We start from the raw sequence: 134451 nt of genomic DNA, 5'->3' as shown, positions 1-134451 counted from the left end.
TCGATGCTCCTCCGTCTTTCCTCGGCCTCACCGCTGTTCATGCTCCTCAGTCAGCTCCTCCTCGGCTTTACCTATTTCGATGCTCCTCTGTCACCTCCTTGGCCTCACCTTGGTCGACGCTCCTCTGTCAGCTCCTCCTCAATCTCACCCCGGTCGATACTCCTCGGTCAGCTCCCCTCGGCCTCACCTCCGCTGTTCTGCTGTGTCTGGCAGCCGGGCGTGGTCAGTTCTCCCCGCCCGCTGCCGGTCCGACGGACGAGACCCGGCGGCGACCGCCGGCTGTCTGTCAGTGGTCACCGCCCGTGGTTAACGTCACGTTACGTGACAGTTTCGTCGTCAGAATCACGGCTGATCCCTCGACGCATGCTCTGGGGAGTGACTGGATTGTACCCTCTGTTTCTCCTAGTGCCAGCGACAGAGATCCTGTAATGAAGCGCGTCCGCAGCAGCTGCTGTCCGCCTGTGGATTCATCTTGTGATGGACCATGTAATGGAGCGGCCATGTGCTAAGGAATTGTGATATGTGTCGCATATATATATAGTAACATTGATAGTAGCATCGCATATGAACATTTGGGAAGCCGTCCGGCCGTCGGGTGCTTGTACGCGCATGCGCCGACCGTGACCTGTGCGAGTGTTGCTGCGTTCACGCTGTGTCCGGGGCCGTGTCGGCGGTGGGACGAGTGCAGCTGCGTGCGGATGGGGTCCGGCGCGTGGCGGGGCTGGTCCCGCTCACGGGCGTCCGGTGCCGCAGATGGCGTCCGCCGAGGAGGAGGATGACGAGGACATGGAGGGGGAGGACGACGACGACGCCGAGGACGAGGACGAGGACGACGACAGGCAGTCGCCGGTGTGCGTGCTCTGCGAGTTCGTCATGATGCAGCTGAAACTGAAGCTGGATGACAACGCCACTGACGTGAGTCTTGCCGCTGATGATTGATGAGGTCCGCAGGGTCTGAATTCAAGTGGCGCCATCTGCTGAGTCACCGACCATGCCCGGACCACGTCCCACGGCTGAATGGCATGCTGTTAGCGATGACACCTGTCTAACTGTGCCTGTTTAGTCTGTACTCTTTCATGTGTTTGTTGTACGGGTGTTTGATGTTCTCTGGTGCTTTAACTGCTTTGCTCGAGTTTTTCAGTCAACGTCTCTAGCAGTTAAGCAATTTTCTAGATAGTTTTTGGGCATGAAAAGAAGAAACAAATGTTTACAAAATTGATGGATGATGGGTTCTGCATTGCTGGTCCGAGACGGTCTTTCAAGTGTCGTATTGCTGCCCGCCGCCGGCGCAGTCCTCCGAGCCCCTGGCTGAATGGCTGACTGGCTGTGGCTGACTGGCTGACTGACTAACTGGCTGACTGGCTGACCGGCTGGCTGTGGCAGGCGGAGATCGAGGACGCCCTGAAGCACGTCTGCTCCTACATGCCCAAGTCGATCGAGGCGGACTGCGAGGGCTTCGTGGACGAGTACGGCGCCCCCGTGCTGGACGCCATCAAGGCGGCCGTCGCTGACCCAGACACTGTCTGCGCCGAGCTCCAGCTGTGCACCGCCCAGCGAGGTACGGAGCCCTGAGCCCGAGCCCGAGCCCGAGCTCGAGCCCGAGCCCGAGCCCGTGCCCGAGCCCGAGCCCTGAGCCCTGAGCCCTGAGCCCTGAGCCCTGAGCCCTGAGCCCTGAGCCCTGAGCCCGAACCCGTGCCCGAGCCCGAGCCCGAGCCCGAGCCCGAACCCGTGCCCGAGCCCGAGCCCGAGCCCGAGCCGAGCCCGAGCCCGAGCCCGAGCCCGAGCTCGAGCCCGAGCCCGAGCCCGAGCCCGAGCTCGAGCCCGAGCCCGAGCCCGTGCCCGAGCCCGAGCCCGAGCCCGAGCCTGAGCCCGAGCCCGAGCCCGAGCCCGAGCCCGAGCCCGAGCCCGAGCCCGAGCCGAGCCCGAGCCCGAGCCCGAGCCCGAGCCCGAGCCCGAGCCCGAGCCCGAGCCCGAGCCCAGCCCAAGCCCGAGCCCGAGCCCGAGTCATGTGCTTAACCGCCCGGTCCCGTCTGCGTTCTGCGTGCGCTCGGAGATTGACAACGGCGCGTCGGCTTTGCACGCGGAGGCGCCTTGCGAAACAGCTGCACGCGCTTGGCCGCAGCGGGATCCTCGGCGCCGGAGAAATTCGTGGTGTGGTGGTCAGATGCGCACTGGCTACAGTTATTCGATTGGTGGAGTCTGTACATATCGGCCAGGGTTATGATGTAGAGGGCCTTAATGCGTTTTTGATGGTTGTCTGCTGGCTGCGTACAGTGTGTATGATATCAACATGTTTCTGATACTAAATCCGCAGTACAGTGCACTCATTGGTAGCCATTGGTGTGATTTTCTCAGGCTTTGTGAGAGCTGGGCGGCGGTCTATTCGAGCGGAAGCCTTTTTCTAAGGTCTAGGAATCTCTAAGCAGGTTGGGGTCGACACACTGGTATCGACTGAGCGGTTTGGGCTGGGTTTCGCCTGAGGGGCGACGCGACGCGTCACTTGTACAGCGGACGGCGGGGCGCCCAGCGCCTCTGCTGATGCCGGCCGTGCAGTTATTGCGCCCGCTATGTGTAGCGAGGCGGCTGGCGGCGCTACCCCGGCCGCCGCCGCGGCCCTGCTGTGTCGCCGCCCGCACCGCCCGGGCGCCGTACCGCCGCCGGCCTCTGTACTCTCTGTCCTCCGCTGGAACAATACACGGCCACTATCGGGAGCCGCTGGTTTGAGTGAGGCGCTGCTGACGCGGAGCGGGCGTCCGGGGCGGGCGCCGCTGCCCGCCCGCGCCGCGTGCAGGCTGACGGCTGGGTTCTCAACCGCATGTGTCGAGCTTGAGCTGCTTCTGGCGCGCATGCGCTCTGCACCGATATTGGGGTGGCGTTCAACTGTGGTCGGCAGCCACTCTCTAGTTGCTCGCGGGACGTCATCAGCTGTTGCGTCAGAGAATCAAACATTAGTGGGTCGGTCCCGAAGCAGTGTGATAGGCGTGAGAGCGATTTGCGTTTGAGGCGTTCACAGTCCCCGCGTCGGTTCGTCTGGCAATAAATGGTGACTAAGTCGCCCGGAACAGCGCCTGCTCTGTTAGTTAACGTGTAGTTGCGCCAAGAAGAATGAATATGACCTCGACACGGCATTTTCAGTGGTGAGGGGGCAGCGAGCGTTGAATCTCGTCAGTGGCGTGACTCGAGTCACTCTGTCGATGACGTGACTCGAGTCACTGCCAGCGGCGTGGCTCGAATAACTGCCGATCACGCGAATCGAGTTACTCCATGTGTGACTTGAATCGAGTCAATCCGGGCGACGTGATTCGAGTCATTGCGGGTGATGTCACTTGAGTCACCGCCAGTGACGTCGCTGGAGTCACTATGTCGATGACGTGGCGAGGCGCTCCGGTGACGTCACTCAAGTCACTTTGCCGGTGATGTCGCCGAGTCACTCCGGTGGCGTTGCTAGAGTCACTATGTTTGTGACGTGACTCGAATTACTTTCCGGTGACCTGATTCGAGTCACTGTCGGTGATGTGACTCGAGTCACTGTCGGTGACACCGCTCCATGCGTCATCTATCGGTTCGAGTCACTTGCATCACAGGCCGCGGGTCAAAGGTCGGGGTCATGCCAGGTCGTCCGCCAACCGCGGTCTGCGGGTTTGTACCGGCAGAAGAAACCTCTCTTGTTCTTGTTTTCTTCGCCGACCACGTGAGGGAAGTGCTGACGGCCGTGACCCGCCTGCATTGAAGCGCGCCGAATCCGCACGGAAACACGCCATGTCAAGTTAGCCGTCTCCGTTCACTTTCTCGTGATATTGATTCGTTCCACTGAAGCGCCCTCTGTGTGACTCCGTCTTAGCTCAGTTAGCGCCGTGACGGCTCCCAACACAGCTCGGTATTCTAGGGGGAGTGTCGCGTTGTGACCAGGCTGAGGGGCCGCCGCTGTGCGACGTAGCGCCGCTGTTTTCTCGGGAGAGCAGCCGCTACCGCTGTGGAGCGCTCCTCATCAGGGTTTGGTGCCGGTCGGGCATGACGGCTAGAGGCGAGACTGCATGGGTCATGTTTGCCGCGATGAAGGTTAGGCGGATTTGTCTGCGAACGAGCCGGTGCCGGCAGGACTGGCAGAACGGAACTGAGCAGAGCTGAGCGTTGTTCGGCACAGCCGCGTGGTGACTGGCCTGGGTATGCTCGCGCACCGCGCCAGCCAGCCGCCTTTCACATAGCCCTGATCCCACGTCTGTCCGCCTCGCCCAGCCTACTGTAAGTAGTCTGTTACTGTAGGTGTAGGCTTGTCCATCACCCTCAATTTGTTACTGTAGGTCCGGAACGGTGAAAATGCGTGTAGGTCTCGTAGTGCGGAAGCTAGCGCGCAGACTGCATTGGGTTTTCAAATTTTGCAGGATGCCTGTATGCCGTGTCGCACCATGGCATGTGCCTGTGTATGTAAGTTTGAGATACACGAACGACTTACGGTCTAATTCTGCAAACATCAGCTGATGCGCGTTCGCATCCCTCCTGCCTAGATGTCACGAAGGCATGTGTAAAAAATATGTTTGTTTCCGATTCTCCATGCATGTGTGTAACATAAGTGAGTTCCGGAAATCGTATCGCTTGCTTCGGGATGAGGCACGAATCCTCTGACGTAATGTAACGTGGAGTTTTATTGTGGCAATGATCCCCGGCCTACGAGACTCACCCACATGAGTCTCACTGCACACCCGGAAAACAGACAATGGCTTCACCGTCTGGGTGCGCGGACTGGGCTGCCGCGAGTGAGGCGCGCCCTCTGGCGGCCAGCACCGGCGGATCACCGCTGCGCGACCACCTAACCCCGGTCTCCACATGGGCGGCTTCGCCGGCCGCCACTGACTGTGGCGCGGTTTCATAAAACGAGAGTACGAATCTCGGTTAACGCGTCTGCGTTAACCACTACTCGTCTGGGAAACCAGGGGAATGGCGTTCCCCGCGGTGTCCACCGTTCCTGCCAGGGTGGGATGCAGGCGACGCCATATAGCCTCAGCAGCTGCGTGCGTCGTAAGGCCCGAAGGACGCCAATAGGACAACTTTGACCGATCGAAGCATCCTATTCGTCATTGACTTAAAGATCGCGAGGTCAAGTAAATCGGCTTGTCTCTGGTGCGTAATCACCACATGATGAAGCTACCACACCACGTATATTTTAAGGCAAATTGTATCGCGGAAGTTTCGCAGTTTCGCTTCATGACACCAGGTGATCCGCGTGCAGCGCCGGGCTATTCACAGCCTACCGAATATAAGGTTATGAGGCTACGAGAAAGAAAGGCATACCAAGCAAATGGAGTGAAGAACAGTACATACAGCTCAGCTTGGACAGTTTTATGGCCTACTATGCGCAGCTATTTTATGCAATTTCCTTCGCTGCTGCTTTGTTTTGCCCGCCTGATCCTCGCGGCGAGTCAGGTTGCTGATCGCCCATATAAACCCGTATCGGTGCAGTATCGCACGTGACCGTTTTTTAATCAGGGACGTTTTTTTATAACTTAGTCATCAATTTTCCATCTATTATGCAGGAATCTGTCCGCCGTAGCGTGGCCGGTCCGCCTGTGTTTTTGTGTTTTATTTGTGTTAGGTTGTCTTTGCATGTGTGTGCGTCTACAGAATGTGTGTGTGTGCGTCTACAGAATGAATTGCATGTGTGTGCGTCTATAGAATGGTTGTCAGCGTACGAGATCAGAAAACATTGGGAGAGTCATTTTCTTAATCTTAGCGCCCCTGGCAACCCGATAGCTTGTTTACTTAGTCTACGTGGACCAATGATAAGATCAGATGGATAACATGGGTCTGTTCGCTTGTTTTTGTCGAATAACCAGGAGACAGAAGAGATAGATGCATTGAAGGGAGTGTGCCACATTGATATGTGGTTTTGAACTGGATAGCCATCTTGACGACCTTTCAGTGCTGTGCACATTCCTGCGATTCTTGAGACCTAAGCCCTCTAATATTTTAGCTAGAATCCTGCCAAAATAGGGAAGGTATATCGGGGAAAGTATTTCTTCAACGTCATCTTGGCATTCATGAGGCCATGATAATGCCATTTTAATGCTGTCACTCCATTAGCCATGTGGTGATCAAGACCAAAAAATATGATTGCCGAGTCGTTCATATCTGGCGCTGGTGAGCGCGACTTCCAGACTTAACGGCCGTCAATTGGCTTTTAATCATTGTTGTGCAACATGCGATGACGTAACGGAACAATGACGCGTTGAGGAGTATATGTACTAAATAGAGCATTGTGCTGTCTAGAGCAGTCCTTTCCACTTAAAAAGGTGTACCAAATCATTATAAGTGAGCTTGTTTCATCGTATCTGATGCCTGCTTCAATATCTTCAAACGTGAAACATTTCCTTTCGTGTTTCAGCTCCATGCCTTTGTCAAAACGGGTACTTACGGTATACCCAGAGAGCAGGAATTTGCTCTAGGGATTTATGAGCAGCAGTTGACTGCTGATAATCGTATTGACCAAGGCTTATAGCCGAAACTCTGACGTAACAACTTGCGTAACTTGAGATGGGAGTGAACACGATCAGCAACCGATCAGCTGCCAGGTGACTTCCATGTCTGATCTTTGTGATCCGTCTGGCCCTGACATTGGACCTGTCTGACCCTGGCGTGCGGCCTGTCTGGACCTAGCATCTGACCTATCTCACCCTGGTGTCTGACTTGTCTACCCCCCGTCATCTGACCTGTCTGACGTGCCTGACCCTGGCATCTGCCCTGTCTGGCCCTGGCGTCTGACCTATCTAACTCTCTCATCTGGCCTGTCTGACCCTGTTGTCTGACCTACCTGACCCTGGCATTTGACCTGTGTGACCCTTTCGCCTGACTTGTCTAACGCTGGCGTCTTATCCGTCGGACTCTGGCATATAACCTGTTTGGCCCTGCCATCTGACCCGTTTAACCCGCCTTACCCTCGCGTGTGACCTGTGTGACGAGTCGGACTCGGCGGCCTTACGTCTAACCCGGTGGCTGACCCGATGTCCGCGTCTGACCTGTCTGACATCTGATGCCTGGCGTCTGACCCGGTAATCCCGCAATTCACGCGGCTGACTCGGCTCGCCCGCGCCCGAGCAGCGCCGGTCGGGCGTCGGACGCTCTCCGACACCAGCAGATGCGGCGAGTGTCAGCAGATCGCCGGCTACGCCGAGCTGCTCCTGACCGACGCCGACCAGCCAGTGACGTCAGAGCAGCTGTGCCGTCTTCTGCCGGTCGAGCGCCGCGCCAAGGTGTGTGCTGCCGGCGGCGGTGGAGGCCCGCCGGCGAGGGCAGGACTTAGTGGCGGTCCCAGGCTCTAGTCAGACAGTGACGCTCCGGGATCTAGGACGGCCCAGTCGAGCAGTCGTTGTGATGGCTTAGCCGACCAGCTATCTGACCGACACAGCTGTTCGGATTGGAATGGCTTTCTGTTGGAATCTGTTGTGGAAGAAAGCATCACTACCTCTGATGGCAGCGAATCTGTAGCAAGCGGAAAAACGACGAAAAACACGGGTTCTAAGGGTCCATGAATAGTTGTTGCGTTGTAACAGGGTGCGCACTGTAAGGAACACTACGAAATACGCCAAGTCATGTTGCATGGTGTGTGTTCCGTTGCAACGCTATAGATGGCGCCCAACGTGGGGTCCCAGGGTCGTGGACTTGTGCCCTGTGTTGGGTTCCACCTGAAGCGTTATTACGGGGTGTGGGATGTGAGGGGCACTTAAAAGTACGCCACGTCACGTTGCACGGCGTGCACCCCGTTGCAACACTACTCAGTGCGGTCTCTTCCTGTGATACGATTCCGACCGTTGGTCTGATGTGGGCTTCGCCGCCTGGACCTGGCTGGCTCCCAGCGACGGCTGCAGCCGGTCTCTGAGTGGTCCGGAAGACCAGCTGAACAGCGACCTGATACTCAACGCGTGTTGGCCACGCCCACCCCTATTGATTGGTTCGCGGCGTCCGCTGCACGGGTACTTTCGTGAGGCGTTCGTAGTTGATGGCGGCGAGATCCGCCAAGGACGAGGTCGTGCGTCGGCCGGCGGCGCGGCGGCAAGTGCAGCGAAGACAGAGAGCGTGGGGAGTGGATGTGACCCGGAGCAGGGACACCACGGAGGCCGGCGGACACCCAGCGGCTGGTTGGGGTCAGAGCGCGCGCCACGCCTCTAGCGTGTGCTCAGGCCTTTTTTGGACACGGCTTGAGGGCGCGGCCTTAAGGACAAAAGATCTGGGCGGTGATCGGCAAGAGACGTAACCATTGCCAGTGTGATGCGGCGAAATGCAGCCACGCCTCGACCCTGATGCGACCTGACCTGACCTGATCTGAAGAACCAACCAATGAGCTTACCAGAAAGATGTCTAACACGCGACCGTGTCCTCTGCGTACCCTTTCGGAGGGAAGCGATGGCGGGGTGATCCGCAAGTGACGAGACACTGCGACATTCCCGCCGCCCTTGCGCGCCTGCTTTACTGGTCCGGACACTGCATGTTGCTGGCTGGCTATCCGTGATTTTAGGTAGTGCACGCGCGCTTCTGTGGGCCAGTTTATGCTGCAGCGTACGGGAAAACGCTTTTGTACGCTTCATCAGTGTGTGTTTGCTAGTGGCTGTGATGACAGCACACACATGTATATCTCGAGTACCGACACCTCGTCGGGGCTTTCGTGAAAACGGGTCTTAGAACACAACTAAAAATGTGACTTGAAGCAATGTCAGATTGCTGTGCATGAATGTGCATGAAATTTTGTGCTATGCGTTGCGTTGTGCATAATTCATGTTGAATGAGCAGGTTTAGAGGTCACGTAGTTGGATATACTAGGAGGGAGGGGTACGGCAAGTCCAGTCTTAGCTATTGGCGCGCCCGTAGATGGCCTTTGTGCACCCTTTCTCGTTATTGTTCAATCCAACTCCGTCCCTGGCATTCCTGCATGCGTTTTCCCCCTTTCTGACCAGTGTTCCCCTCTGCCCGTCACCTGAAACCGCCCCTGACCGGCTGACCCCTTGCTGAGTGACCTTCTCGTGCGGCCGTCTGACCGCCCCTGACCAGCTGACCCTCGCCGAGTGACCCCTGTGCGGCCGCCTGACTGCGCCCTTGTTCGGCTGACCTGACCCCAGCTGCTGACGACGGTCTGCCGTGCGAGCCGTGCGTGGCCCTGCTGACGGACCTGCAGGTGTACGCTGAGGACGACGGGGCCCGGGACCTGTCCCACCACTTGAGCCGATTCTGCGTCCGCCTGCCGGGCCGGCGCCGCGAGCAGGTGCGTGCCGCGCCCGGCTGCGTTCAGACGAACCCAGCGAGTGGCGCGGGCGCGTTCGGTCCGACCTCCCAACACCAACCGCGTCTCATCCGTTCAATACAGACCTGACGACTTGTCAAGTGCGCAGTACCTATGGTGACATGCTCGGGCGCGAGGTAGTGCGCCACGCGACCCGCGGACGCAGGTCAGCGTATGGGTGGGGGGGGGGGGGGGGCGCCGGTATGCTCTGGCGAGGGGCTCGCTGATCGGGCGAACAGCGCCGCTTCTACAGGGGAACCTCGGGGACCCCGGGGTGAGGTCGGTGCTGTGTCGGCCATCATTGGGAGGAGCTTGCGGTGCGGTGGAGGCGCCTCGCCTCACCGGAGAAGATTGAGGACTGGTGGAAGGCAGGGATCAGAGCAGGCTTAGGGAGAGTTGTTGGACGCAGCGGTGTGTGGTGAAGCTTCGCGCCGAGGTACAGACCGACAATGAGGGAGCTGGGTGGGCGGAGGACCCAGACCGATCGAGAATCGGATAAGACGACGTTCGGACTGGCCGATGATCGGAAAAAAAGGACGTCGCGGACTGGTTGAGGACCGGACAAGAGGACGTCCCAGGCCGGTGGAGGACCGGACAAGAAGACGACCCGGATCGGCTTAACCGGCCAAGGATCGGACAAGAGGAGGACCCGGACCGACTGAGGACCGGACAAGAAGACGTCCCTTACTGGCCATGGACCAAACAAGAAGACAATCCGGACCAACCGAGGACCGGACAAGAGGACGTCCCGGACTAGCCGAGGACCGGACAAGAAGACTATCCGGACCGACCAGGGCTCGGACAGGAAGACGTCTCGGACCGGCCGAGGACCGGACAAAAGGACTGTCCGAACCGGCCAAGGATCGGACAGGAGGACGTCCCGGGCTAGCCAAGGGCCGGACAAGAGGACCATCCGGATCGGCCAAGGATCAGACAAGAAGACGACCCGGATGGTCCGAGGACCGGACAAGAGGACGTGTAGGACTGGCCGAGGACTGGACAAGAGGAGGACCCGGACTGGCCGGGGACCGGGCAAGAGGTGGACCCGGACTGGCCGAGGACTGGACAAGAGGAGGACCCTGACTGGCCGAGGACCGGACAAGAAGAAGGCGTGGTCGGAGGGAAGATCAGACCAGAAGCCACGGTCGGGTGGAGGGCCCGGTCCGGGCATGAAGCAGCGACCCCTTAAGGACCCGGGCTGCGGTGCGATGGCCAGAGACAGCCTCGCAGCCAGCTGACGGCGCCCCGGTCAGCGGGCCGGATCGGGGCGGGGCTACAGCTGCAAGGCGCCGCTTTGAGCGGTCAGGTCGGAGCGGGGCAGACTGACGGTTCTCCGTAGGGATGCGGTCAACACAGTAACATCAAATCAAACAGAATGTCGTGAGCTACCGTTGAATGGAGTAGAAAAGGTCTTGATTATGCGACGTGCACACATGTTTTTGTGCTACACTTTTGGTCGGGCTCCTTGATTTCCCAATGCATGCATGATTGCGAGTTTCAAAGGTGCAATCAAAACATGCGGTTGTGGTATCGACATCATGCTATTTGCTGTTGAACTGTATGGACCAAGCTAACTCTGTTCAGATCTGGGGCTTCCCGTGCTGACCCGAGCTGACCCGAGTCACCCGTCTGACCTGACCTCCTATTTCGCAGTGTGAGCAGCTGGTGGAGTGGTACGGGCCGTGGGTGTTCAGCCAGCTGAGTCAGTTGGTCTCCCCCCGGGATGTCTGCATCGGTGAGCTCGGGCGACAGCGGCCAGTCAGCCGGAAGAGTCCACAGCTGCCGCATGGGGGAGGCCACCGCTGAAGCGACGCTGGCAGCTTAAGTTTTTGCAGTAGAAGTTGTGACATTTATACATTTCTGAAGTACAGGTTTTGCCGTGTGGCACTAACGCCGCGTAGAAGTCTTTAGACCAGAAGCAACGTCGTAAAAACAGTAACTATGGGTTTTTGCAAGAGAGGTAAAGACGGGCGTAAGTTTTTGGAACATGGCTTTATTGGGCAACATTTATATCGCGTATGTGTTTTTGCAGTAGAAGTAATATCGTGGATGAGTAATGACTCTATGCTTTGCAGTAGAAGGAATGACGGGTACAACTTTTTTGAAACATAACGTTTGTCGCGTATCACTAATGTCGCGTTTAAGTCTTTGCAGCAGAGGCAATTTGTGCATATGTAGCGGCTGTATGAGTTTTGCACAAGAAATAATGACGGGTATAATTTTTGCAGCATAAGTTCTGTCCCGTAGAACTCATGTGGGTAGGAAGTGACAGCAGAAACAAAGTCGTAACACTCCGTTCGGTAAAAGTACTATGTCGTAGCACTAGTGTGGAACCATCTGCGGTGTTATAGTAGCACTACTCTGTTGTAATACTAGAATCCATGCGTCATTATCCGGTGGGATCATGTGGGGTGTCACTCTAATTTTCGTTTAGAGTGACTGTATCCGCCCCTGCACATCGGGGCTGCTGCTCCCCGTTTGTATTGGCGTTCACCTATTCCATCTCCTGCGTCTTCGTATGTCCCGTGCAGTGGCCTCCATCCTGTGTGGACGAGAGCTGTGTCGACCAGCCCCTCCTCTTCAGGTATTGACCCGTGCCGTCAGCAGTTATTGACCTGTGCTGTCAGTATTGTTGACCTGTGCTGTCAGCAGGTATTGACCTGTGCTGTCAGCATTATTGACCTGTGCTGTCGGCAGGTATTGACCTGTGCTGTCGGCAGGTATTGACCTGTGCTGTCAGCATTATTGACCTATGCGGTCGGCAGGTATCGACCTATACTGTCGGCATTATTGACCTGTGCTGTCAGCATTATTGACCCGTGATATTAGCATTATTGACCCGTGCCGTCGGCAGGTATTGACCTGTGCTGTCAGCATTATTGATCTGTGTTGTCGGCAGGTTTTGACCTTTGCTGTCGGCATCATTGACCTATGCTGTCGCCAGTTATTGACCTTTGCCGTCGGCAGGTATCGACCTGTGCCCCCGGCCGCCTGGCACGGTGCACCTGATGGGGGGCGAGCGCTGCCAGTGGGGCCCCGACTACTTCTGCCAGGATGAGTTCCACGCCAGGGCCTGTAACGTGAGTGGCCACTGCGCCGACCCCGAGTGCTGACTTGTGGGCGGGCCCGCCTGGCGCCCGCTACGGACGGCATCGTCCATGTACTGACCGAGCATTGTTAGGAGCAAATGCCGCCGCGAAGGAGCGAATCGTTAGAGTAGAGAGTGTTGGAGAGCTCTACACCGAAAGCGGCTCAACTGTACCGTCCCGACGTTGGCGGTGCTATGAGTGGAGTGTCAATAGTGAGAGTGTGTGCGTGTGTTGTCGGCTGGCGGGCCTAGCCGTGCCGACTGTGACCGGCCCCCGCTGTCCGCCTCAGGCCCTGCAGCACTGTGTGGAGCACGTCTGGGAGCAGGTCGAGCCGGACATGCCCTGAGGCGCCGACACCGGGAGCGGTCCTCAGCGCTGCCAGCCGTCGCTCGCCACCGGCTTGGCTCGGCTCGGACCGGCTCGGACGGAACGGAACCGGCAAAGACCGCGATATAGCCTACTGCTGTTTACCGTGTAGGACCTCCTAGGGACCCAAATACATGCGTGCCTTATCGAAGCAATCAAAATCGAAACACTAACTTGTGTGAAACGGCGTGCCTCATGCACAGAAAGTAAAGCTGCGTACGCATAAGCTTCTGTACTTTTGGGCATCGGGCGTCACAGCATCCGTCGACATGGTGGGAATCAAATTCGTTTCGAACCGCCATTCGCCACGAGTTTGTGGGTGCAAATGTAGCCAATGCTTGTCATGTAATGCTCGTCTTACCGTCCCCGTTATGAGCCGTTGTGACCAGCGGTGAGCAAACGGCAGAGCATGTCGGGCGCTTACGCTGATTCCCACCGAGGCGGCGCGTTGGCCACCGGCTCTCGGGGAATGTCATACTGGCCAGTCGTGCTGTCGGTCACCCGCTGTGGCTGTGTGATAGCACTGTAACTAACCGTACCGTCATCCCCGATGATATTGCCGGGAATCGTGATAACGGCGGCCACGTGGGTGCTATATGACCGCGTTGTAGAGGCATCCGAAAGCCCCAGTTGCTACTACTGCTATAACAACGGTCGCAGTATGCTTGTGTGGAAACGTATGATTTTACATAGCCATGCAGTGAGATTGAGAGCCACGTTCCGTGTGACATTTTGTATCCAGCAATAAATTAAGCCAGTGACGGATGTTGTCGGGACTGTCAGTCGCCACGGACGTCTGCCCGTCTGTCAGACCCGGAGCAGTGAGGTTGCGACCTATGGCGGAGCAGAACGCAGGTCGCAACCTCAACACTGGCCGGCCCGGCTCCGGCGCGGCAGCCAAGCGGGCGGCATCACTCGATGGGGGCGGGTCTGGTGCGCCCGGCCTCCACGTCGGGCTGAACGGACGCGCGCGAGATCCGAGGGACCTCCGGCCTGTCAGCGTCCCCTGGTCCCATGACTTGTTACGACTAGTCGGGCGTCGGCGGCCGCAGCACCTGGCAGCGAATGCGGCGCCGCGGCCGCTCTGGCTCCATCTCGCGTGACGCTGGGTAACTCAGCGTGGTCTGCCCGCCAGCTGCATTTCATGCGACGCTGTATTACACCAAATGGAGCCCACGCATTGTGTACGCGGTCTGGGTTGTGACACTTGATACTGATCCCGAGTTTCAGGTGGGCGTCTCCAGGTTGGTTCAGAGCCTCACCCATTGCCACCAGGGCGCTCACTCCGTAACTGATGAAATACAAATGTAAGAAAATGAAAGGACTGAAATTAATGTCGAGATAAGCGTGGGCCCAGCGCCCGGTAATCGGACGCACAATCTTGAGCAGCGAACAGAAACCAAAAAGCCAAAAACAAAACATCACCATTTAAATACCGCACATCATCCATGGGAACAAACGCTACTCGCTCCCGTTATCACCGCATAAATACAACGGCCACCAGCAAGGGCGATTAAAACGAAGTGAGCATTTGTAATGCATTGCTAAGCAGACCGAAACAGCAAAAATGCCGTCTGAGATCGATACACATCACTCCACTTCCGTGCATCAGCCCTTCGCAGACACTGAGCCAACTGCACGCTGGACCACGGCAGACCCGCACGGCGGCACGGCGTCAAACTGCGAGTGTGGCGGGCCGTTCCGAGATGGCGCTGGCCTCGCGTCAGCTGACCCCGCCGGGCTGGGCGTCGCAGCTCCACTGGCTCATAACGCCGAACAGGGTGGGCACCAGCAGCAGGTTCTCGAGCTGGTCGGTCAGCTGCCGACTGTGTGACGTCTCCGACTCCAGGTCCATGGCCGCCCTGTCGTGGCGCACCTGCAGCACAAAGTCACGCGCATCGGACCCAAAACACAGACACCCAAGCGACAATGTAGCGACAACAGCTGACGGCTAGCGGAACAATCAGCGCCCAATCCCCACAATACGCACGACAGGAACTAACTCCAAATGCAGGCCACCAAATCGACGGCCAAGATTTCCGACGACGCTGTGATGCTCTTGGTCTTTCCAACGCCCCGCGCCTGGCCATTCTGCTGACTCGTGCAGGGCCGGCCAGGGTTGTGGCCGGCTGTGTGGGTCGTCGACAGGGCCGGCAGGGGCACACCACTCACCTCCAGCTCGTCAGCCAGCTGCCGGAGCTGGCGCTGCTGCTCGCCCAGCCGGCGGGGGCACGCCACTCACCTCCAGCTCGTCAGCCAGCTGCCGGAGCTGACGCTGCTGCTCGCCCAGCCGGCGGGGGCATGCCACTCACCTCCAGCTCGTCAGCCAGCTGCCGGAGCTGGCGCTGCTGCTCGCCCAGCTGTGCGCGGGCCTCCGTCAGGCAGCGGATCTCCTGCTCGCGACCTGGCGTGCAGGTTGGGGTCACTGTGTCAAACACCATACATCCACCATCTGACCATGCACTCAAGATACCACAGCCCTACTGTCACCCTGACGCAGACCACAGGGTGAGCATGTAGGATACGACACCACGTCCTACTGTCGACCTGACGCAAATCACAGGGTGAGCATGTCAGATAAGACATCACGTCCTGCTGTCACCCTGACGCAGGCCACAGGGTGAGCATGTCAGATAAGACACCACGTCCTACTGTCACCCTGACCCAGGCCACAGGGTGAGCATGCTAGACACGACACCAAGTCCTCCTGTCGCCCTGCGGCAGAGCTCAGAGTCACATGGTCGCTGTCGGCCATCATGTACACCGCTCCTCCCCCAAGAAGCCAGCAGCATATGACTGTGCGGGACGGCTAGAACTGCACTCACTGAATCTATAGAGCGTGGCGCTAAGGGCCACACGGACACCATTACAACCGACACAGCATACCATGGTGGGTAGGACCACACGGACACCATTACAACCGACACAGCGTGCCAGGGTGGGGAGGACCACACGGACACCATTACAACCGACACAGCATACCAGGGTGGGGAGGACCACACGGACACCATTACAACCGACACAGCATGCCAGGGTGGGGAGGACCACACGGACACCATTACAACCGACACAGCATGCCAGGGTGGGGAGGACCACACGGACACCATTACAACCGACACAGCATACCAGGGTGGGGAGGACCACACGAACACCATTACAACCGACACAGCATACCAGGGTGGGGAGGACCACACGAACACCATTACAACCGACACAGCGTGCCAGGGTGGGGAGGACCACACGGACACCATTACAACCGACACAGCATGCCAGGGTGGGGAGGACCACACGGACACCATTACAACCGACAGAGCATACCAGGGTGGGGAGGACCACACGAACACCATTACAACCGACACAGCGTACCAGGGTGGGGAGGACCACACGGACACCATTACAACCGACACAGCATACCAGGGTGGGGAGGACCACACGGACACCATTACAACCGACACAGCATACCAGGGTGGGGAGGACCACACGGACACCATTACAACCGACACAGCATACCAGGGTGGGGAGGACCACACGGACACCATTACAACCGACACAGCGTACCATGGTGGGAAGGACCACACGAACACAATTACAACCGACACAGCATGCCATAGTGGGGAGTACCACATGGACACCATTACAAACGACACAGCATGTCATGGTGGGGAGTGCCACATGGACACCATTACAACCGACACAGCATACCATGGTGGGGACGACCACATGACACACCACACGGACACCATTACAACCGACACAGCATACCAGGGTGGGGAGGACCACACGGACACCATTAAAACCGACACAGCATACCATGGTGGGGACGACCACACGGACACCATGATAACCGACACAGCATACCAGGGTGGGGAGGACCACACGGACACCATTACAACCTGCACAGCGTACCATGGTGGGGAGGACCACATGGACACCATTACAACCGACACAGCATACCAGGGTGGGTAGGACCACACGGATACCATTACAACCGACACAGCATACCAGGGTGGGGAGGACCACACGGACACCATGATAACCGACACAGCATAACAGGGTGGGGAGGACCACACGGACACCATTACAACCGACAGAGCATACCAGGGTGGGGAGGACCACACGGACACCATGATAACTGACACAGCATACCAGGGTGGGGAGGACCACACGGACACCATTACAACCTGCGCAGCGTACCATGGTGGGGAGGACCACATGGACACCATTACAACCGACACAGCATACCATGGTGGGGAGGACCACATGGACACCATTACAACCGACACAGCATACCAGGGTGGGGAGGACCACATGGACACCATTACAACCGACACAGCATACCATGGTGGGGAGTACCACATGGACACCATTACAAACGACACAGCATGTCATGGTGGGGAGTGCCACATGGACACCATTACAACCGACACAGCATACCATGGTGGGGACGACCACATGACACACCACACGGACACCATTACAACCGACACAGCATACCATGGTGAGGAGGACCACACGGATACCACTACAACTGACACAGCATACCATGGATAGGAGGACCACATGGACACCATGGTGGGGAGGACCACATGGACATCATTACAACCGACACAGCATACCATGGAGGGGAGGACCACATGGACACCAGGGTGGGGGGGACCACATGGACACCACCATAACCAACGACACAGCGCCAAGCCTTAACGTCAGTTTGCAGAGACCGAATGTTGCAAGCCGTAGTTTGCATGCTTCTGGCCTTTGACTGTGCATAACATCATTGATAATGCCCAAAAGTACACACGACAACTGCGTTTTGGTGAATTTATTCACCGCGGTTATTTCGTGCAACGATATTCATACAAACGTAACTGGATCAGCTAAAGATGTCCCACTTTTTCCGAGCAGCATCGACGCAATTTTGATAACATGGCAGGTGTCAATCAAGCACGTTAACAATTCATCGGGCACCAGAGACTGAGGAGTGCTTGGGCAGCGCCGTGTTTTCACCGGCCGGGCCAACTCACGGACGGTTTGGTGCAGCACGTTCTCGAGCGCGCCGGACACGTCCGCCGGCGGCTCGAGCGGCGAGTCTGGCCGCTCATCCTCGCTGTCGGCCGACGCTGCCGGCCACTCGGCCGCCTGCAGCGAGATGGCCTGCGGCAGACACAGGCCGGCGCCGGGGCAGGTCAGCACGCGAGGCAGGTCAGCACGCCGGGGGCACGTCAGCACGCGGGGGACAGGTCAGCACGCGGGGCAGGTCAGCACGCGGGGGCAGGTCAGCACGCGGGGCAGGTCAGCACGCGGGGGCAGGCCAGCAGACGTGGGGTCTGGCTATCAGGAGGGTTGGCCGTCAGGCAGATCAGGCCAATGGTCCAGGCCAGGTGAGCAGGCTGGGTCCAGGTCAGGTGAGCAGGCTGGGTCAGGTCAGTATACAGATGACAGACACGGTCGCGTCGGCCAACAGACACAAGCATCAGGGCAAACCACGCAGGGAAATGGCCGAACGTGACAACTACCGCCCCCAACAGACGCAAGTCGCAGTCCCAGTCTATTCCACGCAATGTTATCTCCGATTTCAAGACCGGACGCGCCTCTAATTAGAAAGCTGTCTGCGTGTCGTACAGGACCCATCGGGCCGTTGTTACACTGCACAGCGCGCGGGCTGCGGGCCGGAGCGCCGCCTCCGCTCCGATCCGGGGGGGCAGTCACTCACGCGCACGTGCTGCCGACTGTGCAGGTGCTGCTCCTTGTTGTGGGAGCTGCTGAAGTAGGCGTCGCAGAGTCGGCAGTAGAGGTCGTTGCGGTCGTCGTCGGAGTGGACCTCAGGCTGGTCGGTCGAGTCGCCGTCCTCCTCGGCTGCCGGGTCAGGGCAAGGTCAATCGCGGCATCCCGACGCTGTTCAAGCCAACTCATTGCTGAATCGGCCAATGAAAGCCGACTTACGACCGAATCGACCGATGAAAGCCGTCTTACGACCGAATCGGTCAATGGAATTCGACTTGCGACAGAATCGGCCGATGCAAACCGCCTTACGACATAATCAGCCCTCTGGCTCAAAGGTGTACAATGTGTGAGATGTGCCCATCCAGCTGGCACATCTCAGAATGCCGAAGATAACATCACGAGCCGAGTGTGATCCCAGGGGGTCGAAATTCAATCTAGCTTACCACACCACCCATTCACATACTATGCAAACGTATTTATACTCCACATCACATTGGCGCGCGTTGGCCCAGTACAAACCAATATCACACACTGGGCACGCATCGCCCCTTTCCACTTACTGCATGCACCGCCCCTCCGCCGCCTGCCTGCACTGGCTGACCGGCCGCGGCCCGCCGCCGTCTCGGCCGACCCGACTCTGACCTTGTGCCTGGCGACGGCGCCACAGCCGCGCCCGTCGCCGCCTCTGCTGACCCGACTCTGACCTTGTGCCTGGTGTCGGCGCCACAGCCGCGCCCGCCGCCGCCTCTGCTGACCCGACTCTGACCTTGTGCCTGGCGTCGGCGCCACAGCCACGCGGCGTCCTCTGCTGACCCGGCTCTGACCTTGTGCCCGGCGTCGGCGCCACAGCCGCGCGGCGTCTCTGCTGACCCGGCTCTGACCTTGTGCATGGCGTCGACGCCATAGCCGCGCGGCGTCTCGGCTGACCCGGCTCTGACCTTGTGCCTGGCGTCGGCGCCACAGCCGCGCCCACCGCCGTCTCTGCTGACCCGGCTCTGACCTTGTGCCTGGCGTCGGCGCCACAGCCGCGCGGCGTCTCTGCTGACCCGGCTCTGACCTTGTGCCTGGCGTCGGCGCCACAGCCGCGCGGCGTCTCTACTGACCCGGCTCTGACCTTGTGCCTGGCGTCGGTGCCACAGCCGCGCGGCGTCTCTGCTGACCCGACCCTGACCTTGTGCCTGGCGTCGGCGCCACAGCCGCGCGGCGTCTCTGCTGACCTGACTGACCTTGTGCCTGGCGTCGGCGCCACAACCTCGCCCGCCGCCGGTAGTCGGTGAGCTGCTGCCGGTACTGCTCCTTCTGCTGGTAGGCGCGCTCCTGGTACACGCCACGCTCAGCCGGGCTCAGACCCGCCCACAGGCTGGACAGCTTCGGACCGGCCTGACGAAGACAGGTCAGGTCAGGTCAGGTCAGGTCAGTGTTCAGACCCGCCCACATCCGGTACCCCAACAGCGCCTCCTACACCCAGAGCACGTACTTCCATCCCAAGGACGTACCCTTCTGGAGGGCGCACCCTTCACACCCGAGCACATACCCTTCACCCCGCGCACGTGCCCTTCAACCTGAGCACGTACCCATCACCCCGAGCACGTACCCTTCACGCTGAACAACATTACGTACCCAACATTTGCCACCAAAGCACGTACCCCACCCCGAGCACGTACCCTCCGCACGTTGAGTCCCCGCCATCGGGCCTTGAGCCGGGGGTACTGCTCCTTGGCGAACAGGTTGTAGGCGGAGAGGGGCGCCGGGGGAGGGTCACCGTACTCGGGCGGCGTCCTCTTGGGACGCCCCACCCCCGGCCGACGGGACCCCCGCTGGCGACAGAGGCAAGAGGTCGGCGGGTCACCACGAGGTCAGCGGGTCGTCGTACTCCGGCGGCATCCTCTTGGGACGCCCCACCCCCGGCCGACGGGACCCCCGCTGCCGACAAAGGCAAGAGGTCGGGCGGGTCACCACGAGGTCAGCGGGTCAATGTACTCCGGCGGTGTCCTCTTGGGACGCCTCACCCCCGGCTGACGGGACCCCCCGCTGCCGACAAAGGCAAGAGGTCGGCGGGTCACCACAAGGTCAGCGGGTCACCGTCGTCCGGCGGCATCTTCTCGGGACGCCTCATCCCCGACCGACGGGACAGGGGCCGCCTCCGACGCCGGCAGAACGGTTGGTGCTGGGGATGCTCCAGAGAGAGTGCCATCAGTCCATATGTGGAACAGCAGTCATTTGTGTGTCGATTACCAAGAGAGCTAAACTGCTATCAGGTGCCCACTGGACATTCCTCCCAGCACATGCACTCTAGACTTGCTGGCTTCACATTCATGAGAATCGATTCATCCTTCAAGGTTGTGCTTCAAGGTTGTCCTTCAGTCAATTCATCCTGCCAGGTACACCAGTATGTAACTTCAACGTCGGAAGCCCTACACCCTTCAGAACAGGATGCACATGTACATCTAGGTGTATGGATTAAGCATGTCTGCACAGACTACAAGGATAGCCCTCCCAAAGAAATTTGTGTTTTAAATCTTGAATGTTCCACTTGACGAGATTATTTTTACTCAGCTGTTCGATCAGATCATGTGCATGACCACCACTGCGGTCAGTAGGGTCCAGACCACATTAAGTTCCGAAAAAAATGAGTGTAGTACTGTGTTTGACCATATAGAAGGCACACAAACAGAGATGGGCCGCTGGCATTAGGGCGTGATTACGTCTATCATCAGACAGTGGTTACGCATCACTCATTACTCATCACCACCAGAAAATACCATCACCACTACATGCTTGGCCACCACTAATCTCCAGCCAAATTATTCTTCAGCGGATTTGGTTACCAAATGGTTCCGAAACAAACTGTATATAAGAGCTTATGATAGCTGTCACCGAAGTTTGGTTCCAAAACGAACTGCATATAAGAGCCTATGATAGCGGTCACTGAAGTTTGATCATATTGTCTCTGCTCAAGACAGCATGATCATCAGTGGTCTATCGCATCATGATCTTCACCCACCTGCTGTTTTTTAACGACAACGAATGTCTTCCCGGGGGGCGGCGCGGGCTCCGTGGCAGCCAGCAGCGCCTCCTGTAACTGAGCGGGCGGACAATCAGCAGACAGACCATCAGCTGACAGACCATCAGCTACAGACCATCAGCACACAGACCATCAGCAGACAGACCATAAGCTGACAGACCATCAGCTGACAGACCATCAGCTGACAGACCACCTGCAGACAGACCATCAGCAACTGGCCAGGCCTATCAGTCAGCGACTGATCAGAACAGCAACCAGGCGCCCAACTGGATGGAAAGTGAGAAAACTCATAGCAACAACAGCTAGCGACCGACTGAACCTAACACAACCTTCCACCACACGAGTATGTACCTAGCATCTACCTAGCACCGAGAACAATGAGACATCAAGCACATCTAAACCATCGCCGTCGTCACATGTCCGACGCCATCGCGGGAGCCCTCCTACCTCTGCATGTTCTCCAAGCAGGGCCGACAGGTCGGCAGCGCTGGCCTCGGCAGCAGCCGCACATAACTCGCCATCAGCTGCACATAACTCGCCCACCGTGTGCTGGTCCACCGCCGACAGCCCCTCATTCAGCTCAGCTGCCACACCTGGATGGCACGGCCAGCCAGTCAACATTCAGCCAGTCTCGCTTGGGCGAAGTGCGACGTTGCGGTCTAGAACATGACGTGCTTGTTGCTTCATGAATGTTTTTAAGGAATGCTCCGTGCAGTTGGAGATGGAAGCGGCACTCACGTATCTTATCTGCAGGCCGACGACTACGAAGAGGAACAGAGGAGTCACTAATAAAGCAATGCATGGGAAAACCAAACGTTCAATTCGGCCGAATTTAAAGTTGCACTAAAATAGATATGAGGCTCCATTGAAGCCACCAAGCACTTGCATCATTTCTCCTCCGGTACGCAGAAGCCGGACGTGGATGGCGGGGACGGACGCGGATGGCGGGAGCGGACGCGGGCGGCGGGAGCGGACGCGGGCGGCGGGAGTGGACGGCGGACGGCGGGACTGGACGCGGGCGGCGGGGCGGGCGGGCGGCGGGCGGCGGGCGGCGGGCGGCGGGCGGCGACAGCGGAAGCGGGCGGCGGGAGGTGGGAGCGGGGGCCGGAGCTGGCTCAGCCTTACACGTGCGGTCCATCAGCTGGCTGGAGCCAGGCGGCCCCGGCCCCGACCCCGGTACGGATCCCGGGTCCGGCGCCGGTGTTGCCGCCGTCAGCTGGTTGAAGAAGCTGGAGATGTCGAAGTCCGCCCCATCGCTGCCAGGGTCCAGCAGGGTCGGCACCGGCCCAGGCCACTGTGCTGCAACAGCCAATCACGGCATTTGATGGCGTCTACGTCACATGGTGCCAGCCAATCACAGCACAAGAATCAATATATGTGCAGTCAGTGGAGCGGGCCACTGCTGTATGGCATGGCAAGAGGTCAAGGTTTGCAGGTTACGGCTGGATTCTGTTTCATTCATATTGCATTGATAATCAGTTGTATTGTTGTGACAGATGTTTAAATCAGCATCATATAAATTGTAAACTTAGCTGAATCAACACCTAACCTACACTGACTTTATGTTTCAGATTTTAGGATCTGACTTCAGTATTTCAGCCACAACATCCTAGAGAGCAAACTTGGAAGAACATATGCATCACTGACTGAATTCACAGTAAAATAACAGAAGTTACTTCTAAATGCAACCAAATACCCTGCAGCCTGGTGGTGGCCAGCATACCTTCCTTTCATGCTGGATTCTTGGTCACTGCAATCCAGAAGCACACTATGGCTTGAATTTTCTAGGAATGACATCCTGAAACTGATATCCTCATTCAGTTTTCAGTAATGCATGATATCTCAACTTGACCTTGACCTCAATCAATGTTTAAACCAGAACTTAGGAGGCAATGCAGTTGGTTCCATATTTTCCCCATCTGATAGCATGCCTAAGCAGCATCCCAAGGAAGCTCATTTTGCAAAACACTGGATACCCGAAAAGAACTGACAAAAAACGGACTGGACATTCATCTTTCCTGCTTAGTTAGTGTAGGCCACCTCATTCAGGAGCATCCTAACTCAAGGAATATTCAGGCAAAAACAGGTAAGGTGACACAGAAAAAAGCACTCAATGAGATGCCTCAAATTATTTACCAATAAACAGGACAATTAAAGGCATAGTCATCCCATATAGCATAGACTGGATCTCAGGCAAGCCGGGACAATTTTTGTATGAAAAACTTAGACCAAATTTTTTGGCTATGGTTTCAGACTAAGGATGTCTATAAGGCATAGCTGGTTGCAACAAATCTTTCCCTATCACTGCAGTAGAGCAATTCCAGCTCAAAGCCAAACTTCAACTAAGATTTTCTGAGCCACATATTGCTGTGACACTGCCACTGAATGGCAGCCTGCCATTCTGATCATCTGAAAAGTGGCCTTTAGAGACATATCTGGTTTATAAGTGAACATTTTTACTTTCTCAAGGGCTGCATCAGGGCCATACTTCTCCATTGAATTAAAAGAATCCAGCCCCAAATGTTTAAAAAGAAAGAAGGGCAAATCCAAGTAAAAATCTGTTGATTAACTCATAAAGTCTGTTTATCTGATCCTGAAACCAAGCCCATTGCAAATAGCTTTCAAAAAACTACAGACTTGGGAATTGGGAACTGACAAGCATAATACAAAATTTCGTATTCTTACATTCGTCATAAGCCATCTCATTATCAGGCTAGGTTTACAGCACCCTACATATACCATGGCACCTATAAATATATGTACACATCAATCTCTACCGATACCCGTCAACTAGCAGGGAAATGTTGCATTGGTGAAATGATGCTGACAACTAACACTAGCTGATGCACATTGCCTGGAAATTCCTACAATGAAAAGAAACCCAAGACATCGTACCAGCGCCAGATTACACTCACATTCCCAACTATCAACGAGGGTCAGACAATAGAAACATAACCCTCAAATCTTGCAAAATAGCAGTTATTCCCTCATGTGTTCTACAACCAGCAATAGTATTTAGCTATAGCGCCACAATTGCAAAAAATAGTGTTTTTGACGTCACAGAATATAAATCAAAATAGATATACATTATTATGGATAACAAGCAAGTTTTTACACCATACCATACTCAAATTATTAAATTCATCCTAACTGGTAGGATATTAAATAATTTCTACGTCAAAAACTTGAAACATTTTGACGCAGCTTGTTTCATGACGTCACTGACGCGAAACTGGTTTTGCTCTTTCCCCCTTCGGCTCTCTTGTTTATACATTCACTTTTATATGCGCCGAAATCCTGTCGGAACAGGCGCCATTGCGAGCGCGTCGCAGGTGTCTGTCGGAAGAATAACTAGTACATTGTGAAGAAGCCGTGAATAAAGACACACAGTTGGTTATCTTATAAGTGGGTATTCAAACCTCAGCGTGTCAAACGTCCTATTTTGATCGGCTTTGGGAAGGTAGATAAGTGGCCTTTGCCTTATCAGCCAGATGTTTTTATCTACATTTTTCTCGTTCCCTGTCATTGTCGATAATGCATTGTTGGGGACGCACTGTTTGAAGTGGCTCAAAGATTTTGGTTTATTATGTAGCGCGTGGTCTGAAAGTCTGTTTGTGCCTCTCAAGGTTTGTAGGACCGAAAAGGCAAGCTTTGGAGATGTACCACCTGAAGAAAACCCTGTATTTCTGGGAGAAACAAGCTCAAAATTTAGTGTTGCTAGTTGTGTGGTATTGTCACATACTTGTTCCATGAGCATGTCACTGACACATAATTCTAGTGGTGGTTTGTGTGATGCAGATGAGGCTCTTGACAGCATTCATTGGTAAATGGTAGTAGGTGTCAAAACCTTTGCTCTGCCTCATAGGTTTCAAAAGGGGATGTTTGTCTTAGATATGTTTGATGTATAGCTGCAGTTTTTTTAGGCAAGTGTGGTCATTGATGCAAAAATTATAACTATGCAGTTAATGGCATGAGCAAATGATGTAACATAGGCTGTCATTTTTTGTCATAGTTGCTGCATTTTTCATCAAAAATTGACTTTGCCATTCATTTTGTTCTGGCCTGGTTGGACACAGCTGAAAAAATTGTTGCCTGCTCCTTTCATATATGTGTAGTAACTAACCTTTATTGCAGAGGCAAAAGTATGTGAACCAAATCAAATTTTAAAGAGCATAAATATTGACCAATGATGTAAAGGTTATTAACATACACAGGGTACCAATAATAACAACCAGTGTGGTTAGTGTCTGTTCTTCTGAAAGATGAGGAATCTCAAAATCTTGTATGTAGCCAAGAATGTAGGTAAATCCCCAGTTATTGCGCAGGTTGTGTCAAAAATTAACTAACCTCTGTACACCAACTAACTTCGGCCCTACATAATGCATGCATGATTAAAGCATATTTTTTGTTTTGTGAAGACTTTTGTTTTACTTGTAAGTTGTAGGATGGAAAGCTAAATTCAGGTCTAGATCTATAGGCACAAAAAAGTGTTAGGCCTGTTCCTTTCATCCCATGTTCACATCTATTGTTAAACCAGTGTCAACAATTTTAGTTAGCTATTTGGGAAGATGTCAATTTTTTCTTAGATAGGCCTTGCATTGGGAGAAGAGTGGTTGAAACCCATTTGGTTAGGACACAGCAGTTATCTTGCAACATAGGTCACAGCATGGAATGGTCAAGTGTCAATGAACTTCAGAAGCTCATTTTCAGAACTATGTTCACCAAAACCTGCTTTATCACAGACAGTGGGGATATGATGTCCAGTAAATAATCATGGGCATCAAAGTGTTTTAGTTGCCTTACACTGGCAGCATCCAGTTTCAACAAAGTTCTCCTCCTATTGATTACTATGATATTGGGTATCCAATGGTTTTGGACCGAATGGACCATATTAGTATGCTACTGCAAATGCTGGGTGGCATTGCCTGGGTTAATAAACTTGCATATCAGTGCTAGCTAGATGCATTCCATGGCATTTTCTTTATTTCATGATAGCAATGACTGAAGTATTTAGTGTTAACTGATGTTTAGTGCTAATTACTAGTGTATTTAAATATTTGGTGCATTTAAACATTGTATGATGTTTCTAAACTCCATGAACTGGACAAGATTTTGCACCTAATGCATCTTCATCAACAATAGGGTTGTTCCAAAAAGAATATTGCAATGTTTGATGTGTTCATTGCTCCCTGCCATGCATCTCAGCACATTGGATAGGTCCCCACACCTCATTACATAACCTGATGAATAAGCCACAACTCACAGCTCCTGCCCATGTATGTTGCAGAGTGGTCCATCCTGGCACCAGTGGTAAAACCGCTCAATCAGTGGCGTGGCGCCAGTGGTAGAGCTGCCCGGTCGGCAGAGCGGCACCAGTGGTAGAGCTGCCCAGTCGGCGGAGCGCCGCCAGCGCCGACCGCACGATGGGCTCCGGCTCCGACTCCGAAGACGACCTGGAGGCCGCTGCGGCTGGCCGCGCTCCGCTCCAAGAAGTCGTCGGCCGGCGCGCCCGCGGCCGGCCGCCGCGCCGTCGGCGCTCTCCGCGCTCGCGCCGCCGTTCGTGCCGGCGGCGGTGGCGCCGCTGGTGCCGCCGTTCATCTACAGCCGGCCGCCGCCGCCGCTGGTGCCGGCGCCCTGGCAGCCGCCGCTGCAGCCGCACCCCCTGCAGCAACCAGCACCAGCTGCTGCAGCACCAGCAGCGGGAGGGCCGCTGGCGGCGCGGCCGGCCGGGCCCGCTGCATGGCTTCCGGGAGGCCTGCACGGCCGGGGACGGGTCAGTGGATGGCGGGCAGTGGCTGGCTGGTGGCTGACCTGTCTGGTGGCTGACCTGTTTGGCGATCTGACCTGTCTGGTTATGTGGCCACTCAGCAGCTTGACCTGTCTGGTGGCCGTACAGCGAGCTTTGGCTGTAATGAGGCTGCAGCAACCTTGTTGGGGCAGGACAAGATAAAAGGTTGCCAGTTACAAATTTTGTATTGCACATGTCTTAAGATTAAGTGGATGATACACATTTGAAGATATTAACACAGGTATCAGATGTGATGAAATAAGCATACATGACTAATGGTTTATTACTAATTGGAGAAGGCTGCTCTAGACAACATAATTTTCTCTGTTTAGTGGAGCTACTCTCAACATGTCATTCTTTGTCACGTACATGGCACAGCAACCGGTTGTGAGCAAATTGATGGCCATTACATCGCAAACATTGGTTGTGAGCCTATTGATAGCTGTTATATCTGGAAGTTGTGCTCACGAAAGTCACGTGTAAACGACTCGACAATTGCATTTTCTTTACTGATTGCTGCATGACCAATCAAATAGTAGAATTCAAATAGCATTACTAAGGTGTCATGGATTCTTGTGTAACTGTAAAATAACTTTCTTACAAAAGTAAGCACATCCTCACGAGCGTTTCGCACAGACTCTAGGATGGTTTAGGTCGTAAGGGCAGTGCTCTGAACTGCACTGAAGGCTCGCTGAGATGGCTATTTCAGTTCAAAGCTCCCAGTTAAATGTGAAGCACCCTTTAACATGCATTCTGTGCCGTTGCTTGGTGCACGGTTAAAAATCGGACTTAACTCCTGCTTAACATTTTTTGTAATCATTCATGATGTATCTAATTTTTCTTCTTTTTAGTGCAAACCATCACAAACTTGATGATTGCCATTGATGAATTGGAGGACATCTGATCACACTTTCATGGTTGCTCAGTTGTGTCATTCCCATAGCATGTAGTGTTCCCCTATTGCGTGAAGTGCTCTGTTCCTGCTTGACCCCCCATTGCACTGGCCTGTGGGCAGGCTTGTCAGCCAGCTACCTGTAGCCGCCAACCATCTCTTAGTCAGCCCCTCCACGGCGCAGCCGGAAGATACGGTCACGCAGACGCTCCGGCGAATGTTCCCTGACCTGACCTGACCTGACCTGCGGTCCGTCAGGTGGCGCCGCGGGCGGGAGCCAGCTCGGCTCTGATCGCCATCGTACCGGTAGGCGCCGAGGAGCCGGCCGCCGGCCGACAGGAGCGGCGCCGACAGCGACAGCGCAGCCGCAGGTGCGCGCGCCGCCGAGCCGCCCTCCGGCGGGGGCAGCTGCGGCCTGACGCCGGGCGGCGCGGCGCCGGCTGTGGGTGCTGTGACGTGCCGGCCGTGGGTGATGATGTTCGAAATAATGTAATGCTTGTCTGTAGAAAGATTAATTAGCTGGTGGTATTTTTCAGGCCTATTGTCCACGGCGTTTGTAAGCTGTAGACTACTTGGTGTGTGATGGTCATGGAGGACGACTTAGTATGTGGTGGTCGTGTTGGACGACTTGATTTGTGATGGTCGTGATGGACAACTTTGTATGTGACGGTCGTGATAGATGACTTGGTATGTGGTGGTTGCGATGAACGAGGTGGTGCATGAGGTCTCTGCTGGTTTCTATGCATGTTGGGTTATCTCCCATTTCTTGTTGCAGCCATGAACAAGTACCTGAGAAGAATCAAAGCAAGAAAGGTGAGCAGCAAAGTCTGGTTTTACTTCTTGTGGTACTGGCCATGATCTGACGTTATGTCGGCTGCCTGGACAGTTCCAAGGACCTTTGAACTTTGTCTTGCAATGCAGTAACTGTATTATATTCAAAGTATATTTTTGGGAATTTCTGTTTGATTGAGTCTGTACAATCCCTTGGTATTCTCAACATAATCTAGAATGGTGTTTGCAATGACTGGTCTTAAGTGTGTAATGGACCCCACATCTGAATCCTCTCTCAGGTCATTATTATTATTATTATTATTATCATTGTTATTATTATTATTATTATATATTATTATTATTATATTATTGTTATTATTAATATTTTTATTTTGGCTAGAGAAGTAAGATAATAGTTGTTCTCACCCTCGACTGTGTGGATAAATGGTCATGGTATAGCCTACAGCTAAGTTCCCTTGCAGTAAAGACCCTGTGGTGGGAGGGGGGAGGAGTCAGCATCCAGGCAGCGATATTGTCATTGGTCGCATTCCGTGCCTGTGAGCCCACTGTGTCTCCCCGCTATCGTGGTGCGCCGCTGGCGCTGTGAGCCAGAGCCGCCTCCCTCGGGGGACGCTGGCTGGCCGTGCGGCCCGGGGACTAACCTGCACTGCTGTCCCCTGCCCCGCTGTCCCCTGCCCCGTCGTCCCCTGCCGCACCGGCTCCTGCCCCGCTGTCCCCTGCCCCACCGGCCCCTGCCCCGCCGTCCCCTGCCCCGTTGTCCCCTGCCCCGCCGCCCCCCGCCCCCCGCCGCCGGCGCCGAGCCCGCCCCCCGGTGACCTGGAGACCGAGCCGCCCCGCCCCCGCCGGCCGGCGCCGAGCCGCCCCCGGTGACCTGGAGACCGAGCCGCTCCGCCCCTGCCGGCCGTGCCGAGCCGCCCCCGGTGACCTGGAGACCGAGCCGCCCCGTCCCCGCCGGCCGGCGCCGAGCCGCCCCCGGTGACCTGGAGACCGAGCCGCCCCGTCCCCGCCGGCCGGGGCCGAGCCGCCCCCGGTGACCTGGAGACCGAGCCGCCCTGTCCCCGCCGGCAGAGAGCTCCAAGTTCAGCCGGATCGACCGGTCCAACAGCGAGGACGAGGAGGAGGAAGAGGAGGCGCCGCCGGACACCCCTGACGTCACCGTGACGTCACAGCAGCCGGAGCCGCCCGCTGACAGCCAGGTGAGGGCCGGCCGGTGGCGGAGCCCGGGCACAGGGGGATCGCCTGGCAGCGGAACTGTGGCATCCAAGTGGATACATGGGTCCAAACAGGAATACAGGAATCTGTGGTGTGTGATACATCATTTGTTGGAAAAAATGTGAATGGATATCGAGTCGTGGTGGTAGTGCACACCAGTTGAAGTCTGCTTTTTTGGCCCCTGTTAGCCATCCTGTTGTGTCACCAAATTGGTCTGCGCCGTAGCACTGCAGCGAGTTGATTTACAGTGTGTGTGCAGCCGCTCCTCTATTATGTAGTATATTCAGTCACCTCCGTTAGAGGCAGACGCCGATTACCAGACGAGCGCTGTTTGTTTGCTGTCTTGAGTTTTGGCCGTGTGGTGCGCCCGTGTTTTCATGGTCCGGACGTACACCGCTCTCTACTGTCAGGTTTATGGTGCGATGCACGTGGCTGTGCTGCAGTGAACTGTGTCCGCTCACCGTGCTGATGCCGCCCCTCCAGCCGTCGGGCGCGCCGGCGGCCAGCAGTGGCGGCCGAGGCTGGGCAGGACCCCACCGGCCGCCGCCGCCACCGCCGCCGAGAACGTCCCCTCCGCCGGCCGCCGTCGACACCTCTCCACCGCCAGCGGCCGGCCAGCCCGCCTGCCTCGCCGCCGACCGCCAGCGACGAGGACGACGAGGACGACGACGAGGAAGACGACGAGGACGTGATCGACATGGGCCTGGGCGACGACGACTTTGACAAGATGCTGGCCGAGTTCGAGGACTTCGTCGAGAACCCGGCCGACAAGGCGGACGCCAAGAAGAAGCGCCGGCGGGGAGCGGCGGGAGCGCGCGCGGCCCGAAGCGGCGGCCGCCGACCGGCAGGCAGGCGGACGCCAGGCGACGGCCCGAGACGAGGGACGCCACCAACGGCGACCAGAGGGGCCGCAAGGCGCCGTCTGGCGGCCAGAAGGACCAACGCAGTCCGCCTGGAGGGCAAAAGGACCGACGCAGTCCGCCTGCGGGACAGAAGGACCGGCGCAGTCCGCCTGCGGGACAGAAGGACCGCGCGCAGTCCGCCTGGGGGACAGAAGGACCGACGCAGTCCGCCTGCGGGACAGAGGGACCAGCGCAGTCCGCCTACGGGACAGAGGGACCGGCGGAGTCCGCCTGCGGGACAGAGGGACCGGCGCAGTCCGCCTGCGGGACAGAGGGACCGGCGCAGTCCGCCTGGGGGTCCGAGGGACCGTCGGTCTCCTGCTGACGGGGCGAGGGCCCGCCGGACGCCGCCGCCGGCAGTGGCCGCCAAGCGTGCCCTGAGTCCGCCGCCAGCGCGGGCGTCAGGTCCGCCGGCCAAGCGGGCGGCCGTCGGCTCGCCGGGCCGCGGCTACGGCTCCTCGCCGAGCCGGCGCTCGCGCCGCCGCGGGGTTACCCGGGCTCGCCGGCGAGGGGTTACCCGAGCTCGCCGGCGCGGGGTTACCCCGGCTCGCCGGCCCGCCGCTCGCCGCCGCCGGGGGCCGCCGTCGCCAACCCTGCTCTCCAGGTGCGGCCGGCGTCTGCGGACGGCCTGGGGGAGGCGGGGGTTACGCGGTTGAATGTGGGAGCGGGCCGCTGGAGGTCTCATTTGTGCCCAAGGAGTGGTATTACTTTGGTGGCATCCCATGAAGCAATGCATTGATGCGTCCTAAAGCTTCCAAAAATAATAAGTAACTCAGTGGGCCCGCGTCTGCGTGTTGCGGTCTGTGCTCGCCTGCCAGATTTCATGCTCCGGCAATCGTCGCCGCTGCGTCACCGTGGCCATGTACCTGTCATTGTCATGTCTCGCTCAGCCTGCTCTAGCTGTTGCTGTGCGCTGTGTGGGTTCTCCGATGCCGGAGTGGTCTCACGTGCCCGTCTGTCTGCCGGCCACAGGTCTCCGCCCCGGCCGCTGCCGCTGACGCAGGAGGAGTTTATCCGGCGGCTGCAGCTGGGGCTGCCGCTGCGGGACGACACGCCGCCCCGACACACGGCTCGGTCCGGCCGACACTCCAGGGTAACATGGGGAGGGAGAGGGACCACACGCCGCCCCGACACACGGCCCGGTCCGGCCGACACTCCAGGTAACATGGGAGGGAGAGGGGCCACACGCCGCCCCGACACACGGCCCGGTCCGGCCGACACTCCAGGTAACATGGGGAGGGGGAAGGGCCAGGGTAACACTTGTGGGTCTGACCCTCTCCCCGTCCGTGTCAGGTTCCGTCATTGTTTGTGTCTGACCCTCTCCCCGTCCGTGTCAGGTCCCGTTCGCCTCCGTCACTGTTGTGTTTTGGCCCTCTCCTGTCCGTGTCAGGACCCGATCGCCCTCCGTCATTGTTGTGTCTGATCCTTGCCTGTCCGTGTCAGGCGCCCGTCATTGTGTCCGATCCTCTCCCCGTCCGTGTCAGGTCCCCGGTCGCCTCCGTCACTGTTGTGTCTGATCCTTGCCTGTCGGTGTCAGGTCCCGTCACTGTTGTGTCTGATCCTTGCCTGTCGGTGTCAGGTCCCGTCACTGTTGTGTCTGACCCTCTCTTGCCCGGGTCAGGACCCGCCCGCCTTAATCACTGTTTTGCCTGACCCTTGCCCCGTTCGCGTCAGGTCCCGGTCGCCGCTGCCGCCGCGGCGCCGCAGCCTGTCGCCGCCGCCGGCCGGCCGTCGTCTGCGCACGCCGAGCCTGAGCCCGGAGCGGCGCCGCTCGGGCAGCCCGGCCCGCAAGCTGCTGCCGATCAGACAGGTGAGGCGGTCGCCGTGGTCCGGAGCCCAGCCTCCAGCTGCCGCCGCTGCTGAGGCGGCGGCGGTACTCACAGCACGGTGGTGGTCCGCGGTGTCATGTCTTGTTACGGTGTCGGCCTTTTCGACGACCGACACTGGAAGAGGGACGTGCTGCTTTACTGTAGCTAGGCGTTCAGATGTCACCTGTACAAACGTGACAGCCGTCGGCAAAGGATGCAGTGACAATGGTGTTGTAAGCGGACGGTGGTCCTCAGTGATTGATTGTTGGACGTGGCGCGGCCGCCGGGTGTTAACCGTTGTTTTTATTACGTTGGAAGGCTGCCTGCAGCGATACTGGTTATCGTGTCCGCTGTCGCCACACTGTTCGTTAAAGCCTAGACTTTACTTTACTTTAAAACTAGCTAGGTCCTAATCGCATGCCGCGCTACGTCGGTTCTGCGTGCATCCAGCTGCGTTCCGGGCATGTGGAAGCCATTGGCGTGTCACGTGATCTCCGCTGTGTTTGTGACACTGCCTCGTCACCCCTGAGCTCCGCCGGTCGTCAGTTATGCGCCCCATAGGCTAGGGCGAAGCGGTGTCTCAGCACCCCGGCTGGGGCAGGCCGGCTTCTCAGCACTTAAGCTGGGGCCCTCACTGATATGGGCGTAGGTTCAAAGGGGAACGAAAAATCCCGACCGCTTGGTCATACCCTAGGGCGTGTTTAAAACTTCGCCGTCACAGTTTGGGTGTATTATTTTTTATGGTCGGTTCGTGTTCACATCTTCATACATGGTTGCTGACTGGGTCGTGGAATGCTAGGGGAAGAGCTCCACACTGAACCGTGACTCTACCCCATTGGTGGTAACTCAAGCCGATCTTGTGAGTCCACCTAAGGCTAGATACCCTAAACAATTCCAGTGGATCACTGCACCCGACAGTTCACGGGGTCACCCCGTCCCGGGAGCTCTCCTCATCACTGGGCCCTCCTGAGTGATCGCATGATCACTATGTCCTTCCGGGCGCTCCTGTCTTCTCTGGTCCCCTCCCCCCGAGCGCTGTTGTGCTCACTACGCCCTCCGGAGCGTTCCGCTGTCGTCTCTGTCACGGGAGCCCCTTGCCGTATCCTGACATCCGTCGCCGTCGCCCGGCCGTCCCCTCAGGAGCGTGGGACGGCCGGTCAGGGCCGGCGCCGGCCCCGGCCCGCCTGCCGCTCGTGGGCCCGCGCCGCCGGCGCCCGCTCACCGGAAGTCCAACATCCGGTACGGTCCGCATCCTCCCTCTTCCCCCCCCCTCCCCTCCGCCGCCTCCGCCTCCGCCTCTCCGCCTCCTCTCTCTCTCCCTCTCTCTCCCTCTCTCTCTCCTCTCTCTTTTTCTTTCTCTCTCCCCCCACCTCCCCGCTCCTCTCCGCCTCTTCTCCCCAGTGCGGATGTGTTGAAGTGATGGCGTGCCTGATGGACGGATGGCGCCGGCCTTTTGTGATGTGTTGAAGTGATGGCGTGCCTGATGGACGCATGGCGCCGGGTCTGTGATGTGTTGAAGTGATGTCGTGCCTGATGGACGGATGGCGCCGGTTCTGTGATGTGTTGTGAAGTGATGGCGTGCCTGATGGACGCATGGCGCCGGTTCTGTAATGTGTTGAAGTGGTGGCGTGCCGGATGGACGGATGGCGCCGGTTCTGTAATGTGTTGAAGTGGTGGCGTGCCGGATGGACGGATGGCGCCGGGCCTGTGATGTGTCCTGACCGCACGGCGCTCGCCGTAGCCGGTTGGTGCCCGATGTGTCGGCGATCCGCCATCCATGTGTGGCGTGGTGCGGCCGGCCGGTGTGCAGACCTGGTGTACCTGGTGTTGCGTTTGCCCTGCCGGCGCGGCCGGCGCCTCAGCACCACCGCCTGCCGCGGTCTGCGGTCCTCGTCCGGTCGGCAGTGTTTTGCCGCCTGGCGGGCGGTCGCCCGAGTCGTCGCCAGCGTGTGTCTGACAGTTATCTGCACTGCGTGCGTGCCTCTGCTGTTATTGCCTGTTGCCGCGGTGCTGTCATCGCCGGGTTGTTTGTCGTTTGGCCTGCCGGCCACCTGTCGCTGGTCAGCCGCCGCGTGCCATCCGTCTGCCGGCCGTCTGACCTGGCCGCGTGTGCTGCAGGGCGGCGGGCCCGCGCCGCGCGCTGGCCGCCGCAGTCCGTCGCCGGCGCCGGCGCCGCGGCGGCGCAGCGCCTCGCCGCGGCGGCCGGCCGGCGCGCCGCCACCGCGCCGGGCCCGCGGCGCCACGCGCCGCCTCTGGGAGGAGCGCCAGCTGGAGGCGTGGCGCCGCCGGCAGCGTGAGGACGCCGACCGGCAGCGCACCGGCGCCGGCGACGACCGCAGGAGGGCCGATGAGCCGGCCAGACCGGACGACGAGAGGAGGCGGCGCGACGAGGCCAGGAGACCGGAGGAGGAGCGCAGGACGGGAGGACGGGAGGACGAGAAGAGGCGGTCGGAAGAGAGGCGGAGGCAGGAGGAAGAGAGGAAGCAGCAGGAAGAGGCGAGGCTGCGGCGCGAGGCCGACCTGAAGCGCAAGGAAGAAGAGGAGGCCAAGAGGCAAGCCGAGTTCGAGGAACGGCTGAAAAGGTGAGACCAGCGACGTGTGCTGTAAGGACCGAGCGGCTGTGTCAGATGACTTAAATGGGCGAACAAAGTCCAGACTTGCTTGATTGGCACAAAACTGCGATGGATTTTGTCGCAATGTGAGGCTTCAATATTGTTAGAGCGCTTCCTGACCTCAGGCTGAAGGCCTCAACGTCTTTGTTTCTGGTTTAGCTGAGGGTGACTAATCTGAATTGTTTCACTTGGGCCATGAGCGCCTAGTAGGAAGTCCCCAGTCCACCGATCCTACCCGGCCATCAGACATGTGGGTTTGCCCGTTCCCCTACGTTGGCCTGGGCCCTGCTGTGTTCCCGGCGCGATGGTGACCCAGTGCCACGATCGAATGATGATCGAACGGCGTGTTGACCCCTGCGGTTGCCGGGGCGCATGGAAACCGTAGGTAGTAAAAATTCTAACAGGGAAACCCTGGGTAGTAAAAGTTATATCGTGGAAACCGTCGGTAGTAAAAATTCCCTTCGACGAGAATTGAACCCAGACCTCTAGCTCCCGAGCGCAGTGTCGTCACCGCCGGGTTATCGTGCGCAGGCTGCCCAGCCCGGACCGCGAGCGGGTGATGCGCCGCCGCCAGAAGTTCGAGCGCAACCGGCCGGTGGTGGGCCAGCCCAAGACGATCCGGCTGCGGGGCCCGTCCGTCGAGCCGGCCCCTCCGGCGGCGCAGGTGAGTGGACCGGGACGGCACGTGAGATGAGGCTGTCGTGCCGCTGTCGGTGCCTGCTGCGGACTAGACCCGACAACATGTCTACCGGGCGCTGCCACCGTGTGCTGCCCAGATGCCGTGTTCTGCTAATGCCATGATTAATTGACTGGACCCGTGTGCCGTCCTCATCATGCGACCTGCTGACCTGATTCTGTGACCTGGACTGACCCTTTGACCTGCTGAACTGACCCTATGACCTGCTGACCTGACCGTGACCTGCTGGACTGACCTTGTGACCGGTTGAACTGATCATGTGCCATGATGACTTTTTCATGTAACCTGCTAAACTGACCCTGCGACCTGGTGATCCTGTGGTCTACTGACCTGACCCTATGACCTGGTGAGCGGACTCTGTGACCTGCTGACCTGACGCTGTGACCTGGTGAACGGGCCCGGTGACTCACTGACCTGACCCTGTGACCTGGTGAACGAGCCCTGTGATCTAGAGTGATGCCGTGACCTGCGGACCCGCTGACCTGCCTGGACCTGATCCGCGCCCCCCGTGCAGCGACGCTCTGAGAGCCCTCCACCTGCCGACGCCGACAGCGCTTGAGCTCAGCGTTGACGAGGAGCTGCTGTCGCTGGTGGCCGAGCTGGAGGAGCCGCTGCCGGCGACCGCCACGGGCCCGGTCCTGCGCCGGCCGGCAGCCACCTCAGGTGAGCAGCGGCGGCCTGCTCAGCGGCCGCCGAGTGCGCTCCGGCCGGCCGGCTTCGGCCCTCCGGTTTAAAGGGAGGGCCTGAGCTGGGAGCGGGAGGGGGGGGGGGGGGGGGGAGGGGGAAGATGTTTTGAATGTGAAAAGAAGTCGGCGATGAGTGATGGCGATGTGGGATGGCAAAAAAACAGGCAAGTGAAAACAGACACCGATGGCGGAAGGTTAGATGAAAAATGACCCCATTGCAGCCGCCAGAAGGAGATGGTCGTGTGTGATAAGGTGGGACACAGATGACGGTCTCATTTTGCTGATGATAATGGTGTGACCTTACCTCTACCAGCAACGCTCCTGGAGGCTGACGCCCGTTGTGTGGCTCTTCACTCGAGCACGTAATATGCGTCCAGAGTGGTGTGGTCCGGAGCTGGCCTATGTCAGGGATGTTGTTCGTCGTCATCAGCTGCCTCGCACGGCACGGCGAGCCGCTCCGCCGCCCTCGCCCCCGCCCTACCCCCGCTGACGGACGGCGCGCCGCTGCGGCAGGCTCGGAGGGCCGCGGCCGAATGGACCGCGCCGTTACCGCCGCCGCCGCCGCCGCCGCCGCCGCCACGGACGCGGACGCGGACGGGGACGAGGAGCGGCGGCACCGGCGCCGGGACAAGAGGCGGCGCCGCGAGCTGCGAGACGGCCGCCGCGTGGTGGTGGTGGCCGAGCCGGCCGGCGCGGCGCAGCCAGGTGAGGCGCCGCCGGGCTCGTGACCCGCAGACGCCGGCCGGCGCAGGCGGCGGCCGCTGACCGCTGGCCGCGCTCGCCCCCGGGATGTTGCCAGCGTCGCCCGCAGTCGGTCCGCTGTCGTCTTGCGGATGATCTTGTTTGCAGTACGTCGGACTGCCCAGCGTACAGAGAGGCGGACGGGCAGCCTCCGAACCGGACTGACCGGTGTGTTTGTGGGGTGTCTCGCGAAAGAGTCGGATCTTGTCTGCTGAAAATGTCAGTTGTGGTCGAGTTTCACGACGTAACACGGGTGCACTGAGCGGGGATGAGTGATAAAACATTGCCCAGAATGCATAAAAATGAATGGGTTTTGTCCCCTCGTTCGACCCACTTTGTTACCAAGATTGATAGATTAGAGTCCCCCCCCCCCCCCGCTAGTTTGACCCGCTTTCGTATCAAGGTTGGCAGATTAAAGTCCCCACACGCACACACTCCACGTATCTAAATGCACGCACGCCCACACACGCACGCACACGTAGGAGTAGGAAACTATACCATCGAATATTTCAGACCTGTCACCTGCAAGCTGTTTTGGCGCTGATGCTGATATTGCAGCTGCCGCGTTTGTGACATTGTTTTCCGTTGTTCACGACAGATGGCAGTAGCGGCGGCCGCCCCGCCTCGTCCGTGTTCTCCCGGCTGGGTGGCGGCAAGTCAGCGTCAGGAGCGGCGGCAGTGGCCAAGTCGACCGACTCTGGTGTCAGCCGCCGCAAGCTGCGCCTCAAGCGACACTCACGAGATGGCGGCACTGCTGGCGGCGGAGGTGAGCTGCCCAGCGAGCTGCCAATCAGCTATTGACGTCGCCATCAACGACCCTCATTGGCTGCGAGTCTCGCCCACGGAAGTGGTGTACTCGGCGTCTAGTCACGAGCGTTTTGTTGAGCGCACCTCGAGTACGCGTACAAATTTAATATGGCGTACCTGCGATAGCCAGCCGCGTAGCTGGAGTGATGGCAGGGTTTATAACGAAAGCCTCATATGGGTATCGTGTATCATATCACGTCACATATCATATAATCGGTATCGTATCGTGCTTGTCTCAGGTAGCTGGCAGGAAGCTTTGGCCCAGTGGTCTCTGACATTTGGGTCAATCTACGGCAAATCGGTCGCGGATAGTTACATGTCAACACGGCGCAACCTTTCAAGTTTGAACGTACGTCAAATTGTTTGCCGTCAAATGGTTTGCCGATTGCCAACGGCAATCTGTACAGGGGTAATTACACGCCCAAAACACGATTCAGCAAGTGTTAGAGCGGTATGGCGTACCGTTAAGGAACCAGGAGCAGATGAAAATGCGCGATGACGTCACGAAACCTGTTTTTTAACTTCATGTAGCGAAAACGGTCTGCTGTGTACACTGTCTGGGAATAGCCCATCGGAAACCTAAATGCCTATACTTTTCCGGAAAATGGGTAAATATTGCATTCAGGGTCAACTAGCTGCATATAGTAACCTGATTTGACATTTGACCTCATTTTCTCAATACATTTTTCCTTCGGTTTTCTTTAAACCATTATGCAATTGAGGACCAATTTATCGCGGTTCAAATTAAAAAGAGATCGATTAAAATTTATTCACCGATTAGAAAGATATCTAGGCCGGTTGTAAATCGAGTTTTAGCTTTGGCGTGTCACGCGCGGTGACACGTCATGAGCCTTGAAACAATGCATTTCTACCTAAAACCAGTCACTTTGAAATTATTCTGTGACTCCAAAACAATGTCTGAATGACGAGTGCGTGCTACTCGGCCTTGCGTACCTATCGTCCCTCAAGAGTCGCGTAGATGGCAACGTCGTGTGCTCGTAGTCCTCACAACACATCGATGAGCTATATATATATATATATATATATATATATATATATATATATATATATATATATATATATATATATATATATATATATATATATATATATACTTGAGAAGAGATCAGCTGGTCTGAAGTTGTATTATTTGTTTTCTACTGTTCAGGGACAAGCGGGGATAAAGCCACAACAACGTTCTGGACAAGGGAGACTGGAGCAGCAGTGATAGACGGAACAGGAGTTGGCGATATGATTGCAGTTGCGTGTATGGCAAGTGCCACACAACAAACGGAAGTCGCGCTTGTTTAGATTGTGACCAGCGCAGAAGTGCTTTCGTTTCTTTCTTCCGTTCTCCAGATGAGGACAATGTCACGGACAGGGTTTTTCAGAATGTCGCCTTGATCAGTGGCGAATTTGTTCGCCAAGATCTTCCAACAGGTGCGGGTGCCGAAAGCCAAGTAATTAAGTTTCTTTCTCTTGATCTAGCGACTTATATGAATCGAATGGACCGGGACCTATATTTCAATTGCCGTACCTTGGTTGGAGGCGAGCAGTCCGTTCAGCGTTGAAGACCCGCTTGGTCCAGTGGATCCGGGTCTGAGGCACCAATGTAACGCGTCAGTTGGTGGATCGACGTTCTTGTTCTCCCTGTCTATTGCAAAGACAAGTAAGAGGTTTACCTTCATTTGGCCACAAGACAGTCGGACTCGCTCGCCCTGCGTTAGCAGTGCAGACCTGGTCATGGTCGGACCTCGCCTGCTGGCATGCAGTGTGCGTCAGCTTGTATACACCGGGGCCGTTGCCCGGCGACCTCTGATCTTGCATGGGCGCGCTCCAGAACGTTCCACTGCATATCACAATGACTGCACATATCTATTGTACGGGCTTAACGAGACTGCAGAAATGTTTTATGATGCACGACAGTTCAGGTTCTCTATGAAGTGATTAATAGTGTGAACTACGAAGTGAAGAACAAGGTAAAACTCGTAAACGGGTAACGGGCACCGACGAACATAACAGCGACGAAGCGAGGCGACGTGCAAAGAACGAGAGTGGGAACTAGCCGTTACAATATCCCCCTTCACCAACAAAAAAAATGATAGCAGGGCAACAACGCTCATTAGTTGGCAGCAGCGCCGTCAACCAAGTGCGCAGCGGCTAGTAACGCATCGCGAATAACCTTATAGAGCGGATCGTGTTTCACTAACTTTGTGTCACGTCCTGAAATCTAACCCCAACCAATATCCCAACACCATGATGTGGCAATCCCGCAGAATGCTAAACATGCAGCGTAGTCTAAACTCATGCGACATATACATGCACCAAACATCGGTCGCGCGCTCTGGGGAAACGTATACACACTTCAAAGGCAGTCATTGCACAGGGCATCATCAACTGAAATAGTCATCTTGAAATTGTTCGATGCTGTTCGCAATCCCGCCCTCCTTAAGATCTAAGTCCGTCTAGTTTCTGAGCCGCACCCCGCAAACATGGGAAGGGTATATCGGGGAAAATATTTCAAAGTTACCTTGGCATCCGTGGCGCCATAATAACGTCATTTCAAATATTGCCATTCCATAAGACATCTGGCTAAAGAAAGAAGCGAAAGACATGGGTGAAGCTTTTCTGCTATGGTTTCGAGAACGACATGGTGCCGGAATACCAGCCCAACTTTATCTTTATTCTCCTGGTTTTTCCGAGGAATAAGGCTAATACTTCTGTCTTATCTATGTGACTAATGTTCCTCGCTAATGCACTGAACAACTTGCATTCAAAGTAATCCTGTGGAGGATGAAGGCAGCGCGAGACATTTATTACGACTCAGTTGTACAAAGCCTACGGCGCGGAACAAACAGCCCAAGATTTGAACCTGCCTACGTTAGCCTCTTTTGTATTCACATCAACTAGCTTAAGCAAATGATCAGGAGCATAACCCGCTATTAACGACGAGTTTAGAGCTGGTGATTTATGGCTGCACACCATGCCGTTGAAATACAATTCGGTTCTCTTTCCACATGACTCGGGATGGACGACAGGTGCGAGAGTTCGATCACAATGCGTTCTTCATTTACACATTGTTAGTCCCGGTTGGTGTCGAGGTCAAGTTCGCGGGCCACCCGATACCGGCCGCTCGAGTCATGGTGGCCACCGTGCGTGATGCCCCCAATGTCCAAATTTGATTTGCAACGGATCTAGAAAAGATTCGATCAATTTCTTTGTTTAATCTGAACGGTGATACGTGGCGAGTGTTGGTATTTGATGGCATATCGGTGTTAAAAAAATCGAAGGCACCACGTGTCTTCGTAAAATGAGATAAAAGATCAAGCTAAGTCATATATATATATATATATATATATATATATATATATGAATGTATGTGTATTGACATAGTTTGCCTTGAATGTTATACTGATCCATGATTTAGAACAATATAGATATAATAATTTGTGATGCGCTTTTCTCCGACCTTATACTCCGCAAACTCTATTCGTCAGAACATGTTGAAAAATTATTGTCGCGACGTCATCGCATATTTTCATCAGCTTCCATTTCCTTATCGGCATGCCGTAAGGTTCCAAAGCTTCTAGAATGGTGCCTTGGCGGTATAATCTACAGCCGTGTTTTCGTCAAATTTGAAGGGGACGCCGCGTCATCCTCTGATCGATCTGTCGTGGAATGGCCCGTCTGTGACCGGGTGGTTGTGAAGCGCCGTTGGGGCGGCGGCAGGAGCGCCTTGGTGGACGCGTTGTCTCGGCCAGTTCCACCCACCCAGCAAGACGTTTGGGACGGTTATTTATAGTCGCGCCCCCGCCGGTGATTTGTATGCTCACGTTTTTCGTTGTGCGTCGCGCTCCTACAGGGACCATGCGAAGTCGATGGGCCGTTTGAAATGGTGTGCTCGTGTTTACCGGTTATGCCTTGTTTGCGGATTAGTTGGGGATATTCGGCCGGCGTTGCGTTGGTCCAGCTTAGGTGCGTGCTATTTCGTGGCGAGCCGGCGAGATTTTGTGCTTGTCGTGGACTGCCGCGTGTGTCCGCCACCCTCACGCATGATTGCATGAACCAAATCTCAACTACGCACGGCTGAAAGGGTAGTCGTAGATGTTTTTTGTATGGACATGTGCATTGAGCATGATCGACGACCTCCTCACCCGAGCTGTGACTTTGGTCCACTTCATCCGATTGGAGCCCATAGCCGAATATGACGTGCCATGCTGTGCCAATATGCCATGAGAGTGGCTGTAATCCGCTATTTTTTCTCGGGCCATATCACTGCAGTCGCCGTCGTGTTCAGTCATTCCAGATGTGTCTGCAGGTCGGCATGCGTGCGCGAGGGAGCGACCGGAAGCCGTAGTAGTGTTTTCCTGTCTGTGATATCGGGCTTTCAGCTGCGGGCCCTGGCCGGGCGGTCGGTGATACGTCCCGCTTTCCACCTCATGTGGTTTAAATCATCGCGTTTTAATGTAACACATCCAGTACAACGATTGCCCCACCCTATTTGAAGTGGCTCGCCCACATAGCGTACCATAGCAGGTTTCATGGTATTCTGCCCTGATGTGGTTTGACTGTTATATTGCGGCCGTTACGTTGCGCTGTAACGCGTTACGTTGCGCTGTAACGTTGCACCGTGACGCGAAGCGATGCGCCCTCACCATCGGCTGCGTGCTGTATCTGTGCTCAACACTCCGTAATTTGCCAAGCGTAGTACAATGTGTAGTGTATTTTGGCGTGGTGCGGCACGCAACCGGCCGCAGTGGACACCACGGCGCGGGGACACTCGCCGCGGCCGCCGGCCACGGCCAGGTAACCCCACTGGAAACGCCCCGTCGCTGATGTTCGGCTGGCCGGGTCTGTCCGGTGGCGCCGGCCCGCCGGCGGGGCGTGCGTGCGCACGCGCCGGCGCGGCCGACCCGTGCGCCCCCGTGTGTCCGCCCTGACCGCCGGCGCCGGGCCGTGCAGCCGAGCATGCCGGCGCGCTCCGTCCGCAGGCGCGGGCGGCGGGCGCCGCGGCACCTGGCGGCGGCGGCACACGGACGCCCGGGTAACAGATCGTTTGATCACAGGCTGCGGCGGCCGAGCGGTCCGGCATCAACTCACGCCGTCCACACCCACAGGCGCGGCGAGCGGTGTGCCCGTACCGCCCGTGCTTGTCTGACCACGCACCCGTGCTCTCTGCCGCGCCAGGCTCCGCCGCCGCCGCCACCGCCACCGCCACCAACCCAGCCGAACCGCTCGAAAGCCGCCTGCGCAAAATCAGAGTGCGCAACGCCGCCATTGTCAAACGCAGCCGCGAGGTAGCCTCTGACAAGCACCTCTACGGCTGACCAGCCGGCGTCCGAACCACGCCGCGGCTGCTGCCATCTGTCGGCGGCCCCGCGAGCTCGAGTGACGAAGACGTCCGCTCGGGTGCTGGCTGGCGGCCCGTCGGCCGGAGCGCTGTGACATGTACAGAGCGTGTGGACGACTGACGGCTGATGTACAGGGATGCTTGCGATGTCGGTGGGCTGAGTGGTCGGCGTGTGGCGGGTGTGCATGAGCTGGCGTCGGAGCGTTGGCGGTTTGGTTGGCTGTTTACTGGGCGGTTGGTGGGGCTGGCGCGGTGGTGTAGGGTGTGATGAGCGTGGCTAGGGCGGCTTTAGAGGATGTTGTCTTTTTGTGTACGCTGAAGTGTCTTTTGTTCATTGGTTATCAAACGGAATACTTCGTGGATTTGGGAGGACAATATTCGTATGTCGTGCAGCGGTTATGCACCTGGACGTTTGCTTTTCTTTAACATCACTCCTATCCCGGGGTGGTTTCCTCAGAAAGCCATTTATTTGCTGCCTCAATTGTAATGATCCGCATGTATGTATGTGCGTAACAGTGTGAGATAAAAAAGCCACAAGGCATTGTGAATACACACCAATACACAATACGCATCGCCGTCCTGTTCTGCGATAGCAGTTGCTGAGATTGGCCAGAACACCCGAGAATGTACTTGGAAGCGGAGCACCAGTCGTGCCGTCGTGGAACACGGTGAGCCGGGCTGGAGCACCAGTCGTCCGCGTGTTCCTGCGGGGGCTCTTCGCGTTCCCTCGGCATCCCGGGAATCGACCGACCGGCCTCACCAGTTCAGCGGCAGTCGATTGTCTTGGTTGGCGTCACCTGTACGCGCCAACCAACAAAGGAGTTCCAGGGAAGGAGAACGTCTCAGAGACGTTCTCCTTCCCGGGAACAACGACCCGCCGTATGAGGCGCCCTCTCCCTGGAACAATAACCGGCTACACCCCGTCTTGAGAGGAGGAACACAATGGGTGGGTTTGGGTGGTCGTGGCAAGAGCCGTTGCGATGTTTTTTTCCGCTCTGACCCACGCTGATCTGACGCACTGGCGCGAACGCGACTCCGGTCACGTGCTTCACACATGATAGCCCGCAAACGGCATGGCAGCATAGGGCTTGCCGCACCCCAATGCAGTTCGACCTAAAAAAAATGTTCGACCTCGTTTTAGGTCACGACTGGCCGTGGAGACGTAGCACGAGGTCGAACTGACCATGCATATCTGGAAACGCGGGGCGCCTCGCAACCTTCTACCCTGACGCTATTGAAGGTGCACGCAAAACACAATGCCGGAAAGACGAAGAGCCCTTAGAATGAAAATCTCGCGACACTACCGTCCTTTTCTGACGGCTTAGCATGGCTTGAACCCAACTGTCATAGCCGCGATGTTATTTTGGGCGTGTTGGCCTTTCCCAGTTGCTGGTGGAATGCGCTTTAGTTGAGCCAGCAAAGCAGCGGCCGGGGACGGCAATAGCACAGTAACTGGCGGTAAAGACGCGGACGGCTCCCCACGCAACTATACAAGATAACACGGTGACCAAATTGATACGACGGCGGCCGACATATCCGTGCTTCGGAATATTATATGTGCACGCAATCCACATTACTACGCTTTTGCTGCGCGACCTTAATAATCCTGGACCGAACCCCCGACTTTGACCTAGGTGACCGGGGTAGACTAGTCCCGGTGACCTCGCATGAGGTCGAGGTGGTTCCACCTACGTCTGCTGTGTGTGGAAGTCATTCTTTACCGCTGCAGTTTGCTTTACGGTTCCACACAACACTCGCACCGAGGCATCGCGCAGCCAAGAAACACGACGGTGTAACATGGTATACATCGTATTTGTTCCGTTTGTTCACGCCAACATGCAATAGCAGAGAATGTCGCAATCACTGACCCCAGCCATAGACCGCAGATAACACAGCAAGCGGCGCAGACCACCAGTCGGTTCATGTTATACAATACACCCAACACCACGCTACAATGGCTACAGAACGACAGCTAACCACCAGCCATGCCAGAAGTCATCATCATAATGCCCAGTCTCACAGTGTTCACATAAAGCTTACAAAATCGGCAATCTCACACCTTCCCCCCTCGCAGTTAGAGGTTAAATCAATGAGTCTCAGATGGTATATATGCTAGATGCAGACGTCGCATAAACAAAACAACATCGACTGACATGATTCAGCAGGGGAACACAACATCCAACCCTCCACAGAGCCCGCAACAGAACCTCACCGAACTCTCATACAACGGCGCATACGCCGGTTCGCAGCCTCCCCCGCAGTCAAGACCATTTAGTCGGCAGTCAAACGAACCGAGCGAGCCCACGCGACCCCCGACGGCTGCCTCTGACGCCTGGCTGGAGACATGCGGCACTCCAGGGAGGCTGGACCGTACAAGCACACGTGGCCACCCACAGAGCGGAACAGGTAAACGTCAGGTGATGGGACAGGTCCAGCCACGGCCAGATGAGTCACTGGCGCGGGCTGAGGCGGGATGCAGGGTTGGTGCGGGCTTATACAGGACTCAGGGTTGGCGTGGGCTTAGATGGGATTCAGGGTTGGCTCAGGCTTAGACGGGGTTCAGGACTGGCGCGGGCCTACAGGATTCAGGGTTGGCGCGGGGTTAGACGGGATTCCGGGTTGGCGCAGGCTCAGATAAGATGCAGGGCTGATAAATTTTGGAGCTACCCCAGCCCGCAGCGTTCGGTGCAAGGCCATTCATACCACCAAACTTACTGGATTAATATGTCCAATTACACCACAAAGGGCCCGATATTGCACGCACACCACGCGAACGATTCCAACAAATGAGTGAGCTACAATCGACTGGCTGCTAGAAAATGACATGGACTGAGCATGGGCTCACTCGCATCATCCACACAGTCAACCATCGCCATGAACACCTGAGAGAAGATGAGTACGAGCTTAACGCTAGCGTGAGATAACTTATCAAACAAAGACTCAGAAATCACACCGTGCACCACAAACGGAGAAGAAAGACCGCCAGCTGTTGGTGTCAACTGATAACAGCCAAACGCATGCTAGTGCCACTGTCGACGCATTGAAGGACCAGGCGCGTGCCAACCAAGGCGGAGCCGTCGCATCACAGGGATACTTCATCGAAGACTAACTGGGAGACCAACAAAACAGTCTGGGACCCGTTTCCATTGGACCGACCCTGCTCAACTTGCTCACAGAAAACCGGCTCGGAATCGCCGACAGTGAGCCGGCAGCCCGAGTTCGAATTGTACCTTTCCCAGATATTGCGCCGTCCCCCGCGCGGCTCGTGGCCGTCACTACAGCACATTCAGAAACTCAAAAGCTGGGACACGGGGCGCCACTGTCGCCGCGAGCGCCAGAACTGCGTCCGCGGCAGCCAGCTGCAGCCAGCGGCGGTCAGCGGCGGCCAGCTGCAGCCAACGGCGGCCAGCTGCAGCCAACGGCGGCCAGCTGCAGCCAACGGCGGCCAGCGGCAGCCAGCGGCGGCCAGCTGCAGCCAGCTGTAGTCGACGGCGGCCAGCGCTGGCACAGCAGCGACGGCGACGCCGAGATGGCCCTCCCACCGGTGCAGTCGGAGAAGACTGAAGCTTCGGAAACAAACCCCATAGACTCGGCGGCCTCCAGACACACGGGCGATAGACCGGATCACACACATTAATGCCCAAATGTTTCCTCTGTACTGGCCCAGCACAGACTTCACTTTGGTGCGCGGACGCGACAACGGCACGTCCTTTGCATACATCCGCGTGGCACACCGTGCACCACACGAATGTCACGTGCCGCTCGCGCAGAAACGCGGTCTGCGCAGGTCCGTTAGTGTGGAGGCGTCAGCGGGATAATCAATGAACACGAGTCGCTCGCGTAAATGACGTTAGATGACGTCAGCTAACGCTCGCACGGACGTTCGATGACTGCCCGAGCAGCGACCAGAGCACAGCTGGGCCGCAAACCGAAGAAAAACCAGACTTCAGGTGTCCACCGGGTTTGTGTTGGGACCTGACCGCGGCGACCTGGACAGCACGCAGGTCTCTGAAGGCACAGCGCGCCGCTGGCGCACCACGAGCAGCGGCCTCCGCCCGGGTCGAGAGCGGGCTAGCCCACCCTCGCCGCGGAGATCTCAGACGTACGCCCTCACGTCTCTGACGGGGCTCAGTCTCGCCGCCGCGCAAGAGGCGGAGCCATGTCTGAGCAGTCTGGAGGCGGTGTGACCGCCGCCGCTGCATCGCAAAGACCGTGCGATAGAGCTGTACGGCGCGGACCGTCAGCGGTCGCGTGGCCGGCCGCCCCGGGCCGTCCGCCGAGCGACCGGTCAAAGAGCCGCTCTCAAACCGCGCCACCAATCCCACCGGCGGCCAGCGGGAGCAGCTGGTCGCGGTTCTCGAACTCAACTACCGCACATGTCGCGAGCCCGCAGCCGGGAGGGCCGCGGTTCTCAAACTTTCGTCCCAGCCGGCAGCCCAGCTCGCCCAGACTCACCACGTCGTGTGCGCTTAGAACTAATCAACAGGGGGCAACGCCGCCACACGTGCCCGTTCACAACCATGTCTGGAGCGTGCTGGCCGGGTACCGGCAGGGAGGGGAGGGGGACGCCGGGACCGACGATGACGTGCAGGCGGCTCTCCGCCGGCGAGGCCCGCCAGCGGACGACGGCCCGCCAGCACCGGCCGGCGCCTGCCCGCCGCCGCGCTCCCAGCCCGCCGCCCACGGCGCCGGCACCAGGTCCGCACGACTCCTCCCCCAGAGTCTTCACAGCAACCCCGCCCTTAAAGATGCCCAGGTCAGCAGCGGATTCCACTTCGGCACGCCCACAGCTGGCCGCGCGCTCCTAGAACATGCCGTCGTGCACGCCGATGGGCACCAGCACGAGCACGAAGATGACGAAGTTGCGCAGGCAGAGGCGCCAGTCGTTAGGCACCAGCACGGGCGTCAGCTCGTCCGTGATGCGGTGCACCTCCAGGCTGACGCAGATGAAGATGAAGGACGTGATGAGCACGTTCAGCACCGGGTACAGCGGCACCAGCACCAGCACGCCGTACGTATTGGCCGCCAGCCAGATGTGGTACTGGCCGATGAAGAGCTCCAGGGAGATGCGGCCGAACCAGGCGAACAGAGACGAGTAGCGCGTGCGCAAGCAGCCAACGATGTTGCGCAGCACGACGTAGCTCAGGATGGGAATGAACACAATGTACGGGTGCACGCGGTTGCAGTCGGGCTTGCTGCTGCACATGAAGGTGAAGGTGCTGTAGCCACCGAGGCCGGCCAGCGAGAGGAAGACGGCCGTGAGGGCCAGGTTGCCGGAGAGCAGGTTGCCCGGTGAGTTGTCGTCCAGGGGCAAGTGCCGGCGCGCCAACACGTAAAGGAATGCGAAGAGCATGCCGAAGGCGACGCTGAAGCGGTCCAGCTGCCAGCGAAACCACCACTGGTGAATGTCATCGTCCTCTGTGACGTACAGCGCCTTCCACGGCCGCATCACGAAGATCTTTTCGAAGAAGACCTCCGACATGAAGAGGATGATGACCACGGAGAAGAAGACGATGAACTTGATGACCAGGTAGAGGTACTGCACGTGGTTGTTCTCGCTGGACTTGGCCGTGACACGCGGCGGCACCACCAACATGATAAACAGCATGACGTACCAGAAGGTGACGAGCGGCACGAAGTAGTAGAATTGGTACGGCCGATTCATGCAGAAGCACAGCGTCACCGTCAGCATGTTCATGCGGAAAACCACCTTGAAGAAGCGCACCAGGTTGGTCTGGCCCGTCTTCCAGAAGAGCATGAAGTGTCCGTAGCCGGTGAGGAAGAGATAGCTGGAGACGAGCACGCGGATGTGCATGTAGATGGGCAGCACCTTGCTGGCGGCCGTCATGTGGTACACCAGGATGGTCAGCTGCATCCAGCCCTTCCACTCCTCCGTCTGGTCCCTGTGCAGCAGATTCGTATGGCGGCCCTCCTCATTGAAGAACAGCCCCAGCACGACCAAATAACCCAGCGGCAGCCAGAAGTTCAGCGGCGTGAAGTAGCGGTTCTCCTTCATGAAGAACGTCGTGCGGTCGCAGAGGAAGAAGTAGGCCATGATGATGCCGAGCCGGGCGAGCGCAGTGACGAGTGCGTACGCGCCGCCGGCGGCCGGCTCCGGCTCCTCGGGCTCGCCCGGCCGCCGGCGGCGCTGCCGCAGCCAGCGCAACCCGCGCAGCGCCGCCGCCGCCACCACGCAGCTGGCGAAGCCAGCAAACGTCACCACCTGCAGCCGCGTGACGGGCTCGCCGCCGCTGCAGCACGTGCCGTCGTTGTAGTTCATGCGGTCGTTGCAGTAGAGGTTCATCAGCAGCTGGACCACGTGGCCCTGGGCGCGCGGGCCCGCGTGCAGCCCGTCCCGGCTCTCGGAGAGCCGCCCGCTGCCGATTAGCCGGTTGCTCTCCCAGAGACGGACGCGCGTGCTGGCGAGCACGCGGCGCGCCGCCGCGTTGTACAGGTCAATCTGGGGGCAGGGACGGGGACGCGGTCAGCTGGGCAGCCGGGCGGGCGCACTTGAGTTGCTCAGTGCATTAGAGAGGAACATTATTCACATAGATAAGACAGTCCTATTTGTCTTATTCCTCGGAGAAAAACCAGGAGAATGGAGATATAGTTTGGTTGATAAGATAACAACATAAATAGAATGCGAGGTGAATATTCGCTTCTGCTATGGTTTCGATAAAGACATGTTGCCGAAATGTAAACCCGACTACATCTCCATTCTCCTGGTTTTCTCCGAGGAATAAGGCTACAGTAGGGCTACAGGAATAAGGCTACAGTGACACTTGACGTCAATGTTAGCCGACAGAGCTACCGTCACACCTCACAGGGGTCTGTCCGCGGACTGATCGATGTGGAAGCGAGTGGTCAGTGCAATGTCACACCTGACAGGGGTCTGTCCGCGGACTGATCGATGTGAAAGCGGGTGGTCAGTACGGCGCGTCTGACCATTACAGCCAGCTTGAGGTTCCCGCCGGGGCGTTGAGCGTGTCCAATGACAGCGGCAACTCACGGCCCTACAGGTGATCAGCAAACAAACAGCACGGCTCGCAGACAAACACAAGAGAAATGACGTCCCAAAACGAGCGAGCGGCAGGCTAACCGCAGGCAAGCAGCGTGATGTCGGCCTCACACCACAGTCGGAGCGGCAGCTTCCACGTCAGGCATTGGCAAGGTGGGTGTCAGTGAGAGATTCAGCTGTTCCTCATAAGGTGCCCTGGAGCTTCGCGTGGTCCACTCATAAACGGGGCAGAACAATTTTAGTTGCAAGTGCTCCGTCTGAGGCAGCGCGTCACTCGACATATTGCAAACCCTCATCGTATTTTGCTCGAACAAAGTTGGGTCTTAGTCTGAGGACAGCGCTGTCCGGTCTTTTGGCGGTGCAACTTGGCACAAGTTCGACGGCTCGAGCCAGGCGAATGAGCCGTATCGAGTGGTATTGTCAGAATAACTTGAATGAGCAAACTGCAGGACTTTAAAATTGTTTCTAGCAATTGAAGACGTTAACGCCGCAACTTAGACAATCCAAGAAGCTGGACACAGCACAAACATGGCACCGGATACCCAGAATTCAATACGAAAAGAGCCCTCCTATCAAAGCAGCATCTACAGACATAAGAGATCGAGCGACGCCTTCAAGCCCATCAGCAGCAATGTGCCAGCCATCACAAAAACACAGTACATGCCCCTCTCGACGCATGGCTGAATGTTTTGCTGACGCCTGGCTCAAGGCTTCGCTGACACATGGCTGAAGGTTTTGCTACCTCATGGCTGGAGGTTTCACTGACATATGACTGAGGGTTTCACTTACACATGGCTGAAAGTTTTGCTGACATGCAGCTGGGGGCTTCACTGACACATGGCTGAACGCTTCATGAACACATGACTGAAGGTGTCATTTACACATGACTGAAGGTTTTGCTGACTCATGGCTGAAGGTCTTGCTGACACATAGCTGAGGGTTCTGCCGACACATGGCTGAAGGTTTCATGACACATGGCTGGAGGTTTGCTGACATATGGCTGAAGGTTTCACTGATGCATGGCTGAAGGCTTTGTTGGCACATAGCTAAGGGTTCTGCCGACACATGGCTGAAGGTTTACTGACACATGGCTGAAGGTTTTGCTACCTCATGGCTGAAGGTCTGCTAACATATGGCCGAAGGTTTCACTGATGCACGGCTGAAGGTTTTGTTGACACATAGCTAATGGTTCTGCTGACACATGGCTGAAGGTTTGCTGACATGTGGCTGAAGGTTTCACTGACACATGGCACACACACACAGTTTCAATGACACACCAACACACAGATATGGCTGTAGGTTTCATTGACACACCGACACACCGGTTTTACCGATGTCCTGCTGAAGGTATAGGTGAACGTGCCAAAGCTGCCAAGACAAGTACTTTCAGCAGGAGCCTGTCAAACTTAGACAGCCAAGCCATCTCTGCACACACCAACGCCATCAGCAGCATGAGACCTGTGCTCACCAGCGCCTGACCCGCTGGCGGCCACAGGGCAGCCTCACCTGTTCATTAGTGATGGCGCGCCGCCGCTCTGCCAGCCGGTCATAGAACACGGGCTCCTGCACGGTCCATAGCACGCGCACGCCGGCGCCGGCCAGCTGGTCCAGCACGGCGCCCAGCCGCGTCACGTTCCTCGTGTACGCCCTCAGCGCCGTTTCCGAGCCGTTGAACGTCTTGATGGCGTGCGTGGCGCTGCCGAGCACGAGCACGCGCGGCAGCCGGGCGGCCGGCGCCTCGCGCCACTCGATCACGTCACCCAGCAGGCGCTCGTCCACCAGCGGCCGCCACAGGAACTGCACGCGCAGGCCCAGCTGGGCGTCCTCGTAGACCAGGTCCTCGTGGCGGCGTGCGCCCTCCGCCGGCGGCACCGTCTCGCCGAACTGCGTCACGAACGCCGCGTACAGCTGCCGCACGCGCGAGTCGCCCACGAACGCCAGGTGGTTGCGCTGGCCGAGGAACTCGAGGTAGCGCATGCAGCGGCGCGAGTCGCGCACGGTGTACGTGTGCACCATGCAGCCGTAGGGCTGCCAGGCGGCGCCGGCGTGGTACTCGCCGCGCGCCAGCAGCCACGCGCACGAGTCGGTGCCGTACACCAGCCGCACCAGGCCGTGGTACGATATGAACACCAGCACCAGCGCCACAGCGATGGAGCGGGCGTTGCGCGCATTGAACTGGTGTAGCAAGCTGTGTGTGAGCTTGGGTCGGCCCGTCTCGGCGCCGGCCGCCGCCGTCGCGCCCCCGGCCGTGAGGCTGCGGATGCTGGCTGGCGAGAAGGTCATGACCGGCGGGCTAACAGGCGCGGGGTCACCGCGCAGCCTGCCGGAGCGGACAAAGGTCAGAGATCGTTGCTGGGGAAGTCAGACTGAGGTCAAACATTGATGACTGTCTGACTGTCTGATGAGGTCAGATAGAGGCAAGACAGGGGTAAGAGATGGAGACACTGTGAGCAGGCCTGTGGTGCAGGACAGCCATGTGGCCTGCCTGAGATCAGAGGTCATGACAGGTATATAACAGGGTCACCACACAGCCAGACAGGCAAACAGAAATTGTAAGAATATTAGGTCATACAAAGGTCACACAGTCACAGTGGGCAGGATGCTGTGAATTGGGTAGGAGAGGTGTAGACAGATGTTGCATATAGCTTCAAATATGACATTTGAACTCAATACATGTCTGGTAGAACCAGCATCTTGCAAAAGCAAAACCTGCTACGGTAGACTCATACATCTGTCACAGTGGCTCAGTTGGTTAGAGCACCAGCATTGCGATCCACCCATCGGTGAGGGGTGGGTTCGAATCTGTTCAGGGTGCTCGATATTTGCCCTTGGCAGGTATGGCCTGCAGCCCAATGGCAGCTGTCACACTTAAGGTTAGTTGACATCAGAGGGCTGGATGGACCATGCCGAGCATCGCAGCACATTAAGATTTCACGACTAAATTCTGCCGTTGCCCTTGCCTGGAATTGTGCGATCAGATGGTAGGGGTCACAGCTCACACAACAGGCACTGTTTATTGTGAGTGCTGATCCCAGAAATCCACCCATTCAAAAGATTCAGATTAGTTATTTTTAAAACTGCTGTTATATAAGCCCTAAGCTTGCAACAGCTTTAAAATATAAAACAGCTGAAAACAGCATCAGGAGTTACAATATCCTTGAGCACCATTTCAGCTTTGATCTGAGAACAGCCATGCAGCAATGGCAAAATAATTTCAGCGTGGCCTTCATATTGCACCCATATTCAATTCACTATGCAGACAGAGTGGCATATTGCATGAAAGCTACCTATCTGCTGTCTATTTGGTAGATCACATCGGCGGTGCATTTTGTGATATCTGGTAACATCCCTGCTACCTAACTTGAAGCATAATACGTGACAGGAAAAACAGGTAAAAAGGCACAGTCATTAACACCTGTGTCCTTATAACCACCTGCCGACAGTTGGCTATAGAATCAGGCTCAATCACAATGCACCATACGAGGCAGACATTCAGCCCAAGTGAGTCTGGCCTCAGCTTAGTGTACACCATCCAGAGGTTCAGTGCATTGGCCTTGAGTGTGTGTCTTGTGCATAAGAAAAAATATGCTACAGACTGGAATTTTACAGACTTAAAGAGCTAAAGGTATAACACAATGAGTGGTGTGTTGGTTGCTATGAAAGAAAGCCAAGGCACATTGCTTCAAGTTTTGAGCATCAGAACAAGCCTTGGGGATCATTTTTTAACACACCTAAGCAAAAGACTCCCTAGCGCCGTTTCTGCGTTGCCGTTGCGTAAACACAATATTTCTGCTTACCAAGAACTCTACAAAATGTACGGGACCAAAGTAAACCATTCGTCGTGTTTAAGGCAGGACATATCGTAAATGATCACAAAACAGGTAGATTCATAATCTTACCTTCAATTTTTTTATAATTACGATGGCGAACTCCCGAGCGCCGCACACACACAGCACCCGCGACACCGGCGCCATTACTGCGCGGGTCACAACATTACTGTGCATCAAGCAGCATCAAGAACCATAAAAATGTACCGGGCCAAGGTAACAAGAATCCATGAAATTTGATCCTCGACGCCAACGGGACCATGGGTTGCAGGGGGATTGGGTGGGGAATGTGAAGCAAAATGAGAACATGACAGCTAAATAAAAGCTCACTATATGGCACCTATATATGGCATGGAACATGGATGCCAATGGGATGCTGGGTTGAAGGGGATATAGGGTGGGGAGGTTAGGTTAGGTTAGGTTAGGTTACATTAGGTTAGGTTAGGATAGGTTAGCTAGGTTAGGGTAGGTTAGCTTAGCTAAGCTTAGGTTCTGGTCTATTAGCTTATATCTAAGCTCATAAGGCCTATGAGCTTATATCTAAGCTCAGGTTAGGTTAGGTTAGGTTAGGTTAGGTTAGGTTAGGTAAGGTTAGGTCAGGTCAGGTCAGGTCAGGTCAGGTCAGGTCAGGTCAGGTCAGGTCAGGCTAGCTTAGCTTAGCTTAGCTATGGGATGCTGGGTTGAAGGGGATATAGGGTGGGGAGGTTAGGTTAGGTTGAGTTAGGTTAGGTTAGGTTAATTAGGTTAGGTTAGGTTAGGTTAGGGTAGGTTAGCTTAGCTAAGCTTAGGTTCTGGTCTTTTCTCAGGTTAGGTTAGGTTAGGTTAGGTTAGGTTAGGTCAGGTCAGGCTGGCTTAGCTTAGCTTAGCTTAGGCTCTGGTCTATTCTCAGTTAGGGTAGGTTAGGTTAGGTCAGGTTAGGTTAGGCTAGGTTAGGTTAGGTTAGGTTAGGTTAGGTTAGGTTAGTTTAGGTTAGGTTAGGCTAGGCTAGGTTAGGTTAGGCTAGGTTAGGTTAGGTTAGGTTTGGTTAGGTTAGGCTAGTTTAGGATATGTTCTGGGCTTGGGAGTCGAGGCGGTGTGGTGCAGTGCGTGCGGTGCAGTGCGTGCGGCGCTCGGGAACTCGCTATCGTATTTATTAAAATTCAAGGGTAGGAGCATGATTCTGTAGGAGCATGATTCTATCTGTTTTGAAATTATTTACGATATGCTCCGCCTTAAACACGACAAATGGTTTACCTTGGTCCCATACATTTTGTACAGGTCTTGGTAAGCAGAAATATTGTATTTACGCAACAGCAACCCATAAACGGCGCTGGGGAGTCCAGGCGGTGCGGTGTGCGCGGCGCTCGGGAGCCCGCCATCGAAGTTAATGAAATTCGAAGGTAGGAGCATGATTCTACCTGTTTTGAGATTATTTACTATTTGTGCTGCCTTAAACACGACGAATGGTGTGCAATGATTTTTTCTAACTTAGGTAGGAAAGTGCACCTACACCCCTAGTCTCCATTGATATGCCCAGTCGCCCCCTTGTGCATGTGTTTGTGTGGCATATCTGAATGTTTCCATGTCACATGCCAGACAGTAATCACATATTTTTGCAGCCCCATGGTCCACTCAGTCATTGTGAACATTTGTACTGCACACTTACAAAACACCAAGTACATCAGTGCAGTCTTAATCTCAATTATTACACATTAAAGCCAAGACTGTAACTGATACATAAAATGTTTGTTTCATGGCCAATTATGGCATCCCCTCTCTTAAAGATGACCATGAATGCCTAATGTGTTCTTACAAAGTAGGTGGCATATGTCCAGCTTGACCAGTCATTCGCTTGTACCTCTTCCTGGATGAAAAAACATGTCCACAAACAGTCACTAAGTCCAGGGTAGCGGTACAACGACCGTGACAACCCGCCGCCCGAAAAAGCCGACCATTGCACAGGTACACGAGGCACAAACCGGCCCAGGCCCGCTCACATGCACACCATCAACCCTTATGCTTTCTCAACATCGCGTACCTATCCACCCAATATCTCCACGTCACACGACTCAACTCGTCAATTCGTCATCCCACAACGTCCACGCACAGGTCAACAGCCATGGACGCCACGTCCCCTGTTACGCCCGCGGCTGTACAATTTGCTGCGCTGTTTCTCGTCTGGGCTACTCCCGTTGTGCGCCACCTTCGTCGTCACGTAGAGCGAACGGCATCACTCCCAAAACAACATCTCAATATGTTTGTGAACTTCGGCTAGCACATCCAGTAGGCATGCATTGACCTTGAAATTGGATTCCAAACATTGCATTACAATTATAATTTAACACAGCATTACTGACAAAAGCTTAATGTCCAGCATGTTTCATGAAATGCAGTAGCTAAATTCACACATTTCCAGAGGCCCTAAAATGTCAAACAAAGTCTTATTTGTACAGAAGACAGTCAAGAAAGTTTTGAAAACTCCGGCTAAATATACGTATCATTTTCACAAATATTCCAGTGCCTCCCAAATTTTCTTACGCTCAGCTCCCTGACCCCATTGGTGGACGCCGCCGCTGGGCGGAGCCTAATGAGCGCGAAGAGGGTGCGGCGCTGGCTGCGCCTACTAAACAAAACACCGCGCCTGTGCGGTGGAGCCTCGATCGGCGTGGTGGTGATATCGCGAGGCTCAGAGATTACTTCGTGCCAGTGCGGTGTAGGGGTGGCGGCAGGGCGTGTCGATCGGTGCTGTGGTGAGAGGTGATGTATTAGCGGCACCGGTGTGCAGCAGCCTTGTTGTGGTGTTCCCTTACGACACTGCCGTCCAAACCATGCGGCTGCTCGCGGTAGCACTCGCCGTGGCTTTGTGTTCCGTAGCGCTCGCAAATAAACAGAAGAAAAGCTACGATGGAGATTTCTTGTTTGAGGAAGATGACTGGGTAAGGAGGCGTTCTGTGCTCATTAGGACTTAAAAACGGCGATACTAATGGTGATGTGTTGGCTGACTCCCATGACCTTGAGGGAATCATGATCAACTCTGGAATCAGCCGAGTTGTGATTGAGATGAAATTGGTTCCGATGATGATGATGATGATGGAGGGAGTCGTTGCTGAGCATGTCGTTTTTGCCAGACCCATCGCTGAGACGGCTCGAGTTCAGAAATTGAGCTTATATGACCCCAACGTTGTTCATGAGCATCACGTGGCATTCAGCGCATCGCGGTCCGGTTTACATGCACGCCGAATTACAGGGATGTAGCTAACGGGTCTCTCCTTCCACCTTGCCTGACCTTAGTTTTTACACCACATACTCGACGATTTCGCCGGAACTTGGTCCAAACTAGCAGGCTTTCGGGCGATATTTGACGTTTGGCTCCTCGAGGAAAGTATTGGCTCCATTCATGCCGGCCTACTATGTGCCCATAGGGGCTGTATCTTATGAGTGTTGATACCAGGATGAGCGCCACTGTAACGGACTCCGGCGCTGAGCCTCTGTATTTGAGCCGACACCGGAGCCCGATCAGCTTTGCCGCGCTGTTTTGAGTCTTAGTCGGAATAAGTCCACGCGCTGTGGGCGGGGGTCGGGATAGGTTCCGCTCAGCGACGTGTGCGCATAGTGGCCCAGCGGCGCTTCCCCCTCTCCCCCACCTCCCTGATCATATGTATTCTATGAATCAATATGCGTCGTGTATTTGGTAAAGTTATATTTTCCACATTCATTTAACACACTCCATGCGGAAATTGACAAGTGCTGGTCTGAGACTCATTGAAGATGCGTGTGGTAGCGCCATTAAGAGCCGTCGCAGACTATGTCGCTCACATAGCATGTGCAAACCATGTCGTCCCATCAGTCATGGTTGACCGTGTGTAGGCCGTCACAACGTCCTCGATAAAAGTGCATCTGAGTGGCGCTACACCGGGTCCGCGGCCGGCCGTTGTCTGTGTTTGTTCTCGGGCGCGCGTTCTGATGTTCCCACGCCCGGGCGGTGCGGGCCGCGACTGCGTGACGCCCTCGATATGGGCGCGGTCTGGCCGGCGGACGCCACCTTTGAGCAGGGCACCGCCTCCGAGCAGGGCGTCACCCCTGAGCGGGACGTCACCTCTGAGTAGGGTGTCACCTCTGAGCAGGGCACCGCCTCTGAGCAGGGTGCCACCTCTGAGCGGGGCGTCACTTCTGAGCAGGACGCCGCCTCTGAGCAAGGTGCCACCTCTGAGCAGGGCACCACCTCTAAGCAGGACGCCACCTCTGAGCAGAGCGCCGCCTCTGAGCAAGGTGCCCCCTCTGACCGGCGCTCCTGCTGATTTCAGAAACAGAAGAAAGAAAAGCCTGCTGTGAAAACGTGGATCTGGGACCCCGAAAGTAAGTATCGCCTGCCGTGCCTGCACCTGGAGGCCTGCGTTCCTTAGCCGCCTGACCGGAACGCTCCACCCACGTGTGTTCCTCTTTGTGCAGGATTGTGCTTAGCTTGCCGTCAATCTCATGCTTATCTGTGGAATTCTGGTAGCTGTGGCAACCTTCTGCATGTGTTCGTCCCAGTCCTTGTCTGCCCTCTCTGATGCAGTGGCGCTGCGCTGCGTCGTTGCCGTTGCCGTCGTTGCGTCGTTGCTGGTGCGGCATCTGCGCATCTCTCTCTGAATGTGACCTGCATTTTCGGCTCTTTTTGGCACGTGCCACTGGATCCGGGCAGTCACCAGCGTACAGATGGCTTCTAAAGAATGGCACGAATATTCTTACGGCATCAAGCATTACAGATCGGCGCGTGGAACCGCGTGGCGTCTTTTTAACCGTGGTAACCGCTTGTAGACTGTCTGCGTTTGATTCGCGGTAGAAGGAGGGGTGTAGGGACCGGGGGAGGGCATCGTTACCCCTCTTTTTAAAGTGGGGGCCAACGATGTTAGCCGCCCCTCCCACTACTTTTCAGATTTAAGTCGCGCTACTTGTGTTTAAGGTGATGCTTTTGTATCACCGTAAAAATGCATGCCGATTTACCTAGCTCACCAGTCATCTTCCTCAAACTGCGCTGGACGCAAGCGCTTTATGTGGTAAATGACCGCATCTTATCCTATCCTGCACGACGAACGCATATGTTTATATTTATCCCTAAATATTATATTGTTCCTATACATTTATATTTCGAGACAAACTCGAGGTTCCTCTAATACCAAGCGCTCCGTTTTGTCTTTATATAGCTTTGGTTCTTCTGCTCGCTGCTTACAGAGTCCTCAGCAAGGGCCTCCGGATCGTATCGCAGTATCACCTCCGGAGCAGTTTTAGCAACACGAAAATAGAGATTCTATCTTTAATCTTCCAGTTCCACCACCGGATTGCAGCACCTCATTGGGGTGTTGTAAAGGCCTCGGATATAGGCCGAGGCCTTTACAGCATTGGGGTGTTGTTAAGGCCTCTGATACAGGCCGAGGCCTCTGTCAGAGGTGCGGTGCTGTAAAGGCCGTCCTCATTATCAATCTAAAAATCTTACAGGCGAAATGTACGTCCGGACTTCTTCTCAGATGTGCTAATTAATGTCCTAAGGTGCTCAAAAGTACTTTTCTCAGATGCATTATCTTTTCCGTCTGGCCGTTGTCCACCGCTTAGTGTCAGCCGCAGGGCCGCCACCCCGCGGCCTACGGGGCTGCAACGCCGGGCGTGAATGTTGTTGCAAAGTCTGTGAGCGCGCATGCTCAAAACAAGCTGCATAATTTTTCGCAGCAATCGATTCTGATTGAATTTTTTCTGACTGAACATTTCAAGATGAGCATGGGTTAGCCATGTCAATTCCATTTTGGGCCCCATCCCGATCTACAGGCTACGTTCAAGGGTCCTCAATATTTTTGAAGAACGCGGAAACATCTGGTAAGGCTTCTGAGATCCACCGGGTTAGGAAGAGTCCACTGAACTCTTGCTGAACCTGTGGAGCTGTAAAGTGAAAAACGCCAGTGATTTTTCCATGCAGCCGCATAATGCATGACTTCTGTCGCTTATCGATTTTAAAACGCGAACAAATGTTTTTGTTCTGGTTAAAGAGTAACATTAACATTAAAACGAGGAACAGTGCCCCTCATTAACAAGTGACGTAAATGGAGCGATTTTTTTGGGGGGGAGGGGTTAGGCTTTTGATTATCAGGGGCCCTTGTTAACTCTGCACCCCCTTCTCGGCGAGGTTCGTTTACCTGTGAGCTGTATCCAGTGTTTGTTGTTGTTGTTTTTTTGCCATCAGCGGGGCTTTTGTCGACGTTGAATGAGGGGCAAATGAGTGCCTGTCAGGCCAATTCATGCCTGAGACAGGTTGCTTGCCGAAAGCTTAGTTTCTGCTCCGGTGTGGTGTAAGGGAAGATTATTCGAAATTTACTACTGTAGCAGGTGTCTGATATGCGCTTTACACACCAATAAGTAGTGATGCTGATCCATAGACACACAGAAAAGCAGCAATATGATCGGTACGTAGTCACTTATGCGGGAGACCGCCGGTTTAGGGCAGTGACCGCCGACTACAGACAGGAGCGGGCTCAGATACGGGATGTTTGAAAGAAGAGTCTTCATTCTGTGACTTGGGTTTTACAGAAGAGTCTCCGGTTTGATGGTTTTCGTCACATTGCTTTTGGCAATTAGTACGTGAAGCTTCCAAATTTCTGTCCGCCTAAGATGCTGCGACAAATCTTATCTCTTGAAAAGCAGCCGGCGAAATCTAGGCGCATGAAAACTCAGGCTCAATAGTGGCTATTTATTGGCATTCGGAATTCTGACCAGCCTGTGCACAAGTGTTTGAGCATCGATCCCTAAGGTGGCAGACGCTTTTTCAAAGATCCAGAATGCCGACCCGCTGGTGCAGTTTCGTCTTGTTGTTGTTGTTGAAATGAAGGGATAATTTTAGGAGGCTGGATAGTCTTACCTGCCAAAGGGTATAGATGAATCGAACAAGCAAGCCTGTGCCCCAGTGGAAAAGAGCTGTAGATGGGTTTCTAACATAGCAACTATGACATTAAATTATTTTCAAAATGTGTTATATGTGAATTAACAGCGGACAATGTCCTTCATCTCTACCCCCCCCCCCCTCCCCCCGGGTCACTAAGCCTGCTTCTTCCTAGCAAAAGTATACTCTGAGTCTTTCCTCCTCCCACTTTTTGAAGCTTTTCCTACGTCTTAAGGTAGAAGTGTTATAGCTTTTTTGGTTTATCGCGTTCAATCAACTTGCAAGGAGGGGAAAATAGCGACATGTATAAACAACTTCAAGTTCGGAGCCACAGCTCTCGTAAAATTAACAATAAAATCATTATTTTAGCGCACTGGACTGCACCTCACTCCCATTGAACTGTCACAGAACCATTGTCAAACACACTGTCCAAATGACTTGGACACTGCCCTGTTTAGTTAGCACTGAGCAGCTAGCCAAAGAAAGATGTCATAGATATGTAGCGGAGATTTCCAAAGAAATCCAACGAAATTCAAAGGCAATTTTTAAAGTTGGATGGGCATATTTTTCATTATAATGGATTGATATAATGTAGGATACATGGTAAAATACCATAAATAGTGTATCATATTTTGTCCAGAATAATTTGCCTCGGGCCGAATCTCCTTAGGCAAAGAAGTGTGGATTTGTGTAAATTATTGGGGAGGGGGAGGGGGGGGGGAGGAGAGTTGGTGAGCCGATGGCCGGCAACTTAACTTCCCTCATATGTGTTTTCTATCAATTCGTCTCCTTTGTTTTGACGGCTGGTATTTTGATATTTCCATCTTCGTCATTGAAAAGGTCCTTTATTTGAGCAGCATAATAGCAGTCATTGCCAATACCACCAAAGAACGCCCAAGGAAGGCCGGCTTTCTGTGATTTTCCACAGTTTTTTATGTTGGAGCAAATAAAACTGTTGGACGGGCCAAACGAACAGGGGGCTCAATTCATGAATGCAGGGCCAGGGCTCTCACAAATGAATGTCATCACCATCCCTACCCGTAAGATTCTTTCGATATGTGCGCGGCTCAGGAACAGTAGAGTTTCCGGTCTGCCCTTCAGCAGTGGCACTCCTCCTTTACCTTGCATCAGGCACGACGTTTGGATGGGCAAGGGCAGTCACCCTCATCTTTGAAACAAAACGTAAGCCCCATGCCATTGAATAGAAGAAAACAAGGTTGAAATTGATTCTTGGTTGTCCAGAACTACACGAGCCGCTTGGCTGTTGCTGTCTGGAGCTGGAGTGTTCTTGCCTGCTTGGCTGTCGCTGTCTGCTATGTTCCCAGTCGGCTGCACAGGTAGCAAGGTGGCACAAGGTGTTACTGACGCCGTGCATTTGTCCCGACATGAGCCTGTAAAATAGGCGAACGGAACATTGTAAAAACGTGATATCAACATTTCAGTATGACCGACCGACCGAAGTCTCGCTCAGCTAGAATAATGGTACAGAAAGCGTTTTCCGGTGAACCCGTTTCCGCTGTCCATACGTAACGATTCCGATGCGCCATTTTTCATGAAATGGTGTTATCTCTATCATTGGATGTTGCTCTGGATGTTGCTCAAAGAAATATATCTTGCTGGGTGAAGTCAGAAGGCTGGGAAAATTCAAGTCCCCAGTGCGTCCAAATTTCCATTTCCAAGCACTTGAGCGTGTTTAATTCGCCGAAACCTGAAAATGCTTGTCCTGAACAGTAACACGCTGGGGCTTAGACTGCTTGGCGTTTGGATGACAGGCTTCTTACCCGACACATTTTTGGCACTTTTCCTCATCCATTTTGCACACTCCGTCAGGAGCCAGGGAACAGCCCGTGGCATGTGGTGCGTGCCAGACTGCCTCTGCTCATCGCCCGAGTGCTCTGCCAGTGAGATGTGTTTGTGATGTGTTCCACATGGGCTGTGTTCGGTTCTCCAAAGGTCCGTCAGTGAGACGTACATGTGATATGCACCACACGGGCCCGCTCGGTGCTCAGAGGTCCGGCCGGTGAGATGTCTGCCTTTTTTTAGACAAACGTCGCTCGGTGTTCAAGTGTCACGTACATTAAATATGTCTGCGATATTTTTTAGACGGACGTTATTCGATGTTCAAGTATCGCAGAAGCGAGGTGTGTCTGTGATTTTTTCTAGACGTCCTTTGCCCGGCGTCCGAGTGTCGCATGAGCGAGATATGACGTGTTCGTGACGTGCTCGTGATGCTCTCGTGACGTGTTCATGACATGTTCGTGACATGCTCGTGGCATGTTCATGACATGTTCGTGGCATGTTCGTGACATGCTCGTGGCATGTTCGTGACATTTTCGTGAAGTGTTCGTAACGTGTTCGTGACATGTTCGTGACATGATCGTGACGTGTTCGTGACATGTTCGTGACGTTTTCCAGACGGGCTCTGCTCGGCGCTGGAGTGCCGCAGCAGCGAGATGTGCCTGCTGGAGGACTCCTTCACGGCCGTCTGTGTCAGCAGGTCCGAGCTCAAGACCAATGGGTGAGTACCGTGTGCTGCCTGACGGTAGCCGGTCCTGTGACGTCACTGGCAGTAATATCATGTGGTCGACTGGTTCTTCTGCTGCCGAGGGGCTTTTAAGTGTCACTTGTTGACGCGGGAATGACACTGGTCATTGCTCTGACGTCAGTGGCGGATGCTATGACGTTACAGGTTGAAAACTCTAGTCACATTTTGACTTCCATAACCTCCTCGTGAATACATGGACGCCATTGAAAGGGTCGACGACTCCAGTTTTTTTTTTTTGTACGTCGGCTGTTGATGCTACCAACATCTTGCTCATACCACGTCATCTATCTGCACAAGCCAATGCCACCATGACAGAAATGGGTCCTGCAAGTCTCTTGGAATGAATAGGCTCGTTCTGTGATAAAAACCGCCCGGAAAAAGTTCAGCTAATTAATGACTTGGACGTCGTTGTAACTGATGTGTTTCTTCATCCATCCGCTCGCCCTGCGTTGAGTTCATTGACTCCACTTCAACGGACCTCCAGCCTTGTTAGAACTTTCCGCCAATCGATTGGAGCTGAGTTTGATGCGGGAAAACCGATCGGACGTCCGGGGACGTGTGTTGGTTGGATACGCTTACGTCATTGGGTGCAGGCAGTTCCAAACACTGCATTACGGTGTGCGTCTACCTAACCTACCGAGGAGCGGCTGGCTTCGAATGACCGGCCGGAGACGAGAGTGGGGAGTGTGGAGTGTAGAGAGTGGAGAGTGGCAAGCAGGAGGGTTTTTGTTCGCCCCCGTCAAATAGCTTGCACCTGAGACGCATTCTGGCGAACTCGCGAGCGGGCTCGCCTGAACCGTTGTTCAGACGCTTGGTTCGCCGGTGGCGTGGAGTGTCCAGACGGGCAGCAGGGTGACGGCATAGCACCGCGCTGCGCCAGCGTGGGCGGGGAGGGGATCGCCCGAGCGGTCTGGGTCGACGGCGGGGGATCACGTGCAGAATTCGGGTCGCTGCATCAAATCAGTGGCGGTTGAATGGGCCTGGCAAGCCTGTGCAAACTATCGCCGAGCCGTCCGACGTCTGCAGAAGTTTGCCGCCGCCGCCCGCTGTGTTCCGAAGCCAGCCGGTCGGCTGTTTGAGCGGAGTTTAGCAGGGATTAGCGCCGGTGGAGGGGTGCGGGCGGGCCTGCAGCGACTGTCTCCCCAATGTTGGCTGCTGACAGCTTTGGTCGGGCCATAAGTCTCGCCCACCAGCACCTCGGAGCAGTCCGATACGGTCGGACGGGCGGTGCTGTCTGCTGTCCGCCCACTTGTCGAGCTGTGCCGTGCCCGCCCGCTGTTGACGGCTCCAGCGGGTGATCTGGAGGTACTCCCTCCTCAGTTGGCTTTTTCGAATGGTGCCTAATTACAGCCGCGCGTTACCGCTGGTCATTGGGCTCTGACGAATGGTTCGCACATTTATGAACCACTGGAATGGCTGTGGCTGTTGCTCTCTGTCCCTACGCCTCTTTAAATCGTTCTTGCGCTGTTGGAGGACGCGCTCAGACGAGCGCCGCCATCTTCATCAATCGCGTTGACGTTGACAAGCCAGCCGGGGCAGCGGCGGCAGTCCTCACCCGGACAGGTTTGGCCCCGGCGTGGATGTCCAGCCTGGCGGGCGTTGATTGCAGTTCAGAGCGGCGCCGCGCACGCTCTCAAGGAGTGTCGATCCAGCTCCACCGCGAACTCTGGCGGCCGGCGGATTTAACGGCAGATTCCGTCCATTTGTCTGCGAGCTGTTCAATTTACGCTCCGGTAAAGATGGCGCCGCGCACGCGACTGTCAGCGGGGGCACCTCCGCCCGGGAGATTGGCTGGGATTTCCCAATTCGGCGTCGGGCCGCGCTGATATTGACAAAGAGACGGACTGACCCGGTTTTGGCCTTTGGGCTCGTTGAGTCTTATGAAAGACGGGCGAGCGGTTGATGTCGGGGTTAAATGAGACCGCCTGACGGATAAGGCGCACTGAAAAAGCCTGGTCCGTTTTTGGTGAGCTGGTGCTTTGTCGGGCGTGACAAGCCCTCTTTCAGGCGAAGATGAAGACTTATTGTGCATGCAAGAGGCGTTGGCATCGTCAACCAGGATGACGGGTGTTCTTCAGATGGTAGTGTGCCGTTGTTCCTTGCATGTGTAATGCAGTTCAGCCGGGATCTAAAATGGGCTGTGACGTAAGCGGAACTTTACTGAAAGGTAAGCGTCATGATACCAGCTATCTCCCGATAGCTTGCAGATGCGGCTATTTTTAGCGTTTTTGCGATGTTTTAGTGGTGAAAATAAAATACTCAGATGGACGAGACAAACCTTGGCACCGTGCTCGTGGAGTTGGCGGAGAGTTGGAGAGCCCCACCCTTGCGCCGAGTAATGAATATTGGCAGATACGTGCCATACAGAAATAATCTGCTCAGGTCAAACCGCTGTGACATTTGCTAAAGCCGCACCCAGCGCACTTGTGTAATCAGCGCATCGGTTGCGAGATTGCGCCAGGTATGAACTACATGCTTAAGAGCAGGGTACGTAACGCGCGCTTGCTACCCCGCACCACCATGGTGATGCGTTGAGGAATTTGTTTTAGGGACGAGCTGATTCAATCATGGAGATGAGTACCTCGCATACAGCGCGTGCGGCTATGACGTCACTACATGAAGTACGCGCGGAATTCCGCCGAGCACCATCGTCAAGCGTTGTTTATCGGTGTGTCCATAGACGCATGGACCAGCCTAGACCCTCAGTGGCACAACCCACCTTGGCTGTGGCTTTGGGACCGATAAAATATGCACGGAGCGAGAATCGACCGGCGCGAGTCCGCGATGCCAGGCCTAAATCGGTCCCGACCGGGCGTGGGTGAGAGCTCGCGCTTGACCGTTTTGCATTGGTTGGGGATTACATGGTTGGATATTTGCATTGGTTGGGGATTTCGCGTCACATGCAGACGCGCGGAGGCACAGACCGTCGCATCCGGCGGTAGATGGGGTCGATGTCTCGCTTCCGCGCTGGTCTGGTCTACGGCGAGCGCCGCCAGGCCTTCACGGCTACCGCCGGCCCCTCTGAACCGCGGCAGGGTCCGGGCTGATGATGCCGCGGGCTGAGGGCGCCCTCTTCACGGCCATTGCAGGCTCCTCTGAACCGCGGCAGGGCCTGGGCTGATGATGCCGCGGGCTGAGGGCGCCCTCTTCACGGCCATTGCAGGCCCCTCTAAACCGCGGCAGGGCCCGGGCTGATGACGTCCCGGGCTGAGGGCGCTCCCGCGGTAGGGTCCGGGCTGATGACGTCAAAGGTTGAGGGCGCTCCCGCGGCAGGGTCCGGGCTGATGACGTCCCGGGCTGAGGGCGCTCCCACGGTAGGGTCCGGGCTGATGACGTCAAGGGTTGAGGGCGCTCCCGCGGCAGGGTCCGGGCTGATGACGTCCCGGGCTGAGGGCGTGGCTGACAGCCGCTCCGTGTTAGGCGGCCGCGGGGGCGGCGCTGCTCCGCCGGCTTCCCTGTCACGTGGCGGGACACGGTCACCTTTGGCGCGCCTGGGGAAGGGGGAGAGGTGCCGCTGAGTCACGCGGCGCCTCTGGACTCGGCCGGACTGGCGCTGACCCCGGTTGACCCCGGCCATGTCTGGAGCCCAAGACTGGTCGGTGCTTTGGGTGGTGACCTCTTGACCCGTGACCTCCATGGGATCGTGACCTGTTGGCCGAGACGATGCCCTGCGGTGGCCCGTCCCTGGTGGGGACGGCGACATTGAGTGCCCTATCTGCGTTTGTGGCAGTAATCCCAGGCGACCTCGCGCATGTTTTCCTATGGCCCCCTCCGTGTGGATAGAATGGCGGCCTGTGGTGACTCGTGGACACTTCATCAGGCATCAGTCGGAACTGGCCTTGCGTAGTGACTGACGTCAGCACATATCCTCCACTGGGTGACGTAGCCTCGCCAGCCGTATATCCTCCCTCGTCCTGCAGCACCAGTGTGCGACTCCCTCTTAGCAGACTGGGCACGCGTGCACCGCCGTGTGCCCAGCACGTCGACAGCAGAACTCCGTCATCACACCGGCGCGTCCCTCCCGGCACAGCGAGCACGCGGCACCAGCCGCCGTCACCAGTGAGGTGAAAGGCGGCGGGGCTCGTGTGCCGCACTGGTGGGCCGGCTGCTCGGGCCGGACCCACCGGGGGCGGGGGTTAGGGGGCGGGGAGGCTGGGGTCGATACGGAGCGGCGGCCGGCCCCGCCCAGCGCCAGGGGTCCGCCGCCTGTCGGACCGGCGGAGCCGCACCAGCGCCGTCCAGCGCGGCGTCCAGGCTGGTCCGATAGCATGGAGCAGCTGCTACTTTCATGTTGTAAAACGCCATTACTTATATTTTTATTTTGTGAAGGTGGCCGCTGATAATGACGGTGTCATCACTCGACAATGTGATGTGATATCGCCGCCCGTTTCTGTACTGTTATGACATGTCGTGTGTAATTCGTCATCATGGGCTGTATATATATATATATATATATATATATATATATATATATATATATATATATATATATATATATATATATATATATATATATATATATATATATATGTATATGTATATTGATGGTTATATAAACATCGCGTCATCCGGCGGTTTTATTTCGCTCGTCCTCTATTATGGTCGGTACTTTTCCAACCGAAAGTGAAAACGTCGTCAGTTGGAGCAAAGTCTCTGTATGAAAATGACCTCAGATGATCATGACTGGGATGTGGGATGGTCAGTTCTAACGGTGGCACTGCCTGCATAGATATCGCTGGCAACAATGGTCTCTCAGTGCGGGTCCCGCTGCATCGCCGCACGTTCTCATCATCCGCCGGCGCTGCTCTGTGTTATCTGATCGCGCCTGCTGCCTCGCGCCGTTATTGCAGCACAGCGTGCATTAGCAGACGAGCTGCGACGGTGCATTGCGTGAGCTGTAGCAGTGCTGATACACGGCCTTGGGTGGATGATACTGCGGCGGCATGGTGGTGCGACAGTGGTGGAGGGTGGTGTGGCCGGCTACGCGGGCTGCCGGTTACGCAGGGCCTGTTACGCACCAGCCTGTTACGCACCAGCCTGTTACGCACCAGCCGCTGCAGCTGCGGGTCTGAAGGCGCGGCGTCAGGGACGTGGCACCGCTGGGCGGTAGAGGCGCTGGGCGCGCTCCTGACATCCTGGTGTGTAGGGCTCCTGGCGCGTGAGATCCACCTTGTCTACCATCTTGTCTATGCTGGGGATGGCAAACTGCTGTACATGTGAGCCTCTGGGCCCCGTCCGACCACTGCGCCGTTGGCCTAGGCCACACACGGGACCCGCCACAACACCGGTGCAATGCCGATTTCTTGCTCTAATGAACCTGTATAGACGGCCGAACCAGCCCTGTGACAGCATGCCACTGGATCGGTGGGTCACTGGTCACTGTTCACTGGTCACTGATCACTGATCACTGATCGCTGATCACTGATCACTGATCACTGGGCACTAGGCACCGGGCACTGGCTGATGGTCACTGGCCACTGTACACTGATCCCTGATCACTGGTCACTGGCCGACGAATCAACGGACACTGATCACTGGTCACTGGTCACTGGTCACTGGCAGACAGGTCCGGTCATCACAGGGAGAGTAGCGGGACGCCGCCGCTGTCGTCCGCGTCTGTCGGGTGTGCACAGAAACGCCCTCCTCATTTTCGTGTTGTCGGGGGGCGGGGTTGCTCCCGTGACTCAGGCGCACGGCTCGTGGGCCTGAGGCTGCATTGATGGCTCGCTGGGCCGCGACGGTCGGCCCTCGGATACTGAGTCTGAGTCACCCAGCGTGTTGTGTCCGCTGCCGGGCCGTCGGCCCTCGGACCCTGAGTTTGAGTCACCCGGTGTGTTGTGTCCGCTGCCGGGCCGTCGGCCCTCGAGCAACGGAGGCGGGACCGCGAACCGTCGACCAGCTGTTGGAAAGGAGGCCGACATGCCGGCCGGCGCGACGACCGCCCGCCTAAACACGCACGCTCCGTTGGCGGCCGGCCACTGCTCGCAGACACGGCAGGCACCCGACCCGGTGATGCCCGCTGTTCGGAAGTGTGCCGCTGCCCGGCCGGCTGCCCACTGCCCGGCCGGCTGCCCACTGCCCGGCCGGCTGCCCACTTCCCGGCCGGCTGCCCACTGCAGGACCGGCTACCCACTGCCCACCCGGCTGCCCACTGCAGGACCGGCTACCCACTGCCCAGTCAGCTGTCCACTGCCCAGTCGGCTATCCGCTGCCCGACCGGCTGCCCACTGCCCGACAGGCTGCCTGCTGCTCGACCGCGCGTGGAGTGTGCCTATGGGCTGCCCCGCTATGGTGCTGTGGCTCAGAATTTGGGGCCAAGGAGCGAAAGGATTAGTGAACTAGTACGCGTATTGTATTCCGGTCCTCTCAAATAAGTATAAACAAAAACAAAAACGCTGCTGACATTTTGATGAGCAGCTTCTTGTTCTGCTGTAAGCATGTGCCTTGCAATATCCGACGGAGTGTGCTTGGCAACCATGCCAATCATGGGGCATTCGTGTGCCTGATGGGCCCCAATAACTTGAGCATCATATCTAGGTAATTGCATAATATCGCCATAAACCACATTAGCTGCACACCCAATAATTTTGTGTTCGCGGCACCTGTGATTTCAACGAACCATTGGGATTACCCCGAAAGGCACGCGGCCTGTCTGGGAATGCGGTGTTGAGCGTCTCCCGGTCCGGTGTGCTAGCTCCGGGCCGTGCCATGAACAGGATAATGGGGAGTGGTCTCGTCTTATGGGTGCGGTGTTCCTCCTGACGGCGGCGGATCTCCTGACCTCCTGCGGCGGGACGCCCTGCACGAGGGACAGTCCGCCCTCTGCAGCTGGCGGTGTCCCTCTGACGGTGGCTGCTGCGGCACGCCCTGCGCGAGGGACAGCCCACCCTCTGCAGTCGGCGGTGTTCCCGACGGCTGTTGCGGGACACCCCGCACGAGGGACAGTCCACCGTCTGCAGCCGACAGCCCCGCCGAGTCCCGCCCCGCCACGGCGCCGCGCCCTTCCCCGCGCCGGCGCTGCAGCACCGGAGCTGCAAAGTCGCAAAGCCGCTGCCTCGGCCTCGCCTCCCAGCTGGAGCCCCGGGCTGGCGGCCAGCTGGGAGGCGTCCTGCCGAACCGCTCGTCAGCTGGCTCCGGTGCGCCCACGTCGGCGCGGGACATGCGCGCACGGCTCTGTCGCCTGTGCTCCGGTGCGCCCACGCCGGCGCGGGACGTGCGGGCACGGCTCTGTCGCCTGTGCTCCGGTGCGCCCACGTCGGCGCGGGACATGCGGGCACGGCTCTGTCGCCTGTGCTCCGGTGTGCCCGCGCCGGCGCGGGACGTGCGGGCACGGCTCTGTCGCCTGTGCTCCGGGGGCTGTTGGCCGGCCCGATCAAAGGACTCAGCGGAGCTCAGCTTTGTCGGCGGGATGGCACCAAGCTTGACAGCGTTAACGGCTGATTGTCCGCTTGTCCCCGGGGATCGCCGGCTCGGTGGAGGCGTGGGCTCGGCGTTTAGCGCACCCATGAGCTCGTGCTTCATTGCTCCTAATAGCCGACTTTGCAAGTGACAGGAGGCGACGATGTGGTACTGCCGTGCAGATTGCTAGCCAAGTCATTGGGTAAAATACATATGCAATATTTTCCACAGAGGATGGAGTAACTGATGATCTCGCAGAATAATATCCACCTTCGTCCGCACGGGACCGCGGAAATAAGCCGAAATGACGTGGAGCATTGTTAGCTCGTGACTATTCCTTCTGCACCCCCATTCCGGAGATACCCATCGGTACTGGCCAATAACTGCGGGCGCCCCGCTGGCGGCGCGCCGTGATTGGCAGCGCGCGATGAGCCCGCCATCTATGGACGGCCGGCGTCATTAGGCCGCCTTTCCGTGCGTCGGCCGCGACACTAGGCGGCCGGTGATAAGGCCGATTGCCTATCGATCGGCAGCGGCCGAGCCCGGCGCTGGGGCGTCGCTGGGGCGTCACCGGGGCGACCCGACCGCCCCTCCCCGCCCCCGGCTGCCAGAACGCCCGCTGCGCGCTCCAGGCCCGGCTAAGGGCGCGCTCGGCTGGCTTCTCGCGCCGGGTCGGGGCGCGGGATATCCCCCATCTCATCAGCTCGGTGCCAGAGCCGGTAGTGCGCGCCCACTGCGCCATGGTTCCACTGCCGCCAGTCTTACGGACGCAGCCGCCGGCCCAGCCTTGTTCCATTCTGCCCGGCCACCTCCTGCCATCCAACCTAGCCTTTTGATGTCCATCGCTGCCTGGATGTTCTAGTTTTTGCGTGGTGATATTTTCCATTTTGATTTGTCCATAGGCCATCGGCTGCTCCACTAATATTTTCGTCTGGGTGGACCGTTCATTCCTCGTCTTTTGCCTCCGTCCCGGGTCTCAGAGGTACCTCCTGTCTTTTTGACGCGATTTCTGGATAATTTTCTGTTCATGTTAATGCAGTCATCTAGCCAGCGCCTGAAGCCGTAGATCGAAAACGCAGTATGACGGGAGTGACAGCGATTGCTGGAACTGAACGCTGCATGGTAGAAGAGACGGCGGTCATATCAACGCCTGAGGAAATGCTCATGCTGTTATCATTTATCCACTAAAAGGTGGCCGCCTTGGCGACATTGACGGTCCACCGTCTCTCAGCATTCCCTGTTGCTCCTGGGGGGATGCCGTTTGCGACCCGTTTCCCTGCTGTCTTCCTTTATACCCGCCGCTCTTCACATCGGCTCTCGTACCGTGCCCGCTGCGTGTCACTCTCTCACCGGGCAGTGTTTTGTTCTGATTATCGCCGCCTGCCGAACAGTGATCTATCCCAGTTTGTCTCAGTGAGCCCCTCCCATTGACCCCGCGGGCAGACAAGCCGGCAGACGATCCCATTTTGTCGGCGCCGTGGCCGGCAATCCATTTGGCCCTGATCACGTCCCATCCATCCTGTTTTGTCTCCGAGTCTCCTCCGCCGAGCGCCCGTCCATCGCGCCTGTCTCCGTATCGAGTGACGATCTGCCGGCTTTGTCCCCGCTGCTGTCGGCTCCTGGTCTGGCCGCACTGTCGGCCGCTCTCTCCTGTCCTCCGCCGGCCGCTCCCTCCCGTCCTCCGATGACCGCTCCCTCCCGTCCTCTGCCGGCCGCTCCCTCCCGTCCTCTGCCGGCTGCTCCCTCCCGTCCTCTGCCGGCTGCTCCCTCGCGTCCTCCGCTGGCCGCTCCCTCCCGTCCTCTGCTGGCTGCTCCCTCCTGTCCTCCGCTGGCCGCTCCCTCTCGTCCTCTGCCGGCTGCTTCCTCCCGTCCTCTGATGACCGCTCCCTCCCGTCCTCTGCTGGCCGCTCCCTCCCGTCCTCTGCTGGCCGCTCCTCCCGTCCTCTGCCGGCTGCTCCTCCCGTCCTCCGCTGGCCGCTCCCTCCCGTCCTCTGATGACCGCTCCCTCCCGTCCTCTGCCGGCCGCTCCTCCCGTCCTCTGCCGGCCCGCTGCTGTGTCGCCGTGCCCGCCGCCGGTCTGGCGCGGCTGGCGCCGGTCCGCCACTGAGGCGGCCCCACATGCGGGAGTGGAGCGGCGGGCGTATGGGCGGGTATGGGCGGACCGTGGAGATGATGGAGAGTTGGTGGGTCGGCTTTGGCGGAACTCGCAGTGCACACCGACCAGAGCCACGCGCGTGAAACAAGAAGCAGGGACGACACCGCACGGCGGCAAACGAACGGAAGAAAGCTTTATAGCGTTTGCCACAGTAACGCGCCAGGGACTCGATGCTGGGAAAACATTGGCAAAAGCGCCCCGGATCAGCAGCCACTGTGGCGTCCCAGACTTCCTTCCTGTGACCCCCGGTCTACCGTGGCGCTCCGCCGCCCGTCGCCCCGCCCCAGCCGGCTGTGAGCGGGCGGCCGGGCCGGCTCGCCGGGCGGCGCGCGGCGGCGGACGAGCAGTCCGGCCGTGATGTATGGCCTGTCTGGAGGCCGCCGGCCCGGCCCGGCCCGGCCCGGCCCGGCCCGGCCCGGCCCGGCCCCGGCGCCGACTCCGGCGCCCGCCGGCTGACCCGACACGTGCTGGCGCCGGACGACGCGCGCTGCACCGGCGCGGCAGCAGGAGCGGCACCGTGGCTACAGAGCTCGCCGAGGAGCATTGCAACGCGCGGCGCTGTCTGACAGACAGAGTTTGCGGCAGTCGCAGCCTGCAGCTGACTCCGCTGTAGGTGGAGGCATGGATTGCTATAGGCTGAGGTCGACTCACAACGTCCGCCTAGCTCAGCGGCGTGGCGCATGCGCAAACAAACTAGGGGACCGCAATGAGTCCTCAGGGAACAAAGAGCGTAGTAGACTGTACGGGGCGTTTTGAAACATTCCTGGTGAGACAGCATTAGCAGATAGCGAATGGTTGCTCGGCCCCACTACGGAAGTATGTGAGTACCTGCCCCGTCAGCTGATCTGATTTAGTGTCTGTCTCCCCGACGGGCAGGCCCGAGCACGCTGCTGCCCCTCGATTAGCCGATCTGACTCAGTCTGTCGGATGACCTGACCCCGCCGCTGTCAGATGACCTGACTCCGCCTCTGTCAGGTGACCTGACCCCACCGCTGTCAAATGACCTAACTCCGCCGCTGTCAGATGACCTGACTCCGCCGCTGCCAGATGACCTGACACAACCGCTGTTAGGTGACCTAACTCCGCCTTTGTCAGATGACCTGACTCGGTTTCTGTCAAATGACCTGACTCCGCCGCTGTCCTGACCCCGCCGCTGTCAGATGACCTGACTCCGCCGCTGTCAGATGACCTGACTCCGTTCCCGTCGTGGTGCCGCGCCTCCATGGCCAGCACGCTTCGGCCCTGAGATATCGGCTTATGACTCATCTGCACACGCCTCCCCCGTGTCTCTCTTCTGTTGTCCACACACGCCTCCCCCGTGTCTCTCTTCTGTTGTCCACACACGCCTCCCCGTGTCCCTTTTCTGTTACGCCTCCCCCGTGTCTCCCCTCTGTTGTCCACTTCTTTTACTGCCCGTCACTCTTTTTTCTCTGACAATCATTCGTTCCATGTGCGCAATACGTCTTCTTTCTCTTGCATAAGTGTAAAGTCAAACTTCGCCGTGTTGAAGTCGAACAGCCCCGACTTCTTCATTTTGAATCCATCGATATCTCTACCTCCGTGCGTGTCTCAGTCAGTGCCTTCGTCTTCTGGCGGGTCGCCGCCCCGCTGCTCTCCGCCGACCTGCGTCTGCTCCGCTGCGGTCTGTCGCCAGCTTTCTCTCCTCCATCTCACTCTGTCCGGGCTGCCTCGACCGCCCTCCGCGGCCGGCGTGCCGTCCTCTCTCCCGCGCGCCGTGTTTGGAGGCCTCGGCCGCGCCGCGACCGACCGCGCCTTGTTGGTGGTGAGTGGGTGCCCGGCTCGGTGTCACCTGGCGTGCGCTGGCGAGGAGCGCCGATCCTGCGAGGCGCACGACTGGTTCAAATCACGGCTCCGACGACTTGTTGACGCGCGTAACGCGATTGGCTGGGAGAGTGAGTTCGGTGTGGGCGGTAACGCGGTGATGTTTTACGAAAATATCCGAAAACATCCCACACCCAAGGCGGCGGCAATGCAGGCAGGCTGCCTCGACAAAGCCGACCTTGAACTGACTTTTGTTAACCATCGCAACAAAACACGTGGCAGCACTCCAATTATGTTCTGCGTTCGTGTTCACTTTCGGTAAAACGCCATTCCCTGTCATGGAATGGCATTCCGCACCGTATCGTTCCACAGCGCATGGTCGCCGCGCCAAGACGACAACACGCGGCGATCTCTGTGAACAGTTTTCCAGCAGTACTGGCTCCTGCACGTCGCTAGCCATTCCCTGCGTAACGTGCGAACTAAACGGAGCGACACCGTCGCAAGTACGGCATTACGGCCCTTACATGCGCCATGCAATTTCCTTGCAGGCCGGCTCCGTTGGACGCCGGCGATTTCGGCCGGCTGCGCTGGGAGCCGTGTTCGTGCTGTTTTGTGTTCGTGGTGGTGGCTGGTGTTTCAGGGCGCGTGGGCATCGGGGCCATTTTGCGCCGCGTTCTGTTTACCTCCGTCGGCAGGTTTTCGGGGCGGTCCGTGCGTGGGCAGCCGTCGGCTGCCGAATGCTGCCGAGTTCGGCGCGATCACAGACTGCCGGCGCGCAGCGGCGTACTCCGAGCGGCAGTCAGCAGCTGCCGAATGCTGCCGAGTTCGGCGCGGTCACTGGCTGCCGGCGCGCAGCGGCGTACTTCAAGCGGCCGTCGGCGGCTGCCGCAGCTGTGTTCCCGGAGCTCTGACGAATGAACCGTTCGCGGCGCCTCAAACCGGCGACGAGATTGAGTCGGCAGTAGTCGAGCGCGTTTCCCGATCTCGTTGGAAGTTGGGCCGATATGCTCACCGCGCCCGGCTCCGCCGCAGCGCTGCGGCCGTTTTGTGCTCAACTTTGCGCCGCGCGTCGGCGGGCGCCGGGTTGACCTCGGCGGCGCTGGTGCGGCGAAGTTTGCCGCACCGACCTCAGGCGAATTGGCACCCGGTTGACGGCGAATTACTTGCGCCAAATAAGCCAGCCCGCCGCCCGTTCAAGCCGCTGTCCAGCGGGCGTCTGTTAAGGAATTGCTGAGCCGACGGCTCTGTTGGAGACCTGGTGTGTGTTGAACTGATGACGTGGGCGGTCACACCCGTGCTGCAAGCCGGGCTTTCAGAGCTATGCAAACCACCACGGCTGCACAGGATACTGGGGGCTCTACTTTGGTGGCGATTTGGAACGGCCTGTGTGTACGGCACTTGTCTTTAATGGAGCGCCTTGCCTCATGAGTATCGTTCGTTTGAAACTTTACCTGCTGCACACGGGGCCTGTATGCACACGGGAATGCTGCGGTCCTGCAGCAATTATAAATTATGCAGTTTTTGTTGCATACTGAAGCCTTTGATTGCAGGTTGGTAAGTTGTTAAGTCTCTAGGAGTAACACGTCATAGCCGGTTTGCTATGTCACTACCTCGCGATCCACGTATCCCTTCATCCATTCATATGATCCGTCCAGAAGCTGTGACTCGTTTACGAATGGCTTCTTATAAGCTGGTTTTACGAAAAGCTCATCTCCCTCTTTTTACGAGGACGTGCTCGGACAGGGAATACAAATATGCTGACCTCTCACGTATTTAATTAAAACATATGTATTTAAGTCCTAAACGTTTTCACCCACGCGTCAAGACGAAGAAGCTGACTATTGAAGGGGTTGATGATCGGAGGAGCTGCCTTCTGTCGACTGCGCTCCGCCGTCGGCTCTGCTCACGCAGCGGCAGCCGAACGGTAACGGGCTCAATGGGAACAACAGCGCCGCCCAGACCCGCCGCCCATACAGCACCGGGACGACCAGGGTCAGCACCCAGCCGAAATCCGCGCGCCGGGCTCGTGGTCACGCGGTCCAGGGGCGCCGCTCGTGAAGGGAATACGTGAGCGGCGGCCGGCCGGGCGGAGGCCACCCGGGCAGAGGGCAGCCGCCGCCGACGCAGGGCAGAGGGCAGCCGCTGCCCGGCTCAGGGCAGAAGGCGGCCGCTGCTCGACTCAGGGGAGGGGGCAGCCGCCGCCGACTCAGGGCAGGGGGTGGACGCTGCCCGGCTCAGGGGAGGGAGCAGCCGCCGCCGACTCAGGGCAGAGGGTGGACGCTGCCCGGCTCAGGGGAGGAGGCAGCCGCCGCCGACTCAGGGGAGGGGGAAGACGCTGCCCGGCACAGGGGAGGGGTCAGCTGCCGCCGACCTGGGGCAGAGGGTAGACGCTGCCCGGCTCAGGGGAGGGAGCGGCCGCCGCCGACTCAGGGCAGGGGGCAGACGCTGCCCGGCTCAGGAACAGCAAGAACCGGACGGGGAGCTGCTGCCGCCGGGCTCAGGAGCAGGCAGCTATGAGCAGAGGCAGCCCCCCTCGCCTCAGGGGAGAGACAAACTGCGCGGCGGCCAGGCCGCACCGTTCGTGCAAAAAGAGCGGACACCACTGGCCATCAAACAGCTGTTGCATGGCTATTCGAGCTATATAACAACAGCGCTATCCAGGGAACAATTCCGCTTCGAAGCCGGGGCACCAGCCTGCGCGCCCTGACTGCCCGGCCCCTGTTTAGCCGGCAACGGCGGCGTGCTGGCTCAGTCGGCGTGTCTGCACGTGCGGCCCCACCCACGTCCGCCGCCCGTCCGACCACCGTGTCTGCCCCACGGTCGCGCCCGGCTCGGACCGGTCCGGTGATGGCAGGACCGGCGCGGCGGCGGCGCGGCGGCGCGGCGGCGCGGCGGCAGCGCGGTCGGCTGTGTGGGCCGCTCAGGAAGGTCAGGGGCGTCCCTCCGGCGGGACCAGCCGTCCCCACCGCGGGCTCGTCTTCCACTGGCGAACGGCACCCGGCTCCCCAGAGTGAAAACGCCACGTGCTGGGGAAGGAAGGCGTTAGGCTAAATGTTCCCAAGCCGTTCTTTGCGACGGTGGTCTTGAAGCGTGAGGGATACTTCGGTCGCTGGGAACGTGCCGATGTTGCTCCTTCAACATGAAAATGTGTTGCAACAGTATCGCTCTGCACTCTGCAAATAATGGTGGTTTAACGTGCGGCGGCCTTGCCGAAATAACACGTCTGACGGGTCACGTGACCTCTGAACAGGCTTACCCCAAAAAGGGATAGTCGGGCCGGTGCAGGACGGGCCGCCGGCGGCGGCGCCGCTGCAGGGCGGCGCTGCCGCGGGCGTCGGCCGGTGACGGCCGGGGCGTCGCGGGAGCCGGCGGTCTGGCCTCATTAGCGGGTCATTACCGCCTGCTGGAGCTCGTCGGCGCTAATGGGTGACCGGTGTCGGCGGCTCGGCGGCGGTGCGGGCGCTGTTGGAGGGCGTGTCCGGGAGGCTGGGACCGGTGTCGGGCGCCGCCGGGGCCGGCACGCCACGGGTGCTCGTCATCAGACTGTGGCGTGCTGCCCCAGCGCCAGCGGCCGGCGCTGTCCCGGCGCCGCACGCCCAGCCTCGGCCGGAGGTGCGCCGTGCGCCGCTGGGCGGCAGGCCGTACAGGACACCATCGCGGAGGCTCAGGGGCGTGGCCGGGGCGCGGGTGCCGGGGTTGGCGTGGCCGGGGCACGGGTGCCGGCGTGGGCGTGGCACGCCACCTGGCGGCGGAGATCTGAGCGTCCCAGCCGCTGCCGGACGCCGAAGATTCCGGGAGCGCGGTTCGTCCGCCCATTTTCCCGACGCTGGGTCTGCCTCTGCGGAGATCGAGCGAGGGGCTCCGAGCGCAGCTGGAGCGTGCTGTGCCCAACATTGAGTCTCTTAGGCGAACCTCTTACATCTCGCGTTTTTTTGCCGGGCGGACCATCTCACTGTTTACCCGCTAGGAGCGTGTTTGAGTGCCGTGCCAGCCTAACTGACGGCGCAGTCGAGCGGCTGGGGAAAACTCGGCCACCGGCGGGAGTTAGCCGCTCTGATCGGCGGCCCTTGGGCGGAGTGAGGCGGCGCTGGCGCCGGTCAGTTTTTCGCCGGTGCTGCCGGCCGGCGGCTAACTACGGAAACTAGCTTCGGCTCAATGTGATAGGTTCGCTCAAGCTACTTGATGCCTTCCGTTCCCCGCTGCCTGCTGCTGGGTGTCAGAGATTTACGCGGGGAGGTGTAAATCAAGTGGCGTCAGTGGCGTCAGTGGCGTTAATGGCGTCAGTTGCAGCCTGTTTTTGGCGGTGCCACATTCGCCCTTCACACACGCATACAAAAGACTCCAGCACAACACTGTGCGGCACAGCCTTGTGCCTGTAGAGCACCTGGCATTGCCACACACCGCACGGCAGAGCATTACACCACGCATCGGTCGACCTGGGTTTGCAATGGGCGGCGGCCTGCCTGGGACAGTGCGGCACCGGTGTCGGAGTGTGCGGCGGTGTTCGGGTCAATAGCGGCCTGCCGTCCGGTACGAGCTGCCGCGCCGGGCCCTGCCGCCGGTGTCAGTGCCGGCCAGAGCTGTTTACCCGGTCGGCGGTAATTGAGTTGCCTCAGCTTCGCCGCTGCAGCCAATCGGGCTGGGTGTGGGGCCGACACGGGGATCTGTATCAGCGAGCTGAGCTGAGCTGGGCTGGGCTGAGCTGAGCTGAGCCGAGCCGAGCCGAGCCGAGCTGAGCTGAGCTGAGCTGAGCCGAGCCGAGCTGAGCTGAGCTGAGCTGGGCTGGGCTGGGCTGAGCTGGGCCGAGCCGAGCCGAGCCGAGCCGAGCCGAGCCGAGCCGAGCCGAGGTGAGCTGAGCCGAGCCGAGCCGAGCCGAGCCGAGCCGAGCCAAGCCGAGCCGAGCCGAGCTGAGCTGAGCTGAGCTGAGCTGAGCTGAGCTGAGCTGAGCCGAGCCGAGCCGAGCTGAGCTAGCTGGTAGTGAGCTGAGCCGAGCCGAGCCGAGCCGAGCCGAGCCGAGCCGAGCCGAGCCGAGCCGAGCCGAGCCGAGCCGAGCCGAGCCGAGCCGAGCCGAGCCGAGCCGAGCCGAGCCGAGCCGAGCCGAGCCGAGCCGAGCCGAGCCGAGCTGAGCTGAGCTGAGCTGAGCTGGCTGGTAGTGAGCTGAGCAGCTGGTTGGCCAACTGTGGTGGGCTGCACGCAGATATGAGTGCGTTGGTTGCCGTGTGGTGAGTGAAGGGGGAGGGGCTGACCCAACCTTCGTGGGTGCAGTCTGGGTGTCTGCACCAGTCTGGGTGCAGGCAGTCGTCAGGGTGCGGCGGATTGTGCGGCGGATGTGCGGAGTCATCCACGACGCACCGAACAGTGCGGCAGACCGCACCGTAGCGATGGGTGTTGTGTGAACGGAGCATTACCCAGAAAAACTCCAAATGTTGTTATGTTTAATAGAATAGAACACAATTGGGTGACACCTGTTTTGGTGCACTGGCAGCCATCCGTGGTGCGGTGTTTCTTGGCGTTTGACCTTCTTGCGCGTGTACAACGTATTCGTGCACAGTTGTCGGAGCTGCAGACCGGCGCCGGCCCTGCGCGCGTGCGTCAGGCGTGGCGTCCGCACCCACCGCCGGTGCTGCCCTCTGTGTGTGACCCCGGCCTCTAGAGTGCGGCCGTCCCTCACTAGGCGGCTCATCTTCGCCGGGATCCTGACGTTATTTGGCAGCCATCTCCGGCAGCCGTCCGTGGGGCTGCTGCCGCGCTCGGGCTTAATTTCGACTCCCTTTGCGTCTGGCATGCCTAACAAGGCTAAGTGATGCATGGGTCGCCGTAAAATGTTCACACATTTACATATAAAGGCTGCTCTGCCGCCGCCACCGCCCACGGTCTGTGCAATACGTCGGGGAGTTTACGGATACACCGGGGTGCATGTATATGCAAACGGCTGCTGGCGTTCGGCTCCGGTCACTCTGGAGACCGGTTTGGTTCGATGCTGTTCTAGATGATGCAAAAAGAAAATGGCCCAATCCGTCCTAAAGCTTCGGAGCTCCGAGCTCAACCGACTCCAAGGCGCGAACGCTGATCCGACTATCAGGAGGGATTTGGGGCTAGCGATCGGGCCTGAGGCGGGCCGGCTCCACAGTCCCAGCTCTGCGGACGGCCTGCCGTGCTGCACCCGGGCTCGGGGGTCGAGGCGGAGGCGGCTCCCTGGTACCGGCCGCGCGAGGTCGACGGCGGACCTGCGACCCGGGCCGCGAGCGAGAAATCGCGCTTGGACCGGGACCCCGCCGGCCCGTCAGGCCCGGGTGGAGCGGCTGCACGGGGACAATGACGCGGAATCAGCTGAAGTGGACGTGTAACGGATGTATGCTCTGAGTCATTCTTTTATTTTAGCAAAAGGCTGGAGCATTTCTTTGCTTGAAATATGTTTCGATTGTAGCAAAAGATCGTGGCATTTATCTCCTTAAAATCCCAGTTAACCCAGTGAAATGTGATATCCTGGAAATGTGGTAATGTGGCATGTGAAATGCGATATCTTCTTCCCAAATGTGGCCGCATCAGGAACTCAAGCATGGTCTAATCTAGCCATAAATCTTTCCGCCACGTAGCCAAGAAATTAGGTGCGTATCAGTCCCGACGATCGTCGATATCGATTCCTGAGAAATGCAATACGATAACACACGCAGTAGTTCAGCACCACATCCAGCATTTAAAGCAGCCCATGTTTCGCCCGCTCGCGCACTTCGCTAGAATTGCACACGTGACCCTGCCGCACATGGTCCCCTGTATCGCCCGCGTGCAGTATCGTGCTGATGCTGATGCGTAATGCACGATACAATGGGGGCCGGTGAGGGGCGGGGCTGGCCGGGTCTGACCAGGCGGTCACGGCGTGTGGCATTGACGTCCCCCCCCCCCCCTCCTCCGTCCCGCCCCCCGCACCCGACCCGTCTGCCGGCACGCTAATCGATCATGACTTCCGACCTGAGCTCACGCCAGGCACGCGCGCCGGTGCCGAGCCGGAGCCGGACATGGCCCGAGCTGGAGCCGGAGCCGGACATGGCCAGAGCGGTAGCCGGAGCCGGACATGGCCCGAGCTGGAGCCGGAGCCGGACATGGCCAGAGCGGTAGCCGGAGCAGGACATGGCCCGAGCTGGAGCCGGAGCCGGACATGGCCCGAGCTGGAGCCGGAGCCGGACATGGCCCGAGCTGGAGCCGGAGCCGGACATGGCCAGAGCTGGAGCCGGAGCCGGACATGGCCACAGCCGGAGCTAGAGCAGGACATGGCCAGAGCTGGAGCCGGAGCAAGATATGGTCAAACTGGAGCCGGAGCAGGACATGACCATAGCTGGAGCCGGAGCAGGACATGGCCAGAGCGGGAGCCGGAGCAGGACATAGCCAGAGCTGGAGCCGGAGCCGGACATGGCCAGAGCTGGAGCTGGAGTCGGGCATGGCCATACCGGGGTTGGGTCACTATGTCTGGACCGTTATGCAATGTGGCTTCCCTGACCGTTCGTATCTCGAAGTTGTCTCCGCGGAATACAGCCGGCGGTGAGACCTCAACCAGCGACCCGCTGACAGACTCTGCGCCGCCCGTGGCGAATAAATCGCGTCGTTACGGGGGTTCGATCTCACGACCGTAGTCTGGGCGTGGCAGAGGACTGGGCGTGACATAGTCTGGCGTGGCAGAGGACTGGGCGTGAGATAGTCTGGCGTGGCAGAGGACTGGGCTGGTGAACATCGTCAGGTCTGCGATGCGGGGGCCAAACCATGCACCGGCACAGCATACGGACCGGAGTGGGGACACCATGACACCACCACACGGGCATCCGTGACGCGACAGCGCGCAGGGTAGCGCTGCAGCTCGGCGACCCGGGCCCGGGCTGGGCCCGGTGTGGGAGCCGGGGCCGCCGGCGTGACGCGGTATTCACCTCTAGCCCGGTCGTGACACGGTGCTCACCTCTGACCCGGTCGTGATCCGGTCCTCACCCCTGACCTGGCGTGACCCGGTCTTCACCTCCGACCCGGTGTGACCCGGTCTTCACCTCTGGCCCAGCGTGACCCGGTCTTCACCTCCGCCCCGGCGTGACCCGATTTTTACCTCTGACCCAGCGTGACCCGGTCCTCACCTCCGACCCGACGTGACCCGGTCTTCACCTCCGCCCCGGCGTGACCCGGTTTTCACCTCTGACCCAGCGTGACCCGGTCCTCACCTCCGACTCGGCGTGACCCGGTCTTCACCTCTGACCCAGCGTGACCCGTTCCTCAGCTCTGACCCGACGGCCCTGGCCAGCGGCGGCGCCTGGGACCCGGCCGCCATGCCCGCTGTCGTGCGCCAGTCCGGTCCGCTTGCCCGCCGTGCCGCCGGGCCCGGCCGCCATGCTCGCCCGCCGTGCCATGCGACAGTACAATGCACAATGGTCGACACCGGCCGGGCGGGACGTCACAGACGGGGCCGGGCCGCACGCCGCACCACAGCGGTGCTGGCGCCACACGCCGTGGCGCGCACACCGCACACCGCACACCGCACGGCGTCGTGCGCTTTATTCGGCGCCGGCGCGGCACGCACAGCGCCGAGCCCGCACGCAGCGCGCGGCACGAGACACGCCATGCATGTCTCCCGGTGCATAGTGCACGACGCACGCGACACACGTCTTTGTTGAGCGCACCAACTGACCGCCGCAGTCGGCACGCCCCGCATAATCGATACGCAATGCAAACCACATGGGGCTGGACTGCGCTGGTGACCTGGCTGCTTTGCCTGCTGGCTGGGTGGCTGGCTGGTTGGCGGTGCTCGCCGCCGTCCCCGCGTGAGATCGCTCGCTGCCGTCTCCGCGTGAGATCGCTCACCGCCGTCCCCGCGTGTGAGATCGCTCGCCGCCGTCCCCGCGTGAGATCGCTCGCCGCCGTCCCCGCGTGAGATCGCTCGCCGCCGTCCCCGCGTGAGATCGCTCGCCGCCGTCCCCGCGTGAGATCGCTCACCGCCGTCCCCGCGTGAGATCGTTCGCCGCCGTCCCCGCGTGAGATCGCTCGCTGCCGTCCCCGCGTGAGATCGTTCGCCGCCGTCCCCGTGTGAGATCGCTCGCCGCCGTCCCCGAGTGAGATCGCTCGCTGCCGTCCCCGCGTGAGATCGTTCGCCGCCGTCCCCGTGTGAGATCGCTCGCCGCCGTCCCCGCGTGAGATCGTTCGCTGCCGTCCCCGCGTGAGATCGCTCGCTGCCGTCCCCGCGTGGGATCGCTCGCCGCCGTCCCCGCGTGAGATCGCTCGCCGCCGTCCCCGCGTGAGGTCACTCGCCGCCGTCCTCGCGTGAGGTCACTCGCCGCCGTCCCCGCGTGAGATCGCTCGCCGCCGTCCCCGCGTGAGGTCACTCGCCGCCGTCCCCGCGTGAGGTCACTCGCCGCCGTCCCCGCGTGAGGTCACTCGCCGCCGTCCCCGCGTGAGGTCACTCGCCGCCGTCCCCGCGTGAGGTCACTCGCCGCCGTCCCCGCGTGAGGTCACTCGCCGCCGTCCCCGCGTGAGATCGCTCGCCGCCGTCCCCGCGTGAGATCGCTCACCGCCGTCTACGTGTGAGGTCGCTCGCCGCCGTCCCCGCGTGAGGTCGCTCGCTGCCGTCCCCGCGTGAGATCGCTCGCCGCCGTCTACGTGTGAGGTCGCTCGCTGCTGTCCCCGCGTGAGATCGCTCACCGCCGTCTGCGTGTGAGGTCGCTCGCCGCCGTCCCCGCGTGAGATCGCTCGCTGCCGTCCCCGCGTGAGATCGCTCGCTGCTGTCCCCGCGTGAGATCGCTCGCCGCCGTCCCCGCGTGAGATCGCTCGCCGCCGTCCCCGCGTGAGATCGCTCGCCGCCGTCCCCGCGTGAGATCGCTCGCCGCTGTCTCCGGCGTGAAGGTGCGGCCCGTCATGCTCGTCGGTGGAGCCGGGGCGGCTGATCCTCCGGCCGGCCGGTTTGGAAGGCCACACCTCCGGCTGGACGACGCCACACCTGGCCTGCATCCCTCCCCTTCCTGTCCTGGAAATCGGGAGTCTGCAGCGATGAGAATCAAGCCAGCCCCCATGGCAGATCAGAAAAGACGTGAGCAGCGTGAGCCTTGAGACGTTCTGTGGGGGCAGTTTGGCGAAGAGGCCGTCCATCTCATTCCACACGTGAATGCTGATTGGGCAAGAGTCTTAGCAGTCAGGACCACCAAATTTTGATCAGCAAGTGTATGGCATACACGACGAATGCGGGCTCAAACAAAGCCTTGACCCCCTACTGTGCAGATAAATATGTGCCGACGGTTTGAGGTGTGTTTTCCGTCTTCAGCGCCGTGCCTGTGCCATGAAGAGGCGGGTGCGGCCGAGGACTCAGCTGAGTCCGGAGTTTCAGGGCCATCCTCGGATCAGCATCACCTGACTCCAGCCGGGGTGGCCGGGCTGGCCGGGCTGGCGGGGCTGGCCGGGATGACCGGGGTGGCCAGGGTGGCCGGGGTGGCCGGGCTGGCGGGGCTGGCGGGGCTGGCCGGGGTGGCCAGGGGGGCCGGGGTGGCCGGCTGACGAGGCTGGCCGGGCTGGCCGGGGTGGCCAGGGTGGCCGGGCTGGCGGGGCTGGCCGGGCTGGCCGGGGTGGCCAGGGTGGCCGGGGTGGCCGGGCTGGTGGGGATGACCGGGGTGGCCAGGGTGGCCGGGGTGGCCGGCTGACAGGGCTGGCCGGGCTGGTGGGGATGACCGGGCTGGCGGGGCTGGCCGGGCTGGCGGGGGTGGCCGGGCTGGCCGGGCTGGCCGGGCTGGCCGGGCTGGCGGGGGTGGCCGGGGTGGCCGGGGTGGCCGGGCTGGCCGGGGTGGCCGGGGTGGCCGGGGTGGCCGGGCTGGCCGGGCTGGCGGGGCTGGCCGGGCTGGCGGGGGTGGCCGGGGTGGCCGGGGTGGCCGGGGTGGCCGGGGTGGCCGGGCTGGCCGGGCTGGCCGGGCTGGCGGGGGTGGCCGGGGTGGCCAGGGTGGCCGGGGTGGCCGGGCTGGCCGGGCTGGCGGGGGTGGCCGGGGTGGCCAGGGTGGCCGGGGTGGCCGGGGTGGCCGGGTTAGCTGCCCCGTGGAGCCTGCAGCTCTCATGGTCTCTGCCTTCTCTCTCCTCCCCACCCACTCTTTTCTCTTCGCTTCTTCCCCGCCCCCTCTTCCCTACCCATCTCCCCAGCCCCCCCTCTCTCTCTCTCTCTCGCTCTCGTTCTCGCTCTCGCTCTCGCTCTCGCTCTCGCTCTCGCTTTCGGTTGCTCGCTCACTCGCTCTCTCGCTGTCCCCCTCCCTCACTCTATTGTCCCGCGCTCTCCCATCCTCACACATCGGCGTCTCCCATCCTCACACACCGGCTGGTGTCCGCCCTGGCCGGCTGTCGGACCTGATTCAGACGGATGACCGCGCTCGGCGGCGCCGCTGACCCCTGCCGCCTCTGGTGACCACTCCCCCGGGGCCCCGGCTCTGGAGCCGCCGCTCCTCCGGTGGACGCGGCGCCGCCGGCCGCACGACTCCCCTGTCAGAGACTGTCCAGCGGTGTGCACGCACTGCCAGAGACTGCACTGACCTTAGGTCTGGTGTTGTACCACGGGGTCGGGTCACAACAGGCAGGAAGCGGTCACAGGTCACCAGACCCGGATCAGGGGTCACAAATGGGGTCAAAGGTCACAGGACTCCGGTCCCAGATCCCGAGACTTGGATCACAAGTCGAGACTTTGGTATCGAAGGATGAGTCAGGTTGTCTTGTAACCCAGGCCATCTGTTTTCTGTGTCTCGTCCGCCCCGTGTGTCCTGTCTGATTCGTCTCTCTCCACGCTGCTTGTCTGGCCCATCGCGGTGAAAGGAAGCTTATGAAACAATGGCCGCGGCAGGCACGGGCACCTCCCGAGCCCAGACAGCTTTTGTTAGGTCCTGCAGCCTGCTCATTTATGAATGGGTTGGAAAGCCTTTGCATATTCAGTGAGCTATCTTTGGCCTGACGCGTGGGCTAAGCGTTCCGAAAGTTTGCATGTTGGGTGTTGGAGCATGCCCGGTTGGGGCGGTTTATTGCGCCGGCTGCGGCTGAGGCGCAGGACCGGGGACGGCCGACCGACTGCCAGAGTCCTGCCACACCTCGTGAATCAGCCACTTTGCCGCAGGCCCGTCAGGGCAGGCCGGCCAGATGCCATCTCGGACGTCTTCGTCCGAGATGACATGGCCCTGAATTATAGAGGTCCGTGCACGCCGGCCTCCGTGCTGGCTCCGCCACGGCCCGACCAGAGAGACCAGCCGGCGTCCCGGCGGTCGAAGCCGCCTCCGCTCGGCCGGAGCCGCGTCTGTTCGGTCAGAGCTGCCTTCGTTCGGCCGGAGCTGCCTCTGTTGGCCGGAGCCGCCTCCGTTCTGTCGAAGCTGCCTCTGTTCGGTCGGAGCCGCCTCCGTTCGGCCGGCGTTCGGCCGGAGCCGCCTCCGTTCGGCCGGCGTTCGGCCGGAGCTGCCTCCGTTCGGCCGGCGTTCGACCAGAACCGTCTCCGTTCGGCCGGCGCTTGGACAGAGTCGCTTTCGTTCGGCCGGAGTCGCATCCGTTCGGCCGGAGCCGCCTCCGTTCGGTTGGCGTTTTCGTCTGTGCCACCGGCCACCGGGCTCTTCTTCGTCACCGTGTTCGAGAAGCGGTGTGAGGCGGGACAGTCGCCCCGCCAGGGGTTGCTGAACGCCCGGGGCGGGGACGGTCATGCGTCGCTCCTTGCGACGGAGCAGAGGCGATGCTGGTGTCGGTCCGCGGCGTGTGAGGCCACCGAACAGAGGTCACCGAACGGCGGTCACCTAAAGGCGGGCGGAGCGGGCGTGCAGCCTTACGTGAGGTGGCAAAAGGAGCGGACATTTTGCTGCGGTAGAATGTACGCTCCTTGCCATTGGTTAAGAAATGGAAAAGCCGAAACAGCGTGTCATTGTTATGGTCTAAGATGTTTGGTCCATTGTTATCAAGAGGTTAATTTTAGTGTCATGGCAATCCTGAAACGCATCCATAACTACCTTGCTGTCAAATATTTTAGCATTGCTCTGGTTGAAAAAGTTCAGAAGGCTTTGGCTTAGCTCCTGTTTGCCCGATATGGACATCTGCGGACGTTGTCTTGGCGGCAGTGAGCATTGCTTGCCGAAGCCGAGCGACAATGGACCTTGCTGTACATGCATGCGATAGGATGGGATAGCAAATCTGCATCGCTGCCGCCGGAGCGGCCAGCACACGGGCGGAGCCAGACGGCGACTGCGGGCCATCTTCCGGCGGCTCCGACAGGCCGACCGACGGGCGCGGTCGGACAGGCTGGTCCGGGCCGCCGCCGCCGGCCGGGGTCTGGCCGGGCCCCGTTTCGGGAAGCGTCGGTCGCCGCCGCGCCGGAGCCGTCGGCCCGTCAGCCGTGACGGCCGGGCTTCAGGTCCGCCTGCCATTTGCAGCCGCGGCGTCTGGAGAGGCGCGCCGGCCGCCGCCGGAAGTGGGTCACTTCCGGCCGCCTCGTCCCGCGGGGTCGGAGGACGGCGCGTGGGCGGCGCCGCGGCGGCGCTCCTCCGCTCGCGAGAGGACGACGTGGAGAAGGATGTCGTCGTGTGGTTCTGTCTCACGGTTCCGACATCGTTTCGGGAGGCGTCGGCCGCTGCCGCGCCGAAGCCGTCGGCCGAAGTCGGAGCGCCGTTAAACCTGCCCGTTGTTTGCACGTCTCGGACCGGACGTGTCCCTCTGTGGTGTGCATTGCGAGATCTCCGAACAGCGCTCTCCCACTCCGCAATGTCGGCTCCTCCGTTGCGTGATGCTGGATCTGCAGCGCTCAGCGGACCTTGCCGGCGCGGTCGGGCGCCTCAGATCCACGCTCCGGATCGATCGGGGGGTACAGATCCGCGCGCCCACATCGAGGGGGCGCCGCCGATCCACCATATCAGATATATCGGGAGGCATATCCAGGCTTGTGGATCGATCTGACCGCGCAGATCCACGCTCGTGGATCGATCAGACCGCGCAGATCCACGCTCGTGGATCGATCAGACCGCGCAGATCCACGCTCGTGGATCGATCTGACCGCGCAGATCCACACTCGTGGATCGATCTGACCGCGCAGATTCACACTCGTGGATCGATCAGACCGCGCAGATCCACGCTCGTGGATCGATCAGACCGCGCAGATCCACGCTCGTGGATCGATCAGACCGCGCAGATCCACGCTCGTGGATCGATGGGGCCAGCGCACCGGCCCGCCTTTGTATGCGTCTGTTTGTCGGGCTCCGGCACATGAGTTATGGGACAGGACAACGGGCCTCGACGGCCGACGTGGAGACGGCGCGCCGCCAGCCCGCGGCAGCCCTCGTCTCGCTCAGCGCGTCAGGCTCAGCTTGAGGCGGAGCGCGCCAGAATTCTGTTCTGACGGGCGTGGCTGAAAACTGTCTTTAAAATGTGCTAGCTGTGGGCGTCTCGTGGGTGTTTGACGCCGAGTAAAGGAACAACAGGGTCGCAATTTCTCCACTTTCCCCGTTCGTGCAGATTCTTACCGCCTTAATGATGTTCACTTCGGAAATCAATTGCAGCACAAGCACATTTTCTTCATCATAGTTTGATAAATATTGGTCTCCCCAATTGTCTTAATTTAGAACTTTCCTCCAAAGCATGCCGGCATGAACACGGCATAGCAATGTGGATTACTTTATTTTGGGATGCTTTCCATGAACAAACTAAGCCTTTGGCAAACATGCATTAAACATGTCGCATAATCGCTGCAGAGCCCTGGATGGATGTAAAGGGCGGGGTAACATACAGCGCAACAGTCTATTAATCCGTAACACTGCATGCAACGTCAGTGTAGAGGCGGTAACTCCTGCCAAGGTGGTAAGCTTTCATCCGCGTCTCTGCATCCTACCCGACATGCTAAGCTGATTTTTTTGTGGGGCCTGGAGACCGTTCTGAGACGATGTTCGAATAATTAACGAGCTCCGCCTCTCAAAAGCTCAGCTTCACATCACGCCTGCGTGATGCCATGATGCGATGATGAGCAGGGGCCCTGAATGGGCGGAGGTGTGGATGATGACGGCCTCCCAGCGGCGCGCGCGGCTGGAGCCGGCCGCATAAACTTGTCAGGCCTCCTCCATTTGGCCGCCGGCGCTCGCTCCACTGCACCGGCCGAAGCCGTACCGCCGCGCGGCCCGGCGCCGACGCCGGCGGGCTGAGGTGGCGTTTTTTCTGAAAACGTGACGAAGCCGACGCGGAGATGGGAGCCGCAACTCTGGGCGGACCCGGCTCTGGCTCTGGGCGGGACCCGGCTCTGGCTCTGGGCCATTGCGGGCGGCGAGGGCGGCGCGGAGGCGCGGGCGGGTATCGACTGCCTGTCTCAGTCGGTGCCGTCGACACCGGAGCATGGTGAGAGTGAGGAAGGAGGCCTGGGGTCGAGAACAGGCCCCTGCTGAGATCTGCTGTGTTCCGCTGCCACGAGCGTCTACATGGCACGCTCCGCTTCTTCGTCCCGTGCTACGACTGTCCGTTGGGTTTGTCGAGTGTGCCGTGCCTCTCGTCCGTGGCGTTCCCGTATTGGCGGCGTCCACTTCTGACCAGCCCCCGTGTTGTTGTGCTGTCTGTGCTTGTGCCGATGTGGCCGTCTCCGCCCTACTGCCAGCTAGCGTCTGCCCCAACGACGCGCCGCGTGAGCTCCGTCCTGGCCTTCCTCTCTGCCGGTCCACGCCCCCCTGTGCAGATACCCCCGGAAGTCGCTTGTGGCGGGCTCTTCGCCCGGCTTCGTGGCCGCGTTCCGCGGTTCCGCAGCGACCACACGGCACGCTCCTGCCACCTCCAGCCGCTCCCGCTGGCCGCCGGCCGACAGCTGGGCGTCGCTGCGGCGGCGGCGGCAGACGGGCCGGCCGGGACGGACTCCGGGCTGGCTCTGGGCTGGCCTCCGGGCTGACCTTCGGGCTGACTGCGGGCTGACTTCCTGGGCTGACCTCCGTGCCCCGGACAGTGCGCCGGCAGCGGCCGCGGCCGCGGCGTGGCCGGCCACGCTGTGAGTGAGCGGGGTGGGCGAGTTTGGGTGAGTTTTGGATGAGTTTTGTTTGCCTCCTCCTGGTCACAGTTTGTCGAGGCGGGTCGGGAGGCGGGGGGGGGGGGGGGGGGGGGGGTATTTACGCAGAGCGACGTCATCAAAAAGCTTGCTTTCGTCATTCCACCGGTAGTTTCTGAGACCCTTCAGGTCTCCGCCTGTCAACGCCTTGCCATAAATGCTGGGGACAGCTGTGCATAATATCACCGGTCTCGTCTCTGAAAGAGATCTTTTCACACGGCATCCGGGGAGAAGGGGGGCGGGGGGATGACGGGAACCTGAGTTGCGGAGGTCCCTCGCCGCTCCGCCCAAACGTCTATCACGCGGCTGGCCTAGTCACCTGGCCGGTACAGTGTGGGCGTTCCAAGGCGCGGGCCTCAGGGGTTCGGGCGACGCCTGGTCCCCTCGAGGAACGACGTCAACCGCGACGGCACGCTGGCACGAGAGCTGTCGGCCTGGCTTCGACAGCTTGGACGGTGTTCGCCTCGCTGGGACACGGTTTGCGTGGTCTGGGCTGCCACGGACGCCGTTTGAGCTTTCATGGACTCTGTTTGGGCCGTCACGGACGCTGCTTGGCCTGTCATGGACGCTGTCTACTCGTTTGGGCGGCTGTGAACCCTGTTCATCTGTTCTGGGCGGCTGTGGACGCTGTTCATCTGTTCTAGAAGCTGTCTGGGGAAGCTGTGTGCCCGTTTTCGAAGGCAATGGACGTGTTTTGGCGCGTGCGGATGTTGTCCGTTCGGCCTGGATGTCTCCGGACGCCTTTCGCTCAGTTTGGGAGGCTGCGGACGCCGCTCTGCCGGCCGCGGGTGGGCGTTGTTTTCCCGGTATGGACAGCTGTTGACGCTGTTTGCCGGGTTTGGACGGCGCCCGCTGTTTTCGGCTGCTGGTCGGCCCTCCGCTGCCGGCCCCGGCTATTGGGTTCCCGTCACACGACCGACCCGGCGCCCTCCGAGGATGGAGTCGAGCCGGAGCGGTGGAGCGGGGAGAACTGGCGAGAACGGGTGTGGTGGTGAAGACAGCGGAACGCAGACAACCGGCGAGAATGGCTGTGGTGATAAAGGAGGCGGAACGGAGACAACCAGGGAGAATGGCTATGGTGGTAAGGACAACGGAACGGAAACAACCAGCGAGAATGGCTATGGTGGTAAAGACAACGGAACGGAGACAACCAGGGAGAATGGCTATGGTGGTAAAGACAACGGAACGGAAACAACCAGCGAGAATGGCTACGGTGGTAAAGACGGCAGGACGAAACGCGCGGCAGCGAGATCGAGGCGAAATATAAAGCATGGGAAGAGAGGAAACGGACAGGAAAGGGAAAGAGAACTAACGGAATGGGATGGATGTGTACCCGGACATGTGTGTTGCGCATATGCGTGTACCTGATGCCTGCCGATTAATATTTTGATTCGGGAGAGCGACGGCATTATGCAACACGCTGAGAGCGCTCTGGACGTGGGCCGCGGCTCGCAGCAGTTTGATAGGAATTGAATATCATGTAGACACCACGATCCTTGTCGCCCCACCCGTGGTAACGCACAATGCACTCTTTTGCTGACTCGGCGCCACAGTCCGCCATGGCCCGCGCTCCATGGAAGGGGGGGGGGGGGGGGGGCAGACAAGGCGCCGGATATGGGCCACGTCCGGCCGCCTCTCCGGTACAAGATGGCGGCCCGGGGTAATGTCGCACTGTGTATGCAGTGACGCGCCAGATTTAGCGGCGAGCAGCGGCGCCGGTGACGTCCGCAGCGACAACAGAGGGAGGCGTCGGCCGAGTTACGACCACACGAATGGCTCTCCGATGAACCCTTCTGCCCCGCATCAATGTGGCGCTGCTCCCTGAGGCTTCCGCCCTGGGCGTGTGGCCAGATGGCGATTTTAGTGCCGCTTGAGATGGTAAGAAACCGTTGTTTTAGATTGGCTAGCGACTCGCTTATGCGAGATTTCAAGGTGCGTTTCAAAATGGCCTTCACTGACACTTCGCTCTCGCGAGGTTTCAACTTTCAATGCGCATTTGCCAATAACTGCGCAGACAGCTCGTGCAAGATGTAGGTTTCTGCTGCATAAAGTGCAGACTTCTTAGCATTTTCATGTGCCGAGCCGCGGGCGTTACAGGGAATGCAGAGAGCAGGGAGTGGGGAGCGTACTACAGGGATCGAGGAGTGGCGTAAAGAGTGGGGAGTGCACTGCAGGGAGCGGGAAGTGGCGGCGTGTGGAGCAGCTGGCACCGACGACCGATGAGGGATTCCGCGCGCACCTTCGGCTTTTCGCATGCGCCCGGAGCGACCTCTGGGAGCGCGGCGTGCCGAACAGGGTCCCCGAGGGGTGCATTCGTGGCGCGGACAGGCGGACCAACTCCGCCAACTAACTGTCTCTCCTTCCTGGGGACTGTTACGCCAGCTACAGGAGGTGTTCTCTGCAGACAGGGGAACACGTCTGCGGCAGGGAGACCGCTCCTCATACAGCAGCCGACTCCGCAGATAGAGGAATCACTCCACAGCCGGAGTGATCGGATCTGCAGCCAGAGTGATCGGATCTACAGCCAGAGTGAATGGATCTACAGCCAGAGTGACCGGATCTTCACTCAGAGTGGTGGGATCTACAGTCCGATTGACCTGATCTGTAGTCAGAGTGACCGGATATAAAGCCAAAGTGACCGGATCTACAGTCAGAGTGATGTGATCTAGGGCCAGAGTGACCGGATCTACGGTCAGAGTTGTCGGATCTACAGTCGAAGTGATGGAACATACAGTCAGGATGGTCCGATCTACAGTCAGGGTGGTCGGATTTACAGTCAGAGTGGCTGAATCTACAGTTGAGTGATCAGATCTGCAGCCAAAGTAACCGGATCTACAGCCAGAGTGGATCTACAGCCGATTCGTCTGCAGACCGAGGGTCCCTCTGCAGAGTGACCCACTGCGGCAGGGGCGGCGAGGCCGGCTGCTCGGCCGCAGAGGGCGGGGCTTGGGGGCGGCCGGCCGTCGATTGTCATCGCTTCCGGCGGGTCACCGCCGTCGCGGTGGCGCCGTCGGCGTCGGCCGGCCGGCGCCGTCTGGGCCGACGGGCCGCTCCCGCAGCGCCGCCGCCCGACCAGAGCTGCCGGCCCACGCGGCGGACGGGCCCGCACAGCGGCGATAGAGGCGTTATGGCGCGATTGTGGCGCGGTTAGCAGCGCGTCGAGCGCTTTAGAGAAGGGCGCTGGGTTCAAGCGGCAACTACTGCAGGTGATTCGCCGCTGCCTTGCACTCAACCCATGAGAGATTTCGGCAACCGTCAGCTTAGTTTGGTGATTGGCCACGTGCTTCACTTTGCGTAAAACGCAGCACGCATCTGAGCCCGACGAAGAAGAAGACTGGTGCTGGCTGCATCGCAAAGAACCAGAAGCCTTTGAAAGCTCTGCTCTTGCCTTGGCCAGTCTGCCGAGAGCGCGGCCTCCCGGAACTATCGAGAGCATAAGTGAAATGGTTCACGGAGTCGCGAATGCTTTTCGGTCTAACATACAAGGCCAGTGGAATACATACCACGGACGTACCGGGTGTCCAAAGCTTATATTAAACGCTGGCTGTCATCGTATTTTTAATTCTGCAATTTACCAGACAGAAATGGACGGAGTCTTTCGTCGTCGCAGAAGCTCCCAGCAGTGAAGACCCGCGGAATCAAATGGGCCTTTGCAATTTGCAGTCGTTGGACGAGTTCCACTCAATCTGGTTAACGGAATAAACGGGTAAAACGGGGATGAAAACAGATTCCACCTAGAAGCGCCGCACAGAAAGCGAACAGAACTAAGCTGACTGGAAAGGAAATGAATGGACGACTTGGCTGAAGCAGCTGACATTTAATTACCGTAGGGCTGATTTGTGTATAATTAAGTCGAGGAAAATTTAAGTGCTCCTAATTAGTTGCGCTCGAATGGTTTGTAGCAGTGCTTAATTGAGCTCCCCAAGTCAAAACCAATTCACCCTCTAGATGGCGATCCGGGTGACGTCATAACGTCATAGATGTACCATAGATGTATAGATGTATAGATCAAACGTCATGGACGGCGGTCCAGGTGACCTCTGCGCGGTCCTGATTCACCAAACGTGGGCTCCATCGTCTGACCTCGTCTGGGTAGGTCACGCTGCTCCGTAACGATGGAATAAGTAAACGACAGTCCCCGCAAGCCAGGCAATGGCAGGCACGTACAACCAAACAGTGAACTTCTCACGCCCTGAAATGAACGAATCACAAAGGCAGGGAAAGAACGTGCCAGCTTCCCTGTGTCGAAGGCAACAGAATTCTACCCACCCCGCCGACGCCAGCGCCCGTCGCGACGCCGGCTGCGGCTCGGGAGGCCGGCCGGGTATTTCTGTCACAGCCAGCAATCTTCATTCTGGAGGCTGGGGCCATGTTGAGATTTTGGAGTGCATTTCATCTCCGAGGTCAGACGGTCCGCGTGCAGTGCGATTTTCATCGCAAAACTGTCACAAGTGACGGTGCCCGAGGCGACCTCTTGAAGCGACGTCCGGCCGTGCTCTTCGAGCCATAATCGTGGCGTATTCGGCGCCTGGCTGTGGCGGCCACTGATCAATGCGTGCCATGACGTCATCAACATGGCTCCCCGCCGGCGGCGACGGCCCGCCGGCGGGGTCAAGTTTGAGACGCGGTCACCCGCCGGGACTGGGGGGTCCGAAGTCAGGGCGGCGGTCAACAATGCCGTCTGGATTGTCTGAAGTCGGTAAGCAATGGTCTGCTTTGCTGGCCAAGCCGTCTAAGGCTGCGGATATAGACTAGCCACGAGGGCGGGGCATCTGAAGTCAGATGCAGGAGTCAGTCGCGCTGGCGGCGGTGTCTCAGGTCGGGACAGGGGTTCATCCCACGCGGGTGCAGGCGGCCGCCGGGTAAATTACTGGGCAGATGAAGTGTACAGGGGTCCCGGCGCGATCCTACGCTCAGCCAAATACCCGTTCCCAGGTCGGCCGTCGTCCCGCAGAACTGGGCGGCGTTGTCCAGTGTAGCTCAGGTCGGCTCTCTTCTCAGAACTCCGCGGTGTTCTCCAGCGTAGCCCATGTCGGCTGTCGTCGCAGAACTCTGCGGTGTTCTCCAGTGTAGCTCAGGTCGACTCTGTTCTCAGAACTCTGCGGTGTTCTCCAGCATAGCTCAGGTCGGCTGTTGTCGCAGAACTCTGCGGTGTTCTCCAGTGTAGCTCAGGTCGACTCTGTTCTCAGAACTCTGCGGTGTTCTCCACCGTAGCCCAGGTCGGCTGTCGTCGCAGAACTCTGCGGTGTTGTCCAATGGAGCTCAGGTCGGCTTTCTTCTCAGAACTCTGCGGTGTTCTCCAGCGTAGTTCAGGTCGGCTCTGTTCTCAGAACCCTGCGGTGTTCTCCAGTGTAGCTCAGGCTGGCTCTCGTCGCAGAACTCTGCGGTGTTCTCCAGTGTAGCTCAGGCTGGCTGTCGTCGCAGAACTCTGCGGTGTTGTCCAGTGTAGCTCAGGTCGGCTCTCTTCTCAGAACTCTGCGGTGTTGTCCAGCGTAGCTCAGGTCGGCTGTCGTCGCAGAACTCCGCGGTGTTGTCCAGTGTAGCCCAGGTCGGCTGTCGTCGCAGAACTCTGCGGTGTTGTCCAGTGTAGCTCAGGTCGGCTGTCGTCTCAGAACTCTGCGGCGTTGTCCGGTGTAGCCGAGCATCGCTCCGCAGAAGGGCGCCGCGCTGGACACCAGCCCGCGCCAGGCTCCGCTCCCGACGAGGGCAGCGCCTGACGCGCCGGAGGCTGGCGCGGCAGGTGTTTGGCTGACCTCGGGAATGGTCTGATCCCGGTTAGTGCGACGGGGGGGGGGGGGGGGGCGGATGAGCTGGTCGGTAACTGCCCTGTAAACGACCCGCGGCGCTGGCGAACATCTGCGCCTCAGGGCACATGCCACGTGACACAGTCGATCTCCCTTCCAGGCCATCGGATCTGTAGGTCCGGGAGAAGGCATCACTCGGCATTGATCTGCTTGCAGTGGTGTCGACTAGAACATGCGCTGCATGTTATGCAAGACCGTTGCCGTTGATTTTGCTTTTGTTCTCTGAAATTTACGATCACCTCCTCAGCAACGATAAGATAACCAGCACAAAGTCAGTGTTACGCACCACTCGGCGTTGTTTTATGAATGTGCTGCGGCAACCTCGGTGCTAAAGATCGCCTTTATGGCCTGCTGTGCGAGACGGCCGCCCCCAAAACGTGAAGAACCTCGGATTCCGTGTTCTCGACTGTGTTGAAGCGGTCCATCGCCGGGCAGCCAGGTGCAAGAATGCGGGCCCTATCGCTGTCGGGACGCCGCGCCGCGCCGGCCCGACAGCGCTGGGGTCCGCGCCGACCGGTGACCGGGTTTGCAGGGGCCCGATGCCGACCGTGCGTGCTGGCGGGTCATGTGTCGGCGCCCACTTGAAGGGGCCGCGATGACACGAGTGTAGTATGACTGCGCATGCGCCGGCCGCCCCTCCCCCTCTGATCGTCAGTCGAGGCGCGTCTGCAGTGGGCGGGCGGGTCTTCGATACGCCACCTGGCGTGGGCGGCGCAGTCTGCTGCCGCAGGGTTCGCGTGTTGGTGTTCGTTTTTTGTCTGGTGTCTTTTCGAACGAACACGACAGACATGATGGATTAGACGTCTAATGCGACTCCGAAGTTCGCACGAAAGGGTTCTATGACAGAGACGAGGGGGGGGGGGGGGCATCCCAGCGTGCCCAGATCAAGGTAGCCTGTTACCACGGCCTGATGACTTGTTGACTCTGTTTATGCACTTTCCAGGCTGTTTGTGGGTAGCGTCGGTGCATTTAGTTAGCAGAACAGACGCTGCTATATTCTGGCCCCTGGAGGCTCAGCTGAGTGCCAGCAATACGCGAGGCCCGCCTACATGGCCTCGCTAAGCTGGAGAACGTTCGTTAGTAGTTCGTTCAACTGCGGACAAAACACGGACGGTAGAGTGTGCTGCTTCGCGGCGGAGTTGAGGAGGGAAACGTGTTGGGGATGCGTGATATGATGCGAAAGATGCGTGTCATACGCTGCTCCGCATTCTTGGTAGCCATGTCGGAAATGGAAATTTCTGCTCGGAGCTGAAGCTTGCGAATGACAAATATGGTGAATGTAGTGGACATAGTGGATATGTGAGCTTGTGTGTAACATGATGACATGACGTTTGCGACGGGGTTGTTTTTCATGGCCTATTGTTTCCATGTAAGCATTTGAAACGACTTGGCTTTCCAAATGCGTATTAGAGGAACATGGCGCAACACGATTTTGCACGCACTGCGTGCAAAACAATATATGTATGTAGCTCAAAAGTAATTTCCGTTTATTGCACAAGCCAGCCGTCCATGCCAGGCCACCACCAGGCATTTTGCGCCTTCCAAAGGTGTCTGGATCCCCAGCTGTATGTCCAACGACTCTCCATCTGCTCAACTCCTGCGCGATCTGGAGCACGGTCTGGGTCTGGGTCTGACCATGGTCTGGGTTCGCCGGGTCTGCAGACGGCGGCCGGGCGAGGTCAGGCCGGCCCCGGCCGCCCACGACTGCTCGGTCTCCGCCGACAACATCGACTTGCGCACGAGTCGCCCACTCCCATTGGCCGGCAGTGGCTAGCGCCAGCTGCGTCAGCCGAGTGCGAACAGGCACGAGCGGCTGGCACGGCGGCGGGGGGCGGCACAAATGGCGCGGTGGGGCGCCCTTTCTGCAAAAAGCGCGGGTCTGTGTGGTCGTGAGCGAACTGAGCTCTTATACGGCATTTGCCTCATTTAATTTTTGCAATGCACGCCATGCAATGCACTTAAATTTGCATTTTTAAGCGCTCCCCGGTTGGCGTTTTCAATGATGGCGTCCAAGCACGGAGTTATGGCTGCATTCTGTCAGACAGTCTACGGGCGTCATGCTTTCAGCACATGTTCTTGGACACAAATAACCTTTGCATCGCATTGCGATTTAAATCAGCGCAGTGGTGTGCTGGGCTAAGTATAGCGCATGCGCACGCCAATCTCCAGGCAATAATCTCGTCGTAAGTTACTGACCGCGCTGCCTCGTGTCCATATGCACACTCACTCCTTTCACTGTATTATTCGAAGAGGCCACCCCTGACTGAGCTGTCGTCGACGGGGTCCGGGAGCGAAGCGGCTCGGTCTGCGGGGGCGGCGATCGATGGTTCCGGATACTGTCTGAGGAGATGGCTGGCCATGGAGATTTATGATCATTTCCGGACAGTGCTGAAGAGCGGGGTGAGGTCGGGACGCATTTGTCTCGCGATATTGGCGCAATGACACTGACGCGATGGTCGACAGGCGCATGATAGCCGGCAATGATACTGACGCGACGGTCGACAGGCGCATGATGCCCGGTAATGATACTGACGCGACGGTCGACAGGCGCATGATACCCGGTAATGATACTGACGCGACGGTCGACAGGCGCATGATACCCGGTAGTGGCGGGCAGGGTCCGCGAGCGCCGTAGCCGCCGGGCGCGAAGGAACTCGCCTGTCCTGCAGGCCGCCTCTCGACGGCTTGCGATGCGGTCGGACGGAGCGTGGGGGTAGATAAGGTGATGCCGTCAGGAAAGGCCCTCACCGAACCCCTGATTTATCATCATTGGTACTGGCAAGGGATTAATGCTATGGTTACGGGCCTGGTCCTCCTGTTGGTTACGAGCGTGGTCCTCCTGTTGGTTACGAGCCTGGTCCTCCTGTTGGTTACGAGCCTGGTCCTCCTGTTCGCTCCCGCTGATGCTGTTCCCTGCTGCCCTGCTGTGTGCGGCTGCTCCCCGGCCATCGGCGGCGGCTCCAGCCGGCTCACGCTCCCCGGCCATCGGCGGCGGCTCCAGCCGGCTCACGCTCCCCGGTCATCGGCGGCGGCTCCAGCCGGCTCACGCTCCCCGGCCATCGGCGGCGGCTCCAGCCGGCTCACGCTCCCCGGCCATCGGCGGCGGCTCCAGCCGGCTCACGCTCCCCGGCCATCGGTAGCGGCTCCAGCCGGCTCACGCTCCCCGGCCATCGGCGGCGGCTCCAGCTGGCTCACGGTCCCCGGCCATCGGCGGCGGCTCCAGCCGGCTCACGCTCCCCGGCCATCGGCGGCGGCTCCAGCCGGCTCACGCTCCCCGGCCATCGGTAGCGGCTCCAGCCGGCTCACGGTCCCCGGCCATCGGCGGCGGCTCCAGCCGGCTTACGATCGACCGACGCCTGTTTGTCCACGGCCGACGTGGCTAATGTACGCCCCCCCCCCCCCCCCCCCTTGCCGCTGATATGCCACTCTACCTCTCGCTGGCCCGCAGTTAGCCTCCTCTGGCGGCGCGGCGCAGGCGAAGCGCAGGCAGTTAGCCGGGTTTGCCTGACTGGTGCGTGTGGGCGTTCTCGGCCGGCCTTCGTTGTTATGCAGGATGAACGCGTGCGTGCTTCCTCCCCGGGGTAGGCAGGGGAGGAGGAGGATGTGTGAAGCATCGTCGGGAGATGGCGCCGTCTCGGGAGACGCTGTGGGTCTGAGAGAGCCTCTTTCTGACGCTGCTGTGGGTCTGAGGGACCCCTCTCTCTCTGTACTGGGCCGGCAGACCAAGTCCCTCCCGCTCCCACCATGATGAAACGTGGGACACACCAGTTGTGGCTGAGGCCTGCGTGGTGGCTTCATCTCGACCTGGTAGTTTCACGATTGAGGAAGGGGATGGGGCGGGGGGGGGAGTAAGGGGAAGCCGAGTTTTAAGCCCTGCATAAGTCCAGCTCTGACCTTACGCCACTCCCGCAGCCGTCAACACCTGCTCACCTCGGCGAACAAAGCTGAACAAAAACAACACAATCTGTGCTGGCATTTCACGCTGGGTGTTGCGCGGTGCGTTGCCCTTTCTCCCCCTCACTCCGGCACCAAACACTTGACTGCCTCCTCAGCAAGTTCGATCGGTTCAGCCCATTAGCGCAGTGACGTCCGTGGTCGCTGGATGACGATTGGCCCGCTGTGGTCTGCTCCCGACGGGAGGGGAGTTCTGATTGCTTCATTATCAATTCCGACGTGTTCGTAACTTGCGAGCGTTCTGGGCCAAGTGCCAAGCGGGTGACGTCACAGACAAAATGTGTTCAAAGGAGCATGTTCTGGCAGTTCAGCGCATTTGCCGGGAACATTATGCATATAGATAGGGCAGTACTGTTAGCCTTATTCCTCATAGAATAGCCAGCAAAAAGAAAATATAGATACATAAGTATTTTGACTGCATGTCTTTATCGAAACGAATACCAATAGTCATCTCGGTAAAATACTGATATTTGTTTCGATAAAGGCGTACAGCGGAAGCATGTTTACATCTGTCCGTTCTTTCTCCTGCTATTATCTCCTGGTTATTCTGCGAGGAATATGTCTATCAGTGCGGTGTCATCTAACTATTCTGTGTGTTCTAAATGTTCGAAATGTTCTTTGTCGGCACGGTCTGTCGGCCTCCTGCGTGTCCCCAACTGCCCAGTGGAGCTGAGTTGTTCGCTCATCCAGGATCCAGCCGGAGGGTCTCCGCCGTGCCGTCTCAGTGAGACATCGGTCTCGGTGAGGCATCGGTCGATGTTCCCGCCGCTGCAGATCCATCTCGCCATCAATCTTATCTCCAAGCGGAAGCCGATGAGCCCGCCGGGCAGTTTCAGTCGGCGCCATTTTAATCGTGCCGTCGCTCGGTCGCGATGCGACTGCCCGTTGTCATGGTGACGGGCCGAGAGTTCTGCTGTTGCGGCGTGATTTAGGGTGCATTCGCAGTGATCACAACGGCGGAGAATCCCCGCCGTCGACGTCACTTACGACGTCATACTCCACAGATTCTGCGCCGTTTGGTGTTCGCGGCGACCCGGACGACAAAGATTTTGCGTGACGTCACGTAGAATCTTTGCTGGACGCGAAGAACCTTTTCGCGCGACTGGATTGGAATTAGACAGAAGTGGCACAACAGATTAAAATGTAAAAAGTATAGTAAATATCAAGTGATCACTGCGTACCTAGAACCGATCACGAGTGTTTAAGAGTGTTTTATGTGTTACAAACAACATAAATTACAGTTTTCATAGTTAGGAGCACTCATAGCACCTGCAAAGAAAAGTATCGTGTCTTTGCATGCGCAGTTATTGTCACGACTGTCGCGAAGATTTTGACAGAAAACGTGTCGCACGGCCAACGCGTCCGACAAAGACTGCGTGACGTCACGTGGAATAGAACATTCTTGATGCGCTGCAAATGCATCCTTGCTGCGCACACCCGCCACGGACGTGGAGTTCGCCGGGGAGTCGCTGCGACCGTCGGGCCGCGGCGAACGTCTGCTCGGAAAACTGATGACGAACACGGGTCAGCGCTGGCGCGGAGCCGAGGAAACTAGTGATCGGCAGGAACCGGCGCTGGCTCGAAGTCGGGGACAACGGTGACGAACATGGACCGGCGCTGGTTGGGGGCCGGGGAAAGTGGTGGCGAGCGGGGGTCGGTGGCCGCCAGGAACCGATTATTGTCCGTTAGTGGGAGCTCCAATCACAAGCGAGAGAATGTTAGTGGGCTTACCCAACCCCGTTGCGTGCGCTATTGAAATCGGAATGATATCTAAGCCTTCTGAAAGCCAACCATTTCCAGAGATGCGAAGGTTCTGGGTGTTTGGTGCTGCCTGACAGTGCATAATGGCGATGAAGGGCAGCTTAGGCACAAATCGCTGCCGGCGATTTGTTAGCGGCGCTCCGGCCATGGAAAGGCGATGGCTTCCAGAGTAAGCCGATACACTTCGTGTGATATTGTAGAACTTGACGGGAAGCCTACGCGCAGTTATCAACACGTCCGGATTGCCCGTTAGGTGCGCTTTCAGCACGCACACGCGGGCGCGCGGGAGGCGGAGTCGGCTCCTCTGCGGCTGTGTTCTCTTCATGTGGTTTGGTTATGTTCGAAAGCAGGCCGGCATCGCGCCGAGTCGTGGGGCCGGATGATGCAACCCGCAGGAATGCAACGCCATGACTCATCGAACAAGGCTATTGCTTCTATTGCTGCGGGCTTACTGTGTGCTCCATTGCAAATATCTTTTGTCAGAACTGCACAACTTATTCTGCGCGCGGCCAGGTGTCTGCAGGTGTCTGCTGCGGGGCAGGAGTGTCGCCGTGGCAGCTGAGACTGCGCTTTCTTTGTTCGTGGAGGAGCCGCATCAGCGCGCCTGCTCGGTCGCGCGGAGCTGGATCATTTGACTGGAAGAGACAATACAAAAGTTTTGCTGACGTTCCTGTCGAAAAAGCCGAGATCTCTCCGCGCCGGCAGCTGTGGCGACGACTCGATCTGCGGCGTCGCGCTCTGTATCAAATCAATACAGGGCTGCACGGAGCCGGCTCCGACTCTGGCAGCCGGCGGAGCTGAGGGGCTGCGGCCGGCGCCGGCCCTCCAGCCGGCGGCCACTGCGAGCCGGCGCGGCACCGCCCACCCGCTCGTCCCGATCTTGTCCTGCCCTGTCCCGGGCAGAGCGCATCCTGTCCTGTCCCGGACAGAGCGCGTCCTGTCCTGTCGGAGGCAGAGCGTGTCCTGCCCTGTCCCGGGCAGACCGCGTCCTGTGCTGTCAGAGGCAGAGCGCGTCCTGTCCTGTCAGAGGCAGAACGCGTCCCGGGCAGAACGCGTCCTGTCCAGCCGTGGTCGCCACGACCGCGCTGGGTGTGATGGATCGCTCCGGCCGGAACGCACCGAGCCGGAGCGGGACGCCGAGCCACGCGGGATTCACTCGGTACCAACTTCGGGCGCCACCTCTCCCTCGTGCGCCGCCGAGCGGCCGTGGAACTCGGAACCGCGGCCGTGGCCCGCGACGGCTCGGCCGTCCTGTTCCCGGAACGCATCAGTGCGCCGGACTGAGCTGGCTTGCAGATGCTCGAGAGGCGCGGTGTATTGGAGCGGACAGGCTCGTGCCGCCCGGCCCGTGCACTTGGGATGGAGGGGAGCTCAGCTGCCCGTGATCTGTTTTGGTATGCAGCCGCGGCCTCGCCACTAGCGCTGGGCCGACGGCGCCCACGGCTGGCGGAAGAGGCAGATCACTGCCGAGAGGAGCGGATCGGATGTGATCGGATCAGATCGGATCGGACGATGAAGACACCCCGCATCCCGGACACTAGCCAACAGAGCTTTTTAATCGGACATCCCATTCTGTATGGTAACGCCAGTGCAGAATCCCCGTGATCTTCAGCTTGAGAACTTCAGCTTGAGAGCTTCAGCCTGAGAACTTTAGGCTGAGAACTGGGCACAAGAGGGCAGAACTGGGCGGCCACCAGATCCGGATACCGTGGTGTTGAGATGATCTTTTCCGTTGCCGGCGTGTGGGGAGGGGAGCCTCGGGCAGCCGCAGCGCCGCTGGCGAGTCGCCAGAGCGGGGGCGCGGCGTCGGTCGACGAGCGGGTCTCGTCATCCTAGCAGGGGTGATGGGTGACCGGCACCGGTCGACGGGGGGGTCTCGTCATCCCAGCAAGGGTGACCCTCGGAGGCGGCCAGTCCCGGCGTCCCGCCGGCTCGTCCTTCGCGGCCCGTCTCTCCCTTCACGCACCCTCGAGTGAGAGCCCATCCTTGATCTATCATGAACTGTCCTGTGTTCGCCTTGATACACATGCAACCTCTTTCCTGCGGAAAATTTGAATGTTCGTCCTCCCGTTGCTGTTGCCGTTGCTGTTGCCGTTACCGTTGCCGACACAATCAGTTGGCTGCCAGTGGCAGTTGCCAGTGGACTCGGACTGCGCTTACAGGAGAGTTGTACGGTTTCTGCTGGATTCGGTTTGGACATCGCACGGTGGGCTTGGACTGCGTTTACAGGGCTTGCAGGCTCGCGTGACCGGATTGTTTGTCGCGCAGATGAAAGCTGTGGCTGCAATTCGTGTGATGTCCTTTGTAGTGGCGCACTGGATACCGTGTTTGTTCTCTTCCACGCCTCATATTGAGCGGATTTGAAGCTGGAAGCTGAAATGCTGAGGCTCCGGAACGCGAGCGATATAAATCCAACGGCCGCATCACAATGCAGCCGGTCACGGATACCACGTGTCTCGTGTCGGGCCAGCGGCCCACAAATCTCGGCCGCCGGCCATATCCAGTGGGCCACAAATCTGGCGGGAGCAGACCGTGACGGGCCACAAATTGTGTCAGCCGACGCCGGCCGGCAGGGCCCGGCTTCGCGCAAGGCTGCTCGCTGGGCGGTGACTGCTCGGCGTGGCCGCCCGCTTCAGACCAGGTGCCGCGGCAGTGTCCAGAGCGCGGCCCCGGGGAGGGGAGGGGAGGGGGAGAGGTGACGGTGTGGATGATATCGGGCCCGTAGGTGTCGGTCTCAGGTGTCCGGAGCCATGTTCGCTGCAGGTGCAGCCATTGGCCGCGTACACCTGGCTGTAGTTATGCCTTGCTATCCACGCCATTACGGGATTCCCTCCGGCCATCATTCATCAGAGTCACGTCAGAGAGTCAGGGTCACGTCAGAGAGTCAGAGTCAGAGTCACGCGTTTTAGCGCAGGTCGCCGTCTTTGTTGAGCAGCGGTCATGACGGTATGCCACATGCGGCTGCAGACGCCGTGGGCGTGCAACGAATCCCAGGGTGCCCCTGACCGCCCCCTCCCCCGCCCGCAGCTGTCTTGAACCAGTTCACTTCCGGAACGTTGCGTAGTCGTCTGAGCGAGCTGGTGTGCAAAATTAGTGCTAATTAGTGCAAAATTAGTGCTATCTTGACTTGTCTTAAAGAGTGTGCTACCTTTGCGGGATATTTTTCTAAAATATACTCTAGTGAAGCCTCAGCACTAGTTCCGTCTGATGATGACACCGGGTGGTGCCGTTGCAGCAGCGTCGAGACATGATAGCGATATTAATTGTAATAATTATCGGTCAGTCTGGTGCTTGCCTCCCTAATTGTTTGAGAGCCTCAAGAATGACTGGCCAGGCTGAGACAAGTGGTCTCGGTTGTGGGTGAGGCCCGGCGCGTCTTCGCCTGCAGGCGCGTACTCAGGCTCTCCCAAATGAAGGAGGAACCGGAAGAAGCGGAGCTAGAGCTGCGAATAGCTGGCGCAACTAAACAACCGCGGGCCGCCGCAGTGTGCTGGCCGGCGCGGCGGCTGCCGCCCGCTGTCCGCCCTCCCTCTTCCGCTCCTCACTATCCGCCCTCCCTCTCCCGCTCCTCACTATCCGCCCCCGCGCCGCCCAGCTGGGCTCTGCTGGCCCACGCAGGGCCGGGCTGCAGCGGCGACGGCAGCGGCGGCTGCCGCCCGCTGTCCGCCCTCCCTCTCCCACTCCTCACTATCCGCCCTCCCTCTCCCGCTCCTCACTATGGCCCACGCAGGGCCGGGCTGCAGCGGCGACGGCAGCGGCGGCCGCCCTCGGACGGCGGCGCCTCCCCCTCGAACGGGAGCGCGTCCTCCCTCAGACCGGCGGCCGCCACCTCCCTTGGACGGGAGCGCGTCCTCCCTCGGACGGGCGGCCGCCTCCTCCCTCGGACGGGAGCGCGTCCTCCCTCGGACCGGCGGCCGCCTCCTCCCTCGGACGGGAGCGCGTCCTCCCTCGGACCGGCGGCCGCCTCCTCCCTCGGACGGGAGCGCGTCCTCCCTCGGACCGGCGGCCGCCTCCTCCCTCGGACGGGAGCGCGTCCTCCCTCGGACCGGCGGCGCCTCCTCCCTCGGACGGGAGCGCGTCCTCCCTCGGACCGGCGGCCGCCTCCCTCGGACGGGAGCGCGTCCTCCCTCGACCGGCGTCCGCTCCCGGACGGGAGCGCGTCCTCCCTCGGACGGCGGCCGCCTCCTCCCTCGGACCGGCGGCCGCCTCCTCCCTCGGACCGGCGGCCGCCTCCTCCTCGGACGGGCGGCCGCCTCCCCCGGACGGGAGCGCGTCCTCCTCGGACCGGCGGCCGCCTCCTCCCTCGGACGGGCGGCCGCCTCCCCCGGACGGGAGCGCGTCCTCCCTCGGACCGGCGGCCGCCTCCTCCCTCGGACCGGCGGGCCGCCTCCTCCCTCGGACCGGCGGCCGCCTCCTCCCTCGGACCGGCGGCCGCCCTCCTCCCTCGGACGGGCGGCCGCCTCCCCCGGACGGGAGCGCTTCGTCCCTCGGACCGGCGACCGCCTCCTCCCTCGGACCGGCGGCCGCTCCCCCCTCGGACGGGCGGCCGCCTCCTCCCTCGGACGGGAACGCCTCCTCCCTCGGACGGCGGCGCCTCCCCCTCGAACGGGAGCGCGTCCTCCCTCAGACCGGCGGCCGCCACCTCCCTTGGACGGGAGCGCGTCCTCCCTCGGACCGGCGGCCGCCTCCTCCCTCGGACCGGCGGCCGCCTCCTCCCTCGGACGGGCGGCCGCCTCCCCCGGACGGGAGCGCTTCGTCCCTCGGACCGGCGACCGCCTCCTCCCTCGGACCGGCGGCCGCTCCCCCCTCGGACGGGCGGCCGCCTCCTCCCTCGGACGGGAACGCCTCCTCCCTCGGACGGCGGCGCCTCCCCCTCGAACGGGAGCGCGTCCTCCCTCAGACCGGCGGCCGCCACCTCCCTTGGACGGGAGCGCGTCCTCCCTCGGACCGGCGGCCGCCTCCTCCCTCGGACCGGCGGCCGCCTCCTCCCTCGGACCGGCGGCCGCCTCCTCCCTCGGACGGGCGGCCGCCTCCCCCGGACGGGAGCGCCTCGTCCCTCGGACCAGCGGCCGCCTCCTCCCTCGGACGGGCGGCCGCCTCCCCCGGACGGGAGCGCTTCGTCCCTCGGACCAGCGGCCGCCTCCTCCCTCGGACCGGCGGCCGCCTCCTCCCTCGGACCGGCGGCCGCCTCCTCCCTCGGACGGGCGGCCGCCTCCCCCGGACGGGAGCGCTTCGTCCCTCGGACCGGCGGCCGCCTCCTCCCTCGGACCGGCGGCCGCTCCCCCCTCGGACGGGCGGCCGCCGCGCCGGCTGACCGGCTGGCCCTGAGCAGACCGGGCGGCCCGGCTGGCCGTCGCTAACCGAGCCGACCGGCACCGGCGCTCGCGCCCGACGCCACGCTTCGGCACGGCCAACAGTAGGGCGTCGCGCCGCTCGCTTGCCGTTCGGAGGCTGAGCAGTGACGGCTGCCGCGCAGCACGGATGCGGAGCTGTGGTACGTGCCACTGGTGGCTTCTGGTCTGCCTCGGCCCTGACGTCGTGCCTCTGATGACGTCCGGTCTGCCTTTGACCTGACGTCGTGCCTCTGACGACGTCTGGTCTGCCTTTGACCTGATGTGCCTTTGAGGACGTCTGGTCTGCCTTTGACCTGACGTCGTGTCTTTGATGACGTCTGATGTGCCTTTGACCTGACGTCGTGCCTCTGACGACATCTGGTCTGCCTTTGACCTGACTTCGTGTCTTTGACGACGTCTGGTCTGCCTTTGATCTGACGCGCAAGGTTATTGTTCGGGGCCGTCGAGGTGACGCGCCCAGCCGCTGTAGACATCCGGCTCCGCAGACACACAGTCTCGGCGATCAGACAGCGTTATGGTATGCAAGGTCTGCAACACAAGAGCAACGCCAGACCATGGTCAGACCAGACCCGTTGTGTGCCCCGTTAGTTCAAGCCCGTAGCCAAGTCCATAGTCGAGCGTCCCGTTAGGGCGGCCAGCACTCTGGCCATCACCGCCAGCTGTGGCAGGGGGGGGGGGGAGCGGAGGGGGGGGGACTCGTGTGGTGGCCGCTCTCCACCCAGCCCGATGGAAACCTCCGATCATCCGTTCCCCTGCTGGCTGCACCGGAACGTCGCCCCGCTGTTTCACCGCCTGCAGCATTGCGTGACTGGGAGCGTGGGCTGGCTACACGTTGGCAGCACGTCAGGTACGGTCAGGGGCGTTGTTTCACAAAATGAGTTGCGGGGGAAGGTAAAGCGATGAACAATGATGAAACAGACTCCCTAAAAAGCTCACAAATGGTTTTTTTAACAGACTGCCCAGAGTCTACTACTTTCACCTTTCTCACTATTTCGTCCGACTTTCTTCACAAAGTTGGGGAAGCCCATGTTGGTGATGGTGGTGGGGGAGGGGTCTCAAGCCATGATGAAGGGAGCCCTTAACTAAAAGGGTAACTACACCCCTGGGTCCGTTGCAATTTCGAGGTCGGAGACACACCGATCCATCTGTGGATGCCGCGAGATTCTCACCGCTCGAGGCCACGACCTTTCCACCCGCAGCAGAGGGCAGAACGACAGAACGCTAGCGTACTGGGGCGCGATGTTTGTCCGTTGTCTGGAAGTGAAATGTCACCCCTGTCCAGGGGTGATAATATCGGGCGGGACGTGACGTCCGCTGGCCAGGGTATCTCGGACGTGATCCGTGCGACCCCGGCCCGCCGCGGGGCACGGGTCAACCACGCGCTGGGCGGCTGGCCTGGTGGATACCGACCTCGTAAATAGCGCGATAACTCTTCTCGCTAGCTATAAACTTGGAGCTGGCCGTTTCTGGGGCGCGGGGGGCATCTGATGCACCGGCATTGTCGAATGATATGTCGGTTCCCATAAACCCTGTAATCGGCCAACCATCGGAGCTCTTCCTATCATTTTAGCCTTTCCGAATGTTTTGTTGAACATTCTTGACGATCGTCAGGCCGACGAAGCCCGCCGCCAGTGTGGCGCCTCTCCACGGCATGCGCCGGTGATGCGCCGCGGTCGGTCGGTAGCGTGTCATGTTGTGTGCTGCCAAGGACGTTTGCTGGCATCACTTCGTCACGCAAGCTCTTGCTCTGGGCGCTTGGGAGCCCCGGACATGGTCTGGTGTCGTCTGGTCTGGTCTGGTCTCGTCTCGTCTGGTGATGGTCTCGTCTGGTATGGTCTAGTCTGGTCTGATCTGGTAATCGTCAGGTATGGTCTGGTCTAGTTTGTTCTGGTCTGGTATGGTCCGATCTGGTCTGGTCTGGTCTGATCTGGTCTGGTCATGGTCTGGCGTTGCTCTTGTGTTGCAGATCTTGCACACCATTGCACATCGCAGAGCTTTACGGCTTGTGATGCGCCACGAGCATGCAAACAGGCAAAACGCTCCGCATTTGGTAATTTCGCCGGTGTTTCGCCTGCTCCATTATGCAGAAGTTTGGCCGCTCCCGTGTTAAAACCACGCCGCTGAAAACGGAGTGTTCCGCCGCTCTAGCGGTCTTGATTTGGGAAGACATTTCCATTTGCATCGGCGAGCGGCGCTGCAAAAGTGGCATCGCTTTGAATGCCGCGCTGTAGCGACTGCCGCCATCCGATTTCAGCTGGAATAGCTGGAGTCTGAGCGGCGCGTTAGGGCAGCCCGTTGTTCGCCTGTCCCGCTCCTGAAGCGGCCGGGCGCGCGTGGGCGCTTCATTAGGCGCGGCTGCCGACTGGGATGTGACGGTGCCGGAGGGACGCAGCCGGCGGCCGTTCCCTGGTCGGGCAGGCTCGGAGCTCGCTCCGGCGCATCAGATGGCTCGCAAGTCGTCTGGACCTGGAGTTCGGAGCTGAGAGGTCCTTCCAGCGCACTACCCAGCTCGCTCGCGAGCCGTCTGGACTGGGAGTTCAGAGCTCAGAGGTCTCTCCGGCACACCGCTCAGCTCGCACCGGGCCGTGTTCCGCCCGAGCTCAGAGCTCACAGCTCACAGCTCAGAGCTCACAGCTCAGAGCTCACAGCTCACAGCTCACAGCTCACAGCTCACAGCTCACAGCTCACAGCTCAGGGCTCACTCTGGCTCACCTCTCACCACGTGCCGGCGTGGGCTGCGGGCTCCGAATGGCCGTTGGAAGCAACCGAATCCTGCCTCTCACCCAACTGGACGGCCGTGAGCGGTGACAGCAGCGCGTCTGTGACAGGCGGTCATACCGGGCGGTCACGACAGGCTGACAGCGACGACAGGACGCCTATTGGACACACGCCTGACGGAACGCCTGTGTGACGCACGCATGAAGCTATGCATGGTTACCTCTCTGACAGACAGGAGACACGGCTGCCCCTGGCGGCGAGCGTACCGGTTCAGCCCGGCGGCTCCTCCACGACCGGCGCCTGGCGACAATCGCGGACTGACTCGGCAGTGGCGCGCCCTGAACCGAGGCCTGCGCACCGTTTGTTCGCGTCTACTCGGCTCTCTCAAACTGTACCGTCGTGCCGAACGTGCGGCCACCTTCCGACGCTTCCGCGTGTGGGGAAGAGCGAGCCGGGAGGTGTTGACGATTTAGTCGGAGATCCACGTCTTTCCTGCGGATTTCCCCTGTGTTTCGCCGCATGCAAAGTGGCCCAGGCGGTGCCATTTCCCTCGATAAATCAGTGATCGGCGCCACGGCTGAGGGCGGCGGCCATTCGGACCGAATCCGCCGGCTTCCGGCTAATGCCGATATTCTGTTTGTGTGCCTCAGTGGAAGATGTTGATGAGGGGGGGGGGGGGGGGGGGAGATAAAGGAGTTCTGACGACATTTGGAAGTCGACGCGAAGGATCGGCTACCCTGGGACATTCAGCTCGTGTGATCGGAGAAGGGGACTTTGGGCACATATGACGTCACCAGCTGTGTTCGAGGCCGATTGGTGGCTATGCAATCACGACATCGTCATCCGTCCTGTTTTCGCCTCGGTATTCAGGTGCGGCCTGCTGTGAGCGCTCTGAGCGTCAGAACACCTCCTCTCTGTGCTCTGCAGTCCCTCCGTGGGTCGGTATGGCTCTGTGACCTCTGTGACGCCCTGATGGGTGTGAATGGTTCACTGCTCTGTGCGAATTCTGCGTCTCTGTCTGGTTCAGAATGACTCGCTTCCCACTGTCAGCCGCCTGTGCATCACACCAATTCTCCGCCTTCTAAATCCGGCTGAACCGCTGCCTGCGAAGCGGAGCTGTGGAACGACGCAAACGCTCCCCAGTATCACGGCTTGGGTTGGACACCCTGCGCCTAACGGTGCCTTCTATGGCTTTGCCAAGTACATTTGACCGGCACTTTGGGGCGATGGCGGCCGTAAAACACTGCCGTACCATGATCGCACCGTTAAATTTCGTGCAGGGTTCCGTTCTACAGTGGCCAAGCCACGACGCGGCGGCGGGTGCGGGCGGCCACTAAACGCTGCCGTGTCACGGCGTCGCCTTGCGAGCCGCTGCGCCACTCTTGTCGCAGCTCGTCTGGCGCGCCGCCGTTGACGCGGGCGTCGTGGACGCGGGCGTCGACGGCGAGCGACGGATGAAATGGCAACGGTTTTCGCAAACGACCCCGGGAAAGGGGTCATTTCGCCTGAAGACGGCTAAAGTGGCTAGCGTGACCGCTGACCAAGCTTAGAAACCCTATTAGTTGCCGCGTTACGAAGCGAATCGCGAAATGAACACAGAATAAAATGAAACGGCTGGACGTGGGAAAATGGCCGTCAGTGTGCCGGCAAAATGCGGCTCAGCACGTCAGAAGGCCGGCTGGCGCTCCCACTGCGCCGTCACCACGCCGCCGAACGGGCCGGCAGACTCGTGACGTCGCAGCCGGCTTGGGACACTGCCAGTCGGCCGGCCTGAGGCTGCTAATGACCAGGCTGTTTGGTGTCACAAGACCGGGAGCTCGGCCATTACCCGATTACGCCGCTGTGGCGCGGGTAGGCACGCCTCCGCCGGGACGCCCCTGGTGACCATGCATACCCATGCCCCCCCCCCCTGCCCTCATAGGCGACCAGACTCGCGTGTCACTGTAACTGTGAGACTGTGACTGTTCCGCCTTCACCGTGGAAAGCTCCATTCATGACCGAAACGGATTCCCAGTGTGAGGATCGACGTATATCGTCGTTGGAGAACTATGCCGCCGCACGGACTCACCACAGGGTCGCCGAGCCGTGACTGTAGCGCGTTACGCCGAGCCGCTGCGACGGCGGCAGGTGCAGCAGCCCTCGTTGAAGGGCGGCAGCGAGGCTGGAGCAGATGGGTGCCGGCTGGCCGCCTCCAGAAGCGTGCATCACTCACTCCACGGGGCGAAGCGTGGAGAGAAATAAAGAAATGCAGGCCGCTGTCGCTGGCTCGTTGCAGCCGCTGACAGCCGCTTTTGCACTGTCGCCGTCCCTGCAGCGCAGCGCGGGCTTGGCCGGCTCTGGGCTGCGAGGGTGGGCGGTGGTCCTGAACGAGACGGGGGTGCGCGTGCTCGGCTCACACGGGGAGCGGCTGGCCCTGTCGGACTGACCCGTCGGGCTGGGTCACCAGCCCGTCGCCGTGGTCTGTCAGTGGAGGGACTGACGACAGCGCTTGTCGCTTTCCGTTTTGCAGAATAAAGAACGCGTGCCCGACAGACGGCAGCGTGTGTGTGCGGTGTGTGGCGCTTGTCAAAACAGCTGTCGAGTTACAGCAGCGTCAGGCCGAGGTGCGTGAAGCTTAGCTTTTGTGGCATACGACTAAATTAGTAAAATTGAGAGAAACCATTATGTATTAGATAGGTGGCCCATGACGCGTTCCGAGGATGTCCTGCGGTGGGCTGGAGGCGAGGTCTGAGAAACCGAAGTCGGGCGCCGCATTGACGTCCACCTCCTCCCTCCCCCCCCCCCCCCCCCGTTGTCTTCAGGGACTGGACCATCAGTCGGCTGGCAGAGGTCGGGCCCTGATCAATGTCCTCCTGTTGTCCTCAGGGACCGGATCATCAGCCGCCAGCTGGCCGAGGACGAACACCTCATCAAGTCTGAGCCCTTCACCAGCGAGGGAGAGGATGACATCGACGACGACGAGGACGAGGACGACGAGATCGACCTGGACGAGGATGAGGACGAGGACGAGGATGAGTACGAGTACGACGAGGATGAAGACGAGTATGACGACGAAAAGGATGAGGATGATGACGAGGATGCCGACGTGGCGAGGGAGGTGCAGAAAGTGAAGTAAGTTGGCATGTTTGGAATCGTCCATAAGATGCATGTCCTCGCCCGGTTTTTGCGCCGCACAATGCTCGCGGGAACTGTTATTGTCATGCACAGAGAAGTGCGGCGAAACCTGACCGCGAGTCCGTTGGGGGTCTGCCAGTTCCAGTTCCAGTTCCGCCAGATCCGTTTTGGGACGCTGTTAACGGATGTCCAAAGCGAGCGTCGTTCGTGTGTCCAGATCCCAAGGCTGGATCTCAGATCCTTCATGATTCTGCCGTGGCCAGATCCCAGCCATAGGTCCGGGACCCCTGCGACAACCCCAGGACCCGTCCGCACCGCAGCTCTGGCCCGTAGCGCACGGTCGCATCTCCTCCCAGTCAGAGAACCGGACTGCTTTCGCGTGGCGTGGCGCTGCCCGGGCCCTGGACTGTGACGGTACGGTCGGCTGCTGTGTGGAGCACGTCTCTTCACGCGTCGGGCTGGCGTGTCGCGGCGCCGGCCGCCGTCCGTCTGGAATGGCGATGCCGCACCGCGGACCGGGCGGCGGCGTGATGCTGTCCGCCGGCCGCCGCCCGCCTGGAGTGGCGATGCCGCACCGCGGACCGAGCGGCGGCGTGGTGCTGTCCGCCGGCCGCCGCCCGCCTGGAGTGGCGATGCCGCACCGCGGGTCGAGCGGCGACGTGGTGCTGTCCGCCGGCCGCCGCCCGTCTGCGGCGCCCGGGCGGCCCCGGCCCCTGAGACGAGCCCTCGGCGCCGGCTGGCGCCCCGCCGCAGCTGGAGGCACGGCGGCGTCACGCCAGCTCGGTGCTGGGTCACCGGCCGTTATGAGGCGTTAGGGCGCGATGACCTGGAGCGGAGTAGTGGCGAGTGTCGTGACACAGCCGGGCTCGCTGCGTCGTTACGCCGAGTTTTGATCCCGAGAAGAGTGTGGCTGCCTTTTTATGATCCCTGCTGGAAAGCCGGGTTAAAGTATCAATCACGACTCCACGGCGACAGGGACACCTGGCCGAACATTGTCCAATTGATGCGCTTTATGCTCAAAAGAGCGAGCATCGTTTCAAATGTACCATGTAGCCGGAGGCAGGACGTCAAGCTTTGTATCGCCCCAATAAATTTCTTTAAAGCCGCCTAATGATTACAGTTTGCTGTTGAAAGACACTCATTCCGACACATTCGCCACACTCGCTTTTCTTAAGTGTCCTCCATCGGCGTGCGGGGTGATGGGGTTATTGAGGCCGCGTACATCTGATGCAAATGGGGAGGCTCATCCAATGATATCGAGTGGTGTTGTCATATCACGCCGAATCCAGGCTAAAAGCTTAAATGGAATTTACACAAGCCTATTTTACGTGGCTTTTGGTTTACCAGAGTCCTACTAATAACTCAACATCCCGTACCGAGCGCCGTCCTCATTTCTTGCTGATAATGAACGTCTTCACCAGTCGGGCGTTTAGAGAGAGCCCTCTCCACCACGGTTCCACGGCCTGGAGGGACGATCTCCTTCACGGCCTCGCTGGCTGTTCGGAGGATCTCCATCACCGTCTCGCCGCCTGGGCGGAGGATCTCCATCACCGTCTCGCCGCCTGGGCGGAGGATCTCCATCACAGTCTCGCCGCCTGGGCGGAGAATCTCCATCACAGTCTCGCCGCCTGGGCGGAGAATTTCCATCACAGTCTCGCCGCCTGGGCGGAGAATCTCCATCACAGTCTCGCCGCCTGGGCGGAGAATCTCCATCACAGTCTCGCCGCCTGGGCGGAGAATCTCCATCACAGTCTCGCCGCCTGGGCGGAGGATCTCTATCAGAGTCTCGCCGCTTGGGCCGGCGGCGTCCCATGAGACGCGCCTTTGTTCCCCGCGACGCCCCGTGACCCGGCCGGCCGCCGCTGGCGTCCCATGAGACGCGCCTTTGTTCCCCGCGACGCCCCGTGACCCGGCCGGCCGCCGCTGGCGCGTATCAGCCCCGGGATCACCGCCGCCACTTAGGGCTGGCAAATTTACATTGCGGCCCTCGCCCTTGTCTGCAAGCTGCAGCAATCTCGGGTGGACCGTGTCAAATATGGCGGTGTCCCCAGGGCTGTCCCGGCCGTGTCCGGCCGGGAAGACACGGTCTGTTCCGCTGTCCCCATAGCTGCCTCGGCTGTGTCCGGTCGGGAAGACACGGTCTGTTCGGCTGTCCCCAGGGCTGTCTCGGCCGGGTCCGGTCGGGAAGACACGGTCTGTGCCGCCGTCCCCAGAGCTGTCTCGGCCGTGTCCGGTCGGCAAGACACGGTCTGTTCCGCTGTCCCCAGGGCTGTCTCGGCCGTGTCCGGTCGGCAAGACACGGCTTGTTCCGCAGGCCTGGTGTGTCCGGAACAGCCTGTGTCCGGAACAGCCGGGTGTCTCAAAATGCTTCTAAACATCAGTGGGTGGCCAGGTCCTCGGCATCATCTGAAGTGCAGGTTCTAAGACGAATTGTCCGTTAAATACTTAAGTGCCACATTGAAAAGTGACCCGCTGGCCACCTTGGGCGCGTTGCTGTGTGATAGTACATCCCGCTGTCTCAACAGCGTCCTGGGACTCCATTACCGTGCTGGGGGCGGCCTGCACCATTCCGTTGCAGAGGCCTTGCTCGCCACCTATTATTCCCTCCCAAGTGGTGTGGAGAGTACTCCCCGCTGTTGGATCCTACCCTGGTCTGTGCTCCGTGCCGCACAGAGAGCCAGCAGAGACGCGATGGCTGAATGGTCTGAGCCTGCCGGTCCCGCCCTTGGGGCCTGTAGTCGAATCTCGGTTGCGCTAGGACCCTTCGGTGCTAATATGACGTGGTAGCCGCCGGTGCTCATGGGGGTTCGCAGTGGCGCGTGTCACTTTCGCTGAGAACGGATACTGCAGGAAGCACCGTTAATCCCGCCCGCTCAGCGTTCTGCCCTCGTCCCTATGGGCGTCGTATAGTCACCTTCTCCTGTGTGCCAGGGAATGTCATCGGAAGTGTCACTTCACCCAACTGTCACAGTGTTATCACCATGCCCTATGTTCCAGGTAGTGCCCGGAGTGCCCCTTCACCCATTGGTTGCCGTGTGATCACCGTGCCCCCGTGTTGCAGAGCGCCGGGAGTGCCCCTTCACCCACTCGTGGTGCTGCCACCATGCCCCGTGTTGCAAAGGGTGTCGGGAGTGCCAACAGTGTCCCTTCACTCACTCGCTGCCGTCCCGTCACCGTGCGCCTGTGTTGCAGAGAGTGCCGAGAGTGCCCTTACACTCACCCGACCGTGTCGACCTACATCTGCGGCACCGACAACCGCACGTACAGCTCGCTGTGCCGGCTGGAGCAGCACAACTGCATCCACGACTCCCTCGTCACCACCGACTGCAAGGGCTTCTGTCCGTGCCGCGGTAGGTGCAGTCAACACGGCGTCTTCTCTCCCTGTCGACTGCGAGGGCTTCTGCCCGTGCCGCGCTAGGTGCAGTCAACACCGCGTGTTTTCTCCCTGGCGACTGCGAGGGCCTCTGTCTGTGCCGCGGTAGGTGCAGTCAACACCGCGTGTTTTCTCCCTGTCGACTGCGAGGGCTTCTGTCTGTGCCGCGGTAGGTGCAGCCAACACGGCGTGTTCTTTCCCTGCCTCACTGTGTACAGTCATGTCGTGCACCTTGCAGTTATTACGGTATGGAAAGAAAGATATGAATGGCGTGAATGGAAGGACGTAAATGGCCCGGAATGTGTATTGGAACCAAGGAATATTTTGTGTTGGAATCAAATATTCTGTGTTGTGGAGTAAAACGGACATGTGTAATATCTTGGTGTTAGCTTTAAAGGCTAGTGCATGGCCATATGCTCTCAAAGGTTAGGCAGTACGCTTCGTTAACACGTTTTAATCCTCCTGCCTTTATCGTATGTGCCCAGCAGTTGGTAACTCCGGCCAAGTTCGAATCACTGCGAGCGTTGTCTATTTTTCGGCACGCGTCATTAACCGCGTTTTGCGTTTTTCCCCGACAGCTTTGTCATTACTAATTGCGTCGTCTCAACTTTTCCGTTCGACGGTATTGACACGGGGTGTTAACCTCGTCATTAAAGAGTCATTAATCGACCGCGAAGCCCCGCTAATTCCTTTCTCTTCGCGTTGGCCTTGATGGCGGATAGGGTGCACTGGCTTATCGCCGGCGCCGGTATCACTCTAAAGACCCGTCTTCCGTTAACGCGCTGCCGAAGCGAGCGGTGATAAAACACGCCGTGTCCGCGCCCGACCGTGCCACCGGTCCATGACTCCTTGAGCCAGGTTCATGTTCTCCTACGGCCTTGGCAGTGGCTAGCGTGGTTTACTTGGCTTGATTCCGTATCTGGGTGTCGGGCAGGACCGCCCGCCGGTGTGGGCTGGGTGTTGGGTCTCGGTGTTGGGTCTCGGTGTTGGGTCTCGGTGTTGGGTCTCGGTGTTGGGTCTCGGTGTTGGGTCTCGGTGTGGGCTGGGTGTTGGGTCTCGGTGTTGGGTCTCGGTGTTGGGTCTCGGTGTTGGGTCTCGGTGTTGGGTCTCGGTGTGGGCTGGGTGTTGGGTCTCGGTGTTGGGTCTCGGTGTTGGGTCTCGGTGTTGGGTCTCGGTGTTGGGTCTCGGTGTTGGGTCTCGGTGTGGGCTGGGTGTTGGGTCTCGGTGTTGGGTCTCGGTGTTGGGTCTCGGTGTTGGGTCTCGGTGTTGGGTCTCGGTGTTGGGTCTCGGTGCGGGCTGGGTGTTGGGTCTCGGTGTTGGGTCTCGGTGTTGGGTCTCGGTGTTGGGTCTCGGTGTGGGCTGGGTGTTGGGTCTCGGTGTTGGGTCTCGGTGTGGGCTGGGTGTTGGGTCTCGGTGTTGGGTCTCGGTGTTGGGTCTCGGTGTTGGGTCTCGGTGTTGGGTCTCGGTGTGGGCTGGGTGTTGGGTCTCGTGGACGCTTTCGGCACAGATGTCGAGCGTACTTTCTCGCCTCACGTGATCAATACCCGACTTCCGCCTGTAATCCCCCATGTTTGGGTGCATCTGAGAGTCGGGCCGTATGTCGGTCTGGGTTTCTATCTGAGTGGCCACCTGGAGTGCCCGTCCGTCCGTCTGGGTGTCTGTCTGGGCGTTCTGGCCGTCTGTCAATGCCCGTCTGGGCGTCCGTCTGTGTGCCGGTGCCCGTTTGGGTGTCAGTCAAAGCTTCGTTGGGGTGCCCCAAGTTCCCATCTGGGTGACCACCAGAGCGTTATTTGGGTGCCCCAAGTGGCCGTCTGAGTGACTGCCAGAGCGTTATTTGGGTGCCCCGACTGGCCGTCTGAGTGATCGCCAGAGTGTTTTTTGGGTGCCCCAAGTGGCCGTCTGAGTGACTGCCAGAGCGTTATTTGGGTGCCCCGACTGGCCGTCTGAGTGATCGCCAGAGTGTTTTTTGGGTGCCCCAAGTGGCCGTCTGAGTGACCGCCAGAGCGTTATTTGGGTGCCCCGACTGGCCGTCTGAGTGATCGCCAGAGTGTTTTTTGGGTGCCCCAAGTGGCCGTCTGAGTGACCGCCAGAGCGTTATTTTGGTGCCCCAAGTGGCCGTCTGAGTGACCGCCAGGGCGTTATTTGGGTGCCCAAGTGGCCGTCTGAGTGACCGTCAGAGCGTTATTTGGGTGCCTGAGTGGCCGTCTGGGTGTCCTGAGTGTCCACCTGAGCAGCGGTATGAGTGCCGACCTGAGTGTCCGCCTGCGCCGGCAGTGCCCGGCTCCTACTGGCGTCGGAAGCAGAAGCAGCGGGACCGACTGGCGCGGCCTGAGTTCAGCAGCCACCAGAAGAAGCTGGCCAAGACCCGGCTGAAGAAGAAGGTGAGACACAGCCGCTTCAGCACTGTTGGACGACGAACGCATGTGTGGTGGGAGGGAGAACCCGTAGTCGCCGGCTGGGCGCGTCGGTAAAACGTCCACTGTAACTAGGATTTTGTGTTAGTCACCAGATTCCCCAGTGAAACGGGCTGTTTTGAACGCACAGAGAATGTGCGGAGGGGCTTGTGCGTGGTTCCCGCCTCCGAAAGGTTTGTCCCCGAGAGGTGTGCTCGACCCGTGCTGCGTGGAGCGCGTTCTCCGGCTGGAACGCCAGTCAGGCTTCATCCTGGCCCTGCTGCTGTACCCACCGCGCTCCGCCGGTGCGGCGAGCGGGCGGCGCACAGTGACCGAGCCGGGTAAGGCGGGTGCTTGGACCCGGTGCGGAGGGCTCTGTCAAGGCCGACACTCGCCGCTCCTGGGATTGCGCGTCCGCTCGCTTCTGACAATCCGCCGTGTTGTGACGGCGTGCGGTGATGCGGAGCATTTTGCTCCGGGGGAAATCGGTAAGTGCCCGACAATAGCCAGTCACGAAGGCTGCGCTGGTCGAAATCGGCTGAAGGGAAGCCTCTGAAGTGGGTAGCTGCACGCGGCTACTGCTGGACCTTCTTCAGCTCGGTGTCCCGCGTCCGTGGCCTCTGGACCTGACCGCGAGTGGTCCTGCGGGCCCGTCGTCGACAGCGGCCTCTCGGGGCGGCGTGGGGGGCCGTCTCGCGGGCATCCCCACGCCTCAGGCACGGGCCCGGCTCTCCGACAATGGAAGCCCCGCGTCGCTCAGCCATTTGCGTGGCTGATGATGCTGCATTCCGGCGCTGATTCCCGTCCGGCTGATGAGAGTGATCGCACCGTCTCCCGCCCCCCGGCCGGGCTCAGTAGGGGGTCCTCGCCGAGTCCGGGGCGCCGCTGTCGCAGGGACGCTCTGCACACGGCTCCCAGAAGGGCGACAGGGTATTGCTGACTTAGCTTATTTTACCGGTGGCGTTACGTAATTTGACAATCGCGTGCTACGGTGTCTGTTCGCATTCGTTTGTGGATGGCGGAGCTCGTGTGCGGGCCATTACGGCTGCCGTGGATCTTATATCGCGTGGCAGCTGGTGTTATCATAGTTATTATATTAACAGCAGCGCGCGCCGTGCTGGAGTCGCCTCGGCGTAACCAGTGGTGCCACATCACTTCCTGTTGTTGGCTGATTTCGGGACAACTTACTTTGAACTATGACATTGCGTTATGGATGTATGAGCGATCATTTACGGTGAAAGGTATCCACAACGTCAAATGGTTATTGCATCTTCCTGTCGTTTTCGGGTTATTAAAAAGGCGGCGTTTGTAATGTGTGCCGTACAGAAATTATCGCAGCGCACGAATAGATCGAAGAGTCGCGGAAATCATGGTGTCAGGTGCCCAGTTCAGCGTCAATTCGTGCTCAATTCAAGGTTCAGACAGCACCGTTGACATCGCCCCCCTTTCCCCATCCTCCCATTTTCTCCCCTCCTGTCCTCGGTCGTACCGGCCCGTGCTCCAGCCGCCCTGCCATCCTCCCATTTTCTCCGCTCCTCTCCTCGGTCGCACCGGCCCGTGCTCTAGCCGCCCTGGCATCCTCCCATTTTCTGCGCTCCTCTCCTCGGTCGTACCGGCCCGTGCTCTAGCCGCCCTGGCGTCCTCCCATTTTCTGCGCTCCTCTCCTCGGTCGTACCGGCCCGTGCTCTAGCCGCCCTGGCATCCTCCCATTTTCTGCGCTCCTCTCCTCGGTCGTACCGGCCCGTGCTCTAGCCGCCCTGGCATCCCCCCATTTTCTGCGCTCCTCTCCTCGGTCGTACCGGCCCGTGCTCTAGCCGCCCTGGCATCCTCCCATTTCTGCGCTCCTCTCCTCGGTCGTACCGGCCCGTGCTCTAGCCGCCCTGGCATCCTCCCATTTGCTGCGCTCCTCTCCTCGGTCGTACCGGCCCGTGCTCCAGCCGCCCTGCCATCCTCCCATTTTCTCCGCTCCTCTCCTCGGGCGCACCGGCCCGCGGTCTAGCCGCCCTGCCGCGGCACTGCGCGCGGATTGGCCGGCTGCCGAGGCGGCAGAAGCCGAGTAGTCCGCAGTGGACGTTTCCTGTGCTGTTTCCCTCATGCATCTTGTATGAGCTCAGCTTTAGTGAGGCAATCACTTGTCGATGCGCCCCTCGGTGCCAGGTGCTCGAGGGTGGAAGTGTCCGCCGCACAGAGCAGGTGGTGGTGGTCGGCGCAGCTGTGGCGCCCTCGTGTGAAGTGTGGCGCTTAGATGGCACCCAGGTGCCTCAAGGCGTCCAGCATGGATACAGCAGTCGCCAGTGACGGCGCTGACACAGCAGTCGCCAGTGGCTGCGTTGACACAACAGTCGCTAGTAACGTACCTGACACAGCAATGACACAGCAGTCGCCAGTGACGTCGCTGACACAGCAGTGACACGCGTCCCCAATCCTCTTCACTTCCGACATCTTCTTCAAACGCGCCGAAAGCCGCGTGCGCCGCGCATTCGCTAATGAGTCATAATCGCGGGGTGAGGTGCTGCCATCTGTATGTTAAGTTCGCGTGCACTATTTTTTGTTGCTTTTTTGGCATTTTTTTGTCGCGTGATTTGAGCTCTCGCTCAGTAGATTAGATGCCGGCCCCGGGATGAACCAACCCCCGCTCTGTGTTTCCAGTACGATAAGTACAAGCAGGACCAGAAGAGCTACAACAACGTCAAATACTATCCCAAGAACACCGGCAAAAGCTACAAGCACCAAACTAGTAAGTGAATAGCCATCTTTTTGCTCAGCCCCACCGTTGTGCACGCTTACTGCTCGAATGTGCGCATTTGAAGACGACGTGCAGGGTAACAACGCACGAGCTAAGCAAGTCAAACATACCCGTTTGGCTGGGTCACTTTATGTGAGCTCTTTTAACGAAAGAACGAAGGTCATTTTTACGTGAAATGCTCGACGTTTTGTAATAGCTCGTCAAATCCCATTCAAGGTCTGCGCCCCAGTGCTCATATGTTAGCTTATTCCAGTTTTCTATTGCGTGATATAAACAAGGTGATGCAGAGGATCGTCTAGGCTGAAAAGAATGGTTTGGAAATCGTTAAAACCAGATAAATGGTGGAAATTAGCGTCATGCAGTTGCAAGAACCGTTCTCGGGCCTTACCGCTGTCTCCACAAAGGTGGTCTTCCTGTCAGCAGGGGCAGTCTTCGCAGGCTCTGCTTTTTTGTCTTTGGTAGGCTCGCCTCAGGAGACTTGCATTAGTGTGGCGCTCGATACTACCGTCTGGATGGGGAGCCAGTCGTGTCAGGCACATTGTGGTACTAGTTTCGCAGCCTTTTATTGGTGCCCGTAAAGAACAAACTGTTTCGTTGTTTGCTCGCTCCGTCGATGGCCCATTCCCCGTCGTTGAGTTTTGTATCCAGCTGTGTTGGCTTTCTCGCAGCAGCCCTGGCTTGCGGCGTGTCGTAATGTTTTCGGTGAAGCTCACACCTCTGTATGACCTGCACGGATGCTGTGGCTTTGCTTGATTAATGCCGCGGTATGTCTTCGTAAAAGCCAAATGCTGCTCGCCAGTCGACGATTTTGAGGAAAGCTGGGAAATGTGGGATTTAAAAACGAAGCGGATCGCTTGTTACAGGCGCAGAGTGCTCAAAGGAGGATCTGGACTCGATGGGCTCCCGTCTGGTAGACTGGTTTGTCGTTCTCAAGGCCACCAGTGGCGGCGCAAAGCCCAAGAGGAAGCATCACAAGTACTATAGCAGTGAGTAGCACATTCCGTCTTTGCGTCTTCTTTCGGCTATTAGTTTGATAGAGTCGGCACGATCGGAAGGGTGGTGATGTTCATGATACCGATTGTGTGAAGGAGGGCGGTATTCATGACGCCGATTTGTACGACTGATGATGCCAACGCCGCATCATCAATCAGACGTACAGACAGGCAGACGGATGGGACGATGATTGATGCTGATGATGGACCTACATGTCGGCGCGCGAAGTCTTTGCTGAGGTGATGTCGCGACTAGTGTCCCCGCAACGCCCAGCTTGTTGCGCCGACACCGAACTCGCTGAGTCATGTGAAGACTCTTGTGACTCCGTTGTTGCCGGAGGCAAGGGATAGAACCTCCTGCCTCCCACGTGGCCACGTGGTCGTGGCCACGTGCCACTGCAGGGTGTTCACGTCCACGCAGCGCGGCGCTCGTGTTGACGGGCGCCGTTGTCCTGTCCGCCGCCACCGTCAGCCCGCGGTGTTCTGCCTCCAGCTCACTTCCCGTCCGACTGCAAGAAGATGGCCCAGTGGATGTTCCTGCACCTGGACACGGACGCCGACACGCAGCTGACGCAGCGCGAGCTGTTCGCGGTCGAGCGCGACCAGCACGAGCGCTGCCTGAAGCCCTTCCTCGACCGCTGCGACCTCAACGTGTGAGTGAGGCGGCGAGCCGACCGGATCGCAGGACCGGACATAACCGGACGTAACCGGACAGAGCCGGACCGGACCGCTCGCATCCTTCTCCTGTTGGGAGTTCGCCGTTCGCGGAGGTGTCGGTTCGGTATCAACGTGCACTGGGCTCCATAGTGTCACGGCGTTTGTGGGTGTTCGTGGACTCAGGTGTTCATGGAATCAGGTGTTCGTGGACTCGGGCGTCCGTGGACTCGGGTGTTCGTGGACTCGGGTGTTCGTGGACTAGGGTTTGCCGCCGCAGCTTGGTCAGGTCGCCCTCACCTGTAACGGCGATGCGGGAGGAGACTAACGTGGAGGACAGGCGGCTGGGTTATCGGTGAGGTCGATGGATTGGCGTCGCGGGGGTGGGATGTCACGCTGCTGGGGTTGGATAGCCCCCCCCCCGCTTGCTCCCCAGTAAGGGGTGTAAGCGGGGGGGGGGGGGCTGATGGAGTGGCGACACAGGTGCCTTCGCTGTCTGCCCCACCGGGCCGGCCTCTCCCATGCTGGCCGTTCTGTGTATTAACCGGTACGGGTGGGGGCGGCGGGGATGGCTGATCGCTGCTGGCCGTAGTTGGCTCGGTGCAGTCTCTTGCCCATGTCGGCTCCGGCTGAGGGTCATCTGTCAATCTCAAGTCCCAGCAACTGATGTTCACTCACTTCAATTTCCCAGCCAGACGCATCGCCGTATGCATGTTATTTTGCTTTCGACGATGTTTTAGATTATAAGTTTTGTTGGCGTGCTTCTGTTGAGAAACGAGTCATCGGTTGGCTACTGCTAAGTTTTTGATGTTCTTCATGTGCTCTTCTTTTCACGTCTCCCCGTTTTCCCCACAGTACCCGAGTCATCAGCCTTGTCAGCACACTAATGCTGTGTGACGTATCACGCGATGCTCGTATTCGCTGCTATTTGTTCCCGGGGGTGTAAGAAATCCATGCATTATTTACGGCCCGTCGCCCCGCTGCGCCCGTCCGCGGCTGCCGGCTGGAACATAAAGACGCCGCTCCGCACGCGCTAAGCCTCACAGTCTGCTCTGTCAGAACAATGTCCATGTTAGTGCTGAAATCTTGGCGCGATTACCGTTTTCTCAGAACAGTTTGCTCGCGACTCCTAGTTATGAGCGCTCATCTCCGCATCCGTGGTGCGATAACGCCTCTCCCGATGTATTTTGTTTTTCGTTTTTGCTTTCTGCATTTGAGACCCTCATGTGGTCTGTCTGGTCCACTCGGGGGCCACACTGTTTTAATGAGGACTGGACGGACCAACTTTAAGACCCTCGTGTGATCTGTCTGATCCACTCGGGGACCGGACGGTTTGAATGAGGACTACACGGACCAACTTTGAGACCCTCAGGTCTGCCTGGTCCATTCGGGGACCAGACGGTCTGGATGAGGACTAGACGGACCAACTTTGAGACTTTCGTATGGTCTGTCTGGTCTACTCGGTGACCAGACGGTTTGGATGAGGTCCAGACAGACCAACTTTGATACCATCGTATGGTCTGTCTAGTCTACTCGGGGGCCAGACTGTTTGGATGAGGACTGGACGGACCAACTTTGAGACCCTCGTGTGGTCTGCCTGGTCCACTCGGGGGCCAGACTGTTTGGATGATGACCAGACGGACCAGCTTTGAGACCCTCGTATGGTCTGTCTGGTCCAGTCGGGGACCAGACGGTCTGGATGATGACCAGACGGACCAACTGAGCACCAAATGGACGGGATGAGGGCAGTCGGTCCACTCAACCTTTAGCTCCAGTTGATGGCTATGCGGGCCGGAGGGTGCTCTCCGGCCATCTGTGGAAGGGCAGCAGGGGAGGGGAGGGGGCCTGTGGAGGGTGTCGGCCCTGACCGCTGCCGCCGTCGCCGCAGGGACATCTTTTTGACGACGCGCGAGTGGTGCCGCTGCTTCGAGACGGTCGACACGCCCTGCAAGAGCCGCACCGCCGACGACGGAGTCCGGCCCGGTGAGAGCGCCGCCGGTCACCGCACAGCAGGGGTGGCCCGGGCAGTCTCCACTGACGGAACGAGCACAGCAGGGGTGGCCCGGGCAGTCTCCACTGACGGAACGAGCACAGCAGGGGTGGCCCGGGCAGTCTCCCACTGACGGAACGAGCCACAGCAGGGGTGGCCCGGGCAGTCTCCACTGACGGAACGAGCACAGCAGGGGTGGCCCGGGCAGTCTCCACTGACGGAACGAGCACAGCAGGGGTGGCCCGGGCAGTCTCCACTGACGGAACGAGCACAGCAGGGGTGGCCCGGGCAGTCTCCACTGACGGAACGAGCACAGCAGGGGTGGCCCGGGCAGTCTCCACTGACGGGAACGAGCACAGCAGGGGTGGCCCGGCAGTCTCCACTGACGAACGAGCACAGCAGGAGTGGCCCGGGCAATCTCCACTGACGGAACGAGCACAGCAGGGGTGGCCCGGGCAGTCTCCACTGACGGAACGAGCACAGCAGGGGTGGCCCCGGGCAGTCTCCACTAACGGCACGGGGAGGGCAGGAATGGCCTGGGCGGTCTCCACTTGCGGCATGGGGAGGGCAGGGGTGGCCTGGGCAGTCTCCACTGAGGGCATGGGTGACGCTCAGGTAGGGATAAGTGGCATCTTGAAACGTTCCATTTATTCGATGCTGCTACTCGGCTGCTGGTCAATAGTAATCTTGTGAAAGAATTCACAAGAAATTGTTCCTGCTGGACGATTCATATATTATGAATGAAGTTGTACGGACACTTTGATAATGTGCCATTGTTCTTTTACTTACATTAACGGGTAGTTACATTGCTTACATTAAAGGGTATTGATATTCACAGCATCTCTGTTTTTAGTAAGCGGTGCAAATAAGACCAGAAAAGCTGTCAGCAATACGCATGTGACACTGGGATTGGCCAATGTTTTCGTTTCCCGAGCTGCGCAAACTACCCCCCTCGCCCCCCCCCCCCAATTTCCTAGCCTGCGCTGACCTCAGCTGCTCCCCCCCCCCTGATGCAGATTCAGCTAAGGCGTGGCATGTACCTGCCCTAATGTATACTGGCCTGGCCTGTGCCGCCCCAGATGCGTACCTGTTGTCCTATGTACTGACCTGACCTGACCTGACCTGTGCCGCCCCAGATGCGTACCTGCTGTCTTATGTACTGACCTGACCTGTGCTGCCCCAGCACTTACCTGCTATCCTGTGTACTGACCTGACCTGACCTGTGCTGCCCCAGGCGCGTACCTGCTGTCTTATGTACTGACCTGACCCGTGCTGCCCCAGCACTTACCTGCTATTCTGTGTACTGACCTGACCTGACCTGTGCCGCCCCAGATGCGTACCTGTTGTCCTGTGTACTGACCTGACCTGTGCTGCCCCAGGCGCGTACCTGCCCTCGTGCGACTCGGACGGCTTCTACCGGCCAACTCAGTGCCACGGCAGTCAGTGCTGGTGCGCGGACCGGTACGGTGTTGAGCTGAAGGGTACTCGGGGACGCCGAGGCACCACGCGCTGCGGTACGTGCGGCTTCAGGTGCAAATGATCTCGAATATTTGTGAATGAATGTATGTGTAAATAATGGCGTCATGAATTGATAAAATATTGAGGGCGAAAGGGCTTACAACTAAAAAAAGAAGCGAATTCGACTGGTGACGTCGGAAGAACGGACTGCTTGAAAGGAATGTATGCGTAAGTAATGTCGTCCTAAGTTGATGTAAGATCTGGGGACGAAAAGGCTTCGACTGACAACGTCGGACGTACGGCCTGTTTGATCACGTACGCATTCGTTGTTGTTTGACCGCGAAGCAGTCAGTGTTGACGGTGTGACGGCTTACGGCCAGGTGGCCGGCGGTTTATGGCCAAACGTCACAGTTAATCTGTTTTATGTCCCTTCTAGTGGCATTCGTTAACGTGTAGCTCGTCGCATGACATGTTAAGTGCTATGCAGTATTTCCGAACCGGCGGGATATGCTATTTACGACACATGTGCGCGTGCTTAAGGAAGCCTTGCATGCTGTGCTATACCGCGCAGTGCTGCACACAGTGAGTGCGATGGGAAAATCTAAAGGCATCTACAACACGTGCGTGGCGTGGGTACGCGTGTTAGCAAGCGGTTCCGTACTCTGTCCCGGTGCAAGATTGCCATACCGAGGTCACCAGGTTGGTGTCACCAGGCTAGGCTGGGCTGCAACTGTAGCTGTAGCTGTAGCTGTAGCCGTAAATGTAGCTGTAGCCGGAGCTGTGGACGGAGCGCGGCCGGAGCGCGGTCAGAGCGCAGCCAGAGCGCGAACGAAGTGCGGTCAGAACGTGGTCAGAGCGCGGCCAGAGCGCGACCGGAGCGCGGCCGGAGCGCGGTCAGAGCGCGGCCAGAGCGCGGCCAGAGCGCGAACGAAGCGCGGCCAGAGCGCGGCCAGAACGCGGTCAGAGCGCGACCGGAGCGCAACTGGAGCGCGGCCAGAGCGCGAACGAAGCGCGGCCAGAGCGCGGTCAGAGCGCGACCGGAGCGCAACTGGAGCGCGGCCAGAGCGCGACCGGAGCGCAACCGGAGCGCGGCGAGAGCGCGGCCGGAGCGCGGCCGGAGCGCGGTCAGAGCGCGGTCAGAGCGCGGTCAGAGCGCGGTCAGAGCGCGGCCAGAGCGCGGTCAGAGCGCGACCGGAGCGCGGTCAGAGCAAGATCAAGGCGCGGCCGCAGCGCGGCCGGAGCTGTACCCGGCCGTACATGCTCCGCAAATAGCATACTAGGCTGATTTTGAAATACTGCATGATGCTAAACATTCCACGCGGCGAGCTTCTCGCTAGCGAATGTCACTCCTATTCCCCGCTCCCAGTATGACGGTTAGCGAAGCTAGCACACCCCTGTTTTGAACCGGACCGGGAAACGCGGATGATTCCACGCGGGCCGCAGCGTGCGGCGATGCGAACGTCGGCCAAGCAGGACGGTTGTTTTTAACTGGATGAGGCGACCAAGTTATGCTTTGAAGCGAGCGGGGAGTCGTCCGGCTGCGGGCGTCTGACAGGAGTGAGCGGGATGCCTGTGACGGAGGCGACCGGTCGTCTGCTGCAGAAAATCATCTGGCAGAAGTGCCACCGGGGCGAATTTTCCCTGAGTCTGCGCCACGCTTCGACACTTGCCGTGGGCGGTTCTCGTGTTCGTTTGTACTCGCTCTGTTTGGGACTTATTTCCGCGGTCGGCCTCTAAAGCTGCCCATGAGATCTGCGCTGTGGGTGATGGGGCCGTTCTTCTTCGCCTCAGTCCCCCCCCCCCCCCCCCCAATAGCCTTTGACTAGCACGGGCGGGTCTTGTCTCATGTCAAGCGTGTGTTTCTTCTTCCCGTCCGTCTTCAGCCCGAGACCTCGGGCAGGATCAGGTCGGGACTCTGGCCGGGATCAGACCGGGGCCTCGGGCGGGATTAAGCCGAGGCCTTGGACAGGATCAGACCGGGGCCTCGGCCGGAATCAGACCAGGGCCTCGGGCGGTATCAAGCTGGGGCCTCGGGCGGGATCAAGCCGAGGCTTCAGGCAGGATCAGGCCGGGTGTCGGGCGGGATCGGGCCGGGGCCTCAGGCGTGATCAGGCCAGGCGTCTGGCGGAATCAGACTGGGGCCTCGGGCGGGATCAGGCCAAGGCCTCGGGCAGGATCAGGCCGCGGCCTTGGGCGCGATCAGGCCGGGCGTCGGGCGGGATCGGGCCGGGGCCTCGGGTGTGATCAGGCCGGGCGTCGGGCGGTATCAGACCGGAGCCTCGGGCGTAATCAGGCCGGGCGTCGGGCGGTATCAGACTGGGGCCTCGGGCCGCCGGCCGACACGCCGGCTCTGACTCACCGGGCTGCAGCTGGCGCAGTAGCGGAGCTTCCGGGACGGCCGGGCTGTCCCCGGCAGACCTGTCCTTCGCAGCGTGAATGACAGTGTATGTGCGTGCTTTCCGTCGCTTGCCCCTGGTCGTGTTGTTATGCTTCCTCTCGATCAGTTGACACGCTTGTCGAGACTAGTCGAAACTAGCGGATGACTGATTCTTGTCGTGGATTGCATCACGCACGTGGTGCCGATTTTCCCTCCTCTTCACTCTCCACCTCCACTTTTCCGACGCTGATTTGGCTGGCTGGTGTCCGAAATCCATGCATGCATGCGACAACAGTTCTTGGGGCGTCGCGGATGTGGCGGCCTGCATGGCAACTCACAGTCCGTATTCCTCTCGATAGATGGCGACAACGCGCGATACGACGCCGACTTCAACGTGGCGGACGAGGATGACGAGGACAACTACGTCATCGACGGTAGCGGCGACGGCCTGCAGGAGTTCTAACTCCCTCGTCTGGGGTCTGAGGCGCCCTCCTTCGGCCTTCCCCCCCCCCCTCTCCGGCGGCGGCGGCGGCTCCCACGCCGCTGTCGCCGTGCCTGTGACGGCAGCTCGCGCGACCCCTGTGTGGCGCCGCTCGGCAGCGTCAGACGAGCGTGGCGCGCGGCGGCCGCCCGCCACGGCGCGTGTGTGTGATCTTGTCACCTTCTCGTCCCCTGCTCTGTCCCCTCGGCGGTTCTTGGCGAACCCGGACTGTGGCGCCGCGCCGACGTCTCGCTCAGCTCCGCCCCGGACCCGCCGGCGGTCCGGACGGCTGCCGGCGCGCGCTGACGCTCCACTGCGAGGGCGGCGTCCTCGGCCTGCGGCGCGGGAGACGCGTCCTCGGGAGGAACGTGCGGTCCCCCTCCTCGTCCTCTCGGCGCGGAGGGCGGCGTCCTCGGGAGGGACGTGCGGTCCCCCTCCTCCTCCTCTCAGCGCGCGCCCCGGCTCCTCTAGACGGCAGCCAGCGCTTGGTGTTTGTGTGTTAGAGCATACGCTGCCCCGTGAACCGCTTAGCCAGGTGCTCAGAGCGCCAGGATTATCGTAGGGGCACCCTAGAGACGACGCCGCCGGGGCTGTCTGGCTTGAACGACATCTGTTGCATTCCAGCGAGGTACAATATGTTCTACTTATTTGTGAGGCGTTTATTCTCAACGGAATCGTGCCATGGAGTAATATACTACTAACAATACATGTGTCTGTATGTCGCGAGCGTTGAATTGGCAGCGTGTGGCGGACGGTGAGGTCTGAGACGGCCGCATGCACCGCAGTGCTCTGGTGAAACTTGGCCAGTCCTGCCCGGCTGATCCACCTCTGTTCGATATTCAGCAGCTGTTAACCGCAAAGTGTTCGTGGAAGCGACGTATACTTGGCATAAACCGCTATTCTATGCGTCGATGGCAAGCAGACCCGCACACAGTGTCACAATCGAAATTTGGGTCACGAACGACTTAGGAAGACGAAGTCATGTGAGAGAAACAGCATCACCCTTCTGCCTTTCCGATGTAATGTGACAGAAACAGCATCACCTTCTGCCTTTCCGATGTAGTGTGGCAGAAACAGCATCACCCGTCTGCCTTTCCGATGTAGTGTGACAGAAACAGCATCACCCTTCCGCATTTCCGATGTAGCGTAGCAGAGACAGCGTCACCCTTCTGCCTTTCCGGTGTAACGTGGCAGAAACAGCGTCACCCTTTCCCTCCGCCTTCCATGTAACGGGGCAGACGAGTCAGCGTCAACCCTGTCTGTCCTATTCCGCGGTGTAAACGTGTGGCAGAAACACAGCGTCCACCCTTCCGCTTTCGATGTAATAGTGTCGAGACAGAAGTCGTCACCCTTCCGCCTTTCCGATGTAACGTGGCAAAGACAGCGTCACCCTTCTGCCTTTCCGGTGTAACGTGGCACAGACAGCATCACCCTTCCGCCTTTCCGGTGTAACGTGGCAGAGACAGCGTCTCCCTTTTGCCTTTCCGATGTAACGTGGCAGAGACAGCGTCATCCGTTCTTCTTCCCCATAAACTGTGACAGAAACAGCAGCAGCTTTCCGCGCTCCCGGTGTAATGTGACAGAAACAGTATCGCCCATCCTCCTTCCCGAGCGCAATGGCCATAAAACAGCGGCCCGGAAAACGCGTGTAATCGAACTGGAAGATTGTGATTAAATGCATTCGATAAGGCTGGTATCGAACTACCAAATGCCAGTACAGCATAGCAGTGAGATCTTTGCTTCGAAATTTTTCAATCAATCTCCCGACAGCGAATCATTGAGTGCTGGCGGAGCGGCTGAAAAGATTACTAGACACAGCGCCCAATTTGGCTCACTTCTACTTATGCGCGGAGGGTGCAACCGTGCGCTAACAACAGGACAGTATTGTTAGCATTTTCCGTCGTAGAAAAAAAAAAGACAGGAGAAAGGAGAGCTAAGTGTATGTTTTTATTTCGGTCACATGGCTATATCGAACCGGATGCAAGCAAGAAATTCAAAACCCCAATTTGTCGGCTGCACTGCCAGTGCACGTTCCTCCGGCAATGAACAAATTGCCTGCAATGCTGAAGTGTGAATTTAATATTCATTTTCGTTTCGATAACGGCGTGTAGCCGAGTTATCAATACACCCATCTCCCCTTTCTCCCGGTTATTCTACGAGGGATAATGCTAACAGTAATGTCTTTTCTATATGCATAATATTCCTCGCAAATGCACTTAACATTTTACCCGCCCTAACCATCTTATTGTGGGAGGATTCTTGGCCGCTGATGTAAATCTTACGTCGCTAGGCATGACGTTTTTTGTTTTGTTCAAGTCACCCCCTTGATATTAGTAGCGCAGGCGGCGGGGGGGGGGGCACAGGGGGCACGTACCCCCTCGGAACCTCCGGTTAAGGGCCCGACTAGAGCGCCTAAAAGGCCCGAAAGACTAGCTGGGATTCCCGTCAGGGATCCAGGCCCGCGGGGCCGGGCACTCCAATGCCAGCTGGAGCATAAGTGTGTGCATAAGTGTCATACTGTAGGCTTGTATTATCAGTTGACTTCTGTCTTGGTGGCATGGCATGCTGTTTATAAGTGATAGATCAGCAGAGCGCTTTGATGCCTGATCTCGGCCTTTGCTTGGTTTGATCTCTCAAGCTGTATCACTTTCCATGAACTGGAAACCATTACCCTTGCGTGTTGCTGTGGATCGGTCCGGTGACAGAGAGCGCCTGACAGAGTCTTGGACACCTTCATGGGTAAGATCTCGTTCATCATTCCACCCACTATCCATGGGGCTGTGCCACCTCCACCCGCCACTCGTTTCTCATCAGCTGTGCCCATCTACGATCGGTTCGTCAGCAGTTTTTCAGCACTCAAAATCTAAATTATGGGAGGGTTGCAGAAAAATGTACACGCAAACTTACTCTCTTGCGTTGATGACTGATCGTGATTGAAGTAGTTTTGAATGGAGCTAAGGAAAATGACAGAGGCGCAGGCGGCAACATTGTGTAGCATTTCTTCACGCATCTGACAGGCATTTCGTTAAGGCCGTACAAATACCGACTCCCAAACCCTTGTTTTTATTCGAAGGCTGCAACCGACCTGCAACCATTTGCCCCTTCCACATGGGCACCAATGGGCACCCAGCCCTTCAAATTCTCTTCTGCATCTACTTGACCGTACTTTGCTGGAAGCATTATTCCTTGTCATTCCATGTTGGTATCATCACATCCCACATCTGCGCCGGGCCATTCCCGCTGCCTGCATAGCCATGCCGTCGTGAGAGAAGCATCAAGAGGCACAGACACGTGTGATAGCACCGGCCGGTTAACACAGCACACGTCATGACCGGAATGCATTCCGGGGCGTTATTCACTGAAACTTGACTCAAGCGATGGCGCAGTCTTGTGAGCGAGGGCACCGGTAATGTCGACGGGTTCTGTTTGACTTCCCATTCCACGTCCAATCATGACGCCTGGCCTGCAAGGATTGCGTAAGAATCCTCATTTCGGCTGTGAGCTCACTATTATCTACGCGCACGTCGGCGTACCCGTCACGCGCCACATGCCTGTCTGACATGCTGACAGTCCGTCATGCTGACCTCTAGGCCACGATGCAGAGAAACGCATCGCGCCAAGCTCCAAAACCCGCAGCACTGACGTGCCCCGTCGGACGGGACTTCCCCGGCCACCCCGTCACGACAGGCCGACCGATGATCGAAGCTGTAGTTGAGCTGACGGCCGCCAGAGCGCTCGCGGCAGACTGAGCGGGGGAGCCGCGTCGGCGTTCGCCGCAAAACTGAGAGTAATGTGGTCTACCTGTTGGATATTAAAATACGCTGCTTGGAACGACACCAAAACCCCGAAAAGTATCCAGTTCAACTGCTACCATCCAAACCTCTCGCCAGA

The 134451-nt window shown here is 58.9% G+C and overlaps 5 protein-coding genes and 2 long non-coding RNA genes across 8 annotated transcripts; 5 read left to right on the top strand and 2 right to left on the bottom strand.

The window, feature by feature from the left end:
• Nucleotides 1-735: 735 nt before the first annotated feature.
• On the top strand, nt 736-13063 carry LOC119091818 (prosaposin). Of its 2 annotated transcripts, none has more exons than XM_037214717.1 (6): nt 736-915; nt 1384-1558; nt 9105-9247; nt 10919-11000; nt 12233-12345; nt 12644-13063. In XM_037214717.1, the coding sequence occupies exons 1-6, from the start codon at nt 754-756 to the stop codon at nt 12698-12700; spliced, it is 732 nt and encodes a 243-aa protein (XP_037070612.1). In that variant the 5' UTR covers nt 736-753; the 3' UTR covers nt 12701-13063. The 2 variants fall into 2 exon arrangements, with proteins under 2 accessions (XP_037070612.1, XP_037070604.1); XM_037214709.1 differs by lacking the exon at nt 9105-9247 and adding an exon at nt 7093-7244.
• A 1380-nt stretch (nt 13064-14443) lies between these two features.
• LOC119093567 (SWI/SNF-related matrix-associated actin-dependent regulator of chromatin subfamily E member 1-related) lies at nt 14444-23200 on the bottom strand. Its single transcript, XM_037216539.1, has 10 exons — nt 23190-23200; nt 22592-22722; nt 22010-22059; nt 20106-20258; nt 19699-19821; nt 19084-19090; nt 18427-18573; nt 17742-17837; nt 15033-15124; nt 14444-14596 (listed from the first exon to the last, which is right to left on the bottom strand). The coding sequence occupies exons 1-10, from the start codon at nt 23198-23200 to the stop codon at nt 14444-14446; spliced, it is 963 nt and encodes a 320-aa protein (XP_037072434.1).
• Nucleotides 23201-28409: 5209 nt separating this feature from the next.
• LOC119101629 (uncharacterized) lies at nt 28410-30134 on the top strand. The gene is made up of 3 exons (XR_005094592.1): nt 28410-28517; nt 28922-28959; nt 30007-30134. It is a non-coding gene; the product is annotated as an uncharacterized LOC119101629 (long non-coding RNA).
• A 713-nt stretch (nt 30135-30847) lies between these two features.
• Nucleotides 30848-36728, top strand: LOC119093559 (vicilin-like seed storage protein At2g18540). Its single transcript, XM_037216527.1, has 5 exons — nt 30848-30945; nt 32025-32126; nt 35200-35442; nt 36004-36136; nt 36684-36728. The coding sequence occupies exons 1-5, from the start codon at nt 30848-30850 to the stop codon at nt 36726-36728; spliced, it is 621 nt and encodes a 206-aa protein (XP_037072422.1).
• A 1090-nt stretch (nt 36729-37818) lies between these two features.
• Nucleotides 37819-44329, top strand: LOC119089976 (uncharacterized). Its single transcript, XR_005093199.1, has 2 exons — nt 37819-38362; nt 43591-44329. It is a non-coding gene; the product is annotated as an uncharacterized LOC119089976 (long non-coding RNA).
• Nucleotides 44330-47229: 2900 nt separating this feature from the next.
• LOC119091017 (N-acetylneuraminate 9-O-acetyltransferase) lies at nt 47230-56719 on the bottom strand. The gene is made up of 3 exons (XM_037213742.1): nt 56616-56719; nt 52278-53091; nt 47230-50213 (listed from the first exon to the last, which is right to left on the bottom strand). Exons 2-3 carry the CDS (start codon nt 53052-53054, stop codon nt 48558-48560), a joined length of 2433 nt encoding a protein of 810 aa, XP_037069637.1. The 5' UTR covers nt 53055-53091; nt 56616-56719; the 3' UTR covers nt 47230-48557.
• Nucleotides 56720-57203: 484 nt separating this feature from the next.
• Cow (Proteoglycan Cow) lies at nt 57204-131270 on the top strand. The gene is made up of 12 exons (XM_037224212.1): nt 57204-57513; nt 58882-58933; nt 63900-64002; nt 113848-114093; nt 117289-117446; nt 119744-119850; nt 122512-122599; nt 123472-123594; nt 124094-124253; nt 126143-126237; nt 127624-127758; nt 130439-131270. The coding sequence occupies exons 1-12, from the start codon at nt 57406-57408 to the stop codon at nt 130540-130542; spliced, it is 1479 nt and encodes a 492-aa protein (XP_037080107.1). The 5' UTR covers nt 57204-57405; the 3' UTR covers nt 130543-131270.
• Nucleotides 131271-134451: the final 3181 nt, after the last annotated feature.

This window comes from Pollicipes pollicipes, unplaced genomic scaffold, assembly GCF_011947565.3.
Source record: "Pollicipes pollicipes isolate AB1234 unplaced genomic scaffold, Ppol_2.1 Scaffold_1600;HRSCAF=1878_pilon_pilon_pilon, whole genome shotgun sequence".
NCBI lineage: Eukaryota > Metazoa > Arthropoda > Thecostraca > Pollicipedomorpha > Pollicipedidae > Pollicipes > Pollicipes pollicipes.
The sequence above is the reverse complement of the archived record's forward strand: the minus strand, read 5'-3'. Positions and strand labels throughout refer to the sequence as shown.

Bases quoted from the DNA above. Each gene is read 5' to 3' on its own strand.
- LOC119091818 (XM_037214709.1), top strand. From the start codon at position 754: ATGGCGTCCGCCGAGGAGGAGGATGACGAGGACATGGAGGGGGAGGAC. The intron at 916-1,383 runs GTGAGTCTTGCC...TGGCTGTGGCAG, and splicing joins TGGATGACAACGCCACTGAC to GCGGAGATCGAGGACGCCCT. The intron at 12,346-12,643 runs GTGAGTGGCCAC...TGTCCGCCTCAG, and splicing joins TCCACGCCAGGGCCTGTAAC to GCCCTGCAGCACTGTGTGGA.
- LOC119093567 (XM_037216539.1), bottom strand. The intron at 19,822-20,105 runs GTACGTGCTCGG...TGTCTTCGTCAG, and splicing joins GGGGACTCAACGTGCGGAGG to GCCGGTCCGAAGCTGTCCAG. The intron at 14,597-15,032 runs GTGAGTGGCATG...TTTGTGCTGCAG, and splicing joins AGCTGGCTGACGAGCTGGAG to GTGCGCCACGACAGGGCGGC.
- LOC119093559 (XM_037216527.1), top strand. From the start codon at position 30,848: ATGGGCCTGGGCGACGACGACTTTGACAAGATGCTGGCCGAGTTCGAG. The intron at 32,127-35,199 runs GTCCGGCCGACA...CGACGACCGCAG, and splicing joins CCGCCCCGACACACGGCTCG to GAGGGCCGATGAGCCGGCCA. The intron at 36,137-36,683 runs GTGAGTGGACCG...CCCCCCGTGCAG, and splicing joins CGGCCCCTCCGGCGGCGCAG to CGACGCTCTGAGAGCCCTCC.
- LOC119091017 (XM_037213742.1), bottom strand. From the start codon at position 53,054: ATGACCTTCTCGCCAGCCAGCATCCGCAGCCTCACGGCCGGGGGCGCG. The intron at 50,214-52,277 runs GTGAGGCTGCCC...CCCTGCCCCCAG, and splicing joins GCGCCATCACTAATGAACAG to ATTGACCTGTACAACGCGGC.
- Cow (XM_037224212.1), top strand. From the start codon at position 57,406: ATGCGGCTGCTCGCGGTAGCACTCGCCGTGGCTTTGTGTTCCGTAGCG. The intron at 57,514-58,881 runs GTAAGGAGGCGT...TGCTGATTTCAG, and splicing joins TGTTTGAGGAAGATGACTGG to AAACAGAAGAAAGAAAAGCC. The intron at 117,447-119,743 runs GTAGGTGCAGTC...CTGCGCCGGCAG, and splicing joins GGGCTTCTGTCCGTGCCGCG to TGCCCGGCTCCTACTGGCGT.